The following is a 144,179-nucleotide window of genomic DNA, read 5'->3' on the forward strand; positions in this document are numbered from 1 at the left end:
GGAACTTGCACAAACGACCTACTGCGTCGCGTCCTGGGGTCTCAGGCGTTTGCTGTGACAACCTTCACCGAATAAAATTTCTTGTAAGGACACGCAGCCATTGTTAACAATAATGTTTTCACAGGATGTATGCAGTCCACCCTCACTGCTTCCAGGGGAACTACGAGTGTCATTAGCAGCCAGGTGCTGCTAATCAAATGCATCTGATTAACTGATCATTGCTGAGGTTGATCATCTCTATAAAAGTGGCAGTTTGGGCATCTAGATGTGTACTAACACATCAGGATGCCACATCGTTCCCAGCAATGGGCGTCCCAGCAAATCCGGCCCAAGGTCAGACCATGCATCTCTCTGAGAAACTGGATAAAACCCAGGAGCTATATCTCAGAAGAAATGGACCCACCTGAGGCATGATGGATATTTGGGGATGCATGCTAAGTGAGATAGTAAACACTGTATTTCCGCTGTAAAGTCACACGGGTCAGTAACCTGTCAGTATAAACAAGGTGTCTGGATGGGAAACATCTGCCGTCTCACTGACGTTCTCATGGAGTCTCTCCTTTGCTCAGTCATAAACACGTAGATAAACACAGCTCGTCTTAGTTGAGGTTGCACAGATGCAGCGGAGAAGCTGTGTTTATGCCAGCAACACGGTAGTCTAAGGAACACGTCTCAGTGTCTCAAAACAAACATCCACATGCCCTCAAACACAGCTGCAGGGGGAATCCACTCGTACGCGCACGTAGAATAACTTCACAAACACACAGTCAACAAAGTCATCCTCGGTTGGCTCACTGCTGGCAAATGTTCCCACACAGCCCAAATGTGCTTTGTACTTGTTGGCTGAGAATAACACACAAAAGCATGTAAACATCCAAAGCACAAAGGCAGGTCGCAGATCGGGATGATGTTGACGCTCCTCGTACTCTTCTGGGAACCAGGTTTATTTGAGCCCGTTCAGCCAGGATCCTGCTGCTGTTGTGTGGATTAGTCTATTTCAGTCACCCACAACATGCAATGCCAGAGGTGTGGCTGCCCTGCCACCCCGGCCACAAGAAACCTAAAAATACAGATCACAAGCATTCAGGCCGGATGAGAACTAAAGAGTTTGTTAGTGGGTGCAATGAGCGAGGCATTAGAAAGCAAAGGAAACACTGCTATACAGGCATCTAACAACAGCTGCATCATGAAACCAATTAAATATGAAAAGAACCCAAATCACGCCAACTGTAGTACACACCCATTTAAAAAAGAAGCTTTACATGCAGATCTCCTGGTCTTTATTAGGTCCTAAAATAAGGTAAAAATGGTCTCGAATGAACTACAACACATGACGAATTGTGCCACTATTTTTTCAAAATACAGAAGAAGTGTCTGAAGAATGAAGTTCACCCTCACTGTCTCCACAGGAATTAGGAAGGAGAGAATCAGCCACGCGAAAACCAAATACACCGAACAGCAGAAGCTACGATGGGCCGGGCTTCTTTGCATCGTGCAGTTGGTGAACCATGAACCAAAATATCGGTCAAATGTGAGGACGTCTGCCTGACAGCTAAAGCTTGGCCCACATTGAGTGGTGAAACAGAGCTATGGTAGAAGCAAATATACTCAGGGCTCTAGACTAACTTTTTGACATGGGCGCACCGGTACGCCTAACTTTAAAAATTTAGGTGTACCGGCACAAAAGTTAGGCGCACTCAAATTTTTCAACCGCATCGCTTAACACCGCAGTTTTACATGTGCACTTTCTTTGGGGGGGGGGGGGGGGAAGTCCATACAGACAATATTAATTTCTAAATTATTAACTAACAAACTTGTGCTTAAAGTGCTTTGTCAATATTGTAGAAAATGTTAAACTTAATCATCATCTTGGCCTCCTCTGACGACCTGTTTGCTGCTGTCAGCTGCTGAAAGGCCGTGGGGAGAGGGGACACTTGGGCAGTGCATTTATTGCAGCATATAATGTGTTTTCTGGATACACTGTGCTTTTTCAGCATTCAAATATTGATGGCACCGTGTCAGAGCACTGGCTATGAATTTCAGACAGATCAGGCCTTAACTTAACAAAAAAGTTATCAATAGTTCTTTTCATCTTTTCTTATTACCCACAGCTACATCCACTTCTCTCAGGCCTAGGCTGCTCACTAGGGCTGAGTATCATCACTGATTTCTATAATCCATTCAATTCCGGTTCTCAAAGTCCTGATTTGATTCAATTTAGCCTCAGACAGTCAGAAATATTATAATTCTGATCATTTATCAGTACTGATACACATGAGACTTCATCAGAATTGTGAAAATCACAGCAGATGCCTTTGTGTGAAAGTAACAGAATAAAACACAGGAAAACATGAAGGAGATTTTCCTGGTCTGGCTTTTTATAGCAGATAACCTTAAAAATATTCTGCAATATTCTGCAATTTTGCATAATTTTAAGAAATTTACATTTCTTCAGTATTGAACAGCAGAAATTAGGCTTTCTTGTCCGAGGTCATTTAAGTGAAAAAAGAAAAAGCGCTGTAAACAACGCTAGACTGGTGGGTAATAAGCGAATGAATAATGCAGAAAACAGATTTGAGACGGGAAACTGTTCCTGAAGTACAGAGAGAGAGAGAGCTGTGCAGGAAGTGTGATTTTTATCGTGGTGGAAGCAAAACAGCAAACGTCAGAGGGAATTCATGACGACATTGATCAAATGTGAAGCGCAGTTTGCTGCTTCTTTTGCTGCAGGCTCGGTGAATTTTGGTTGGAGAGAGGCAAAACCTGCAGCTCAGAATCAGCGCAAAAAGACGTAAACACAGCGCGGACCCGAAGAATCGCTAAGCTCCGACAGCGTGTCCGTGTTCGGGCCTTCGGGTGAGAAAGCCGAGAAAGACGAAGCTGATTCTGATGTGTTGGGTCCGCTCCGTGTTTAGGTCTTTGTGTGGAATCCGTTAATGAATTGATATCGCTTTATTCAAGCTACTCACCTCTCTCTTCCACCTGCACTTTCAACTGGACCACGGCCAATCAGAGAGGTCCCGCCCCTGACTATCTCTGATTGGTTTAGTCCACGATAGTGTTGTTGACCACACGGAGAGTTACAGAGATTTTTGTTGTTGTTACCGGAACAATATTTATTTTTAGTCGCACCACTGAAAAATTTGGTCGCATTTGCGACCAAATTGGTCGCACTCTAGAGCCCTGATACTGAAGCTACACTGTGATGAGGGACTGAGAAGAAACACTGCTGCTGCAGTGTTGTTAAACAGAGAGTGGAGTGTGTCACATGCAGCTAATCTCAGGTTGAATTTGCCTTATTTTTCATTTGCCCGTGGGTTTGACCACGTCTCTCACACATAGCAGCAGATAGCGTGAGTCATCCAGGCTGCTGTTTGCTGAAGGCCTCAGAGGTCACATATATGGACAAGACATAGACAATAGACTTGAAGTCAAGACCGCCTAAACCAAGACAATACCAAGACCAGAGGGTATCGAGACCAAGACAGAGTCGAGACGAGACCACGTAAAAGTGGCCTCGAGACATCCAACTCTAATAGACAATAACATGTATGGAGGTGTCCCAATCCTGAGAGTCACAGGTAATCTCCAGTCTTATATATTATCTCCAATTAAGACCTGCCAGAGATTTTTATGATGTCCTGATACAGAAAATCTTGGTGTACTTTGTATCTCACAGATTTTGAGCTCTTTTGAGCTCTTTTGAAATAATCCACTGCAAACATGAAATTCTGAACATGCACCGAAGAAGGTCAAAGTCAATGTGTAGTTTTTCAAAGATGGGGGAAAGATAGAACTAGATTGATTTTAATGAATTTCCCATCATGCTCTGGGTGGAAATGAATGATGGAGAAGAAGCACAGCTGCTTTTGTGTGTTTCTGAGAAAAAGCAGGTGACACCAGAGCCGTAGACAGAGATCATTGTTGTCGACAATCATCATGCAAATTAACATCATCGTGTGCACAAACCTAGAAAAGACAAACCTGCAACAGCATTAAATCTGTCTGACCTTATCAGAACCTCAAGGCAAAAAAGGACTTAAATAGTTCAGCAAATGTTTGAGATGAATGACGAGCATCGTGAGAGTCAAGCTATAATATTACCTGATAGTAAATCAGCTTACACTGCAGCCACACACAGACTGGTCAGCCACCAGCAATGAGGGGAAGGTGTGTATCCCCCAACCATTTAGTGGTTCCTGGATGCAGCTGATTGCCAAACACTGCTATACACAGTGCTTTAATCACTAGCAGGTTGCCAGTAGTTGTAATGGAAGAAGCTGATTTGTCTGCAGACACAAAAACGACTTGCCATGGGGCGGTACAACTGTGAAAAGTGTGACACAAACTGGAAATGGAGAGTCCTGACTTCCACGATTGCATCCTATTCTAAGATCACCTTTTAGTTGTGACTCTATGCATTTCAGAGTAATGACATCCTGATGTAGGCCATGGGTCCCCCGTCTCCTCGTTTTAGCTTGCCTGTAAAAATCTCACCCAAACTCACAAAGTTATATAAAACAAACTGCTGCAAACTTTTGACTGCATCTGAGAACATGAATGCTTTAAGGATTATTCTCTGTGTACACAACAAACCTCATCCTTAGACAAAGATGCAGTTGAAAGACCCAGAAAGCCCTGATTGATATTTTTATCTCACACCAAAACTCAAAGTAACATTAAATAATAAATAGATGGCTTTTTGTGACCAGCTAACGACTCCACGACCAACTTTGTTCTTAACTGGTTTAAACAGAAATCAGCTGGTGCACTGCAGGACTGCCGGCAGCTTAAACCAGTTCATTAATTACTTTTCGGCAGCAGCTCAGTTCAGTACTCCTCCAGGTTCCCACCAGCTGGACAGTACACACACACACACACACACACACACACACACACACACACACACACACACACACACACACATCATCCTCAGAGGAATGTCAGGCTGGCATCCTGACCTGCCCAGACTCACTCTGTGGAGCTACTCCAGCTCTCTGACTGAGGACTGATTATCTGTTCAGCTCCCTTACTGTGTGTGTGTGTGTGTGTGTGTGTGCGTAGTTGTTTTGGGAACTTACTCCCAGACTGCATTTGATATATGAAGCCTGGCTGATTTCCATGGCCCACACTGTCCTCTCACACTGCTATGTAAAGTCTATACTGTTTGCATGTGTGGTTCCAGGGACTGTAATTATCCCCCGCGGGGCAACAAATGTCACATTTTATCTGAAATAGTGTTTACTGCAGAGTCAACAATTAGTATTACCATCTTCTTACGGCAGCTGTGAGGATGAGCACGAAGCAGGCGAACACACTGAGATGACTAAAACTCTGGGAAACGCTTTTTCTCTCATAGCTTCAGCTGAAATTTAGAGTTCTTAGACAGAGAGAAGACTAGATTTCGACTTAATCCCACAGTTTATTGCCTTTGCTGGCAGGTACAGAGGAACAAACATTATCAAATTGTTACCATCTGACTTCAGCTTGAACGTATAAACACAGAGCAGCAGTGCTAATAAATACACACGAACAGGTCTATGTGCCGGCACTCGATCGAGTACTGTAGTCATCAGACACTCGAGAGTAACGTGACGCTATTGTGCTCATTCACAGCTTCATGTTTTTATTCTTGGGCTCTGCTAGGAGGAGCTTTGCATGATTCACGGTTCAAAATCATCTTTTAAAAAAAAATCTTATACCAGGACTTTGTGCAGTCGCGCAATTAGCCATCATTTGAAACAAGCAGTCCTTCCTTTAACCTAAAGCTCTTTCCAGTGGCTGACCGTCATAACATAAAGACAACTGAGCGTGTTTTCAATGTGAGGATATCCTTGATGTCATGTGGAGCTAAAAGAAAAAAACCCTCAAACTTAGATGACAGATTATATGCAACTTTGGTCATGTTTTATTTGATGCCAGCATCCACATCATTAGCTACACCAGTACTAGGTTGGATCACCTTTTGCATTCAGAACTGCCTCAAGTCTTTGTGGCACAGTTTCAGCAAGTTGCTGGAAACATTCATCAGAGATTTGGATCACTACTGACACGACAGCATCACACAGTTGCTGCAGATTTTTGCACATCCATGATGTGTGTTCGACTGGATTAAGATGTAACTAAAAGGACAAGAAACTAGTTTGATGCATTTCAATTTTTGTGGCATGGCACAATATCCTGCAGGAAGCAGCTATCAGAAGGGATGGATATGAAAGGAGAATAGTATTTATGTAGGCTGTGGTGTTTGATTGATTTAATTGGTAAAAAGGAGCCCGAAGTGTGTAAAGACAATGTCCTCCACACCGTTACAGCACCTGATCCACTGATACAAGAAGGAGTCGTGTTTTCATTTATTTACATCAAATTCTGACATCATCCAGATGTTGCAGCACAAATTGAGACACATCAGGTGGATGATCATTTTTCCAACCATTTATCTTCCGATGTTTGGCGATGCCATGTAAATTGCAGCCTCAGCTCCCTGTTCTGATAGGAAACAACCACACCGGGGACTGTTTCTAACAGCACATCTGCTCTAAGGGCTGACATGTTGTACATTCAGAGCTACCCTTTCCATCAGTGTGAAACAGTTTTCCACTGACCTCTGACATCATGGTGTGTGGGGATGTGTACATTAATGCATAGAGGAAACTTGTAAATAAATAATCTGCATTTGAATCCTGACAGACACTAACAAATGTTGTTTGTAGACCACTTACAGAAAACATGAGGGCAAAGGAAACTGCACGTGTTGAGCTCATCAGCTGAACTAGCTGTGGTTTAAAGAGGCTTCCTGCAGTGATGCTGTTAGTTTGTGCAGCGCTTACAAACATCGGAACCAATCAAATCAGACGTCCCTTTAAGGGACTTGTCTCTTTACAGAGTACAGTTATATTGGTTTCAAGCGAGCGTGTGTTCGACTGTAAGTGTGAGGTACACCACACTGCTGCCATCTGGTGGCAGGAGCAGAAACGCCAGGACAACATTAATACTTAATGCACAGTATAGAGTTTTATTGTTTATATTAAATCAGAAAGAAAAGCACTATAACGTATGATACAAACCAATAAAATTTTATATCTTAGGGAAAAACAAAAACTCAAATGACATTACAAAAAAATAGTAACACTAGTGGACAAAAAACATTCTTTAAATAACAGAACTGTACATTTTCATACGCAACTAAAAAACAAAAAACAAAAAAAACAGAAAAAAGTAAGACACCAAAAAGAAACGAATTAAATAGTGATGGAAAACCACAGGCAGTCAGTACCAAACAGAGCTAAAGCTAAAGTCAGCTGACGCGGGAGGAAGGACGTAAGGCAGCAGGAAACAGGCTGGGACGCGGGGAGGATCAGAGCGAAGAGAGGAGAAACTGCTGTGTGGTTCCTTCACTCACCGTCTTTACAGAGTTAACAAGAGAGAGCAAGTAGCTGAATATAAACTCTTTAGAAAACAACCTCAGTGTAACCCCAGCACCCCCCCTTCATTTTCATTTTGACAAATATAATGACACTGAATCTCTTTGACACACAGACAGAAGCCACAGTCCACACAGTGCAGGACACCTCCAGGTTCCTTTGCATCAATCACTGTAAACTCTCACGAGAGTCGGCACCCACCGTGGACGCCGGACGGATGTAATATCGCAATTTGTAGGAAACTCGAGCCCGCCCATCGACTCAACCGGCGAGCCTTGTTACACTGCATAAAGTCCAAGTTGCACCTGTTCTACAGGTTTCTGAAACTCTTTGAAAAGTTGCATAGGTAAACGAGCAGGCAGCAAACGACAGCCTTCGATTTGACTACAACAAACACTAGAGGGCACCGAATGACTTTGATTCATTACATAATCGTCTGCAAATCTGAAAAACTTTTCACCCAGGAAACAAAAACTCATCTCGCATCAAAATTAAACTCGTGGTGCTTTTCTGCAACAACTGCATGTGTGCTATAGAAAGTCTTCAGTGATGGCTTCATTCTGTTTCTTTGGGTTTGCAGGTTTAAACAAAGAATCTACACAATGAGAATCAATTAGTGCAAAAGAGGTTAAATGCAACGTTACACCATGTCCGGAGTCCACGTGATCGAGAGCCCCCTGAACGACTCAGCAGCTTCAGCCACAGAGTGCTGGTGGAGGGAGGGGAGCTATGTACTGCTACAGAAGACAAACACGTAATTAACCCAGTAGCACAGCGCATGCCCCGCCCCCTTTTTTCTTGTCTTTTTTTTAAAAAAGCGCCATTACAAGTCGGTACAAAATGTAAAATAAAATCATATGCAGTGAACGTACACATGAGCAAAAATGTGTCAGGTTCCTTTGAAGCGGATTCGGCCCAGAGCTGTGCGAGCTGTGCCAGACAGAAGTGCCAGGCCGCTCACGTGTGACGCAGGAAAGATCCATCAAAAATGCAAATAAACAAAACGTCTCAGAATCTGACTTCTCCGATAGAAAATTCACAAATCTAAACTTTTTAGTAGCAATATCAAAATGTCCTCTTTGTAAACAGTTTGCCCTTTTTGTCGAGTGGGTAAATACATTCTAGTCACACTGATGCTGAGGCTTGTATATGAGTGTGTAAGCGTGTATTCACAAATCTGTGGCAAACATCTCAAAATCATCTGACGCTGAAATCCCTGTGAGCTGCACTTCTGTTGTTCAAGCAGCCACGGCTGACTTCACTGCAGAACAAAGTCGTGCAGATGTTCGACTTCATCGCAGCTCCACTCGTACGTTTGAAGAAACGTAAATTGCGTGCTGGCGTTCGCGTCGCCTTTTGGAGCAGCGGCGGGGTTGCTATGGTGCGTAACCATGGTGATTGGCGCAGAGTGGGGTGGGGGTAGGGTGTTGTGAGCTGGTGATGAGTGAAAGGACGGGAGCACTCGAGCTCCTGTCGGACGTCCTCGAGGTTTTGAGTGTGGAGACGGGAGGGGCTGTGTGTGTGTGTGTGAGTGTGTGTGTTAGGGCGGGGGGGCTCAAGCGTGCATGAGGGGAACGTTGCTCAGAGCAGGCATAAACAGTGTCTGTTCACAAGTCTCCTTCTTCCGAAGTGGGCATGACCGTGTGGGCGTGTTTCACATTTCATGAATCTTAGTGGCAGTGGATGCATGCACAGTGGCCCTACATGGATTGTTTGCATGCAGATTCAGATTTGTACACTATACACTGCAAATCTGTGTGTGTGTGTGAGTGTGTTTCTTTAGACATGTGGTGCTCTTCACATTCAGAGTCTGTCACTGCGGAAAGTATCCTCCACAGACGGGTCCGGCAGCACCATGTCGGGATCACTGAGCATGCTCAGTCCGTCCAGGCTGAGGGGCTCGATGCGCAGCTCGTCCTCCAACGGGAAGCCTACCTCTGAGTCAAAACATTCGGGCACCGTGGAGAGCGCACTGCTGATGTCCTTGGACAGACTGGGGTTGGAGTCATCTGAGAGAGAGAAGCAGGTAACGCCCAATGATCTTTTTGCTTAGACCAAAAAGAAATAAAAAAAAGCACAAGAGCAGCACAGGTAAAAGTCACGTACATGAAAGTGAGTTCATCTCCCTTCAGTGAGAAACGTCAGCACGGCGCTCTCCTATTCTTTGCTTTCAATGAACACTGAAAATTCGAGGTCGCAGCTGCGTGACATTTACTAATGTCACTGCAGTTCAGCACAATCACTGCAGCTGTCTGAGGCTGCGCCGCATTAGCTCAACATCCACCAGCTCTCTGCAACACGGCAAACATCATAATACACAACATCCTGTGAAACAGGTGATTTCTAACACCCATAACTGCACAGGCCAGTGGCTCATGTTAGCAAGCCAGAGACAGGTTAACAGATGGGAGGGGCTCCGTGATCCACCGAAAGCAGTAAAGACAGATGGAAAACGGGAGGTGCAGTAAAACAACTTGTGACCAGCAGAGGAGCTCTCAGCTGGACCGTCCTGACAGACGAAGCTAGCTCTGCTAACGTGAATGAGCCAGATGTTGACTTTGTTTGAAAACAGTAGCACCAAAATGTGGCACCGCATCCAATCGAACAGCAGGCAGCCTGGTGAGGACTCCCTGTGCCAAAGTCACTGACTGCTGTTAACTCAAACTAACAGCAACAGCAACAAAAGTAAGACTAATAACAATGTGACATCATAGCAAACAGTAAGGGTGACAAAAACAGGGCTGTGTAACTGGCTCAGATTCCTGCACCAGGATATCCAAACAGTCCAGCGTGTCAGGAAAACACCGACTGTTCGGTTTGTTTTACATACTCGCATGTTTATTTTTTTTAATCCAGACATGACAGCGGCTCTCTCCCCGTCAGACTCACCAGTCAGTATGATGTTGGGCAGTCCTCCGCTGCAGTTTGAGTACAACATATTGGACCTCATGTGCATCTGGTCCTGCAGGCTGCTGTGGCTGCCACCCATCCCTGACTGAGCAGCCTGCGAGTAATAGAGGGAGGCGGACGACGGATCGAAGCAAGACCCCCCTGCTGTGGAGCTCATTGTGTTTTCCAACAGACCAAACTGATCCAACTAGCAGGCAGAAGGTGGAGAGAAAAACAGAAAGAATCAAGGAGCTGAGATGGTGTCACATTCACCCTGGCAGACTGTACCATGTAGCACGTTTTCTCAGCACAAGAAAAACGTCACATCCTCCTGATCTGTCCTGTCAACACTGCACTCACTTTACTGTTGGTTTGATCTTTGTTTGAGGTTTCACACATACAGTCTGCAGGATTTTGTTTAGGAAAAATGTTCCCAGAAGATATTTCAATCTTTTAACAATTACAGACACTGGAATCTGTGTGTCAATAACCAAACACTCGAGGTTCTCATAGCACATCTGCAGGTTTAACAGTGGTCACCTGATAGGGGACCATCTTGTTCTGGCGATTACAGAACTGCGGCTCCATGAACGGGTCGCTGAAGAGAGCTGCCAAATTGTTGGGCTATCAGGGAGAAAACATTACAATGAGAAGGAAATCAGTTCATTTCATTCGTGATGACGTGTGCTGCCAAAACATATCAGACTTTATTATTATTACCGTATTTTCACAACCATAAGGCGCACTTAAAAGTCTTAGATTTTCTTCAAAAAGTGCGGCGCGCCCTATAGTGCAGTGCGCCCTGTGTGTTGTAAGGAGGACGTAGTAGAGAACACCATGAGAACGCTAAAGGGTGAAGTGTGTGCGTTGACTTTATTGCACATACCTGTATAAAAGAACAGGTATGTGCGTTATGCAGGACATCGTTGTTTTAACAACCCTGAAAATGGCAAAGAGACACGCTTACGAAGCACAGTTTAAACTGAAGGCCATCAGCTACGCGGAGGAACATGGAAATCGAGCAGCGGCGAGAGAATTTAAGATTAATGAATCGATGGTTCGCAAGTGGAGGAAGCTGGAAAACAAGCTCCGGCAGGTCAAGAAAACGCAGCTGAGTTTCCGCGGACATAAGGCGATCATCGAGCAAAGAACGAGCGGGAGAAGCGTTTCGACGGTCACCATTCGGCTAAAAGCAGTTTCACTTTCACTTTTTATGAAACGGTGCCATTTTTCCCTCCGGACCAGGACTACGGTAGCGCAGCAACTTCCAGCGGATTATAAGGAAAAGCTGGCCATCTTCCGCTCCTACTGCAGCAAACACATCGGCGACAAACACATCCAGCGATGGATGACCGATGGAGACCACAGTTTAACCAAGAGTGGAAACCAGCGCCGGGCGAGTTACGCCACAATTTGCCAATGGATTGTAGATGCTTGGGCTAACATGTCTGCTGGCACTGTTGTTCGAGCTTTCGCAAAAGCCGGCATCATTTCCGAGGAGCCGCACGGCACAGAAAGTGACTCTGACAGTGAAGAAAGTGAACCTGGCATGTTTGATGGAGATTTAGCGCAGCTGTTCAATTCAGACACAGAGGATGAGGACTTCGATGGGTTTGATTGATGATAAAAATGTGAGTACCAAACTTTGTTTTGCTCCTGCTTTATTTTTAAATATGCACACTTGTATGCTTGTGTGTTCTTGATGATGACGATTACTGGTAATAAAAATGTGAGTAAGGTACCGAACTCAGGTTTGCTCCCGCTTTATTTTTAAATACGCATACGGTACTTGTATGCGCCCTATGATCCAGTGCGCCTTATGTGTGTGTTAAATACAGTAATGGCACACATAACTGAGACTGCGCCTTTTAGCACAGTGCGTCTTATGGTCGTGAAAATACGGTACATATAATGTTGCTTCAGTCACTTTAACCGTAACCACAGGAAAGGACAAAAAGCTAAAACAGAATGAAACTAAAGGAGGCTTTGTGTGTCTGCTTCTGAACACATCTGCATAAAAATGATCGCATATGAAGTGCTGACTGACAAATCCAACTACAGCCTCAGTGTTGCACTGGCTTGTTTGTTGTTCAGACTCCATAATAAGATATAAAGGCTCAGCCTTGTCTGTTACAGTTCAAATGCTGAAGCAAAAATGTATGAAAATCAATAATACGCTGCAAACACTGTTGTTTAGTGACATGACTGTGTGTCCCCGCGTGTGCATGCTAACCATTCTGCACACACACAGACACACACAGACAGACAAAGACGCTCTTCACTCACTTGGCTCATGTTGAAGTCTAGTGGAATGCTCTGAAGCGGAGAGACGGGCTGCTGCTGCTGCTGGCGTTGGCGGCCCTGGTCCACTACATGCTGGGGTTGTTGGTAGAGCGGATAGGGCGGCGGAGGCTCCCTTGGCATATTGCTGGTATCCAAAGCAACTCCCTATCCACAACAGAGAAACCCAGCAGGAGTCACTAAAGTCCAATAAAGACCTGAAGCTAATTCAGTCTGACTGTAGTGTCATTACTTCATTACTCTGAACAATGACACCAGCGTGTTTTCTGCAATGTAAATGAGTAACTTGGAGGAAATGCTTTGCTTTGTTATGCGTACGTTGAATTTTGGATCCTTCTTTGTGACAGCAGTCGTTCACACAGTGAAATAACTCCTTTTTCTGGTGTTTCCCTCTAGTCAGGGGAAACCTGTGTGTGAGGTGAGTGTACCTGCGTGATGGGGGACAGCGAGGGCGACATGGTCGGAGACAGCTGCTTGGCCAGACCCCTGCGCTGCTCGGCCCCAGGAGACAGGGTGAGGGGGCTGATGGGAGCTGGCCTTCGCCGGGGGGAGTTGCTGGACAGGCGCAGGGACGAGTTGATGGAGGGATTGCTGAGCGAAGACTGCAGCTGACAGTTGTTGAGGGAAGCCTGGATTGAAGGGTTGCTCAAAGAGGAGGAGAGACCTGCAGGGAGAGAAAGCACAGCAACACAGGGACTCAATCACACGAGCTTCAGACCCAGCACGGTGTAAACGAGGAGAGTATGTGGTACTGCTGATGTACTTTTTTCCAGAATACTCTCCAGGCCCCGACTCACAACACTAGACTTTATTGTGTGACTGGGAAGGGAGAGAAAGATGGCGAGCAGAGGAAAGGAAAATGAGAGGACAGAGGGAAACTGAGGGGAAAGAAAAGGGCTGTTTGTAGCGAACCGAAAGAGGGTCAAAGTTTCTCTGTCACTTTGGTGTTCGGCCAAGCTGAACTGTATCCGACATGGGAGCCCAAACACACACGCGCACACGCAACATACACAGACATTTATGGGCGTGACCAGGCAGCAGAGTTCACAGTGGGAGCTCTGAGACAGAGAGAGCCTTTAATGAGTTACTAACAACGTATGGCTGGCAGAGACATGGAGCTGGAGCTCGCTCAAAGTGCCGGAGCTCGGCTTCCTAAGTTAAAGGGACAGTTCGAGCCCCAAATTCATGTATTTTCCCCATCAGCACTGTTATTCACCTGTCCAGACTGTTTCAGCGTAAAGTCCTAAAAGTCAAAGAAAAATCTATCAAAAGCACGTGTTACTCACTCCAAGTATGCCACAACTAAATGTTGCAAGGACAAGTGGAAGCAGCAGTGTTGTGTTAAACTGAGCTCCCACAGAATCACTGCTGTGATGTGTTTTATGAATAATTCAGGCAGACTCACATCTTTGGTCTTGGATCGGTCACAGCTCAATATTATTGGAACGTCCCAGACATGTTTGAGGTGTGCGGGCCAGAGATTGTCCGCGGTGATGTCATGTGATGAAAGGGGGGGCACTTTGAGTTTGCGCTATCAGGCAAGAGGAGCAACAGAAGGGGAGGCAGGCACCCATGTATCTGTGAGGTTTCCCCTGGTGTGTGTGTCCTGTGTTTGTGTGTAAACAAGTATTTGTTTGTAATTTACTCATTTCCACGTGGTCAAAATGAGTCTTTATCACATGTGGACTGTTGATTCAACACCATGGCTACGACAGGCGCAAGAGAGGCACGGGTGCTCCACAGTGACCACAACTGCACAAACAGCTGCTAATTTGTGATTATTTTTGTTTTTTTACAGAAATAAAGCTTTGTATTTTTTTAAATAAACTCCCACAATGACTTGCATATTAAAAAAAACTTTGTTTTTTTTTTTTTTTTTTATTGGGGAGTGACGGTAACTGTGTTCTGGGAATCCATCCTACCTGAAAAAACATCCTACCCAATGTTTCTGCGCAGAAGCGGCGCATGCGCACAACACCAACGCTGAATTAACTTCTTTTTCTCTCACCCATCCGGAATACTTCTTAAGGTTATGGTTAGGGTTATGGGTGGGGGTAGGGTTAGGTTTAGTCGCAAGTCACCGTCAAATTATAACATGTCTTGTGTAGTTGTTCTGTTGTGTAGTCGTTTTGTTTTGTGTGTCAGTGAGGGCACTAATGAATGTCACAAAGGCACATTTGCAATGTAAACACTGTCACTAAGTAGAAAACCAGCGGAGTGATACACCTCCTGTCGTCAGGCCTGCAGGTTCATCCCTGTGCTGTTCTGTCTTTTGGTGGACAAACTTTTTTTTTTTTTTTACTGACACACATCATTTGTGGGGCATCTTATTGTGACACCTGATTGTTCTCTCACTTTAGTTTTAGTAATACTTTTAAATGGTTGTAGAAAATGAAAAACCAGCAGGTGTATTGGCTGCATTTTTAGATAAATAGTTGTATATGTTTACAAAATGTACAATTTATATTTACCCAGCATGTCTGTGTTTTTTTACAGTAAAAAATACTACTAAGATTTTAAGTTCTTTGTGTGATTTCAGATCAGTAATAGAACTATTAATAGTAATAGTAATACTAATGCAGTATGTCAGTAAAAAAAACAACAACATGCTGTTGAGCTGAAAGAATGAAACCAAACCAGGCAAAGGGGAAAAATAAAATGAAACAATCTGAGGGTGAAATACAAACGTAAACTCAAAAGGAGTCAAAAATGGCCGGTTGTATTTCAGACCTCAGAGGGTTAATCCAACAAATCATGAAAAATTAGGTTTAAATTTTTGTTCATGACAGTGCAGATTTCTGACATTTTGTGTAATTTAACATGTAACAATGTGATTGTTTTCTGACAAAAAACAGTGTGAAACTTAAGTCAGACTTGTGTTTGTAAATGAACCGCCCCATGTTGTGTAGCTTTTTATATTTATTGGGCTGCATATTTATTTATTATACAGGTTATACGGTACATAACATCAAAACTCACATGTTTTATGTAACTAAAGTGTGTAATTATGTGGGCTACATACAATAATTAAGTTGTAGACTATATTTATATGAAAAACATGTATTCTTACTGCATTTGAATCATTTTAACCATATTTAACCACCTGCATATGTGTTTGGGGGAAAAAAAGGGCTTTGATTTTGCCACCCCATTTGATTTCTTTGTCACCCTCATGCCACCCTAAGAAAATTTCTCTAGATCCGCCCCTGCACACACACACACACACACACACACACACACACACACACACACACACACACACACACACACACACACACACACACACACACACACACACACACAACCTTGTGAGTTGCCGATGCCCAGGTGCATCATTGCAGCTGGCAGGTTTCCGGTGCTGCTGCCCCCGCTGATGTTGGGGTACCCGATGTTGTCGTCAGGGTCCAGCGGCGTGGAGAGCGGGGAGGGAAACTGCAGGTTGCTGAGGTCTGGCAGGGAGCCCCCGGTACTCAACGAGCCCTGGTAGTGGGACAGCCCGGGGTTCTGCTCTGGAGACGGGAATATGCTGTAGGAAAGGCAGACAGAACACTGATTCAACACTGCGCCGCTGACCACAAACCATTCGGATTAAAGTAACGAACGCGACTAATTGAAAAGCACTCTCTTCTGTTCCCCACCCACTCTCTGCTTCTTCAATTATTTCCAAACAATAGCATATGGGCAGCAACTGTGCCTCGTCTGTCCCCAGACTATAAAGCAAATGATCGCCTCCATAAACAGAGCAGCTCGGCACCTGGTACTCAGTGTTCTCCCTTTCTTATTTCCATGTTCAACTGGGGCAAGTCTATGAATGCTCTGCAGAAGCTGTTACTGCATTCTGTATCATGAAAAGAGAAGATATAGGTCAGAGCTGTCTCACACGGTACCACAAGGCTGCTGCTAATACATTCCTGGCAAAAATGGAGATTCACGACACCGGAGGTCGTTTGTGGTGGAAGGAAAATAGTGTCAACAAAACATGGTTAAACAATGCCAATGGCATGTGATTGTCGTAACAACACTCTTCCTCTTACTTCTAAAGGTTAAAGGTGTAAAGGACGTCCTGTTTGAAGCAGTGGGAATGCGTGGCATTTCATTTCTAGCATTCCTTTGTTTCCTTAGATCAGCTGCAGTTGTTACTGCCCATGGAAAACACCCACAGCAGGTCAGTTATGACCACAGGGAAACAGCAGAAAACACACACAGTGACCCTGCTCAGACTCACTTGATTCCAGGCACTTCACAGGATTTAGGCCTTGAGGCCAGAGACTGGACCTGAAACAGAAACAGGAAAACTATGATACACGCAAAACATAACTGAGACATAAAGCAACGAAAACCCTGAACATGCATTTACACTTCTTGAAACAACAATTCTGCATTTTGATTTTATGCTAAAATTATTTCAAGGTTGCATCAAAGACAACCTAGTGTGCTAAAAAAAGGCAACGCAACAGCAGCCAGTGACTGCAGTCAGGGCTAGGCCACGCGGTGCGTTTGACTGAGCATGAAAGATCAGCAATTAGGCAACATTTAAAATGTTAACAACATGGAGATGTTGGAGCCTCCCGTTCATGTCAGAGCATGTTCACAGCATTTACAGCTTCAATTAGAGGTTGAAACAGAACTGCCATGAGAGAGAGGAAGAGGAGAAAAAGTCCTGCAGCGGTGTCAAGATGTGCTAAACTGTGGCTTCTTTACTTCCCAGCCACTCTGTGGGCCGTGCACCACCAAAGGGAGCATCAAACCATTTATAGGCTGCACTTGACGAGCAGCGATGAAGAACTTTGTTTAGAAACTGCATCTTGGAAATGATGAACACTTAAACACGCATCCATGTGCACAAGTTAAAAACATGAACACTACCGCCAGGCAGCAGAAAAAGCTCGCCATTATTTCACTTTTCTACTACCGCTTATTGCTCGTGCACATGTTGCTATTCCAGAGAAATGATTTCAACAAACACTTAGAGAATAAAAGCAGTAAAATAAGGATCGCTCAGGCATCAAAACCAGAGCATCTGTGCTGAGAGCGGCTCTTTGCATCAGCACAGCGTATTCATCCAATAATGAGCAGAAATCCCCCTGAATACCAAGAATTGAGCAAAAAGAATGGGGACATTAATCACTGAGCAATGGGTGGTCATAACATTTGAGAATGCTGTGATCAGACAGACAGTGTTCTGACTGAAGGTCCACGTTTAAAACACACACAGTGTGCAAAAGTAAATGTCACGCATGCAATTGTGTTATGTGCAAATGTGCAGCTGGTGACTCGAGGGGTTAGAAAGACCACCATACTCTCTGTGTATTTAAATCATTTCTTGTTCCTTTGTGAATTTCAACATTCCCGATTCCGTATATTTGCCTCTCACATTTCTGGCTGCTAACGATCAGACAGGAAGGACTGGTTTGACCTGCAGTCTCTCCTGAGCCACGGCAGGAATCCACGGTGTCACGATCACCTACGCTGCCACAGACAAATGCTGTTGGTCCCATTTTCAAGTTTGTTTCTATCAGCATAGAAAGAATGCAACCAGATGTGCAGGGATGAAGCCAGCCTGTGGTCAGTGATGTAAAAAGAGAGCAAACTTCTCACCTTCTTGGCCTGCCACAGCTGCTTGGGTAGAGGCTTACTGACACCTATGAGGTTCTCCTCGTTAGGGATGGTGGGGAAGGAGAAGACTGCAGAGAGAAAGGCGCACGTTCATTCACACGTTTCCTAATGTCAAGTATAATATGGTGCAATGTGGTTCAACTCACCGTCTCCTGAGCCGTCCACCTCGGCCTCATTTACACTCGCTGCACACCAGCCTCCATCAGAAGCAAACAACCAGGAAGCAGAGTGCGAGTGGCGTGATCGACGAAGAAAGACACAGAAAACAAAGGCGGAGGAACGTTAGAGGATATTCTATATTAACCAGCTGTTTGAATAATCCCAGCACGCCTGATGCTCTCATTAGCCTCTCTGACAGTAACAGGCCCTCTGGCATTCTGCAATTACTGTGCAGTTTCAACAACAACAGCTGGGCATCTGGCATCGTGTTATTAATCAGAGAGGGCGAAGAAAAGTTGGGAGACGACTGTTGTTTTCTCATGCCTCAAAGATGCTTTCTACTCCTCCAGACTTAACAGCAGATCCACATGCCTGTGTCTCGTCCACCCAGCGTTTCTCTTTTCTCTGCCCAAGTCATCGTGTGGGCAACACCACTTCCTGTGAAACACTTCTGTTGCTTATTAGGAAAATAGTTTTTGTTTCTCTCGTTTTCTCCTTCAGAGCTCATCATGCATCAAACTTGAGTTTAGGTCATTTTTTTACGACTGCTATTATAGAAGTTTAAGGGCTGAAAATCTGGAATTCATGTCAATGCTACTTTGGCACAGACACTTCCCAAATTGAAGCCGGCTCGCCCCGGCAGGCTTATGCCCCCCACTACACCAGAGCAACTGCTCAGGCAGAGCTCAAGCAACACAATCAAGAGCCCAAGGCACTGACTTTGCCTCCAAACTGCACCAGCTTCCAATGGGATGCACTGGTCTAATACATGGAGGCAGCATCTGAAATCCACAGAACACAAAGGCTCCACAAACCTGTGACCACAGGTTAGAAGTGCTCAATCATCCAGGTAAGTACTAAGATCATCGGGCCAACTGCTCTTGGTGCAACCTAGGTCTCGGCTGAAGACCAGAGGAGACCGTGCCTTTGCCGTTGCTGCACCCAGGCTATGGAATACTCTCCCTCTTCATATTCGCGCGTCAGATTCCATTCAGTCTTTTAAATCACGTTTAAAAACGTATTTGTTTGATCTGGCATTTAAGGCGAATTAGGGTAATTTACATCTGGCTCTGTATTTAGATTATGTAATTATCTTATTTTATATATTTGTAATTTATATTTTATTGTGATTTTATTTGTACTGCGATTTTAATGGAAAGCACTTTGGTGTACTTCGGTCTTAAAAATGTGCTATATAAATAAATTTTGATTGATTGATTGAAGTAAATCCCTAAACGTTGATTCTGTTCATCTGGACATAGTGGGAGTGGGAGAAGTGTTTGTCACTCATCTTTCACCGTCTTATAATGCTGTGATTGCAGCCCAGCTCTCTGTGAATGGTACTCATGGACGTTGATCGGTGGTTGTTGATCAATGGCTATAATAATCTGCATATTAATGATCAAGGAACTGACCTCCATCGTTCCCTCAGTGGTGCTACTTTCAGTCATTGTGCAAATGTAGTGTTTATCATGTTGGGGAAACCTGCAGTCAGCTGAGACTGAAGAAGTCACCTGATGATGACGAAACGTTTCTCCCACTGAAAACGTCCAGAATCAACCTTTGGAACAAGTCAGAAGTGTTTTGGTTTCATTGGATTTAGACCATATCAGTGCATGTAGTGTGAAGCATAAATCCAATAAAACCTTTAAAGTATAATTGTAATTTGCTTTGAGGACAGATGTTTCCAAAGACTTTTCAGGATCTCCACAGCCCGACTCCTTCCGTGCTCTCATTCTCTCTGAGGCCGATTCAAATTCAGAGACAGCATTCAGATGGAGCAATGAGACAAGACAAGCGTCTGGCATCGCTACATTTCCCCTTTAAAGGTTGTCGAGTCCCCGTAGCTCAATGCTGCAACTAGGACGGAAACGGGACAACTGGCATGGAAAATGGTTGGGCTGGTGTCCCTGGCTCGGATCAGGCCGTGCAATGCTCTCAGTATGGGTGTTGTAAATGCTCAGGATTAAGAAAAAACACTAGTGTCTACTGCCACAGCATAGCAGCAATCAGAGCCCTGTCAGCTGCACAGACTGCTCCTTTTCTACTGACAACAACAGAAACGAAATCTCACGATTAGAGACTTCAGCTGAACTGATCTGTCCAAAGTGTTTCCACCTATCCCTCCAGTGTGACTCATAGCTGTAATTTCTAGTTAGATGCTTCTTTAATCAGCCAGGGCTTAACACCACTCTAAGTCCGCCGAAGCCTTGAGAGGTGTCAACGAGGCCCTGGAGCCTCACAGCTCTGTGCGCTTGTGCAGGAGGCCGTGACACCAGGCTGCTCCATCTCAAGGCCTCTTTCAGAGGAAACGACACGGAGCCTGTGGGTCATGTGCAACATGTATTTTACATTTACAACAGGCTGTGAGCGCAGACTGCACTGTGCATAGTCCCCCGCAGACTTCTTAGTTCATGTTGGAGAAACAGAATTAGCTCTTTGCAGATACAGTTAATGATTTATCAGTTTGACATAAATGCACCGAATAAAGTTTAACTACTTAAACTATTGTCAACGGACATTATCATAATTACACATTCATTTATAGACATAAATCCTTCAGTGGTTTGAGCCTCTTAACAATTCCAATGATGGGAGACTAAAGAAACCTTATGGATTCTGACTGATGGAGTCTCAAGCTGCAGCTCCTCTAATGGCCAAATGAGGCTTTAATGTTAAGGTTTCATTTTAAAATACCTCTTTTTTTTTTTTCATTATTTAAAAAAATAAATAAATTACCGCTTAGTTATTTTGGTCTTCTTGGGTAATTTCTCCCTTCATAGCACACCTGTTTGGATTTTGTTTAAGTACGGGGTGTGCTGACAGCTGTAGTCCCATAGCTGCATGCTGGGCCTCACCTCCATTAACTGGAGTCGCTGAACTGGACCTCTGGGGTGCCGTTTGTGCATTTTGGAGCACGTTAACAGACGAGCAAATGTTACAGCTGAAATGCAGCACAGACCATCCAAGAAGTCTGTGCTTCAGGTTTGGTGCGTAAGGCTGTAATATTTTACTCAGTGTGCTGTGTGTCCACTTCATGGATGCAGTTTGCTAACAACAGTTGGTAACTCAGTACTCCACCCACTGTAGGGCTGAACGATTATGGAAAATAATCTAATTGCGATTTTTTGCCCCAATATTGCGATTGCGATGCGATATGCGATTATTTTTTAAGGTCTTTGTCTTCTGTATTATTAAACAAAGACAAGCAATACATCATATAGTATGGCCAATACTATATTACATTAATTTTAAACTGTTCTTTCCTGGAAGACAGACCTCTGTTATGATGACATGAGGTGATGCATGAATTGATGACTGACATTTTTATTTAACTTCTTCAATCACAACAGTATATTTGAACATACACAATAGTTTATTTTTAGCTTACAAACATCTGAGCATAAAGTGCTGACAAGGAACCCTGGTGTAAACATTAAAATGAAAGTCAGTACAATGTGCAGATTGCAGAAACATACATACATAAAAAAAATCAGTGGCTTTACCACTTCGACATCTGTGAACTACTAGACAGTCATTCAATTAAAAAATAATATTAAATAAATAAAACTAATAAATAAAAAATACACACATCTTACTGATCTCTGCAGTCAGTAACATTACACATAAAGTGCAAACATAATAGCAATTGTATAAACACACACACAAACACGCCTTTAAAATTTAAAGGCGTGAAATTGGACGGTCTAGCCTTCTGAATCAGAAGGCTAGTTCTGATTAGCGTCACCGCTGTCTCGGTGGAGTTTAATAAACTCGGCCGTCTGCTTCTTGCTATCTAAAATATAACCAGACACTGGTGTAAATTCTCGACTGTCTCATACTTCTGTTTAATAAGTTTTCTGTTTGACGTTTAGTCAGCTGTGTGAAAACCAAGGAGGAACCCACCCGGGGGATTAATAAAGTTTTATTTTATCTAATCTAATAACTTTAATCTCAGCCAAACCGATTTACTCACGAACAAACAAAACACTGAAAAAAACCCAACAATAACATTTTTAGGTTGTCTAAGTGACTTATATATTACGTTTAACCCGAGCAGCGAAACTCCGCGGTGATCTGAAAATGATGTGCCGGGAGTTGTGCCGCTCTCGGCCGCATCAGTAACCCTCGAGGTCCCGGCTAGCTGTCGAGCTGGTGGGTAGCAGACGCCTCTGAAAACGTCGAAGCACTTTTGCAAATATGGGATATCTTGATAAACCGAGCAGATATTTGATGTTTACACAACTACTTTCTCGCCTGAAAATATGTTAAAAGTTTATTTTGTGACCCAGAAAGATTAGTATGAGTAATTTTAAAACTTAGTAGCGGCCGCCATTGCTGGAAACTGGAGTTTGGCTGGGCCGCGCTATGAATTCTGGGATATGGTAGTAATTTGGACAGCCTTCGGCACGTCGCTGTGACGTAATCGGTCTACAAATGCGGCCTCAGGAGGATGCAGCCCATGAATTTGGACATGTCCAGAGTATAATCGCAGCCTTTGCGGTTAGAAAATTGCACTTGATCATGTCGCGATATTATCGCAAATGCGATATATCGTTCAGCCCTAACCCACTGATCAACGGCCAATATGCTATAAACACAAAAACTAATGGGTCACAGTGGCTACGTCCATCTAGGATCCACGGGTAGCCACTCCCATCAGTGCATGCGAGCTGGAACTAACATACAGGCAAAAGCAACCCTGTGTGCATAAATGAAGCTCTTTCTTGGGTTAGATCTTGAGGCAATATCCTGTTTGAATGTGTTGTCTAAACAGAAGGAGTAGGAATCCACTGCAGGAGCACTTCTGTTCCACACTTCATCAGCACTGAGATAACAAAGAAGCACAAAGTGAAGGACTAACGAGTGCAGAGAAGAGGACGATCAGCTCTTTGACTCTGAGTCGACTCTCTCTCTTTGGCTCAGCTACAGACGTATAAACAGACTGTTTTAAACCACAAAGGGCTGATGGTGAGTTGTGTAACTGAGCCTAGAGTGGCTTACTGGCCTGAAATGCAGCTGGTTGGACTGTGTTCTCTGTTAATAAATGACCAGGGGAACAGAAACACAAACATCATAAACTAGCATGATTACAATGAAATGAGCCCAGTATAGGAGCGGTCTGCTTACTCTATATGACTAAAACACATCAGCTCTGTATTGCAGTGATCCAGCTTTCTACTCTGAAGTGTAACACATTGGCTAAGTTTTTGAGGCTAAATCCACGAGTGGGTTGTAATTAGTCTCGCTGGACTGTTTCCTGGCCTTTTGGTGGAGCGTTTCACACTGTTATTCCTCAGATTCTTTCATGTGATGGTTCCTGTTAGATTTAGGACCTGATTAAGTGGCTCAGGGCAGAATAAAAACCTCTGTTGGCACCAAAAAGCAGGCACACAAACAGGTTAGCGATGGAACCTGCTGATTAATTCAGCTTGGACTTTCTGACTTGCTCAGATTTGCAGGAGGACGAGGTCACTGCTGCTATTTGTGGCATCATTTAGCCCCGTGTCCGTCATTGCAGCAATCATTGTTAGAACAAGCACAAGGCTGTAAGATCCATTCCTTCAGTCTTTAACGACTGCTCCCTCTGAACCAAGCCCTGCATATTTCTGCTCCTCAACACTGCTGTTTTAATGCATCCGAGCTGATTTGAAAGGTCAGAGAGAGGGGACGCATATAGGCAACAGTGTGTACTTCTCAAGTCATTTAAACACAGTCGGTCAGAATCTGACTAATGCTCTGTGTTTTTCTACACATCCGACAGGTCAGCTGTTAAAGACAGATTCCAGGTTTACATCCCGCCCTCTGGTTGGGAATATAAAGCAGCCTCACTCTGGATGAATCCTGCACTCCATCTCAGCTGTCGGGATTTGGAGAACAGCATTTCTCAGTGGCTGACAGAAGATTTTACCCAAAAACACAGCGATTCTCCTTCTGCCCCCTCTCCTCGGTCGTTAGTTTTGTCCCCCTGTTATGCACAGCTCGTGGTAGCTCGTGTTGCTCATTACTGAAATGACTCGGTCACGTCTTTTCTCATAAATTGGTGATTTACTCTTAGATCACCTGCAAAACCTTCCACTTCCTGTGGCACTTTTCAGCTGTTGTGGGATTATGCTAATCCGGCCTGCTTAGCAGCGCTGTGTTAGACGTTAATTCACAAATTCTGCTTGAACTAAAATTAGCTGGTGGGGCAGACCGTGGCTTCAAATGAGCCTGAGTATGTGTTTTAAGACACAAAGCTGGGAAGTTTAAAGATGTTCAAACAGAGAGTTTAACAAATGTATTAGTCCAGGTTTACACCACAGGTACCGTAACATAACAGTACTGCTAATCAACAAAACCATTTTTATGTTTGTGTCATGGTTAAACCATCTGCATGTGCAAGTTCTTTAATCAAAATGATATTTTAATACTAGAATATAATGTTGTTAAACATGTGTATTGAGTTAAGGAAATTATTTGTTTTAAACATATTTTCCAAAAGCGTGTTTTCCTATTTTTACAACAGACGGTCTCATAAATTTGTTAAGCACTGTACTTCCATATCACACCTGTGCAACCAAATGCAACACCATCTTGTTTGCTTGTAGCTTAAAGTGAATCGGGTGACTCACTCTGCATAGAAGTTACAAACTCACGGTGAAGCACAGACGCACAAAACCCACGGAGTGAAGAGGCGACATTTTCTGGTTTGTTTGCGTCTCTCTTCAGGCAAACTGAGGCCTGATGATGTCAGGTTCTTTGATGGCCAATAAGAGCAAAGTAACTGCTGTGAACATAGGTAATATTTACAGGAATAAGACTACTTTAAACTCCAAATGTCTTTTTAATTTTGCAACTTAAAGGCATGTCTTAATGATGGAGATGAATTGCAGGTCTTCTTAAGTCAAATTCTAACTTACAACACTAAACACTGTCAAAAGGGACGCATAGAAAGTGCTCTCTGAATGAGTGTGCGTATGATACTCTCACCATTGCGCTGTGGGGGTCCTCTACCCATCTGCTGGTGCATGCCAAATGGGTCCTGAGGGTTTGGGTTCATAGCACTTGTATGAAGAGCAGAGTCTGAGTTGGTTCTGTGTAGGAGGAAGAGGAGGAGGAAGAAATTATGGTGTGTATTCCAGCACCCTGGACAGAGGCAGAAGGTTTCTGAGGGCTGTAAGGTCAGTGAATCATTCCTGCTCTGGCTGCACATGGGCCACATTCATCTGCAGGCTCCCGCTGACCTTACACATAAACACCCTCACAGCACTCAGCTCAATCTTTAGCAGGACATCGTAACATAATCACCTTAAACCCTGAACGAGACACAGGGAACTCCATGCAATGGTTAAGATTAATATGAATGTTATAACAATCCAATTTCATCTGATTATTTGATTTGAAGCTGCGCTTTTCTTGGCGGTAGATGCCCAATCCAACATTTCACACACATATGTTCACCTTTCACTTGAAGCAATCTCTGAACATACACACACGAGCCAGCCCACACACAGCATCTTCGTCTTGCAGCGCTTCAGCTGAGAGCTTTCTTTAGTGCGCTCCATTAAGCCTAAATAGCTGCTTTTGTGCACCACAATGTAGAAAAGTGTTGTAATCACACTTATACTGTGAATGTGTGTGTGAATGGGTGGGTGACTGGATGTGTAGAGCGCTTTGGGGTCATTAGGGACTAGTAAAGCGTTATACAAATACAGGCCATTTACCATTTATTCTTGATCCAGTTTAAGCTTTTAAAGCTGCCAGATTTTATTCCAAGTCTGCTTTGTACCATCCATTACTGTAGGCTGAGGCAGGCGAGTACGTTTGATTATTGAGCACATCGAAATGAAGCTAATGCATCTACACACTTTGGCTGTAAATATAAATCTGTGCTGTGGTTTGAAATAAAATAACAGAGACACATCAAAATGACCATTTTCTTCACTGTGCCAATTATAATGATGACTAGGGCTGGGCGATACATCGAGTTTTTCAATACATCGATATATTTTTATACGAGATAAGAGATGTGACAATATCGTTTATATCGATAGCGTCTATGTCACGTTATGATTATAAGTTTGCTTCTTGTCCACTTTTGTCTCTATGCTGCGTTACTCCGCCTCCCCCATCGCTTCACCTGCAGGCAACGACTAGATGGACACGCAGCTATCAAAGAGGAGCTGGTCGGTAAAAACAAAACATTTGGAAATTACTGCTTTAGTCCTGGCAGCGTTAATCTCATTAAAATGACGTTAACGTGGCAAATCTCCGTTAACGAGTTACCGCGGATCGCCCCGTGCATGGGGCTGCACGGCGGCAATGCTTTAACGCGCTAACGCCATGCAGTCCCACGCACGGGGGCTGCATGCCCTAAAGTCCTTTAATTTTCTCAAAAATTGACAGCGCGCCTTATGTATGAATTCTGGTTGTGCTCACTGATATTGAACCGATTTTCTGTGGCGCTCAAAATTCTGTGAAAAATGTTTTAGTACGACTTTGCTAAGCTACAAGGCCGCACCGCTTGATGGATTGTCGGAGCATTACGGCTATCGTAGGCAGGAGCCTCGCGGAGTGATAGTACTGTGCTTCAACGTAATATTACCGTACTGTGTGTGTATAAGGACCATAAATGGCACCTGTTCAGAGACACGGTTACAAAGAGGATTTCAAACTCCAGGCTGTCAGTCACGCAGTAGAAGTTGGGAACAGAGCAGCTGTGAAATCTGTCTTTGTTATTATGCTCAGCGTCTGTTAGTTTACATTTTGACTGCACAATTGTGAGCTTTTTGTTATGCACAAAAACAACATTGGTTTATTTTATTTATGGAGCATTATTATTAAATGCTGATAATTTATTTCTGAGTAATTTTTGCACGTACATCTGCGCTGTATGTTAATAAAAGTGTCTGTGTGAGATCTGGGACACAGCTTTGACTAAGAGCTCTCTCTTTGTTCTTACTTTATGGCTTTAAGAAATATGGAGAGATATATATCGTATATCACCATCGAGATATGAATTTTGGGTCATATCGCCCAGTCCTAATGATCACTGACTTTATGGTAAATGGCCTGTATTTGTATAGCACTTTACTAGTCCCTAAGGACCCCAAAGTGCTTTACACATCCAGTCATCCACCCATTCACACACACATTCACATTACACACAGTAATACATTCTAAGTTAGGAAATAGCCTTTAAACAACAGTTAAACAAGCACAGGGTGGAGACTCTGTGATCTGCCCCCATTCATAGCAAACAGGTGCATTTACAAACATTTTGATTGCAAATTTAGAAAAAAATAAAACAAAACATTGAATTATCTTCAAAGCATTTAAAATTCAGACATGTCATTTTCATTTTTCCCCTGTTGTAGGAGATCCAGACTTCTGCACTCAGTACTCATCAAATGTGGTCGTGTGTTCAGTCTTTAAGTCAGATTTAAACCCTTTCACAGCTGACGTTATTACAGTTAACTGACTCATTGAAGCTGCCTTTTACTTACAAAATTAAAATAAAATCAAAGTATTGAGTAAGTGTCCTCATTTTTATACGTTAAAAAACAAACTTCAACGTCCTTGCTACTGTGATATTTGCAATTTATTTCCATATTTGGCGGTCAACTGCAGCAACCAAGTGTTCATTCATAGACTGAGAGTGTGTCACAGTCTGGACAACCATTTTTATTCACAAGGCAATCGCACAAATCTCATAATGGGAGGCAACCTGTCTCCAAACAATCGTGATCCAGCTTCAGCTGGTTACAGTTATTCTCAGACTGGTGAAGGTGTGCAAAAAAACTGCCATCTCATTTACAAATGCAGACGGATTGCCAACACGTCGTGATCAATCTGCCAAAAAACTCCAAAGAAAAACAAGTTGATTGACTGATTGATCCAATTTAATGTTGTTGTCATAGTAACAGAAACACCGTTTTCTGATAATCCGCTGGTGCAAACCTAAAAATGTGTATTTTAGACAAACTATTCTCCGTGGTGATGACCTGGAGGCTGATACTCAAAGTTGGTTATGGAAAAATATCATGCTGAATGAAGATGAGAACGCCACATTGGAGATGGTATAAAATTGATCTGGTGCCATTTTACGAGTGTATGTGCGCAGATATTTCATATATCCCATCCAGTCTGTACCTCGAGAGCTGCAATTCGGTGTTTCACAGAAGCCAACGGTCACAGCGAGGTAATACTTGTAGAAAGCACTCAAGCACTTTGCAATGTGTGCCATTTTATTCTTTTCTACATATTCCACTTGTGTGTTTTTAATCCTGTTCTCTTATAATAAGAAATCCAATCAGACAAACAGTAAAGAAGAATGGTGCTAAGGAAGCCGCTGCTCCCCGCAACAATCGAGTACAGTGCAGCTGTTGGTTTGTTATTGCTTTGGTCACATTGTGTTGGTCCAGAGCTGTGAAAGAGATTAAGATCAGACCACATTTTATGAGTAATCAATGCAGAACTCGCTTTAATTCCAACATGTTCTCAACCTTTTCCTGCAACTGCCGCCAACACAAACTGACTCCAGAAAAATCAGAGAACCCAAAGACAATACAACATTTCAGAGATGATGTAAAAAGGCTGAGAGTCAGAAAATGTGAGTAAGGGACCTTGATGTTAGACTGCAAAGAGTCCTAAAGCTGGTTAGTGAGTACCTAATGTTACAGACTGAAAACAGGAGTGGAAAGCTACAAAGAAATGAGTGATAAGACTCTGGAGCTGAGACTCGGGTCCTCTATTCCAGTGCTTCAAAGGAAGAAAGAAGAAGGGGATTATTGAGATGTTACAAATCAGGCAGAGATTTACAACAGATAGAAACCAGGACACGATGTAGACAAGACGGATTGCAAAAAGACAAAGAACAGAATTGTTTGCCACTGTAAGCGAGGGATAAGGCAGGCCGAGTGAAAGAGGGGAAAAAGACTGAGAAAGAGAGGGATGGGGTCAAGGGGTCACCTGTTGAGTTGTGATATTAATCTAAACCCCGGCCGTTTTTCCTCAGTCCATGGCTGCTGTTCCCTTCGAAGACAGACAGAGGAAAAGCATGACAGACACATTTAATGGGTAAAAGCAGAGACCCCTGGCTCCAGCCTTAAAGTTCTGCAAGAGGAGAAAATATCCCTGTAAAAAATGTGACATATTTGCATTGGCATACACATGGAAAGAAGAAAGACCTCGGAAAACACTCAAGACCCAGCACAAAAGTCCTTTATTTCGGAGGAAAATGGAAAGAGGGGATAAATTCAAAACAGGCTGAAGACTGATGGGAAGGAAAAATGAAGACAAAGACAAGAAGCAAGCTAGGTTTATAAACCTCTCACACGTGCAACCAGCACTCTGAGGAAACGACGAGAAACAGAGTCGTCAAAGCCTGAAACGATGGAGTGGGAACGCTGACTGAGTGGATTTTGTCCTAAAGCGCTCATCAAAAAGGGTCCTGACTTCTACGTAAAAGGAAGTAGTAACAGTTTGTTTTTCTCCAACTGGCACAGCTACTCTTCTAAAAATACTAAACTGTGATGGAAAGAACTAAAAACTAAAAATAAATAAATAATAAACTAGACCACCCTCTCTCCAGTCATGCTGGCTGGGATGTTTGTGGAATGCTTTCTTAGCGTTATATAGTGGCGCAACGGATCACGGTTGATCCGTAATCCGAACCGATCCCACCCCACGGTTCGGCATGCACGTGATCCGAAGATTCGAAAAAGAAGAAAGAAAAAAAATGTGTATGGTGATCAGTCTGTCAAGCGGTAGAGTGGAGGAGCAGAGGAGTTTGCGGTATTTAAGCAGCCCTTTGCTGCCCAGTCCGACCGGGCTAAAGCTATTACAGAAGCTATTGGGGTGTTTAGCTGCAGACGGGAGGCCGTATTCTGTTGTGCAAAACAAGGGGTTTATACTGTGATGAACGTGCTTGAGCCATGCTATGATATCCTGTTGTGCGTCCACTTCAGTGACAAGATCGCTCCAAGCATGTGTGAGCAGGAAAAGTTTAAAGTTATGGCTGAACTGTCACAGACATCTTCTGCTGCCCTAACTACAAATGGGTGGACCTCCAGGGCAACGGAAAGCTACGTGACCTTTATTATATCGTTGTTATATCACAGCGGAGTGGTAGATACAAAGCCCTGCCCTATAGATTACATAAGATTAGATGAAACTTTATTTATCCCTCGGGTGGGTTCCTCCAGGAAATTCTGCAACAGAAGTTGCAGAATGTGAGCAGAAATATACCATATTTACACATATATAAATACAGAGAATACAAAGAGGATAAATAGTATAAACAGGAATAAGAATAAGAATACAAGGGATCGGCACATTTCAAGTATTGTGAGTCTATTACACCGTTGGATATTAACAAAAACTATTGCACAGTGAAAAGGCACTACAGCTTACTTGTTCCCCCCTCCTCTGTCCCCGTTTCCCCTCCCAGTTTGATGGCGTGTGGGACAAAGGAGTTTTTAAGTCTGCTGGTTCTTGACTTTGGGAGAAGCAACCTGTCACTGAACAGACTCCTCTGGTTGTTTATGACCGTGTGCAGAGGATGCCCAGCATGGTCCATAATGTCCATATTGCACCTTAATTTATTTTTATATAAGTGCGTGGAATGAGTCTTGAATTTAATGTTTTTTAATAGGCAAAAAATACTTAAATGAGTAAATGGCGAGTCAAATTTGTCTTTTTTTTCCCTCATTTTTGCTGATCCGAAAATTGATCTGATCCGTGAGATATTTGATCTGTTGCACCACTAGCGTTATATATTAACAACATGCTCCTGTTTTTCAGCTGCCATCAAAGAAATAGTTGGAAAACCAAAAATCAAAGCAACCAGAAACACAATGACGTCAGGCACTTTGTTAACAAGCTGTTTAGCCACATCTTCACTTTCAGTACAGGGAGACAGAATTTAACTGCCCGACGTGTGAGCCTGGGTTCGAACCTGCTGGGCAGTGAATCTCTGAGTGGACTTTGTCTGTGTGAAGGCTAACGTTTCCTCTCACTGTCCAAGTTAGGCTTAAGATATAGCTGAGAGCCCGCTGTGACTTTTTTCTCTGAGGAATTCGACCTCTGCTACTGTGGCTACATAACAATCAGTTCTCAGAGCTGACATAATGTGGGCTGGTTCTCAAAGGGCACCAGTGCAGACCTGTGACAACACTGACTGGGTTCCCTACGTGACGTCTCAAGCCGACTGTCTTGGTGTTTTAAAAGTGGATATTAAAAAAGATCCAGGGTGGATCTGACTGGAAACCAGTGGAGCACACTGCAAAGCTAGCATTGCTCCAAAGCTAGCAAGCTGCCCATCCTCTTTCCAACTTTAATGTGGGCAATAACTTCAAAGTGAACATTACAATATGTTCAGTGAGACTTTTTGGTGGCAATACTATGTCAATGCAGGGACATCAAATATCGATTTTATTAAATACATGAAAATACTTTGGGAGCACTACAAACAAGAGCAGGGCTCGCAAAATTTCAAAATCCCTGGTAGCCCTTCGGGCAGGGACTCTTCAGTTTTTGGTAGCCCAAAATACATTTAAGTAGCCCGAATAAAAAAAGAGAGCAATTTTTTGATTAATGTTTTGTTTCCGTTACAATATTATACTTTAATGTATAATATTGTAACGGAAACAAAACATTAATCAAAAAATTGTTGAAACACAAATTACAACATTGTATAAAAATTACAATCATCAACTCAAATACTTGGTTCTAATTGAACAGAAATTTCTATGAACTTGTAAGAACTGTGTAGGACATGAATCAGTCTGTGTCAGATCCTGAATTTGAAATTTCCACTGAAGTCACGGGTAAGAGACAAGTGGAACCAAGATCTAGGCCATTTGTTTTTTGAAGTTTGCAAAGACTGCTAAATTTTGCCAGTGGTAGTTCACTCTTTGCAACATAGTATGCTGTTCTAAACAGATTTTTCAGGTTTATTTTTAGTATGTTATTTGCAATTGGTGTTTGTTCTGGGAAAGATATTGCAGACTGAGCAATAATGCATTACTTGCATTTCTCATGGGTTCTAAAGAGGGCCTTTCTTAAAATGACTGGTCCCAGTAACAAAGGTGCTTGTCGACTCAGAAATCGAATAAAACCAACAACACACCCGGTAGAACATTATGTTATTTACACGGGTGCACATAAGTGGTCTGCATGTGCGCATTCGCTGTCAAAATAAAAGACGCGCACCAGATAAGAAGTTGCAACGCGCGTTTGCGTCCATATAAAAAGCACTGTTGTTGTCCGCTAGAGCGGGATTTTCACGGCACATTCTGCACCACATCTCTGTGCGTTCATCATTTGTTTGAAGCCAGCTCACCTCCTGCAACCACTTTTCCGAGAATACATGCTTCTTTTGTGGTTCGGACTCTTTCTGACATTTGTTTGGAGGTGGAGGAAAACCAAAGTAATTGCTTAAAGGAGCTTCTTCGACATCTTTAAGAGTTCTAAACAAATGTCTGTCCTCCTCCAGAAAATCCTATGTACGCAAACACGCGTTGCAACTTCTTATCTTGTGCGCGTTTTTTATTTTGACAGCGAATGCGCACCTGCGGACCACTTATGTGCAGGCCTGGTTATTTAGCTCGTCATATTGCAGCCACAGAAATTCTTTTGTCCATGAAACCATAAAGCTGCATTTTCTTTTTGCCTTATAGTCTGATTTGTCATAACTTTTCCGTTTTGTGGTAAGCTTTTCTTTGGCTGTCACTTCTTCACCCTGACCTGTCTTATTTGGCTCAGCAGAACTAAAATATATATCCTCCTGCTTTTACACACGCACTCACATAACGCTCAGCGATTCTCTGCGCGATCAACCTCTCACATGTTTAAGCTTGCTGCGGGAGATTTCACTTGTCATGTTTGCATAGTAAGCTAACGATTGATAAGACGATGTCAGAGGAATTGGTGCGCAAATTATCGTCACTCACCAATCAGTGCTGTCGCTCTCTATACACAGTTCGCACGATTGCAAAGTGAAAGCAAAAAACAAGCGCAAATTCAAACGCGATTTCAATATGTCACATATTGACAGTGGCTCACCGATGCCAATGACATAATTACCCAGCTACATTTCTGAAAGAATGCAAAAGCATTGACATATATTTTTCCTTCCTATGATAGCCCGACAGGCAAGGCAGATTTTGGTAGATTTTGGTAGCCCGACTGGAAAAATCACTAGCCCCAGGACGTCGGGCTAGCGATTTTGCAAGCCCTGAAGAGGCTCATCACGCCTGACACGAGGCAAACAGTTGCAGTCTGACTGACTACGCTCACTCAGAGCTTGTTGATGCAAATAACTTCTCATTTATAAACGCACACAGATTGCCAGCATGTTGCCATCAGGCTGAGTGAGTTTCAACAGGCTGTGGTTGAGCAGGAAGGTAACTGAGCACAAATTTAACAGTAAAATGAGAATTTCCGTCTGTGTAGACAGCAACACACGTGTGATTGTCAATCATGTATCACACATAGATTGCATGTAATTGCCGACTTGACCCCATCTAATAGACTTATAGCAGACTGACTCCATAATTTTGTGGTTACTACAATTCTTGGTATATTGCAAAACATTAAAAATCGCAATAATATCACATTGTGAGTGAAGTATTGTGACAATATCGTATCATAGGATGTCTCTACAATGATGTAGGCTGGAATCATGTTTTCTCAAATCAGCACAAATGTTCACGCAACACTTACTCATGTTAGCAACGCTGACAGTTTAAGACAAACCTCTGACCTCCAACAGTCTGTGACAGAAGCGTCTCAGGAAACCAACACCCAGAGTGCCGTGCTGGAAACACGATTAGTGTTACTATTAAGCTTTGTGAGTATAAAGGTCTGCAAACCTCCAGACTTACCTGACAACTTACTGCATTCATGCAACTGTAAAAACAACAAACAAAAAGCTACAACACTACGTGTGCGACATTACCTGGCTGTTACTGCAGGGAGTACAACCTGTAGCTATATTTAGATATGACGTAGGCAAAGGAATGCAGATGAGCTGTGGCATCCCACCCATCCCACAACAAATATTTAACTTGCACAAATACGTGTGATTGTTAAAAAGGGCAGACCGGTCTAAATTCATCCAAGACGGGTTATGTTAATGCCATGTTGTACATGTGAATGCCAACCGGCGTTTGTGTTAAACAGCAGCAGCATGACGCAGTTTTCAGGTGAGACAGCAGTTGTTTAGTTGAAACAAATACACAAAAAAACCCACAGCTCATTCAATAAATGCATAGAAAAAGCAGCAGCCACCAGGGCCATCAGACCAAGGGCACAATCCCTTAGCAATCGTCACAAAACATCTCCGACAGAGACTGCGGTGGAATTTAAGTCCTCTTCTCTGCACTGCAGCCTCCTGGGAGCCTGGGCTGAGATTTCATCCCGAGAGAGGCTGGTACAGGAACAGCAGGCCAAAGATGGGTGCATGGAAGAGAAGCAGAGCGTGGGACTGCATTGATGCTCTGACCCTGAAGCAGATGGTCTCCAAAGGGACCCAGAGCTGTACTCAGGTTTTATGCCTGAAGCATCTGTAGGAACTAACCCCCTTTAAGAGCAGTCTTCCCACACACAAAAAAAACAACGCACCTTTTTAACACTGGACTGTTCAGAAAGGTGTCGGTGTGTAGGAAGGACAGATGGTGGATATCAAAAACCCTGGCTCAACTCACTACAGATGGACGCATTAGGATACAACTCTTTTTCCCCTCAGAGAAAAAGAAAATCCAGAGAGATGATAAAATATTCCTTTGGCCAGACTGCTGGTCACTGGGCGGTTAAAGGCTATGTGAACAGCTCTGTTCCCCTGCATTTCTCTCATGCCTGGCAATCCCTCAGCTTATGTAACAGAGTCTGTAAACCTCAACATCAGTCATCTGTTTACAAGAGGACAGATGTGCTAATGAATGCAAATATATATTTTTCAATCATCTTCATGAAAAGCAGCTTTTATTAAAACACCATCTTATTTCTAACAGCGGCTGGTAAAGTGTGTACTCTGTGCTGTGTACACACTTTATCCAGACCTGCCACAGTTCATCTGGAGATTTTCTCTTCAAGTACTCTAAGATCGGGCTCTGCGGAGGCCGACAGCGCCGCACACACAATTCCCGGGAAATCAAGTTTCCCTAATTTGGATCCATTCTTTGCAACTAAGCTCCGAAACACCTTAAGGATTATTTTAGCGCCCTATATGTTAGCTGTCAGAAAGCTACTGTAGCTAGCTCTGACACTTTCAAACATTAACGTATTCACAGCTTTATAGCTGTTAGTTTTATACCACCACAAAAACACAGTGGCCCAAACTGACATGTGGATATTTGACTTAACAGTGATCTTTTCCCCTGTAATAGCACCTTACCTCTTATTGTTGCTTTGCTTTTTGGTTTGAACGTTTATAGAAGCTGGGTTACAATCGAACACAGGTCTCTCCACAGCGTATACCAACTCAAGGTTGTATGTAGATACATTACATGTAGACCGTGTTCTACCATCACATGCTCAGGACTGAATCATGTTGCTCTTCTTGGCCCTCACCATTGCTCTTTATTACTCTGCCAACATGTTTGGGCTTGTTGTCAAACTTTTACTCAGTGCAGCACATGACATCAAACCAAAAACTCAGCAAAATATGATGAGATTTCTCCTGGTTGCTGTGTGTCCTTTCTGAGCGGCTGATTTTAAGCAGTGAAACCGAACACACTGCTGAGCTAATGCAACGAAACGGTTAAAGTGTTTTGTGGCTCTTCTCCACAACTGACTAACAGTAATGTAGTGCAGATGTAGCTGGCGCTGTAAACACTTACCACCCCACTCTCCCCTGAGACAGTCTAGCTGGAGGATCTGCTTCTGACTGTAACAACACAAGGGCCTGAGACTCTTTCCATGAATGCTTATTAACCTTAGCCACAGATGGGGTCTTTGGATGAGACTGAGTGGGTTTAAATATGGAAAACAAATGAACATTAGCCTCTTGCAAAGGATTGCAACACACAAAATTTCTTCAATGGGACTTCCTGGCCAACCAGTTGAAGAAGAGCTTCCCAAATGTGACACAAGTTCAGGCCAAACACACTTCCTGTTTCCCCTCCAATCATGTGTTATGTCTTTATCCAAGCTACATATCCGTCAGCAGGCTGAGAGGAAAAGCATAACAGTGACAGTGCAGAGGGGAGCTTGTGTTGTGTTCACTTATTTGGTCCACACAGACAGCTTACAGAACGAGGACACTTGCCAAACGCAGGTGGTCCAAGGACCGTGACCTGATTTGTAAAATAGCTATGGCTGCATTATCATCAAGAGATGACCGCTGTCGCTTCTCGAGGCGTCTCAAACGCAGACACGTGCAAATGACAACAAGTGACTATGAAAACGTGGTTGTGTGCAGAGTCAAAAAAGAGAAGTACTTCTCCATTGTTTAAGTACAAATATGCATACCGGTATGTTTAAGAAAAACGAAAACTAAGAGGGGACGGGCTAATATGGGTCCTTATTTATGGCTCCCAAGCACTTTACTCTGATCTAACATCATATATTGATCAAAGAGAAGAGCAGCAGAAACAGCTTTACTTCATCGATTTCAGTCTTAAATCATATGAAACATTGAGAGCAACTTATTCTGATTGCAAAGATCTGATTACGTTACAGTTTTTCATTTTCAGCAGTGGCACTGGCATGAGACCACAGCGTGCCCCTGATCCTCAAAGGGATTTGAAATTGGATCTTTGTAGCTTAAATCTTAAATGCTCTTGTATTAAAGAACCTTGAACCTTGATTAACCTCATTCATGGACGGTTATAAGCATCTTCCGAGTATTATTACGATGCCAGATTCAATATTCTGAACCTTTTGTTTTCAAATTGGGATAATAAACTGATGGATTAAGTCAACGTTTAAACTTCTTATCAGCTTTTCAAAACCCACAATCTGGAAACTGTGATAAGTAAAATTCAGGAAGGCTACTTAGCATTTTGTTGTTGTTTGTCTTGGGTCAGCCAGATATACAAATCTCAGAATGATGAACTACATCATTAGAACTAAAAAGCAAATGAAAACACATGTAAAGCCCTCGGATGTCAGGTGAACATGCGAACATTAAGCAGGGGGACAGGGATGCTCTCTGAGCTTTCAAGCTCTACTGAGACAAACTGGGCAGCAGAGTTTGCCCAATGTGCTTCCACTTATGGTACGCCTTATAACCAGCATTATGGTACTCGTAGTTCCTCTGCCTGTGACAGTAAAGTAGGCCAAAATCCACTGCTGAGGGGGAAGCTTATCCCTGTTACACACTGTGACAGCAATCTGCTGCAGGTTGGAGCAGGAGGCTCGATTTGGCCTGCAGAGACTTGATGGAGCTGCAGAGGGGCACGAAGAGGGAACAGGAAAAGAAAACGAAAGGAAAAATGACCACAAGCATAACAAAGGGTTTTTTGGCAGTTTACATAAGAGTATTTGGATTTTAGATTGAGTACTTTGCACCTATAAACAGAGAAACTATGAAAAAAATCCTCTAGCACAACTGAGTCACAACCCATTGAAGACTCATTCAATCGATTGACGAGTTCACATTATCGTTCATAGACTTGTGTGCGCCTTCATGCCAGAAGGTCCAGTGACTGAATCACGTCAAAATGATCGTCACGTTTGCTCATACTCTAAATTCACAAGCTCAACCATTCACCACGAACAGGTCTGAGACAAAAGCAGCGGTGCCGAAATTATATGCATGAATCTGCTTTTAGTTCTTTGTGCCACATGGCTCAGTAAGGAACACGCCCACTCCAAGTGCGCTGACGTCTGGCTGCTCCGCGAGGACGTTTGTCAGCCAACCTGTTTTGTGCTATCAACAATGACGCAAGGGCGTGGGCCTTATTCAGTTCTTCGGCGCAAGCTGTTATAGTACACTGCAACGCAGAGCCAATGTCTGCGTCGCTGCTGTGGAAGAAAACGAGGCAGGCTGATCGGCAGCCGGCCAAGACGGCATACAAAACACAAAGTGTGGAAACACAGCAAGACTGAAAGAGTGAGAAGGGAGGAGCTTGGCTCAGCTCTTCTATTACAGGCCCATAATTCACTCCCTTGTAAACACAGAGAAAAAGCTGTCTACCAGCACACTAACTGCTCTACGCAGCCACGATCAGAGCTCAGTCTTCCAGCAGATGCCGAGACAGAGTTTCAGCTAAGTTGGTGATTCTGCACCACGGGGCAGCGACAACACAAATCCCTTAGCAGTAGGATGACTGCTGCTGGGCATGACCTTTAAAACAAAAGGCTATCTGTCAGACACCTTCAGCGAGGCGCAGGCTTCTCAGGGCCAACGCAGCATTTTCACACTTGAAACATTTGTGCAGAAACAGTCGAGGCCAACAACTCCACCCAACAGCCTGCTCCAGCACCTCACTCAGCCATTACTCACTGATCTGTGTTCAATCGAGATAGCTGGGGTCTGGACTTTAAAAGAAAATAACAGCTAGCACACAGACAGACTTGATATGGGAAATACACTGGCAGGAGCAAATGGTTCCTGTTGTAAAATGATCCAGTTAGAGGAAGAAGAAAAGACGATAAGCATTCTGTCAGGAGCTCGGAGGCTCTACTCACCTTCTCCAGTTGTTGTCCGGAGGTGGCGACAGGTACACCGCTCCATACGGAGAGCTCTCTATGTAGGCTTTGGTCAAGGAAACGAGTGACACATCAACACCATAACACAACAGTCAGAATTAAACCTCATTATAAAAGATATGCAGATGTGTTCTGTCTATAAGAAGCAGGTCAAAGCCCTGCTGAAGTGATGTACAGCAGAGAAAAGGTGTGAACAACAGAACCGACCGTCCCAAAACACTCAGTGAAACAACATTTAAGAAAGACATGTTTGCCTTTATACACACGCTGTGGTGCACAGTAGAGAGGGCACGCCATCCTGGATGCTCTAACATGCTGTCCAACAACCTGACTGCTGAACAACATGAAACAATGGCAGCATTATTTGATTTACTCATGAATGCTGATGCAGAGTTCCTGGCTTTGTCTGCGAGAGGGCAGGGTGGCGCTTCGTCTTGCCAACAGTTACTCTTTCAGCGAGTTGAGGTCTTTTGTTTTGGAAATACGGGGTAGCTGCTTAATTCAAGCAAAGCCACGCGAGACTGATGGCTGTTCCAGGAGAATCTGTATCACATGGATTATTATTGACATGGGGCAGATTTACAATCTAGATACTTGGTGTCATTCATCAGTTCTCACACAAAACATCGGACAGGCCCAGATACAGAGCAGAGAGGCCATGATCCAGTCAAACTGGATTAACACCTTTCAACAGCTACAATGGAGGAGTCCAGCCCGGAGCGCACAAAGAGGAAAAATGAATGAACAACCTTCTTCTATATGAGCAGTGAGCCTGAAATGGGAAAATCATTCAAAATCAGCCCACCCTGCATTTCTCTGGCCTATTGGAGCCACCATCACATTTTAAAGATTTGCCACTGTTAAAAACAGAAGAACAATCCACTACAAGTGTCTCGGCTTCAGGTGTCGTTTGATACAGACACACTTCATTACATGTTTTTGTGATTTTAACTAATGGTCCAGTCTCAGCGTGAGTCTGCATTCATTAAGCTGTCATTTACAGTCACGCTAGTTTCTCCTTTCACTGCTCCAAGTCTCAGTGTGAGTGCACCTCCTCAAACATATGCATGCAATGTGAACAGTAGAGCTGACATGAAAGGTGGAGTGTATATATGTGCGTATCGATGAAGGTGAGAAAGCTGCTTAACGTAACAAACAGAAAAAGAGAGTGTGCAGCACAGGTCGTCCTCGGATCTTTCCAGCAGTATCAACACACACGACCTGACTGTGCCTAAGACAAAAGCAACTGGAATACCTTCAACCTGAGCTACACTGCTGATGACTGAATCAAACAGATCAGGCTCATAGTTTGTCCCATTGTCACGATGACAGCATCTCCAACTTTCATAGTCAGGATCAGACTGACATCAAATTTTTCATTTTTATTTTGAAGGTGATGTGCTGCCCCCTGTAATCACCACGTAACAAGTAAAGAGTAAGTAGAAGGTCGACTTTCCAGCTCAAGTTCAACCAATCATCAGTAGCCTAGCTGACAGAAAGATTACTGTTCAATCCTAATAGGGCAACGATGACATGTCTCCTCCCCCCAGCTTTTTATCTGCACAGTGGCAGATTTGGCTCTCAGCAGTTCTAACCAGTGTTGTTGACTAAAGTTTCATTTCCGCTACTGCGATGTACATTTTTACTATTGAAATAATCAGATATTAAACAGGAAGGCTATGACACCATGTGACCATGAAGCACAGGTGCTTAGATGGCCTCCTGTCCCACAGGGCCCATTCTGAGCAACAAACACCTCATTATTGACCTTTGCAGACACCAATGCACAGAACTGACACCACCGCTTTTGTTTTGATACTACGAGATCAAACATCAACACGGGGGCCCCACCCAGGTTACATGTTACATTACAGTATACAACTTTCATTAAAATTAGAAAACAAACAAAGCTATCCATCCTAATCTCTCATCCTGTTCTACTGCTCGCTGATGTGAACCACAATCACAGCTCTTTAACTGTTAAGCAGAACAAAGGTCTGCAAACTGGGCTCAACTTTATTGTTTTATGTCAAACAAAAGTGATCAAAAGGAAGTGCAGCTTATGCTCCTATCTGGAAATGTACAGCTGCAAAACTTAACTGAAATAGAGAGTATATGTAATGTGTATATTTTGAAGGCAGTGTTCATACAGCAGTTAATGAAGCTGTCGTAAGCTTTGGAAGAGGTGTGGTGTGTTTCAGTCTTTAGCAACACGGGTTGGGAAGCGCATCTGTAACCGGAAGGTTGCCGGTTCGATCCCCGGGCTCTCTGTCCTGGTTGTTGTGTCCTTGGGCAAGACACTTTACCCTGCCGCCTACTGGTGCGGAGTTATATTTACTTAGGCCCACAGGAACCAGTCTACCTGCAGGTTGTGGTTAGAGGGCCCAGCTCGCTCCAGAGCTGCAGGAAGATAACTGTGGAGCTTCTAGGTAAAGCCACTAAATGATGTCAAGCACCACCACAACAGCAACTTGGTCAGCCAATAGAGAAGCACAGGGTGTGAAGGACTGCAGCTAGCTGGTTAGCAGTGACTAAAAGGTTCAAAGAAGAATGAGGGCATCTACTAGCAAATCGATTACGGATAGCATTGTTTGCTCAGATACAAAGAAATCACCAAATATGTTGAGCTGCTGTTGATATAAATGGGTCCAAGTCAAAACGATGCCTGGGAAACAGTGGACACATCTACGTGTCCATCCATACAATGTCTTCACCAGTCTGTCACAGGGCCAAGTTAGAACTTAACAAACAAAGTAAATGGACTGGTCCTTATATCGCACTTTTCTACACTGGGCTCATTTAGCTTTTCACACCCATCTGTACGAGCACGTTTTTCTAGGTTGTTGTTTTTTTTCTACGCAGGTGCTTTTCTATCCAGCATTCACACTCCAGTGGACACATCACAGAGCAACTCTAGGTTGGTATCTTGCCCAAGGATATTTGGCATGCAGCCACCCCACAAGTTACCACTTGTTTCATTATAGTGTAACAGATGCACAACAACTTTGGTATTGATTCAAACCAGAGTATTGATTTTATTTTGGCAATCTTACTAAAGTCAGTTAGTATAGATATATAAACTTTTATATATAAAGAGCTTCTCTTCAACATCTGTGCAGAGGCAGGGAAAGAAGAAACAAGTAGGGCTGCTAGAAGTGTGAACAAATGCTTAATTTAAATATAAAAAACTGGGTGTGAATGAATCCACATCAAGAAACTCATGTTTCAGTCATCGGTTAGAAGCAGCTACTGTTTTTGTGCGATTGCATGTTGGATAATGATAACAGCACACAACAGGCTCAGTCTAAAAAGGAATCGGGCCGTCTCTCCTGCACTGCAAATTCATTTTTAGAACAGTCTGTCCAAGTTACTTCTCTCATCTCTTATAATGGTTGCTCATCATTCATGAGTTAAATTATTATACGTGAACTGCCTACGCAGCTGTTATGCATCCTGACAAACACCGCGCATGTAATTGCTGACTGCTAAAAACAATCACAATAATTAACTGTGCATCGTAAAATCGTACAAATCCTGAATTATTTCACTGCCGACCGTGAAATCTACAAGGACGTATAAAACGAAATGATTTCTCTTCTCTTGCTCATTTCAGCTGTGATGAGACTCCATGATGAGATGAAGGTCGCAGCTACGAGTCAAACAATCACCGCTCTGCTCCTGCATCTTCACCATGAAAGTCTCACTTACTGCGACACGTGCATGCAAAACACACACATATGTACCCACACCTTCAGTGTGCTCTCAGACGATGCTGAGAATCTCCTGCTGTCAGTGTCTATTAGGAAAAAGCAAGCACATTGTCTCTGCGTCACACTTTAAATTAGCATAATGACTAATTCTGCTCCTGAGGCTAGAGAACATCTGCCTACACCAGTAAGTGTCGTCACATTAAAGCTCACTATGAACACAAACCATTAACAAACAAAACAAAAACCACCTGGAAGCCACAGCACCCACTTTCTCATCGTCGATTAACCTTTCATGATGATGACAACATCCGTATTGCACAGAAACTATCGTTCGTTCAGGCTTTAAAGGATATCTGCCGGCCGTGCTTGTCGAGGGGTCGGCGATGGGGAGAGTTGATACGGTTGCGGTCCCTATGGACCCTCTCGACCAGCCCGTGGTGGCGAGTCCCTCTCACAGAGTCCAAACCTGAAGGGAAGCCACCCTGTAAAGGACAGAGCAAAGGAACTGTTCACATCACACACATCAAAAAGCTGTTTCCTGAAATGTAGTTAGAGCTGCTGACACTTGGTGAAAGGTGCTGCAGAACTGAAATGAGCCGTTTAGTAATCATGTTAATTAAGGTTGTACACCTAAACAGAACAGACTTAATGTGATCACTAACACCTTTTACACCTCACTGTGCTCCATATTTTCACTCTTGTACACTATTAGAGCAGTTATGCCACAGTCACTGGCCCTCAGTAGTAGCTCCTCCCCTTTCCCCTCTGGTTAAGATGACTTTCTTCTGATTGGAAGCCCCTCCCAAACCAGCGGTTTAAACAGCAGGTCGATGGGGTTTGTGGGCCTTAGATGACCAACGCAGAGATATCCCTTCTCTATGACATCTCATGCTGCTGTGCATAAAAAACAACTACCTGACAGCGAGCATATGGAGCAGTCTGCAGCCAGATTATCTGAAACTTTAGCCATGTGTGTAATTTAAAAGTCAACATTGAAAAATGTGACAGATACACACAATAGGTCCCCTTTAAAAGTCTACAAACACTGTCAGAGACCAATATGTACCCATGCATTTTCATCACATAAAGTGCCACAGTGAAATACATGTAATGTCACATGTTTAACAGTTTAGAGCTGTTTATTCCCTGGCTGAAACCCAGACATGTTACTCAACTATGTTAACATAAAGATCGAACCATCTGTTTTCATACAAGTCATCTTTAAAGTGTCTGGTAGTTATGTCTATATATGCAGCTCTGACCACAGGTATGTGGTCATAGAATTAAAACACTAAGACTAAACATCTTACAGACATTAACAGTGAGCGGCAGGTAACAGAGCACAAAATAACGCTGAAACCGATTAAAAACCCTGAAAACCATACATTTCACACCTGAGCCTCAACTCTCGCGGCCCGGTACCAAACGACTCACGGACCGATACCGGTCCGAGGCCCGGGGGTTGGGGACCACTGACATAGAGCACCTAGAGAACCACAACCACTATCCTCAGTGATTTGTGAGAGCAATGGGTCAGATATAGAGCATAAAGCAAACCGCCTCAGTGCAAATTAGCAGTCATTGCTCGATGAAGTCAACAAGACCACATTATTTACCCAAAGCAGAGATGAGATCCTGAAATAGCTGAACTCAACACCTTCCATCCCATGCCTGCACTAGAAAGAGAGCACCTAGAGAGTCTATAAAATTACATCAGAGTCCGTGATGAAGGGCAGTCCTGGCAAAGTCAAACCCGCCGAGAACAAGTCTGACTTGTAGCTAACAATATGAACCAAGCTCCCACTGTACAGGGACATGATAGGAATACCACATACCCCAACTTCCCAAAACATCCCGAAATGCAACTGGATCCCATCTCCAAGTTTACTAGTTGTGTTTTGTGTGTACATATGGAGATAAGTTGGGAAAACTCCCACAAATGCTTGAATATCCTTGAGAAAGAGCTGAACGAAAACCAAATCGTTCTTCCAGAATCCAAGCTTCAACTAACGGATAGACTCCCCTCTCCAGCACCCTGACATAGACCTTACTGCACTCAGGATCTCCTTGGAATATTGTTGAGATTCTGACTGAGGGTGGGATTTAAAGACCTCACTGCCCGAGGCCTCAGCCAGATGCTCCCAACGGACCTTTGCTATATGCTCGGCTGTACTAAGCCTGTGTGACATCCTCTCCACGCTACCGATAGTAGTGTTGCATTATTGCATTGGTTAGGTTTTGTATGCTTGCAGTATTCAGGTCTTATGAAAGGAATTTTGGAGTTTAAGAGGTCGCACTTTAGTGGAGAAATAAATCAGTTCAGTATACAGATTATCACCCCAGTCAGCTGAGATCAAGCAGAGGACGTTTCCACCTCTCGTTAGGGCTGGGCCATATTATACCGTTCACAGTAATACCGGTACAATGTTAGGCAACGATAAGAAAATGAAATATCGCAACATAATATGGGTGAAACGCGCATGCGCAGTGCCTTTGTTTTCATACGCACATGGCCGAAAAAGCATGGTGGCAACAGAGAATGAGAAGGGAAAAAGCGGATCGTTGAGTGAAACAGATGAACTAGAATTAGTTTGTAAAAATGCTGCCACTTCAGTGATGCGGAACTGGTTTGGTGTTTGTCCATCAGATACACAACAAAGCACTTTTTTTGTAGAACATGCAAGCGGGCTGTCGTTATTGCCGTATTTGTTGGACTAAGGTGCTTGTAATTCTGGGAGCAATCTGGGTCCTAAACTCCGCCCATTCCAGGTCCCAAAGTCAAACGAACACTGCAGCATCACTGAGAGTTAAAAACTGTCTAAATTCTTTCATCTTTAATAAAACGATCAGCGTTGCTGCTTTACCAGGTGTAACTATGAAGTTTAACATCCAGGCATCCATGAAAACAGAATTTATCACATTTAACGGAGTTAGAAGCTAGCAGGAAGTTAGCGGAAGTTAGCTCGCTAGTTTCGCTAGTTACCCAAGCATGATATTGCATGTTCTGACAGGGAGATTTCTGAAAAAATTCAAACGTACAGCTCTGCTATCACTTCCAACATAAATGAAGACAGAAAACTAAACAGCAGTGACGTTTGTAGGGTTACTGAAGTTGGGCTAGCTGGTATATAATGATGTGCTACGTGATTGCTAGCGACACAGCTATGTTAGCATAATATAAACAGTGAAGCTGAGGATGAACGCTAACTTTTTTCCACTCGATAAAAGTTAACGTGAAGGTTCCTGATGGTTAGAGACAAATGCAATCGCATGGCAGGATGCTGTAAACGGACCAAACTTCAGTCAGGAGAACAACTGAGATAATCCATCCACAATACGAGGTTAGTCATTAATATACTGCAACAACATGGGAATAGAGCAGCTGTGAGAGAATACAGCATTAAGGAATCAATAGTACAGAAGTGGAGGAAGCAAGAAGTGTGAGTTGAATAAAGTTTGATTTATCTGACTGCTTTGTTTCGCTTAATGTGCCTAATAATCCCGTGCACCTTATGGTCCGAAAAATACATATTTGACTTTTTTATGCAGTTTAATGTAGCAAAGCACCTCTTTTTAACTTCAGTGGATATTATACATGGTTATGCTCAGGATATGTCAGCGCATTTCTACTGGAAATGCCTTTTGGTTAAACTTTCAGCAAGGAATTTACTTTTACACTGTTAAATGTTTATATAGCTTTAATGCACATAAAAAACAGCTGCTTGTTTAAGTGAAAAGAAATGGATGGGGTTTTTTTTCGCTAGTATGGAGTTCTGTTTTGTCTTGCGTCAATTATATCGTCAGTTATATCGTTATCGCAAATTTTCAAATATATATCGTGATAAATATTTTTGGCCATATCGCCCTGCTCTACCTCTCGTTAAGGCTTAACACGTGATGGTAGTATTGTGGTGTTTGGGAAAAGTTGGGATTAAATGGGTTAATTCTGTCTGATTAAGAAAGCCTTGGCAAGTATTACATTAAGCACTCTGCACTCATTTAATTGAATTAGGGCTAACAAATGATCACAATCGAGTAAGAGCTAGAAGCCATTTAGTTTGAGTCCCAGTAGAGACGAATGCACTCGATCAGTGAGGGAGGCTTTATCCGTCAGTGAGGGGAAAGCTCCACCTCAAAAGGCCATTCTTTCAGCTAACAGGGACACCTTTACCTGGACTTTGTGTATCTTAGGACAGATACTCCTCAGAGAACTGATACATGTCCCAGTGTGACAGAAAAGCTCTGTTAGAACTGCAGCATTGATGTTTTATCCTGGTTTTTCTTCCAGTCTGCAGAAACTCGAGTGAATTATTTAATGCTCTCGAGAGCAGCTTGTTTGCACTTCTAAAGATCCAGCACACAGTTTTGCTGCTTTTGCAGTTGAGCCGCACATCAAAAGTGGGCATCAAACACAGCTGACCTTGAACAACCCCTCAATGAAAACGAGAGCTTACACATGATGGACTGCAATTTCAAGGAAAGCACACATCTTTTTCTTTTCTTTTAATAAGAAATCTTTTTTAGCTTAACTTCAAAACTTCAAACCGACTAAAACCTCCCGTGTTTCTGCACCAGTATGTCCTGAGGCCATGTTCAAACTGACATTAGCCCTGTGAGGCCTCCTTAATAGGTTTGAACAACAATGCTGCACTGATGCAGCTGCAGCGCTAATGCAGAGCTCCACCAAGACCAAACATACATATATAAAGAAAGACAGAAATAAGGCTCGTCTAGTGAAAGAGTTGAATTTGGCTCAACTTCACTGCAGCATAACTGCACAAGAATTGGCCCAAGTGCACAATGAGTATTTCTGTTAAACCTCTGGGCTTTTTTTCCACACAGATTTCATACAGACCTTATCAAGTCCATGATATTTCATTTTGCTTAAAGTCTTAGAGAGGTGTTATTACATTTTGAATGCAGTCTGTGTGGGTGCTGTATATTTTGATGGTGACGAGTTCCCACCTGAAATTCAGTGCTGGTGTTGCCGATTTGATTGACGTTGGGCAGAGAGCCTCCGTAGTACTGTGCCCTTGACTGAGACAAGCGAAGCTGCTGGATCTTCTGAAACTGGACCTACGACAAAAACAGAGTCACGTGTTGATCGTCTGGGCACGTAGAGAACAAGTTCTGAATGAGAAATGAATTTGAGCAACCGACCTTATATCATACTTCAAATTCTGCAATATCCTGCGGATGTCTAAAATGTCACTTGGGGCCCACTCCTGTTATACTGTCACTGCTCCTCAAATTGCATTTTTTTTCTTTGCATGTCTCATCAAATGGATTTATGGTTTTCAATCAGTTTGAAGCAATATCGTAGTGCAAGCAGCCACTCCAGATGCTTTAGCACAGCTGTGCTCTTATTATTTAATCTGATTTTACCATCTACATTTTGGAAGTGAACAGAGAGACAGGCGTAATGTATAAATGCATTAAAAACTGTCTGTCTGATTAAAAAGCAGCCATATCCACTGGACACTGGGGACACATTCTAGGAAATGGGCAGCTTGGCGTCCACATTAGCAGCCTACTGCAAAGACGCCACAATGATTACCTCGCAGAAAACAGAAGGCAGCTTGTTCTGCCAAGGTAAACAGGGCCGGCCCTTAGCTGTGATCGGGGATAGGCAAATCAGAGGGCCAACTTCCCTTAGAGTGCCGAAAGGACAAAATTTAAATTTCAAAGACTGGCCTTGTTTGATTGTATCGTGTTGTATAAGAGTTTACAAAGAGACTGAAGTTGGCAAGAAATTCGGGGCGAGCTAGGACCACTGGACTAAAAACCTTATCTTTTGGCACAAAATGTATCAGTTTCTGTGCAGTGTGGGCGAAAGACTGTTCTGATTCAGCACACACAGCACAGCAGACAGTGGTACGGTGTTTAGAGGTGCTGGTGGTCAGTAACCAATGGGTCTGTGATATACACGACAGAAAAGTTGGTAAACACAGGCTTCCTCAAGCCAACTCAGAAATTTTTACTGCCAACAACTGGTATTTAATGTCAGAGGGTTTCTAGCCTCAAATTTCAGTAACATTGATTATTAATGTAGGACACATGAAAAAAATATTGCCTCTCTTAGAGTGTCTGGGTCAGCCTTTATGTAACATCTACATATCGTTAGCTTCATAGCATAATTGCCTAAGTCATTGACTTAGGCAATTATGCTATGAAGCTAACGATATATTTATGTATGTGAAGGGTGCAGACTTAAGCCTCTTGGTGTACTCGCTACAATGCAGAGTTCTGCAGAGCTTCTCAGGGGTTGATAGTAAGACTTTATGGTTGGTGTAAATGCTGAAGCAGCTATTTCTAATTTCAGCTGTTTGCTTCAAGTGTGCCCTGTGGCCTGGCCACTGACTGGGCTTTTCTGTCTCAGAGGTCACTTACAGTTCACATCTTATGGCAAACTTAACTCAGTGTCGCCTCAAAACCACATCCTCTTTGACTAGCCATTCAGGACTCTCGCTCGCACAGAAAGAGCCCACTGTCAGTGGATGGAATGAGAATAATGTGAAAAGGCCTTTATATCATCCAAGGAGTTTTTATGACTTGGAATGCATAAGGTTTACAGTCACAGGAAAATGAATTTTCCAGGTTTATGTGTGGTCTGATATCATCCTAGTCACAAATCTAAACAATCTAGCAAATAATACACAAACACTGTACATTTAATGTCTTCAGTAACTAAGAAAACTTCCCATCTCAATTCTGACATAATTGCACCTGCAACGCATGCAGGTCTAAGGTAGCAAAGCACCTCCAAACCCTAATGCTTCACAGCTGGGATGGGGCTTTAGTGTTGGTGTGGAGAGCTGTTTAACCACTAAACAACAAGCGTGTCTTTTCTCAGACAGAGCAGCTACAACAGGAGCCATTACCAGCTCCTAATGTTAACGTTTGGCATCCGTCCGGAAATAACAGAAACGTTTTCATCTATTTTTTAATCATTTTCTCTTTATTTTTTGTAGCATCGCATGAGAATCAATCTGTCTTTGTTTGAGTTACAATTCAGAATTACGTTCTGATCATCTTTTCAGTCACTGAGCACAGTTCCTAGAGTACATGAGGTGGTCATGTCAGGGACGTGCAACAACATCTGCCAACAGCAGCCTTATTGACTTCGGTTGGCCTAAAGACAAATGTTGTGACATTGAAATAGTGTAATATCAGAACATCATTGTTATAGCAACACCATGACTTCCCTAGTGTGCATAACAAGGCAAGTCCTGGAATGTCTGAGAGCAAGAGCTGCTTGCCAGACTCTGACAACAACTTAAAAGAGCACTACTTAGCAACCTCCAACAAAGCACAGCACTTTGGAAAATAAAGGCCAAAATAACAAACATGTTTCACCATTTGCAACAAAAACAAAACAAAAAAACCCCACCAGACTACGAAGGAGGAAAAGATGCTACCAGCAGGTAATGTGCAACCCAAATGTAAACAAATGAATCAACCGAGCATGGCTGGAGCATCGGTTGTCATATGGAGCCATGGTTGCAGTCCATATGACAGGAAGCGCCAACGACAGATGGAAATTACTGACGTAGTTGCATAGTGGAGCTGTAAGCAACAGGTTAAAACACTCAAATGTTCAACGTGCCAGGCAGAAAATTGTTTCACTTTCAATGTTACTATGTGGCAAATACTGTGCAGGCTGCTGAAGAGTTACAAGGTTACTTTAGTTATTGTTATACTAACGTGTTACACAGTTATTTGATACTTTTACTTTAAATTTCCTGAGAAAACACGACCCAGACTGCTTATATTTTGACTTGTGCCATGTCACTGGATGTTTTGGATACTTTGCTTTGTCACTACTATTGCACTACAAACCTGCTGCTGCTCGCAACTTGTTAAACTAGAGTCACACGTTGAATTAGGTACTGTCATCAGTAACAGTTCACTGGAAAAGGCGGCACACTGAAAAAACACTAATGCAAGTAACAACATAATGGTTACAGCCGTGTACTTACTGAACTAAGTACAGTAATGTGTTACCGAGTTACTGAAAAATGTAATGTGACTACAGCAATGCGTTACTCTAATTGTTACATTGTAACCCAACACTGGTCATCACATGTTTACAAGTATACAAATGTGACAAGTGAAGAAAGTGAAGCGAAGCACTGACTGACACAAAGACTGAGACTATGTAACTAATGTGCCGACATCACGAGCCTCTTTAGTTCGCCCTAGTCGGATTTCTCTTTTCAAATTCGTATTACATGAGACAGTAAGCATCAGGTTGAACCTGTGAAAGCATTTTCAAGAAATACACTGACAACGTGTAAACTCTGCATTTCTGAACAGGAAACTCCTTCAGTGTTTATGAAGCCGGAGCATGTCCAGAAGGGGGCCTGGAAGGCCGGCTGCCAACGCCATCAGCATATGGTAGTGTTACTCTTACAACGCCAGCGCCAACGAGCGAGAGCACAGTCTGGGGGAAAAAAGTACTCGTGTACTTTTACTTCACTGGTACTTTAAGTACTTCTATGTCTCTACTTCTGCTCCACTATAATATAGATTAATATATTGTACTTATATTGTAAAGCTTAGTTATGTCTTATTTTGCATGTTTAAAAATATAACTCTAATGAATGATGCTATATAAATACAGATAAAAGTCATTAAGTAAGGAGTCAAACTCATCTGATACACAAATGCATAAATACTTATGAGACAAAATAATTATGTATATGATTCTGCATAATGAGTGCTTTTACTTTAGTTACTTTATTCTTGTGCTCAAACTTTTATACGGTTGTGTTAGATATGTTTTTAATAAAATATTATATTAAAATTAACAATATATAAGAAAATAAAGTAGGTTTATGACTTTAGTAAAAAGTAAGTCTAAAAAGAGAATGTTTCATATAACGGCATCACGGGGTTACACAGAAGCTGGAAAACTGTGCCCATGTTTTCTGTGCCTAATGTGTACACTTTATTTATTTGTGCTAAAAAAAACCCAAAAACTTCCTGTGCCCCCTCCCCGTGCTATCCCATTCAAGAAAAATCCTGTACACGCCCATGACAAACAGGACGGCTTTTAAGCGGTTGGTGCAAATATTAAGGAGCCAATTTCTCCATTCCTGTCTCACCGCCGACTGCAGTTTAAAAAGGCTGTACGTCAATCGCTGCACCCAAAGTCGCAAGTTGCTTAATATTTGGCTCTTGAGTAGAATTACATAAGCCGAGTATCGACGGGTGTGATTTACGGCTGCTCAAGAGAAACGAGAAGTACTGGTTGAATACCAGAAATCTCCGCCGGCAGATGAAGCCTGACAGCTCCGGTGTGAATGAGGTATATGACCACATCCGCGTAGAAGACAAGAGAGCAATAAATGTCAACAAGCTGAAAGTGAAGCGCATTTACCCTTGAGACATTGAGGTCCGTCATCAGCTGTTCAAAGGCCCGCGTCTCCTCTGCTTGCTTCTGGTTGTGCAGCGCTATCTTTTCGCTGAACTTCCTGGGGTTCGAGCCACCTGTGCCTGGGGAGCTGGACATGGTGCGGGCCGCAGTTCAACAACTTCAGCTACTTGTTTTGAGTGGAAGACTGTGCTGGTGGGGTCTTATTTTGCAAAGTCTCTCAGCAAGCGTTGTAGCAAACCCATGAGAATTTTAAGAGCACACCTCGCGTTATCGGTTAAACTAAAGTCACTTCAGACGTAGCTCGGCTGGCTGCACTGTCTCAATGCTTTTACAAGGCAACAGGCAAGCTAACGCGGCTAGGCTAACACTCAAAGCTCCCTTTAATAAAAGTTGTTTAAGTGTGACTAAAAAGCGGACAAAATAAAAACTTTGCAAAGTATATATTTACTCTGACTTTCTAGGCAAACTGCGAGGCGACAATGGGTTAAAGTTAAGCTGTAACTTCACGCTGACACTCTTCCAGCGAACCACTTGTTTGAATCTAACGTTAACATGGCGTTAGCTGTCACTGCTAACATAGCGTTGGAAGTGAACGGAGAGCAACAGCGACAGCTAGTCGGCTAAGCTACTGTCAGTGCCATTTTAATTCCGACAAATGCACTTTATCTGCTTGTCGACATCTACCCGCTGTCGGTATCTTTTAGAGGAAACTTCCACCTAAATATTTACAGCTGCGGTCAGAGAAAGTTGATAGCCTCGTTAGCTAAATCTCTCCACTCCCGCTAGTAAAGCTGACCCGCAGTTGGCCAAAGGTTTACTCGCCGAATTGTATTTCAACAAGTTTCCGCTCGTTTTGCATAGACTTAGCTGTAGTTCCACTTTGTTTCCAACCAAACCGGGGAAAGCAGCCGCTGAATATTGGCAAGTGACGTAAGGATCACAATCCACAGTTTGACACTTTAGCTGATATGACAGCGCTTCGGAGTCGACTCTAGTGTTAATCCATGGACAGCATAGAGACCGCAGACAAACTCCAGCCGAGCGACTCCGTGAAGATAAAACAAACAGCGCCGACAGGGAAGAAAAAAAACGGTGGTTTCCCCGTCGCCGAAAAAATGTCTCTCGGAAAAAATGTTTTTAGCTTATTCGTCCTTGGTTGAGGGAGCGAGTAACAGCAACTCAGATCGGCTGGCTTGTTATCCTCATACTACTGCGAGAAAAACATTACCTCGTCAAAGGCGGTGTGTACCTGTGGTATCCACAAGGGGGCGACAAAGTCACCACGCCCTTACCTTACGCAGCCGCAAGAAAAAGTAAAAACAAAACATGGAACATCACTGGCTATAGCTATAGATCAAGAAAACTACTTCTGTGCTTACAAGATTTTCTTAAATGCGCTATTTAGATATGCAAGTATTGCATTTATCAAATTAATTTTCATGTTTCTATGAAATAGAATAATAAAACGCTGTGTTTCTTGGAATAAGCTATGTACAAATCGTGCTCTGAAATACACATGAAAAACACCCTTAAAATGTACATCGTGCATGAATGTACCATAAACATGAGTACACTGTGCTCTACAATTCACCTATTAGAAATCCAGATTTTGCACATATCATGATGGAAAGTAAAAGAATTCAGGAGCTGGACTGTCCTGTTGTTCTGTTGGAACAAAAGGTTGTGTAAATCAGAATCTTAATGATATGTGAACAATCCAATCAGTCAAACAGGAAACAAAGTTTGGTGTGTGTCTCAGGTTTATGCAGGGCACCCAGTTTTCAAACACACAGAAACATCTGTGCAGGAAAACTCCACACTGCTGTCGAGCCTGCAGACACTGAGAATACTCAGCATTTAGCTACAATACATCAAATTACTGAAAACTGCGGGTATGACACAGTAGTATGACACATTTACAAATCCATTTCCAAAAAAGTTGGAATACTGTGTATAACAGGTAAATAAAAACAGAATGCATGTTGTGCATATCTTGTGCACAATAGCATTACTCCATAGACTTCTGGGCAGAGAGACCAGCTGCTGAAATGTTGGGAAAGGACACAGCAGTCCTGGTTCGTCTTTGTCATGTCTTTCGTTTCACGATGCGTCAAATGTTTTCTGCTGATGGAAGCTTTGGAATGCAGGCGAGCAAGTTTAGCACCTGGACTTTGCCATTGTGACGCCACGCTGTTGTAATAGATGCAGTATGTGAGCTCCAAATCCTGCCTTTACCTTTCAGCACTCGTGTGGAAACACTAATGTAGTGCAGAGAAGCAGAAGGTCCCTCTCCTCTTTATCCCAGAGGATGCAGCATCCTTGTATTCCAAAACAAATTTCACATTTTCTATTTGTCTGGCCACAGAACAGTTTTCCACTTTTCCTCGGTCCATGTTAAGACAGCAGTGTTTCCGGTTCACGTATGGCTTTGTCTGCGCATCGCAGGGCTTGAACCTGCATCAATAGACGACACCGTGATGTCTGGAAGTGTCCCTGACAGAATCACATCGGTTTTTACTGAAGTGCCGCCTGAGGGCTCAGAAATCCTTGCACAGAGAATTCTTCAGCTTCCTAGAATATGTAGATATTATTACATAGCACAGATGATGAGATCATCAAAGTCTTTGCAATTCTACAGTGAGGAAGAGCGATCTGCAGTGCTGAACCTCTGCCTCTCCAAGATGCTCCTTTTATACTCAGTCTGTTACTTTTCCAGGGCTTTGTTGAGGCATGTCGCTGCTGCCGTAGTCAGAATGGACTGAACGTTTTCTGAAAGTGTTACATTTTCTGTTTAATGTTTTCTTTTTAATTGTCAATCAAATCTAGATTTGAAAATCACCCTTTTATTAACATTTTGCGCAACATCCAAACTTTATGGGAAGCGGGTTGTAATTTCACTACACATTCCTTCTGGTTGTGTGTGTAGTGGAGGTGGGTTTACAGGTGGTTGTAACATAAAATGGAAATGCTCATTTGGGAAAACGCCTTCTCTTCCTGCACGAAAACTGTAAGATTAGGAAAAAGGCAGCGCATTGGTAGAGCTTTATTCTGAAACTGGAACAAGCACATTTCATCAAATGAAGAACAAATAATGAAGCGAGCACAAGGTGGCCACCTCCGATCAAAGTGAGTCTGCGTGAGAAGCAAAATCGATTTCACCAAGTCTGCACAGATTTTCAGCCTGGCTGAAACAATCGCTTCAAGGACCACTCAAACGCCACGACGTGACAGCGCAGAGTGACATCTAGTGGGCCCACAAGGTGCTGTAACACTGCACGCACACTGGAGCTCGTTGGGTGATGGTGCAACCATCAGCTCCAGCAGACTGAAAACATATAAAATATAAATAATGGCGACCAGGTATTTTCAACGCTAGAAGCATTCTCAGTATTTAACATCTGCTCAGCTTACAAGTCCAAATCCCATCTTGTTTTACAATTCATCAGGCATCATGTTGTGCTTACCCATTTTATAACGTAACAAATCGTTCTACAAGATAAAAAGAAAAATAATGATTTCCAGTAAGTTATCTGAGAAAGCCAGCAAAGCGGCACGTCTGCCCAGTTTCGTGTGATTCCACGTTTCGCTTGCTTCTCTTGCGGGAGCCAGAAGCACAAATGCACGGCAGGTCAGTTCTGAGAAGCAGCAGGGCTGCAGTCACGGCCAGCTCAGTCCACTCAAAACCACTGACCCGTCTGTAGACAGGAAAGGCCTCAGAGCCAGATCAGCACCAGTGCAGCCTGGACTTCAGAGGTAACATCACACTCCTGCAGCTCAGTGTTAGAATTGGACATTTTGGTGACTGATGTCACAGTAAAGCCAGGAGAAGATGATCAGAGAGAGAGACGGCTGCAGCGCTTTCACCATAAACACACGATCAAAGATAAGGAGCCCATCGTTTTCTTTTCTCTCAGTTTTTCCTGGACAAAGTGCCGTGTACTACAACCCTGCTGAAAAGTGCGCATGCACATCGATGATGTTCATCGGGCTTTTCTCAGTCAGGTGAGCGGATGAACTAACAGCTGAAAAAGACGTAAAACTCTCTTTACATAAAAAAAAATACACTTTTTTCTTTTTAGATCTAAGCCCATGCACAACATATTCAGAGTATTTAGAGCAAAAACAGAAATTACAAATCTTAAACCTCTGACCGAGCCTCAATGAGAGATGAGGCACTAGGAAAAAACTTGGGTAATGGAGGTTTTGCATTAAGAATAAAGGATACTACATATCCATGTAATAAAACATAATGCATAAACTTGTATAGGCACAGTGGAGACGTGCTGGAGGAAATGTGTAGGTAAGACAGCATGGTTCTGGTCAGGGCTTTAAAGCAACCCTCAGAGGGGGGGTTGTGGTTTCAGTGTCTCTAGCCCTTTTTTCTCCTCTTTTTTTTCTTCTATTTCCCATAAAATTTCTTGTTGAGCAGGAAAATGAGCAGGTTGACGTTAATGGTGGCCCGGTCGAAGAGCTTCATCACTGCCACGCCTTCATACTGCAGCTGGAGCAGATCCTGTGAAACAAAAACCCAAAGAGCTCAAACAAAATACGTCGCTGGTCAAGCTACTACGAGAAGAGCCAACGAAGCTGAGAAAGGCAACGCTACCTGATATTCTAACTGTAACGTCTCCAAGTGGACGCCCATGAACTTGGCCTTCACGTCAAACACTCCGACCGTCTCCGATGGGGAAATCTCAAAAATGGCATTCTTGAACCTGCGATGAGAAAAGAGCAGAAGACGGCTGTTTAAAGCAGAGGAACGGCAGACTTCTAACCTTGGGCTGTTCATGAAGCTAACTGTATACGTGATCAGCTGCACAACTCACTGGTTGGGCTGCAGGTCCTCTATGGAGATCAGCACGCCCTTTTCGTGCAGGCGGGCGGCTGTGTATTTCTGAGAAACCTGTTTGCTCTTCTTAGCCTTGTTGTCGCCTGGTTTCTTTGACAACCTGAGAAGAAAGACACACAAGTGTACAATAAAAGCAGCTCTCAGCACAGACTTCAAGGCTCACTATTGTATTCTAGGCTGTGACATGCAGACTTTAAAAACACTGAAGCCAATGCTGCACGGTCACCATGCAGCAGACGACGCATCGCAAGTCGCCAACGTGCATTTAAATGGAGGAAAAGAACAAAGATTTATGCTGTATGTAACAACAGCAATTTCATCACATTCACAGAGTTCAAACAGCCAAAAGACGAACAAAAAGACAGCTTCGTGATTTAAATTTGACCGAGCAGCCCACGCCACTGCCTGTGTTTCTGTTATGGGCGGATACGAGCCTCAAACATCAGCTTGTGCTAACGAACGCTCACACTGAGCTGAGGATGAGAACAAGCCTGAAGGTTGCCCATCAGGTCAAGTGCATGTTCAGTTTCTGTTTCTTTGTCCCCCCCAGGTCTGCCGAGGGAAGACATGTGGCACAATCAAGAGGTCTTTCTGCCACACCAACAGTGAGAGAAGATGCCGGGCAGGCCAAGAACATCTTTGATCCCCCAGGAAAAGATTATGAAGCTCAACCTGCCTCGAACCTTCAGAGGCAACGATGGTCCATTAAAAAAATCTGGCAGCTATAAAACACTCAGTGATTAGAGATTAAAACCCAAAAACAAGGAGTCCAAGGACCAGTGTGAGAGACTGGCTCCTATTTTTGGTTTTGACACAAATCAGACGTGAGCTGTAAGCTCGTCTGCGGAGGGAAAGGATACAGGATGTGACATTTTCAGGTCACGTCTGAAGCCCATTTACGCTGGACGTTTGAGTGCGGTATGTTTCAGATGTGGTACTGAGGTTTGCACTGACAAACGCACAACTTTACCAACATGTAGGTGACAAACTTCACCGTATCCCCAGCAGCAGTGCAGCTCATGACAGCAGTAACAACCAGCAGACAGTGGAGGTCACTCACTTGCCCTTGCTGGCCAGGTTGTCCATGCAGGTCTTGATGTACTGATTGTAGGAGTCGATCTGCACGTTGTAAAAGTTGCTCTTTGAATTCAGGGCGGCGTTGGTCTGCTGAAGCTTCACCAGCTCGGCTTTCCTCCGCTGCCGATACCGTCTCTGATTCCTGATGTCCTGCAGACATTGAAACGACAACCCGTGAGGCAGCCTCTCTCTTATTTGTCCATTGAAGGGACGAGCAGTTTATTTTACCTTGGCGATGTCATTGATGAGGTCCTGATAGCGGTTCTCTGGGTGGACCTTCCCCAGCTCTGCCAGCCTCTGCAGGTTACTCTTGATCTTGTCCTTCTTGCCCTGCAGCGTCAGGCTGTCGTCCACCACCGGTTTGACCTGCTTCATCTTCTCAGGCGTGTTGGCATCTCTGATTGCTCTCCTCTGCATGGCCCGCTGGTACTCTGCCTCCTGCACATTATGTTCAGAGTCTTTAAAACTGTCATTAACAGAAGTGGCAGCAGTAATACTGTTACACTAGTAGTTGTAGTGAGTTTTTAATTTCCCATAAACTTCACTCCTTTTGATTGAAAGAGGATGTTACCAAATATGTGGCTATTGCAGTTTTGTGTTAGTAATTCACCAACTACAGGACAAAGAGTCATGTGTAAAAGTCAGTTCCTGTTTTGGGTCGTAAGGCAGCTCAGTAGTTTTCCGCTCAGATACAACATGCTGAGTAGACATGTCTCAGGACCATCTGCTGAGATGTTGACTTGGTTACAGTCATCACCCATCCAGATTACTGAGACCTGGTGCAGAAACACACAACGTCATGCACTCCCCACCTGCTCTGGGCTGGCTGTTGAGTCCAGGATCTCGGTCAGAGTCTCCCCAGGCTGGAACCGGATCACATCCACAATGAGCCTCTTGGTGCTGGAGAGAGAAACACAAAGACAGAGATGTGAGAAGTCAAAGAGATCCGACAAACAGCAAGCTGCTGACTTGGACTCTGCGGTCTGAACTCACTTTAGCAGGAGCGTCTTTGCGTCCATCTCAGCGTTGGCCTCACCGGGGACATCGAATTTATTCGTGAGAGTGAGCGACACTTCGGTTTTGCCCATCAGCTCTTTGTTGGGGTCGTCAGCGGGGAGAGGATTTTCACCTGAGTGCAACAGAAAACAAGGCATCGTAAACTACTGACGAGTTCCTGACCCGTGACCTGCAGAGTGGAGGCAGGGTTTAGACAGCCACCGTTTCAGACAGACCTGTTGTTTTCACACAAACGTTCCCTGCCAGCATATTTTAGGCCAGAGGAAGTCCAAAAGCCAGGATATGAAAACCAAAATGAAAACCACAGAACATTGGAGGAAAATGTTCTGTGGTTATGTTTTACGGTGCAGCCACGCTCAGCAACACATTTGAAGTCATTTAGGGATCGATTCCACTCTACCAACATTTAAGGTCCTGTAAACTGAAACATTTAGTTGGCCTTGAAAGCTTGACCCAGACAGACGCTTCCTCTTAGTCACAAATATGTTTCACAGGGTTTTGCAACCCAGGGGTTTCTTATAGATTTGAAATGATTTGGAAGTTTTCAGCCATTTCTTGGATGTTTTATATTTCTACAAATGTCTTTAAATTTCTTTCCATGAAGCACTCTCTAAACCTAAGTGCTACAACCTTATAGCTAACCTCACATACTCGTTCTTGTGATTGCACCCTCCCTGTGATCGTCCTTTGAAGATCAATCAGCCTGTCTGCTTTGCCACCCAGAGTGTGAATGCACACCTCACACTAACACACTATAGCTAGTTAATGTGAGCATATGCAATTCATGTTAAATAATAAAAACATACCATTGGTGTACCTATTGTACAGAGGCATGTGGTGTGTTTGGCATCAAGCTTACAGCCCACGATAAGAATGAGCAAACATTAATGAACCTTAGTCTGTAAAAACAAGTTTTTTTGTTGTTCATTTAAATATTTGCTATTCACCAGTTATATACATTATATTATGTTATATTATATTATATTATATATATATTAGGGGTGCAACGATACACAAAATTCACGGTTCGGTTCGATACTTTGGTGTCACGGTTCGATATTTTTTTGATACAAAAAAAATGTTCATGCCTTTTTAATTTGTCATTTATTAAAATTATAAATATATATTTTAACTCAAACGTACAGTTTTTAAATTTAATGTTGCTGAAACAACAAAGGGATAAAATAATAAATCTGATCAAGAAATCACTCATCTTTGGAAAAGAGAGTTTATTACAGAGAAATGGCTCTTTCCAATATAAAAGCTATACCATACGCTTCTTCTGGGCTATATTCTCAGCAGCATATTAAACATATCAGGTCCCCATAAGGAGAATCATGTGCTAACAGCTGTCTAAATGACTCGGGTAAAGTTTGTAGCATGCGTGCTTGTTGTTTTTGTCTTTGCACTAGGATGATGTCGGCGTAAATGTGCAGTCATATTCGTTGTGTTCCCACTAGTGCTGTCAGCGTTAATCTCGTTGAAATGACGTTAACGCCATAACGTGGCAAATCTCCGTTAACGAGCTACCGCGGATCGCCCCGTGCGTGGGGCTGGACGGCGTCAACACGTTAACAAGCAAACTGCGCTAACGCAGTAGTTCCCACCCATGTAATTGAGCATTGCGTGGCACATCCAACATACTGTTTTACTTTTGTCCATGACGCGCTTACCTTCAGGGTCATACGTCACATGAAAACCAAAATAGTTCCAAACGCCAGATCTGAATGAGGGTGGGGCAGGTTCAATTTGCCATGTTGCAAGGAGAGCTTAACTTCTGTCTCGCTAGCTTGCGCTGCGCTCAGTGGATCTGCACTCGAGAGTGCAGCCTAGGCGGAGTAGTCGAATGCAGATCCACTGAGCGCTCAACACAGACAGCATCGTCAGAAGAAAAGTTGATCAAATAAATTAAAAATGTTGTATTGTTCGATACATATGCGTACCGAACCGAAAGCACTGTATCGAACGGTTCAATATCGATACGAGTATAGTTGCACCCCTAATATATATATATAGCAGTTTGCCACTTCCAGTGGTTTTGTTCATTTTGTTTTGTCTTATTACTGTTAATTCCTAAATATTACAAAAAAAACGACAAAGCTCACCAATGAGGGACTCCACAGTGGGAACCTCGCCTAGGTCCTCAAGCAGCTCATGGATGGGGTCATTGTGCTCTGGGGCGATGGCATCCTGATGGTCCAGCAGCAGCTAAGGATACAAGTTCAAGTACAAGTACCCGATCAGTGTTCGTACTGTACAGGCAAAACTTTTCAAGACCACCTTAAAGCGAGCGCTTTGGCACCTCAGTCTCAGTCAGTGAGAGATAAATGGATGAATGAGGTGAGTCAAACTCACTGTGTGAGTGTTAATAATCTCTCCGATGGAGATGTAGATGACAGGTTTGGTGACTGTGACCAAGTCTGAGTATTGATCCACGTTGAACTTGTCTTCGAGCGATGGGACGTCGCACGCTGCCAGAAAGAAGCGCCTGTGACAGAAGACAGGAGGAGAATGTCACGGGGAACAGAAACGGTAACAAAGTAACAGTTTTGGTTGTTATTTAGCTGTTCTACGTGCACACATTCATAATCGTATCAGACCTGAACTTCTGGTAGGAGGTGCTAAGGTATTCGTTGATGGGATTGAGGTGGGCGTTATCTCCCAGGAACATCTTGTTGGACGCAGCGTGCTGCAGCATCTTGGCCACAGAGCCCAGGTTCCGTCGCTGCTCGGTGGTCAGCTGACCACCAGCAGACATCTCGATGATGTCAAAGGCATCGGGAGCCACGATGGCCGGGTTCATGTAGCGGTAATACAAAAGGTTGCCCACAATCTGAAAGTTTCAAAGTAAACTTAATGATCACCACCAGAAAAATCAGCAGCATTTCAAAGCTTTGTCTCTATTATGAAGAAAACTATTAGACAAAGAAAGTTTGGGATCTAAAACCTCAGACTGGAAAACACTAACTGAGCAACAACAGGTATCAACAGGTATGACTTCATCGGATTTAATGTTAATTATATAGAAAGGAGGCCTTAACCCAAGACTGTATATGCTGTTATGGTTGGAACCCCTCTACTTTAGGATCATTAGTCATGAGGGTAATGAACAGACTCCCAGGATAAGTGCTAGTGTGTCATGCAGAAGAGCGCTTAAAAGTGTAAGGAACAAGTGGAGCAGTAAGAGAAGGAGAGCCAGAAGAGTGGCATGGCTCACCTTTGCGTCAGCAGTCGGCCGTAACATGGAAAGGAAGGATGGAGCTGGTTGGTGAGGCGGGGAGAGAAGAGCAACAGCAGAGTACGGAGGGGAAAAAAAGGAAAGAGTGTGAAACAAACAGTGAAAGTAGAGCGAAGCAAATGATTGATGAAGAAGGCTGGAGAAGAGAGGCTTATGAAAGATCCAGGTCAAAGGTCAGAGTGTGAAAGAGTGAGCTGTATGCAGAGTGCTTTCTGTGTAGCATGGTTGAACATGTAATGCTCTTAGGGCCACACATCTCTGTGTCAGTAGCACTGTCAGTTTTACACAGGCACAGTCGGCACAGGCACAGACATGCCGATGTTCTTGAACACGACTAAAGTAGTCTGCATGATTCACACTTCAAAATAACACCTGCTGGGTGTTAGCATAGTGCTAACATGCTTCGTCCTGTCTGAAACACAACATTTAAGCTGCTCCTCCCACCGTGTGAGATAACCTTCTCCTGATTGGCTGCCCCTCATGGATAAACAAGAGCATTAAGCTTGCAAATGACTGATGCAAACCTTGAGCAGCTCATCCTCCGTAGCATCTGGGAACTTCTCATGCAGAGTGTCCTTCAGCACTTTGGAGATGAACCGCATCCCGTATCTGAAATAAAACACACAGATGCTGTGACACAAGCCAGAGGTGGGCACTGAAGAAAAAAAAAGCGATGTTGGGAGCAACGTACGGAATCTTTTCCACAGAGACGATTATGGCAGACAGGAATTTGTCAGTGATTGTCTTCATGTTCTTGATGGAGGCTTCCAGTCTGGTCCTCACCTCCTCGTGGCTCATGGCCTGCTCCGGAGTGACGTCATAAGGCAGCTTACTGTAAACAACAGTATGAGGGAGGATACATAGAATAAGGTTAATGTACCTATATGTGCAAGGTAGTGTTCTTTAAAATCTTGTTATTGTGCCGCTCCAGGTGGTGTCTCTGAGTTTTCGGAGAACAAGATGCTGGAGGACACCTCCACCTCACCTGGCCTCTCCAGTCTGAGACTCCATCTGGTTCACCCAGCCCTTGTAGATGTCCACTGGGTCGGTCTTGATGTTTAGCGTTTTGTCATCCATGATCTCCTTGACAACTGGCGCCAGGATCTGCCGCAGTGCATTCTGCCCCCGTGCACCTCTGTGGAAGCTCACTACCATCTTGATTACGGTAGGATTTCCAGTGACGATCTCCTTCATTTGGTCCACTTTTGACCTGCACACAGTTGTTGATGACAAGTCTTTTATTGAATTTAAGACATTTCTTTGTGAATTAGAAAGGTCATCGGGCTTCTCACTTGATCTCCTCCTGCAGGGCGGTCTTGAAGAGCTTGAGTAGCAGGTACTCCTCTCTCTGGTTTGATGCATAGTTATACAGAGTGAAGATTACAGAGTCCATGAACTTGGTGGATTTATTCTGTGGCATCTGGAAGATCAGCTTGGCGAGATACGTGGGGTTGGTCTGAAAGGACGCAGAAAATTTAACAACCTTACAGTATGTATCCACGGTAACACGCTGTGAGGATACTGTGATGCTCAGTGCTTTGTATCTTTACAGGAAAAATGTCAGATCTGTTTACATTACTCTCATTCATCTAAAGAAGCGACTCTGAGAAGTCAAACTGGTGGAAACTTCTCCTCCCTCTGTGCATCAGTGTCCTGTAGCAAAGACAACAAAGTGCAGCGATGTCCTGGGTTCTTACCTGTAACAGGTAGAAGAGGTACTGGTAGGCTTCCAGTTTAAGCCGCTTTTCCTTGCTTAGAGCCTTCAGGCCTCCCTTCTGCTTGGTCATCATCATCATGTCCGACAGCTGGCCCTTGTTCTTCTTGGTCAGCTTTTTACTGTGGGACACCACCTCCTGCAACGTGATCTTGTTCTTCACCAGCAGGCCGATCTTGATGTCCATCAGGTTCAGGTCGTTCTCCAGCTGCTGGTTGGAACGGATGTTGGTGACCACCTCCTCACGGAGCCGCATCAGTTCCAACTCCTCCTGGAAGTCCTGGTCGCTGTGGTCCAGCAGGTGGACGAACTTCCTCACCACCCCCATCGGAGGATTGTCAGCGCTGACTGGAGACAAATAAGGAACATGTCAGGTGGCCCCCCTAAATCGTGAAAAGTTGGTTTGACAGCCCAGGTCCTGCTTACTCAAAGTCTTGTAGTCGTCCCTGGCCTTGTTGGCTCTGATGAAAGCCTGAATCTTCACCACATCATTGATCTGTAAGTGACAACCGCTTGATCAAAGGTGCTCATTACAAACAGCTCCAAAGGGACCCGCAGAGGGTCACATGTGTCAAAGTGCTAAATGAGCCACCGCCTGGAACGCCACAGGAGCCAGAGGAAATGTCAGAGGAGATTTATATCCCGGTAAAAAAGCTTTCATTAAATAACAAGTAATTTGTTTACGTCAATGTAAATTGTGGCAGAGGATGAACAATGACTTCTCTCGAGCGTCCCGCGGCAGCTCATTTGAAACGACAGAGGCTGAAACAAATAATACTAACGTGATCTTCAAAGTACTTCAGACGATCCTTATACTTCTTACGAGCTTGATGCATCCGAACCATGGACTGGATCTGAGAGAGATAAAAGGAATGTGTTAGTTTCACACGTATTTAATCACACGCAGACGAATGGATCCGCACACTAAGCTTACCTTGACGGCCTCAGCAGTGTGGTCTTTCAGGTACTCCTTACGGTCTTTGAACGCCTTCCTCTGTTTGCAGCCTTTCCAGTGAGCCTGAGAACGAGTGAGACCAAAAATGATGACTTCTTCCATCAGGCTCATCTTTCCATCTACACACAAACGTGATGGCAGTAAACATGGCTATATCACCTGTATACAGGTAACAGCAGGGTCTTGGGATTTCAGGAACTCCATCCTCTCCTTTTGGCCTTTTCGGACCAGATAGCCACGGCAGCGGGCTTGTAACTTGGTTATTAGAGTTTCATTGGCCAGCCACAGCTGCTCTCGATTGTAGGCCGTGGTTACCCCAGAGACCACGCCCTGACAGGCAGAAGAAAATAAAGAGTTAAAAGGTGTGTTAAACAGCCGGGAACCCGCAGAGCTTCCCTGGGAGAGACGCCGACCTGGATGTCCTCCTTGTTGAGCTGAGTGTTGTTCTGAATGAAGTTCTCTGGCTCCACCCAGGTGCCCTCCTTGGTTTGCAGGTTGTAGTAGTAGTTGTGTCCTCCCTTGACCCAGTGTTTCACCCACTCACTGCCATTATCACCTAGACACAGGATGGACGGAAGCAAGATAAAAGCAAGTTTCCTCTCGTAGTTGTGCTGTGAAGTGTAGTAATGTGCTAGCACTTTATTTATTAGCCCTAACACATTTCTTATGGCAGCCTGAGCCTTCAACTGTATGCATTTTACATGAAGGCCAACAGGTTTGTGTTTTTTGCGAGCATAAAGCAGACACTAAAGTCACTTCTTTTGGTTTTTGTGTTTCCTTGCAAAAATTCAATTGCCTGACTGGAACAAACCATTTCTACATGGTTCTGACACAGACAGAAAGAGTCGTGAGTTCATGAAAAGCCACACGAAATGCTCGTGCAGAAAGCTGCAGGTCCTCTAACAGTCACTTGAGCCCGAAGTCGATGTTCCCCTTTTAATAGATATTTAATAGATATTAAGGGCACTGATAAAGTAATACCCACCTCCCCATCAGTAATTCTATCACTATATTTGTGTCTTAGAAATAATCAGCAGGTAAGTCTGTGCACCTGTGCAGCTGATGGCTTTGTACTCCACCCTCCTAACGCTAAGACCTCACTATGCACATCGCGGTGTCTCCATCGTTTATATACAGTCTGTGTTACTTATTTCAAGTGTTGCGAGTTTCATCAAAACGCCACATCACTAATCCGTCTCAGGCTCCTCACCTTCCTTCTTTTTCTCCTGTTTGATCTTGGCCAGGTCGTCCTGATAGGTCTGCGCACACTCGGACGTGACGCCATACAGTCCTGCTCCAGGACCACGCAGAGCGGCCAACGTCTGAGCTGCATCTCCGCTGTCCACCGCCTCGTTAACAGCCTGGATGGCCTGAGAGACTGCAGATAGATAGGCTTTAGTTCTCTCTAGACTACTGAAGACAAGTGTGGCATAAATGTACGTATTCTTACACTGCAAAGCCTCTTTTGTGTCCTGGTTGGCTTTCAGAATGGCATCCTGGATCTCATCCAGCCACAGCACAGCAGAAGGATCCTGTGTCTCCTGGATGAACACATGAAAATATGTTTTGAGACAAACACAGCAAATCCAATCATAAACACGCCACTTTGAGCTCCCGTCACCTCTCTCTGAGCTGCTCACAACATAAGGATGAAGAGTGCTAACAGCAGGAAGTGCATGCTTGGATCTGAGATGATGACCATATTAGGGACATCCCCGATCTATGACATGACAAAGAGCCAAGAATACAAAAAAAGCCTGAGCTTTTGGCTCACAGGGATTTATTCTACATATTATTACAGATGAAGCTCCCATCCCGCTGCCTCAGATCTTCATCTTCTCTTTCTCTCTCTGTTCCCTCTGCTCGTCTGATCACAATGGGAGGGAGGGCCTTTAGCTGCTCTGCCCCTCGACTTTGGAATTCCCTACCCCCGGACCTCAGAAATATTAGTTCATTCTCTCTTTTTAAGTCCACCCTTAAAACTCATCTGTTTAAAATTGCCTATTCTTAAATTTCTGTATGTTTTAACTTTTATCTTCTATTTTTATCATTGTGTATATTTCCAGTCTTTATCTGTTGTACAGTGTCCTTGGGTGCTTTGAAAGGCGCTATTTAAATAAAATGTATTATTATTATTATTATATGCTGACCTGATTATATGAAATATTCTAATCCAGCATACATGACAAAAAATAAAGTACACTACGGCCCCTTTGTAGGTTTTGCTCAACCAGAAAAGAATTGCCTTCATATATCAGCATGTTGAGAGTTAAATGAGACACAAAAATGGTTAAATATTGCATTTAAAAGATACATTTTCAGAAAAACAGATTATTTTCACAACAGCTGAACAGCAGATTTTGTAGAGATGCTTTGTTAATCCCAGAAAGCCGCTGTCATTTATCTGTGATATTTTTATCTTATGTAACTCCTGCCGTGCATATTTTTACTTTATGGAACATTTGCATAGTGCAATCATTCACAGCTGTAGCCCAGCATGCCATTTGTTCACCATACAAACCACTCCAAGACCTCGACTTCTACAATGTTATGAGATGCAGTGGCAAACAGCAGCATCCAGATGGCGCTCTCTGCCTCTGTATAAAGAGTGCAGGAGCTGGCTGCTGCTTGTTCCCAGCCTGGTGAGAGCAGGCAGCTCATTTGGCAACAACACCCCCACCTCCTTGGTGCGCCCCGCCTCTTCACATTTAGTGCCACGCATTAACAGGAGGTGTGAAAGAAGAGGGCGGATAAAATCTGGTCCCGCATCTTGTGCAGCACGCACATGTGTGGAGTCGAACCAGCCCCGTCGTTATAGTAAATAAAGTCGTAGCTGGGATGGTGCCGATGACTGTTTGTGTGTTTGCATTTTGGCGCTGTAACTGGTGATTGCAGGCGATGAGTCACTGCAGTTAGCAGGAGGTGCTAGACAGGGTGTGGTGGCAGAGTGGGCAGCGGGTGGAGGAGGAGGACTTGGGTGAAAGCTTTATGAAGTTTGTCACACAATACAAGCCCACTGTGGAAAGGGAGGAAGTGAAAGCTGGGGGGTGGTGGGGGGGAGGCCATAATTCATCCATCTAGACTTTTCTTCTATACTTAGAAAACATGAATCTCTCTCGTGAGAAACACACACATGCAGAACTACAGTACAGTCTGCACACTGTAAACACTGCAGCTACAATCACATGAAGAGGATGAGGAGAGAATATTTAGCTTGTTAGTCAGTGGAGTCTGGGCAGGACTTCCTGCTGTTTATCTAGGCACAGCCCTCTGCCCACAACAGACGCCAGCTTCTGCCCAAATATCTTCTCACTAACTGTTCTGCAGAGTTAAAGGAGCGACACTAAGAAGCTAGTCGCAAACTCAACATCCAGCAAAAAACAAAGCAAGCCCTGACCTCACGTTACTTGGAAACAGCCACCTTACATTCCCACTATTCCCTGCCCCTTGGAGACATCAGCGGCGGGGAAATACCTCATTGACTTCGACCCTTTGAAACCCAACAGGAAGCTTTAACCGCTTCCTGTCTTCAGCTCGTTACTTCAATCAGCCGCACTCGCCCGCTGACACGACGAGCACGGTCAGAGTGCCCGCGGGTCTGTAATGCAGCGGTCAACTTTCTGCCCTTTTATGGAAGCAAACGACTGAGACTGGCTTGTTATTTCCTATGCCTGTGAAATCAGCAGGAAAATAGCTGGCTGCTTTTCCCATCCAGGTTTTTTTCCTCCCCAGCTTCTCTTTTTCTGGTGACTGTACTCAAAGTGAGTTCCCATATGATGTTTTTACAGATTTTAGATGAACCTGATGATGTTGACTTTGAAAACAATGTGGGCAGTGACTTGATAAGAACATTTCCCTTATCAGTGTTTATGCTGGAGCAAAAACAGACTACTTTCTAAAAGCAATGCACCGAGTCCACGCTCGAGAAATCTGGAGGGGACCTTTGGTCAGTGCGGACTTCCTTTGTGCACGGCAGTAAAGCTCTAACCAGCTCCTGCAGCTGAGCTTCAGCTTCAACAGGAAAACAGCACAAGTGTTCTGTGACATCATATGCAAACTGACTGCCTCACCACAAGCGCGCACAAACACACAAGAACCTCCACAGACTCATCATCCATCCAGTAACGATAACACAGGCAAATGAGTCAAAGAGAGCACGGGTGCCTCTCCATCAATGATCAACCAAAGAGGAGCAACAGAAACGACGTGTCAGGCCTCAGGAAAGAGTGAGAGCAAGGAGACGAGCGCACACGTCCCACACAGACGTGTGACAGGAAGTAAGGGGGGATGGTACACATGACATCAGCGTCCACTCGAATCAAGCACCGCTCCGAGGACAGAGTCACATGAACGACACCTGGTGAGCTTCTTGTGCACCCCCCCCCCACACACACACACACACACTAAATCATGCAATATTTGCAACAGCTGTGTTTTAGTGACACAGTACGATGTGTGAACAATCAAACACTCCTCGCATAGCCCAGGATCATTAGTCGACCCAAGAGTAGCAAGTCCATCCCATCTGAATAAGACTCAACATTGCACTAAGTTCATATAAACAAGTCAGTAAGTTGATTAAAGTCTTCTACATGCGTCGCATGTCACGTCAAAGAAAACCAAAACCAAGCTGTAACTGTCTAAGCTGCAGTTAAAACTGTAGCCTGTTTGCATAATGTTCACAGGAATACACACAAAAAGCAAATAGAGGCTGAGTGACGCAGTAATTGCCATCCACAGCCCATGCTTAGCAGATGCAGCCGAACACGTTATTCAGTTTTGCGCAGCAGAAATCAGGAACATGAGGTCCTTACATGAGCCTTCTCCCTGCGGGCCTCCAGCAGTTTGTCATGGTAGTGCTGAGCAATCGACGGGTCCACGTCTGTGAGCTTGGCTGACGGGCTCTGCAGCATGGACAGCGTCTTCGTAGGATCTCCCTCATCCAGGGCTTCATTGATCAACCCAATGGCAGCAATTCCTACAAATGCAGAAGCAGACACACACAGAAAGTGTTGGGCTGTCTGTAAACGTGTGATTCTGATAGGACGACAACGGAAAAGCACCTTTTTGTTAAATACTGCCACATCTTGAATGATAATTCAAGATGTGGCAGTATTTAACAAAAAGGTGCACTATAACTAAACTAAAGCTAAGGAATATAACTAATAAAGGTGCTGAAATGTTCTTAAACTTGAACATATCATACAACAAATAAGAAAACATTTTATGGATCAGAGCTTAGATCATTCTGTTCTATTCATGGGTATGTTTGTGTTTTACCCAGAAACTCTGTTCATTTGTTTGTGGACTGGTGTCTCGAGTCCATAGCCATCTATTTTTTTATAACTACGGGGAGGGAGCAGAAGTGATGACACGGGGTGAGAGACGCGAGCGCCAAGTTTCCAGCTCGCTCTACCTGACCTGGCTCTATATGTTGTATTGTTACCATGGATGGGAAATTGGAACAAAGCTTTTCATGTTTATGTAGCATTTATGTAGCTGCAGCATTTTAACCAGCGAGTTTATGGGGCGTGGCTGCGTTTGTTAGACTGCCATTTGAGGAAGTACAATAATTGGCAGTTCAGTGGAGCCATCCACGGTGATGTTGGTTTAAAAACTTTATATCAAAGTGTCAAACCGATGATCTAGCAGCGCCACGCGTTTATGTTTGCTGCACGAGCACGTCTGAGACCGTGGCACTAAATCACACTTTTAATTAGGAAGACTGTCATCAATGACAGAAACTCCTTAAAACAGAAGGATGTTCAGCATTTTTTGGATGGCATCAGGAACATCATCTCAAACTTTGCTGAAATATCGTGGCTCCATGGTGTGGTGGTTTGATCCTGGGAGGACACACGAGATCAGCAAACACACCGATCTACCAGGTGAGACACCTGTGAACAAGCGAGCAGCCACAAGTTTCTGACAAAGACGTGAATGGATGCGATCGTGTGGCCTCTTACGTTCATGCTCCTCCTGCACAGCCAGGTTGACCTGGTCGATGCAGGCCTGAATGTCGTTCCAGGTCAGATAGTCGGACCCTTCCTCTCTGGCTGCTGCTTTGAGACGCATCAGTTCATCCATGTATCTGAGGAGCACAGGGGTAAAGAGTTTGCACGTCTGCTTTTGTTCACGCAGAAACACTCAAGACTTGACAAAGGACGTGTTGATGACGCCAGGCGTAGGCGCTCACCTCTGAGCGTACTCATCCTCAACATTGCTGAGTCCAGTTACGGTGCTGGACAGTTGTTTCCAGAGAGCCCCTCGGTCTCCGACGTCCAGCGCCTCGTTCATTAGCACCACCGATGACAGCATCTCCACGGCAACGAGCAGCTCGGGGTGGGTAAGGTTACCCTGCGGGACAGAAACATAAAGCGCTTCATATGTAAAACTACCATTATTGCTACTAAAATAATCAACTACACTGTTTACTCGGTCATGAAGGAGGTCGTAAGATACACACCGCTTCCAGTCCAGTATATAATAAATATACACCAAGCATGGCTCCATGCTCGGGTAGGAAATGGGAATTCAAACATGGAGCATGGAAAACAGGACCAAAGTATTCCATGTGGAAATAAATAAAATCTTTCTTAGTTACAGAAACTGGTACGGTGAGTTTGATACGACAACACTGCACCTGCACATTTTATGCTTGCTAACCAGGCTTGCTAGCATTAGCTAATAGGTTAGTGGTTGACGCTCTCACACAATGAGGTCACGATTGGCGCCAAAGGAGACACGGCAACGACAAGTTCACAACCCAATGGCTGCCATCACGGTGAGCACATGCTGTGCTACAAAAGACGGATTCTGATGTCTGTCGTGGAAAACACACGAAAAAACTTTTTGGGGGAAAAAAAAAAAAAGTATATTCTCACATAGATGAGAACTTGGGTTAGGAGTACTTCCTACCTCGGTCTGTGCAGACTTTAGTGTCCTTTCTGTTTTGTGTACGTCTCAGTGAAAAATAAAATAAACTGTGCTATCATCAGAGCAGGCTGGATCCCAATAGAGCACCTGTTGTGATATAAACTGGAAGACTGTCAGCTGCTGCTGTAATTGGCATTAAAGCCACACGAACACGTTTCTCTGCTGAGAACTGTGTCAGTGAGCGTTCACATTATTCACTGAGCTTTGGGTCCAGGTACCTCTTGGCTCTGCTGCTGCAGGCTGGCTAGCTCTCTCTGGTAGAGGTCTGCAGCGCTCGGGTAGACCTCAGGCAGCTGTGCGTCAGGGTTCATGAGCTCCTCCACCGTCTTTTCTGGCACACCTTCTCTGATTGCATTATTGATCCGTTCCACTGCTTTCAGCACTGCACAGAGACAGGAACCGAGTTACAAACGCATAGATAACTTTTTTATAACACAGTTGTTACAGTCGTACTCTTTAGGTAGCTCTCTGCTATCCCGTTGGCCACGTCCACGCCGCTCTGCAGCTCGTCCTTAGTCAGGGCTTCTCCTGGAGACGTCTAAGAAGGAGAAACCAGGTTAATGTGGAAAGAGGGACGCAGGCTTGCTACAGTGGTGGCTGTTAGACTGTTGACCCCACCTGCTCTTTGTTCTCTCGGTCACCCTGCAGCTGTTTCAGGTACCAGGCTTTGTTCTGGGGCTGCAGGTTCTGAATGCCCATGGCCTTCAGCGCCTCATACAACTTATCCTCATCTCCACTCAGCAAGGCCTGTTCAGCTTCACTCAAAGCATTGTTCACTGTTGGAGAGAGGTCGGCATTTCCACGAGTGCACCACAGAATCCAGTAAATACCACAGAGTGTGTGTGTGTGCTGATGTAGCTTACCGTTGACCTTATTGACATTGCCTTGGATTTCTGCCTGGGTAAGAAGCTCATCGTAGATGTCCCTCTCTGCCTCGGCGTTCTCCATTTGCTGTGAGAGCAAAGCAGCACGTTACACGTTTGCACTGCATGATACTAGAATAAGATGTTTGTGCGCTTAAAGGGATGTTTGGGCCATGCATTCAAAGTGCATCAGTATGGCAGTGCTTCGTTTTAGCCATTCTCAGCACATCGCAGACTAATGCCAACATTTTCTTCCATCTTCAGGCTGAACCTTCAATTATTTTCTAATCAAAAAGCAGACGCGACTGCTATGAGCTCCCTTCATCTTTAATTATAAAATAATGTGCCTCAGGCTGCTATGAAAGCAGTGGACGGTAAATCCAGTTACCCGCTTGCGTGAGTTGGCCACCTTCTTCCCTTTGGCCTGGTACAACGTGTCGTGGTACTGCTGAGCACAGCTGGGATCCAGTTTGACCAGCATGGCGTTGGGGTTTTGCATAGCGGCCAGCGTGCCCTCTGGTACGCCCTGGTCAATGGCCTCATTTATGGCAATCACAGCAGCGTGCACTGAGGAGGAGAAGCAGTCACACCGTTTACTTTGTTAGTTTTTGTGGAAAAACTTTGAAACGTGGGATTGTAACATCGCTGCCTTACCAGGCTGTTAAAATTGTGTCCTTTGAGCCACAGCTGACTAAATGAAGTCACTTTTCAACTGGTGTTATATACGACACAGTAAAGACGTCACTCATCAACAGATCTTTATCGATCACGTCTCCATTTAAGAAATCATTTATTGGAAGAATTCACAAACGTGACGTGTTTGTTTCTGATTGTCTGTGGCTGTAGAGATGCCGTCTGACGCAGTGATGTCAGGTTGGCTTTGGACTGGACTGAAGTAAACAAAGGCAGGCCGACGGTTTCTTACTTAATCAACAATCAAACGTCCTAAATTCCTGAGTTGGAATAATCCTGAGACGGATGGGAAGAAATGCATCCGTTTCATTAAAGCATTTATTAGAAGCTCTGAGAGCCCGCCCCCTCCCAGCGACACCCGAGCCCCTGCTTACATGCCGCTTCATCCACTGAGAGCTCATTGGCCAGGATCCCACCAATCTTGCTGAAGGCGGGCATCTGGATTCCATACTTTTCCAGCTCGCTCTTCATGTTGTTGATCTCCTCCTCTGGGAGAGAGAAGACAGAGCAGATGGAACAGATCCACGGATCGCAGCGGAGAGGGAAAAAGAGAGAAAGGAGTAGGGTTGGGGGGCAGAGACAGACTGTTCCTGGCTCATGTGTGATAATCTGATTTTGGAGACTGGCTCAGGGACAGTGAGCTGAGCTGGGCTGACAGGAAACCCTCTGACAGTTACTAATGACTTTCACATTTCCAGGAGCTCCTCCGCTCTTTACTCACAGCGCTGCCAGTGCTGCTCTCAGGCTGACGGCAGTTTCACCATGATTTACATATTACTGTATGTTGTTACAGTGGTGGAGGCTCATAGCAATGACATGACATTTAGCATCACGTGATGAGGTCAGGGGAAGTGTACAAGTATTCCCTGCATAGCGGCTCCAAGCTTTTGTTTACAAGTGGAAGCCAATCAGAAGAAACCCAGCAGCGTGATGTTTAACCATAACAATACAGAATGAGCACCACAGGTTACCTGTAAGCGGCACGCTAACTTTGGCAGTGGTCTGGATTTAAGACGACATAAGGACGTTAATAAGAAGCAAACGAGGAAAACAGATGCGCACGTTCAGGCTCGCACTCTTACCAGTGAAATCGACTTTTCCATACAGGTCCTGGATCTGAGGTGCCAGACCCAACTTGAACAAGTACAGACTGCAACACAGGGGAGAAAAGAAGTGAGTATAAACATGAGTGAAGATGTGCAGAAGAAGAGATGAGCGTCACCACAGGAACGCATATAAACACCAGCGCTTGGCTGACACCTCCAACAACTCCAGGATTTTACTACTCGTTTTATTTTTGGTTACGCAATCGACAAATAGTGAACAGCCAATATGTATGAAATATATGAAAAGTACTGTATGTGCCTTTGCTAAAGGCTGGAAATACTACTTTTAATTATCACTGTGAAGAGGTTCAAACCAAGGAGACGTGATTATTCAGCATGTGCCTATAAATGATCTCAGCTGACCTGGGGCTAAAAGGATATTTAGACTGAACAACAGCGATGTGTAAAAGTGAACTCTGAAGGTTACAGGTAGGAAAGTTAGTTTTGCTGTGAAGTAGAGCAGCAGCACAAGAGGATGAAGAAGGAGGATTTGGGATGGCAGTTTTCAGAGGCACCATGTCTTAATCTGAGAAGATGTTTCAGAGCCGCCTTAACACACCGACCACCACAGTAACCGTGAAGGTTTACAAGCTGCTGTACAGCTGCTCACAGCACCAGTTGGACAAACCACACACTTCAGTGTTTACAGTAGAGCACATTTCTGTGGCAGTGCATGTGTGCGTTTTCTTTAGGAGGGTAATTACAGAGCTCAGAGCAATGACAACATCTGCTCTGCTGGCTTTGAAGGCATCAACATCCTTTACACCTGAGCGTGCAATCAAAACAAATGAGCACATACTCTGTGCCGCTGGATACCTCAGTGTCACAGACCCATTGTTGGAGCCTTTTTCAAAAGTCACGCCATATGCTGAGCGCTCCAGGCTTTAATGCTTTTAAAAAAAGAGCCTCAGCAGCAGTCTGAACTGCAGGGCAGCTAAAGCTGGGTCCTTACTGTCAAATCAAACTCAAAGGACGAGACACAAACCTGAGTGCATGTATGCAGTAGATGCAGCGTGGCATGTTCTTCCGGTCATATATGTCTGTGGTCTCAGGGTAGAAGATCTGAAACACAGAGACAACGGCTTCATCATGTCGCAGCATGTGTGCAGGAGTGACTCAGTATATTAGCTCAATGGTGGGATTACTCAATGCAGCTCTTCTATTCACACGCCCTGGCGCTGCCTCTGTGGCACAACTGGAATGAAACATTTAACACAGCTACCAGCGGGTCATTTTCATGTCTGATAGTCGATTTTATTCACGTCCAACTAAATGACCCGCTGCCAGTTTGCTCATGTGGAAATTTCTCACAAAGGAGCCTCGTTACTACAACAGGCCAGTGTTTCCTCATTTTAGGCTGAGTGCTCCTTTACTGTCCTGAATGGACAGTTTACAAACCTGCCAACTTCTCCAAAGCACTCCGAGCGTCCGAGGAGTTCAGACCACAGTATCAAAGTCAACGTCCACTGAAGGGAAAGCTTGTTTGAAGCAATCAGTCACTCTGAAAAACGCTGCTGTCATCAAAAATGGGAATCAACCTAAAACTCATTCTTTTCATATAAAAGCTACATTTAGTGATTCATTTTAAACATTTGACACGAGGGTAAAGCACCGTTCTGTCACGATGCACAGGGACGGCAGTGCTCTTTAAACTGAGTATTGGTGAGCTGCACTTCAGCGCTGCTCTGAGGATCCTTCTCTGTCGTCTGGCAGCCGTGGCCATCGAGCTCTTTTTCCATCCGACTGTTCATTCGTTTGGTTTGAATTATCAGGAAAAAAAACCCACACCCACTCAGGTCAGACAAACAGCTCAATGCCTGAGGAAATTTAAATTACAGAGTTTCTGACATCCCACTCAAATGCAAGAACAAAGTAAAAATAAAGAACTGCTTTTTTGTGGGGTTGGCATCTTATTTGTAATCTGATATTACCTGTAGCTGCTATCATGACCTTGGTTGATAAAAAAAAAGCTCATCAGGTAAAGTAAGTGTCTCCAAACATTCTGAGCAATAAACTAAAACTGTGTGACTTTTAATGTCCCAGCAGTTTCCCATTCTGACAAACGCATGAAAACAACAAGGTCGGAGGAATGGCCCCCCACCCCCCCAACACTGACACGGCAGCATTAATACTGTAGGACTTAAGCCGCTTATTTAAATCTGACAAAGAACTACTCTTAACAGTCACTGGCTGCAGGACCGACACCCTGTCATATATTTACTGTAACGTCATCTCTAGCACACTTCTTTGCAAGCTTAGCTCAGGCTACCTGGGATCATTTGATGTCTTGAGGGTGAGAAATTGAAATGTCAAACAAAGCATGTGCTTTGAATGTGAGCACTGGCATCACGTAACTGGCTGACAATATGCAAAACCAACACAATCCAGTAAGTCTCTGTTGTAAATGCTTAACTGACAGTTTGTGCACATTTGTGTCCCCTGTGGGCTTTGAGCCGGCCTTACCTTTGGCAGTCCCTTCTCTGCCATGGCGTTGAGCCACTGGATGACATTGTCTGTGTGTCTAAAATGAAGACCAGTCGCCTGTAAGAGAGACGTATTACATCAGAGGAGAACAAAGGCTCACAGTAACAAATTACAGTAAATAAATGACAAATGCATAAACATCTGCATGTTTTCACCTTGTAACGTGTCTGCTCACGGTCGTAAATCTTCTTGAGGGAAACTGTCTGCGGCGCAAAGAAGTTGCCCAGTTTGGCCAGATAAACGCCGTTTCTCAGCCCCTCCTCCAGCTCTGTTGTTGGAGGCAAGTCCTCATCCAGGCAGGCCTCCATCCATCTGCAAGGAGGGCAGCACAAACACGTATCATGCATTACAGTCAACAAAAAGCACAACTTCAAGTGAAGATGGAAACACTGCAGTGCCTCTTAAAGGCCATGAAACAAAGTGAGTCATTGCTCACAGCATTTAAAAGCAAATATCACAGATGCATGCAAAGAACATTTGGTCTTGATGTTTAGATTTCCCCCAATAGGTTTAAAGGCGACAAAGCTAACCATAGCCGATAGCTATAAGCTAATTCAACACACTTAGCAAGACCGCTCTCGAGATCATTTTCTGGCAAATACTCAGAAACCTGCTCTGAAGTACAGCTGAGAAGTTTTGGTTTTTAACCCAAAGCACAAACAACTTTTTGTATGTAATGCACGCTAGTGTTAGCACGTGCAGATAGCAACACTGCACCTCCATGACTGCCACCCCTGCTATTAGAATAAGAGCAAAACACTTTCATCTAAAACGGTTCTTTTTGTATAGCAAGTTTTATTTCAGGATAAATGCCATTAAAATATAAACACATCGGCCATCAGAAGTTTCCACAGAAACATTTTCCTACCATAGCCTGATTCATTGGTTATTATGAATAAGGAGTAAGCCCTTCTCGGGTTTAATATTAATGCCGCAGGTCCAAAAGGTCCAACCTCACAGTTAAAAAGGATCCAACTAGTGTCTTGACTTGATCTCAGGGGGAAAGAGCACAGCTTTCCTTCCTGTGTTGATCCGTTTCACACATCAGTATTAATTCTCTGCAGCTCCAAGACAACAAACCCCCCTAACCTGGTTAGTGCTGCTAACCCCTCAGCATTCCTCACGCGTGACATTTCATTTCTTCCAGGTCACACTGTGGAGGCGCATTCCCGCTGAGTGACAGTGTCAGCCCCGGGCCACAGAGCAGACACGCTGAGCTCTCTCACTGGGACGCAACTGGTGGACTAGATTCCACCAGCAAATGTCACTTACCAGTAACAACATATGAAGCCAGCCAATGTTAGTATGTAATTTAAATCACCCTGTCATCTCCTTTCATTCTCTTAAATACGGGTCAGTTTACACTCATTAAAGGAGGAATGATCCCTGCAGCAAAGCATCATGGCGGCGTGTAACAGCATGGTGAACTTTTCTGCTCTAACACTGGTTATGAAACTACTCTGAGTTTTATCTGTGTAACGTCACAGTGTGAAGGCAGTGAAATGAAATGTGTTCTTGTGAACAGACAGCCTGTGTTTGCATTCGCTAAGGAAACACTCCCACTCTTCAGAAACAGCACAAGGTTAACTCTACGCTGATTACAAGATTCCTTTCTTCCTACAGACAGACTGTCCTTAACACACACACACACACACACACACGCACGCACGCACGCACGCACGCACACACACACACACACACACACACACACACACACACACACACTTGTGAAAACTGTCTCTGACTTTATTCAATCAAATACAAAGTACAGAGGCTCATTTTTAGGCAATATCCACGTCTAAGCTCTTGTTAAAACACTTGTGTGACGAAACATTCACAGCAACATTTTCCAACGTGAGAAGCCAGCGAACCACCAGCTGAAACAACTTCCCTCTCAGGAAGTCGTGACACAGGGTCTCCAGACAGGCCTGCTATTGAGGCTGAGGTGATGGACCCACAGCGCAGGGCTCGGGCCTGCCAGGCAGGAACAAGCCCCCCCTTTCACTGCACATGGGAGCAGTGAAAGGCTCCACAAAGGCTGCTCAGTAATGGCTCTTTTATCAAGGCTATACACATTCCCCTTTTCCCCCAAACACAGACACACCCTCCACTTAACTGGGAAGGACGGCGGCCATGAATGGGATCTCTGAATTGTTTGTCGTCAATTATGGCAAAGAGCTGCCAAAAATGATCCGTGTGACATTTACAGGCGTGTCTACAATTCAAAAAATAACCACAAATATGAAAATGTTATCTGAAGTCTCTAAAGTGGCTGTAAACAGTCTTATCAAAGACGTGACGGTTCAAGAACGTCCTCTGGGACAAGCTCATCGAAGGCTAAAGCTACATTCATGTCATACCAAAAAGATCACCATTAGAAAACTTCTGATATCAAGTTTTTTTGTCCCACTCGACAAAACAGTTTAAGAGCTGCACGCTTTCACACGGACATTAAGTCAGGATTCATGTTTGTGAAACGAAACCAAATCAAATGTTCACACGTCACACTTCAATGATAATATTGGACCGATACTAAAAGCATGAGACAAAGCAAATTAGTGACAATTAAGATTATTTTTAATACTTTTTCCAACAAGGTCCTTATTTAGGAGACAGCTTTCAGTATGTATACTAGCTAGCAACAGTTTACACTGGAAGTACCAGTTTAATGATTTCTGTTGAAAAGCACTAACATTCAGTGCTGACACTCACACTGAATATACGTATTCACAAAGAACTGCAGATGTTTGATGCTCATCGTCCTGCTTTTACTTAAGTTTCAGTTTAATCACTTCTGTAAAACCAAAGGAGTGGCTAATGGCTAATGGCACAGACAGCTAACATGATGTAATGCAGTGTGTGAAAACCAGGCTCAAGCTCAGGTTACTTTTTTAAAATGGTAAGAAGACATCAAACTAAATCAATCTACATGAGTGTGGTTTCATAATGATGACAATAACGTTACACTGCTGTGATTCAGACATGGACGATTTTTTAAAGACAGGAATTCTAAAGTTGTTACATTCTGATAATAAATCTCATCTGTGGAGCTGTAGAAGTTTGTGAATGTAACAGTAATATGCAGAATAAACTACAAGGCCAAATAACCAGTGTTGGGAGGTTACTTTTAAAGTGTATTCCACTACAGATTACATGCCCCAAAATGTATTTTGTAACTTATTCCGTTACGTTACTCAATGACAGTAACGTATTCTGAATACTTTGGATCACTTAATATATTATCATGCTGTTTACAACTACATGAATGTACTATTGTTGTGTGATTTATTACTATTACTGAAGGCTACTCGTCATACCAACTTGATGTTTAAATCTTAATATAAATGAGTAACAGTAGGTGGACATTAGGCAAGGCTGCACTTTCTGCAGCGATCTCGTATAGAAAACGATTCGTCGCGAATATAAAATAGGTCCGCGGCTCCGAACCGTAGTAAAGGGACCTCTGGCTAATACGTCGGGTTCGTGTCGGGCTCGTAGCTGAAAACTAGCTTTACTTTGTTGTCTGGGTCAACTTTGCTAGCGAGAGACAGAGAGAGGCTGAAAGGCTGCTCCAACTGAACTTATTGTTTCAGAGGAAAACACGAACACAGTGTACAGTCGAGTCTTAACAGCTTACTTACAGCTGGGCTCGTCGGGCTCTCTTTTTGGCTGCAGTGGTTATTATTATATTTACATGCTTCCAGCTCCCGTTTCTGCTCGGTGACAGCTCGTACTTTTCCTTTTTCTCCCTCCCTCGCTCACAGACACATCACGGGTATGACAGTCCATTCTCCCTGCAGCACGGACTACACTGCCCATCAGGCTACATGCTTTAGGGCGATGCCTGTAACACTCTGCCTGTTGCCTTCATATTAAATCATTTTTGTGAATAATTTTTTTAAATATTTCTTCACATCATTATGCTGCTGCAAGTAGAGGTGACATGGGCCACGAGACTGAGACACAGACATCAGAGCCTCTAGAGCCCCAAAAACAGAGAGGGCATAGCCCAACATATGAAACAGGAAAAGACCGCCGTGTAATCCATTTATTTCAGCAAAGTAACTGTATTCTGAATACCACCTTTTTAAACGGTAACTGTAACAGAATACAGTTACTCATATTTTGTATTTTAAATAGTAACGGCAGTACATGTACTCTGTTAGTCCCCAGCACTGCAAATAATCAGCCTCGAGCTGAACATCTGCTGCTGGACCCGTAGATCTTTGTTTTGAAAGGAACCTTTTCTTTTGAAAAAGCAGACAGCTGTCCTTCCTTAGGAAGCACAGCTCCAGCCCCAGAAACTGCTGCTCAACTTCTCCAGGACCACCATAGAGAGCATCCTCACAGACTGCATCACAGTGCGGTGCAGAAGCTGCACAGCTGCTGCTGGACTGTGGCAGGGCCGTACGGCTGGAGAGCCCACACCACAGACTAATACAATCCCACACAAACAGACCAAGAGCAGCTTCTTCCTCGGGCTGTGGCCTCCATCAGCCCCACCCCTCCACATACAACGAGGTGCACTGATAACTGTCAGGACACTCATGTACCCCTATATAAGCACTGTCTCAGGTTAAATAATCTATTTATCATTTTTAATATTTATACTTAATGTTATTTTGCTGATCACAGCAGTTATGTTGTTGTCCTTGTATAAAGACAAAGACTATTCTACTCTAACAGCACAGGACACAGAGGGAAACTGCAGGAATTATTGTCTCATTCCTCCTCAGATCCTGCACGCTTTCAGGAAGCCGATGTCAGTGCTGAGTTCAGAGGTCAGTCTCATAGGAAGAGGTCTGCTACTGACCGCTGTTACTCCAGGAAGACACACCGACCACGCCTCTGCCTGCTATCGAGGAGCTTCCTCTTGTTTTCCTGCATGACTTAAATCAAACGGCCTATACTTGCCCTGCACTCTCTTTGCTAGGATGGTGGGTTTGAGATTGAGGCGGAGTGTTAATAACATAAGCTAACTTCAGCCGCTTCCCTTTTCCCCAGGTTTCACTTTTGGACACAGACACACCGTTAACGTTTGATAACAGCTCAGAAATATAGGCTGTGCAGGCCACACGCCTGGTTACTGTACAGCTGAGTCACTGCTGCCCGATGCCTCTCAGGGAGCGGCCTCATAGGTTTCAATGCCTCATTGTTTGGAACAGTTAGGTCAGGGCTATAAAGAACGATAATGTGCTTCAGTGAGTCGAGTGTGCACATTAGTGAAATTATATTGGTTTAGCATGATAGACATGTGTCTAATGTGAGGCAGGTAATTACACTGATGAACCGTAATTAAGAAACCAGCATTTAGAAATTGGATGTTTGAGGGGAAAATAAAAAGTCCTTTATGAGGACAATCCTACTAAAAAGGGGAAGTCAAGCACTGCCACAGGAAATGACAATTCAGCATTTTAGTCACATGATCAAAAGAAGTCTATATGTTTGCTTATGATAGCATGAACCACACTCAGTGCTGTTTTATTATGATCTCACACCTGGTTGAGGATCTTTCTTCATTTCATGCTTTTAATTTTTTACCACTTATAACCAGATTATTTCACATGGGAGTCCAACTAAATCCTGAGTGCTAGTAACACTAGAAAATTCAGCAACTGAGGTCAGAGACAGCGAGACAGCCGCTCAAAGCTTTTATGGTTAGTCTAACTAGTTCATTTATGTTAAATACATTTCCTGCTGATTACAAAAGAAACCTTTGATCAAATTGTAGTTTATATGTTATATTGTGACAGAACTGTAAGAATAAGTTTTGGTTTAGTGAGCCAAGCACCAGTAAAGCCTCACGTCCACACCTATGGAGCTTGTTCTTTTTACATCGCTTAAAAGATCCAGGATTAACTGGATAATCCTGGATTGGCTAAACCTGGGAATGCTGATACGGTTTATTTGGTTCTAATGCAAGTGAACTGAATTAGCTGAGTAGCCATGAATCACTTGAACTGATTGCACAGTGTTGTGGTCACAGTGTAGGGGAAACGTATAGATGAATGCTGTGACAGGAGTCTGCATAGCTACAGCTCGATGAGAGCTTCTGTTTGAGGGCTCTGTGATGAAAGCCAAACAAGAAAGGAGTGGCTGTTGAATAACAATCACAGAAAACGTGACCACGTTTTTACCAAACCACAGCAGCCGCTGTTTGTCCAACGATGCTCGCTCCACCTGAAATCTTCTTCGTGTCATGAATGCAGCATTTGACTGAAACCTCCCAAACCAGACGAGCCCGGCGTGGTTGGACATTTAGTTCCGTCATGTAATACATGCAATAACCGTGCTGTGCAGCAGGTTTGATTTCTATGCTATTTTACTGTGACACCCAATCCAACAGGAGAAATATCTGGGACCTCATCAAATCATTGGCAGTTTGCAGGATTACCATCCTGGTTAAAATGGGAATGCCCCTGTGGAGAACGATCCCTGCGACACACGTATTCATTGGTGCGATGAGCAGAAACACATGCATCACCAGGCCTAACATTGGGCCACTTTTAGCCCGTGGATGGACCGAGCTGTGGAGAAAAGCAGGAAAAGGCTGAGTGGCGACAGCGCCAAGCTTCGGCACTTATCGACGTGCTCTCAGTCTCGCATTGTTCCCCAGCATTACAGACCTATTTCTGTGTGTGCCTGAAAAGAGAAGGGTAGGAAGTGGTGTTTACATAATAGCTGGAAAGGCAAATGATGTGTGGTGAGCCTTATCTAGCAGCAGCACAATGTCAAGGCACACGTGGCCTCTATGTCCTGCTCTGTGAACCTCTGTGATGCTAAAGGAAGGTGTGTATGCTCAGCCACAACTCTAACACCACAGGCCAATCCAGCCCAGCGGGAATCTGACTGCGTTTCATGGAAAACGAGGCTGTGAGTGATGGAGGGAGACGAGGAGAGAAATGACAGGAGGGAATACAAAGAAAGATGAGTCAAAGCCAAGTTGTCCATTACATGCTTTGCTGCAACACTGGAATCTGTGCACCAAGTGACCTTGCACTTTCCCCACTCACAGTCAAACAGCCTGTCCTGTCTGTGACAGCAAAGCCAACCACGTTACCCTGCACTCACCCACGCCTGCTCCACACAACCCTCTGCTGTCCTTTATGCTACAGAAGGCTTTGATGGATTTATTATTTGCCACCTTGGACATTCTGCTGCATTCTCGTGATAAACGTGAGCTCAGCACATATGCAGGTATGTGCAACAAAAGCTCAAGATTCAGGCTACACCAGCTGCTTTGTTTCAGACACTTTTTCCTGTCCTTGACTCTGTATGATGTTAGAGAGAGCTAATGTAGATAATGCAGTTATCTAAGGCAGCGGTCCCCAAACAGCTGCTGCTGAAACCTTATCGTTATCAGGACTCAAAAAGCCTTTTTAAGACAGAAGATGAACAAACTTATCCGAAAAATAAGGACGACTTGGAACTGTGAAGTATGCAAAGCAGCTCTCGTAGAGCCCAAGAGTCCCAGCACGTCCGACCTGCTTTTACTCGAGTCCCAGACGAGGTCACCTGAGGTCAAATAACAGCTGATGTACAGTACAGCAGGGGGTTGGTGAGCAGGGACGAAACTATTGTGAAGTCCAGAGTGTAACTTGCAGTCTCAGGTTTCACAGGTGGAGGTAGGGCGGGACCTTTCCCGCAGGGCCTTTATGGAGCACTAATCCCTCTCCCTTTCATTCCCATCTCATTCCCTCATTCTCAACTGTTTACTGCCAGCCGAGTGACTCAGGCCTGTTTTCTGGGACGCCTCGCTGTCTCCCAGGAAACAGGCAGCAGGTAGTATTTACACAAATACCCAAAATACTACACTGAATACTACGATGAAGACTCATGTCTCAAAAGGCACAAAGAGCAGAGGAAAGCTGAGTTTCCTGTTAAAACAACCAAGCAAAGAAAAAGAGAAGAAACTAGTAAACAAGTGTTTTTAACTGAAATTTCATCAACAAAAATAAAACTTTGCTCAGAATGAATAAAACAAAAATGTCATCCTTGGAAGCTTTTCATTTATATGGAATCAGCACATCAGCTGAGCCTTCAGGTTTAGTCACCTGACGACTGTAATGGCATCGAAGAGGCCATTTTTCACCTCCTACGCTGGCTGTGACATTACGTAACAGGTATTGCAGCAGCAGCAGCAGCTGTACACAACAGCGTTGGGAAACTTTTGAAAACAGGAAACTGCAGGCAGTTGGCCGGAGCTTTAGGAGGAACTGTGCTGCTCTTGAAGGGTGAGAACACCGGGCTTCTGTTTTACACTGCAACATGACGCTCGGCATGGGGACAGTCCTAATCTTAACTTCAACACCAAAATACAGATTTACAGTTTAAAGCCTTTCATTGCTGTTGCTTCAATTCTCCTCGTCCATGCAATCGATGTTCGTTTTCCTTTTTTAAGCATAAACTTCCTAAAATCTTCTTTTCAGTACTGTGGGTGTCAGATAAGCTCAGATAAAAGATAAAACACAGAGGATCCTTGTGTTTAGCATGATAGGTGGTTTATTCGACTGGCTTCTCTTGAGCTAAGATTAAAAGACAGTGGCGTCGCACCATTCCCACGTATTAAGAAGACAATAAGAAAGAAACTTTATCGCGTCACGGGTTAATGTGTGATGAGATATTCTGCACTCCACAGATCTCTCTCTCATATCATATATTCAACACTATGCTAACACTGCATGAGGCAAGCTAATAGCAAAGGGTCAAGAGTTTACAGGTCACATAATGTGATAACTCCATGTAACATAATGTGTTGTGTCAACCTTAATTTAGATTAATTTCTCTTCAGCACAGCTGTGAGGGGTGCACTCAGTGATACCGAGAGCAGGGAACAGAAAACTAGTGTGAGTGTAAATGTGAGCAGCGTGCAGTGAAAGACTCACACAGAGCTAAAATAAATGTAGTCCAAATAAACAACACCAACATGTCATTTTTTTATTTTACTAATCAAATATCACTTCAGTAAAATTATGTTCGCGGATTTATTCATGTCTTAAATTTTATTTTATAAAGTTAGGAAAACAGTCTTGTCTGTTGATAGGTTTGTAGCTTGAACCTATTCGCTGGAATGTTGAAGACAATTTAATTACACAGCAAAAGCAAGACACGAGTAGGCAAAGTTCTTTATGTCTCTCGTGCACGGGAGAGAACTGGACAAACGCCGTCCCTTCGCTTGACCCCAGTCGCTCTCGTCCGCTCCCCCGTAACACTGCTCTTTTATTGAGGTTACATGAATTTACATAGGTTCATTAACATATGACATCTACATACACACAAAGAATACCTTGTGGGGGGGGGGGGGGGTTGTCAGTGTGTGACCCCATAAACGACTTCCCTAAACCTGCTGGTCTGGAAGTCCGGCCGTTCATCTAAACAAAAGGCACTTAGACTTAAACAGATGTACGTGTGTTTGCTATACCATATATCAGTAAGAGCAGATATAACCTCTCTCCAGACCTTAAGTTGTGTGCATGCCAGAGTGCTCTGGGAGGCACACAGAGTCTCCACAGACTACTAAGGATCAAACCTCTACCAACATGACAGTGATTATAAAACTCTAAGCATATATGAGTAGATATTTCTAAGCATAAATGACAATCCACTATATCAACCTGACATCTGTTGTTGCCTTACATATAAAAGAATGATTCCTAGTCTCTTGCCGTGGCCAAGAATAAAGCTTATAACCTTTTATGCAAGTTCGCCTGAAAAAAAGAAGATATATGTTAATTGATAAATACATCTTTGGCCTCTTTCACTTTCACCCAACACCTCGAACCCTTGAAGAATAGACGTTCACAAGACTTAACAACATGAGGAACTTTGAGATGTCAGTGAAGCTCTGGCTGTCATAAATATTAATGTATCCAGCGCACACATTAATATTAGCCTTTTAGCTATTGTCAGTTACCCAATAGCCACATTAGCTGTCAAAGCTAATTAGCTGTAAAATCTAATGTGGCTATTGAGCTACTGATAAAATTAACACTCACTGCATAGCATTAACAGGACAACACAATTATTAATTTTATTGCTTTCTTTAACAAGACAAATAATAATAAACATACTTGGCTAAACCTTCATGAAGAAAAGCGTCAGTGAATTGTTGTTGCAGTGACTCAGCCACACCTCTGGTTAGCAGAAAGGCTAGCATTAGCTTATGGGTGATCGTGGCTCAAGAGTTGGGAGTTCGCCTTGTAATCGGAAGGTTGCCGGTTCGAGCCCCGGCTTGGACAGTCTCGGTCGTTGTGTCCTTGGGCAAGACACTTCACCCGTTGCCTACTGGTGGTGGTCAGAGGGCCCGGTGGCGCCAGTGTCCGGCAGCCTCGCCTCTGTCAGTGCGCCCCAGGGTGGCTGTGGCTACAATGTAGCTTACCATCACCAGTGTGTGAATGTGTGTGTGAATGGGTGGATGACTGGATATGTAAAGCGCTTTGGGGTCCTTAGGGACTAGTAAAGCGCTATATAAATACAGGCCATTTACCATTTACCATAGCTTAGAGCATTGTGAAAGCAGAGAGAAACACACAATCTGCACCAAGAGCATTTTAATTCATTAAGCAAATGAAGGTAGATACAGCTTAATGCGCCTGTGTGAGTGGATTTTGTGTTGCGGGAAGAGAGTTTCTTAGTGTGGGAGAGAAGTAGCAGCAGCCACAAAAAGAAAGAAGGAAAAATGGATGTTGTTAGCGGCAGTCGCATTCGTTGACTGCACCGTCAGCTCATATCTGCCGTGAGGTTGACTGAACTAGTTACTTCTCTAATTGAAAGGGAGCAGAGCAGTTTGATTTTCAATATAGAGTTATTGCTATAGAATTTATGCTGAATAAAGTACAAGGATTTAAACAGATTACACAAAAATCCCAAAGATTTCCACTCGTATAACAAGAGCTTAGTGGCCGTCAGCTGCCAATGATGTAACCCAACAACCACCTCACTGTGCCACTTGTGATATCTCTCCCCACTGTCGACCACCTCGTCTGTGAAGAAATTCTCATTGCTCTTAAGTGATGGGCGAAATGTTTTCCCCATTTTAAGAGGTGACACACCTTTGCTGTCAAACAGCATTTACTATGACCTGAAGGATGGATTTCATCTGAGCAAAAACAGCCTGAGTGCAGCATGTCAGTCAGTGTCAGCGAGGGTGAAATCACAGGTAAACTCTGCTGTCGTCATGGCAACAAGTTAGGTTTTTTTTGTTAGTTCACCTTCAAATTTATTACCAAAGTCCATGAAAAAATCCCAAACTAATCAACTACAACTGTGCAGTATTTTGGAGCACAACACCTGCACACAGGTATCTACAGTTACATCACAGCAGTATGGCTGGCTTTGAGGTTGAATAGTAGAAAGAAACTTGTTTGTCGTTGTGTATGAGACCTGGTAGCATTACACTAAGAGCTTCACAGCATCATTTGACCTTTGTGCTGTCTTATTCAGAGTAAAGGTTCAACTCTCGTGCAAAGCATACCCAAATTCTGTTTGCGAAGTGTGTGTGGGAGGAAAAAGATCAGAGAAGGGGAATCAATAAAGAACAATGACTGGGTTCATCATTTGCAGTGACCTTAAACATAATGGATACAATAAATGATCTTAGAGCAGTTATGTGGGCTACACATGACGAGTGGCTGTTATGGAAAGTAAGCTACAGCGCTAAGTTAGATTCGATGTAACTTTCCTAAAAATGCTTAAATCGTTGGCGTATTTTTTTAGATTCACATGTTCGGTTTCTTGCAGAGTTCACTCTCGTTTGTGTGTGCTGAACATAACCAGCAGCCAGCGAGGTTAGCTTAGTACTGAGACCAGCGGGGAAACCGTTAGCATAGCACCTAATCAGTGCCACGAATTCTCACATTTCATTTGTTCGTCTGTCCAACAACCAAAGCACGACCGCCTCTTGAGCTCCAAATCAAAGAGGGACTCAAAACTGGTTTAATCTAAGCTTTATAACGGAAAGTTCCAGCAACGAGTCATTGCAACCTGTTTCAGTCATTTACATAACTGCACTGCCATTTCTTTTCAGTTTTCAAATCCAAATCCTTTCTAACATTTTGCAGGAAAACTGTCATGTAAATACGTACGAGACATCCTCTCTGACTTCTGTGAGCTGTTAATAGACCTGAAAATGAACCACACTCTCACAAAAGAAAACAAAGCCAGACACCTTCCTGTTCTTAATCTCGCCATCTCAGCGCGCTGTCAGCGGCAGGACTAATACCACAGATGGCAGCTGGACGACATCGGTGGTACACACTGACCTGGTGACTGAAGTGCTTCTGAGAAGGTACGAAGCACAAACTGACTACGTACCCACACCTCTGTTATCAATTATAACATTTTCATGGTGAGTGATGCACGTGGTGTCTGCGGGTAAAAGAATTGTTTGTTGTCGTTTTACTTCTTTAACCTGACAGGTGAGTCTGATCTCTGATCTGACCATAAAAGTCAGTCAGGATTCCACCTACGCCTGGACAATAGTTTTATAACTTCCTCCTTGTTCTTTTGAACAGGCTGTGAGTTTTAATAAAAACAAAACAAAACAAGAATTCATGTCCAATGGACAAATTAGAAGAAACTCAAGTTGGAAGATGACAAAGTTTTTCCTTCCTAAAATAACTGCCACTCAATGTTTTCTTTTAAATTCCTTTTTTTCCCCCAAAACATTTTAAATTTTTTTGTTATTGTTGTAACAAGATTATTTTCCAAATCTGGAATAAATAAACTATATCATATAAAGGTACTGATTAGGGCTGCTCGATTATGGCAAAAATGATAATCACGATTATTTTCACTGAAATTGAGATCTCGATTATTTGACGATATTTATTTAACCCTTTAAGACCTACTATAGAACCAAGTCCACCAGAGATTATATAATTTTTTTTATATGTGGTAGTGCCATTTGTGGGAGCATTTCAAGTTGCTATACAACTGTTATAGCCCATATTTTAATAATATGTATGCATTAAGTCCATAGTAACTACATTAATTGCAAAAAAGTACAATAAACTACAAAAAAATTGAAAATCGTTTTTGTTTTTTTTACATATATTTCTACTTGGAGAAATTTAAGAGGTTTATCCCTCAAAACTTTAAAAACAAAAAAGTTGCACAAAATAGTTTACAACAACAGGAAACTTCTTTTGAGTGTCTTCATAGTTTTATTTTGGAGATACACCAATTTTTATATACTGCAGGAAAAACAAAAAAAACAATCCTATGATGCAAATTTGCAAAGAAAACAGCATGTGCATCAAAATAAACTATTTCCAGCAGTGATGTTTGAGTTCTAAGCATCCCAGCAACTATTCAGAAAAGTCAAACATGACCAGTATAGGCTTTTAAGGCCTACAAGTAAAAAACTACATTTCCGCGAAAATGACGTCACTTCCGGTTTCGGCCAGGAAATGGCGGACATGTGATAGTTCGCGCTGACGTCTGTTTCAATGTGGGAAGTGTTACGAACAGCTGATCAGATCGGCAAAGCGTGTTTCTGGAATATTATGTTTTTGTTCCTGCAAGCGCTTTTTATGCAATTTTTGCAAAGCTTTATGTGGAAGGAAACCGTGACCGAGGACAAGCTGATGGCATAAGATGTAAGTACAACTCCTCCGGTTTCATATGCAAAACAAATTATTGCGCTAGCTTACACGGTTCCGGTTCTACAGGGATTTAAAAATAGTTACACAACACGGAGCGTGCTGCTCTGACCGGCTTTAAAGGGTTAACAATGACTTTAAAAAATAATATAAAATAGTGTGCAACACCACTGAAGTTTTTTTACCTCTCTTTTCAACCAACGGCAGTCACTCTCCTCTCCAAATAACTTCTGCTTAGCTTTCCGAGCTTCCCTCGGGTCCTCTTAATCAGCGGTCTCCAACCTTTTTTGCGCCACGGACCGGTTTATGCCCGACAATATTTTCACGGACCGGCCTTTAAGGTGTCGCGGATAAATGAGGGAGGGGCTAATAATCGGCTCAGTCATTTTTAATGATCGTTGAAAGCCCAGATCGTAATCGTGATTAAAATTCGATTAATTGAGCAGCCCTAGTACTGATTTTTTTGTAACAAATGGACAGAAATAACATCGGAACACACACATTTTTGTCCAATTAGGTAACACATGCCTTTTGTATAGTCACTCTGCTAAAGGCCAATTTTGAACTGGAAAAACCCAGCTATACTATCTGTTTACCAGCCCATACTGTAAAATCAAACAGGTAACCTCTGCCCCTCTTCTTCAGCCAAAACAAACACATGCTCCTCTGCTGCCTACAGTATGCTGCGCATGGTGCCATCAGCTTTGGGGGGGGTAACCTGTCACGACCTGCTCCTACACCCCAAACACAACATCGTGATCTGCAGAAAACATATGCTGAGTGCGTGACTCGTACCCAGCTTCACTACACTGCAGAACATACAGACAGGAAATGATCATGAGAAAAAAAAAAAATTGTAGCCCACATGACACTATGTGCCATCTGTGCACTGAGACTACTTGAAATTGTTTTCTGCTTGTGGCAATGTATGAAATGTCTGAATGTGTAGCCTGGATCAATAAAAATAGTATCACACTGAAAACATGTCTGACTGCATTCCCACTGCACACTGCACGAAAGGAGCAGAAAGTGAAAGAAAATTGAAGCGAAACTTCAGAAACATTAGATACAAGATAAGTTTCTTCTTATGTAAATGTTACCCAAACACGCTGCTTTCAACTTCTCAAACAGGACGACTGGATTTCTACTTTGGATTTTTTCTTTTTCATGAAACATTTGGGGGGGGGGGGGGGCAGCTGCTTGATTACTAGACAATGAAAATAATCATAATAATCATGGCCTCTCCAGTGAACGGAGCTCAGCAGAGGTGCGCGACTCACTTACCATTCAAATATGGTGTGATAAAGAGCAGGTTGCCTGAGCCTCACTGCTTGCTTCTGTGCATTTAATGGGAACATGAAGATAAGAGCGATAAAACCTGCTGTCGTTTGCATCCGTCTGCCGGGCTGGCAGGTATGAAACGGGCACTTGTGTCTGTATCGACACTTGAATGCACATCTGACAGTAGTAGTGATGGAGCGGTGGCAGTGCATTCCCACAGCCAGGTACAGGCTCACGCCCTGCTGTGCATCTGTCACATACATTCATATCATACCACACACACTCCCAGCATTCCTGTGCCCCGGCCTTTCTCTGCAGGTGTTCCCTACATGGAGTCGCTTCACTGCCTGAAACTCTGATGTAACAACTGTAACAGATTCCTGCCACCAACGGCCCGGGACACCGTCACTCAGAGGAGTCGTTCTTGTAGAGGTCAAGAGCAAATACTGTGCTGCTACTGGCAACAGACTATTTAAATCAACAGAGGAATTGTGTCTTCATCAAACATCGTAGACTTCCCTTGAAACAAAGCTGTGATCAGCTAGTGGGGCAGTTGGATTAAGTCTGGTAGAAACGAATGTGAAGACGGGAAATAACCCAGACTGGTTTATCCAGGACCGCACGCACACACAGACACACACACACGCGTTACTGAATCCTTTCCTCCAGGTTTGTCTGATATTCACAAACCAGAGAAATGTTGAAAAATCATGTTTGTTAATTTTAAGAAAACAGGGCGTCCTGCCCAACGCCACCTTCAGGCCTGAGATATGAAGCCAAGACACAAGTGCTAACAGCTGCAGTACCTGCAATGGCCACTTGAGGCTGTTCTAGAAACGAGTCAATTCCCAAACGCTCCCAAGTAAAAGGAGCTTACAGCAGAAATGAGCATCAGTCAGGATCACTGTGGTCACTATCACTATAATTGATGAGGCTTTTACATTTGATGATTGCTACCTCACTATTACAGTAACATCAACATCAGAAATTGAAATCTGATTTCAAAATAATATCAAAGATTTCAAAATATTGAAATATATTTTCACACTCATAGGCCATTGTTGCAATGCAGGATGGGTAGTGAAACAGTTGGAATGATCTTGGAGCTCAGAGTGAGACAAAAAGTCCTGTGTTAATGAGTCGAAGCCAACGTAACGTAACCGCTATTCAAACAGACACAGGCAGGCGTGTCTTTGCAGCACCTGCTCCTCGATGCCAACTGGGAGGCTGTGCTGGTTAAAAGCTCCACTTTCATTCAGCTGGTAGAGGTCAGTTTGTAACTTTCATTTTATGATAAAAAGTCTATTACTAATGGTAATTTCAAAGATTAGTAATGACTGCCGTCATACAGTCCTTCTCCAGTTTTATATCAGAGTAAGTTTCATGTTGACGCACAGAAACGTGGCCCATAATTACAGGCCCAAACGCTTCTCCAGGCCACTGTGTGTATCAGACATGCCTGCATCACACTGAGCTCTTGGGAATTGCTGAGCTGCCTGACCAGGAAGACTGTCTGCTTCCTCCGGGATCGGGGCAGTGAGCACATCGTTTAGCATCCAGCTGAACAGTGTCTAATATTTTCCTTCTTTTACAATCCGACAGTGATTTTCACTCATTTTCCTGAGGGAGTTTTGAGTCCTCGTGGGAGAAAGTTGTAGTAGCAGCATCTGGTTTTAGTCTTCACTTACCACCAGCAGCATTTGTGAACTCTTTCAGCCAACTACATTGATGAAGTGCATGTGGATGGAAGCGCAGAGAACACAGCTGCAGGGCTTTCAGGGCTCGTCCTCGTCCAAAAGCCCCCCCTCTCAAAGACTGATGTAACGTCCCTTGATTCCTTCAGACTGACAATCCCAATCAAAAAGCAGCACGCTGTGGCATATTTTTATATTTATATAATCGGGTTCATTCTGAACTGTGTAATGACAGCTCTGTGACAATCTGTGCGATCAGCAGGCTGTGCCATCAGAGTGAAGTCTTGTAGTTCACAGCAAATGTGTAAGAAAAATGAACAAGTGTCACATGTTGAATGGTGTGATCTTATATTATTAGCATATTAATGCTGACAACTTGAAGTAGTTTAGGTTCCCAAACTAAGGCAAGAACTTAGCTAAATATCGAATTTACCAATATGGTCTCACATATGCTTTCCTCCAGCAACGCAGTGTGAAAAACACAGGAAACTCATGTGACCCCACTATTCATACTTAGTGCTTTGCTCACCTAAAATGTGCTCTTTTCCTCTCAAGTGTCCTGATTTACCAAATTTACAAATCCTAGAAAGCATTTCAGGGGTAAAAAAAAAGCCGCCCAACTGAAGCAGAAATGTCAGATACTCCGAAATCATTCCAAGGATTTCCTGATGCCCGCCCGTGTGAGCCGGTGAGGGACGAGGGGCAACACACACCTTCACTGCAGAAGTACAATCACACAGAATCAGAGCGCACGCAGCCTCGCAGCAACCCGGCTCCACTCACACCGGAACCTGTTGCTATGACAACTGTGGGTTTCTGTGGCAACAGTGGGAGATATTAAAATCAACAGGGACTGAGTCACTTCCTGTCTAACACAATCCTTCCTCTTTTGAACCCATGAGCCCGCGCTGACTCCACACACACTGAAAGCAAACATACGTGGCTGCTGACAAGCTCGGGAAACCGCCACCTTTCTCTCACACACACACACACACACACACACACACACACACACACACACACACACACACACACACACACACACACACACACACGTCTAAGAGAAAGAACAGACCTCACCTATTTCGTCATGAATGTACTAACGAAATCACCCCCAAAACAAGAAGTCGGCTCAACATAAAGTTATGAGGTGTGGCTGCTTGAACCTTTTCAAGTGTGATGATCTGCATTTAGCAATTAATGTTCAAGTACGCTCACCCTGACGACTGAGGTATCCAGTCATACTGCAAGGGTCCTCATAGAGACTTTCTGTTGGGGTCACAGGGTGTTGCTCAGACAACACAGCAAAGAAAAGAAGTAAACAGAGTACGCCTGTGGCTTTTACTCCAGTGAAACCACAGATCTCCAGCATCACTACATGTTTGAAAGTAGGGCTTGTTAGCATACAGATCATTAGAACTTCTTCCAACATTTCAACGCTGGTCACTGAGTGGAGCACCACACATGACATCCACCTAAGAAAAAGCAAGTGTTCTCCAAAGCTAAACGTTTTACCCGTCAGATCAAAGAGTCACTGAAAGGATCACATTGGATTGCGACGCGCTGTTACGCAGTCAGCACCAAAACCACCGCCATTCAGAGACGTCACTTCCAAGCTGCTTGTTCTCTCCAAACTGTAACTTCAGCACAGGTTGAGATTAAACGATGACACGTCTCCGCTGCACGCAACAGTCAAGCTGTGATACGCTTCAGTCAATAAATAGACTCCTGCTTTCTTTCTAGCAAATGTTACATCTCATACTCACAGGTTACATGAGGGCAGACATACAGTTGAATTAGGAACCAAATCAGTGACTTGCTCTGGCTATTCAGATTTTCCCGTGCATGCTTCACATTACCATAACTCCTCAAACATCTTGAGCCAAAATTACTAAATAAGTGCAGCCTGCCTGTCGTGAGCGATAAAGCGTTAACAGATGGCAGATTAGCCAGAAATGAAAACGATGACACCGCCGTACAAGCCATGAACGAGTTCTGCCGCAGATAAGACATTTTCTCCCTTTCTTTAAAGCCAGAAACACTTTTCAGTCATTTGGACGACAGGCGGGATTTTTCTCACTGTGTTGCAACATTTAACCACATTCTCTGGGTTTTGGGGACCGAGAGCGACTAAACTCAGTTTGGTTCTAATATTCTTCGTTTTAAATTGAGCTGAATGTTTTCAGTGGGCGACCCAGACTCTTTCACTTCAGAGCCGGGCTTGCTTTAATATGTACAGACTGTGGGTTGGCACAGTGTCACTGAAACAATCATGGCCTTTCCTAAAAGACACACATAACCCTCGTATGTATCCTAATGTGTCATCAGTGGCTTCACAGATAAGCACTTCACCCGTGCCACATGCACTAATGTACCCTGATACTATCGTGGACGCTGGCATTTAAACTATAACAACCCGGGCCGTCCCCCTCAGTCTGTGACTGACACAAAGTGTTTGAGCCTCTCTGATATTTGTTGTTAGATTACAGGACAGTCTGATATTCTGCCTCAGTCCATTTAAATGGGGATGGGACCCACAGACTGTTTCTGGATGGTTTTCATGGTTTGAGCTCGTTGAACACAGTGATGAACTGTGTTCAGCGAAAGTGGTTTTCACAAGTGGTCTTCAGCCCAACAAATGATTAACACCTTTTCTTTTTTTACATGTAGAATTGTCTGAAGGCCTGAACATCACAGCCGTGCAGCAATGCTTACAGCCGTGATGTCATGTGTCACAGATCATTTGACCTTCACTATCACAGCATTTCCCAGAGAGGTGACGAGCTCCCTGCCCTGAAAGACTCTGGACGCTGATTTTGAATCCAGTCTGGGATGCTGGGATGCTGTCCCGGGTGTTTTTGTTGCTTCAGCCCAGCTTTACTGGCAACAAGTTCAGACTGGACATACATTCTTTAAAAAGAAAAAAAAAGGCAACAAGGCCGATCACTTTGACCTTCTTATGAGTTGTCTCTGGTCTGTTTTCTGTAGCTTTTTGGAAACTGGTAGTTTTCTACATAATTCTCTGTGTATATAATCTGACACTAGGTGCAGGGGCTCATTGCGAGCTGACTCACAGCTCTTACTCATGAACCCTGCTGCCTCTGCAGGCTCAGCTGACTTGCAGATGAAGTGACTTTCTTACCTTTTGGCTTCCTCCAGGTGGCACAGGTACTCATAGGCCATGTTCTGCTGGCGCCGCTCATCCATCTCCTCGGCTGTGAGCCGCTCCACGCCATCCAGTACAGCTGGAGGCAGGAAACACAAGGAATGCTTTTGAAACAGCAGGAATACATGGGAAATAAGAAACTATGGCTGTGTTGCTGCACAAAGAGCCTCACAGTGTGGCTATTCACAAACAGCGTTTACACAATGTTCACCTCATCAATTTTTGTTTTGCTTGCATAACTATGGAAGTCTTTCCAACCAGCAGCGTGGCCTCTAACTTTCTCCATAAAGCCAGCGTGTTTGTAAGTCATCTGTGCTTCACACATGAACACAGGTGCGTGTAACTTTAGGGAATGCATGTGTGTGGAGATGGCAAACAGTAACCCACACAATGCAGAGGAAGTCACAGGGCGATTCCCCGTGAGATTACACAGAGGCCTGCACAGAGCATGAGTCCCTACAGCCGTGGGGTTTTTCCCACATAATGATGGGAGGGGGATGGGGACGAGAGGAGGGGAGGGGAGGGACCACCTCAGCAGGTAAAACAGCTTTCAGCAGAAACGGAACATACGGGGCTAAGACTTCAGAAACGGCCTCCTGTTTGGAACCAGGTTTGGTATCCACTCATAAATGACATACCATCGGCTAAGCAAACCACTTCACATTTTCCACACTGCGTGGATAAAGTGTCACAGTGCAATCACCACACGTTGCCTCAAAAGGTCTGAGTTTATGGGCGGTGGTTGTTAAGTTGGTAGCTGTTCGCTTCATGTGTGCGAGGACGCAAAACTTTGGACTATCGCCGTCTGTCCCGTTTCCACCAGGTCCAGTCCCCATCCCACGTCCACGTACGAACTAACTTGGACGTAAAGCGGCATTTAAGAAGGAAAAAGTCGGGGAAACTGCTTCCCCGCTCTACGATGCCTTGCTATTAAAACGCGGAAGTCATGATTAGGCTGTATCATGCCGTCAGAAATAAAGAGCCAAGCTCGCCGTGAGCGCTTTCTACTAACATACAACGTCTGTTTCGGGACTTTTGGAGGAGTCTTGCGTGAGCGCAGTGTCCACTGTGGTCCGGGGCTGTGTGCGGTTAAAGGAAGCCTTCCTGCCTGGCATCTCAAGGTGAGCACGGGGGGAAAGCGCATAACTTACAGCCATATCTGGGCCGGGGCCCGTCTCCCTCCTCTGAAGTTGACATCCTCCTCTGTCGAGAAACGCGACTCTCTGCGCTCCACTGCAGTCACGAAGAAAAGTTGAAGCGCAACTTCAGTCCCAAACTCAACAGAACTTTGAAAAGAGCAACACGCCGAGAAAGAGCCGAAAGAAAAGCGCACAGGACCTTTCGGCCCTCTTGTTCCTCCTCTGCACAGTTTGAGTTGCGAGCTTTTTTTTCTTCTTCTTCTTCAAACCTCACTGATGTCACTGGGTGTGTTCTTCATAATCCTGAAGTATGCGTTTCAGGAAACACGGTTTAGCAGCCTGGGGCCGGCCAAGCTGCAGGCGCAGCGCCCCCTGCCGTCCACTCGAAGGCGGGATAGTGCAGGGAGGTTCCCAAGCGGAGGTCCGGGGACCCCAGGGGACCGGGGAAATCGCAATGACATGACAAAATGTTGCATTTTCCAAGAACCTTCCCGTCCAACCTGTAATCATGGGCAGTACATATAAGTCAGCATGTGTTAATGCGGATTTGACCCAAGTGTTCATCTGCAACAAACACTGGGGGGGGGGGGGGGGGGGGGGGAAGGATGCTGTGACTTTCAGTTACTGGGATAACGATGTATTTACAGTAGAAAGCTGGAGTAATAGACACAATAAGATAAGATAAACCTTTATTAGTGCCACACGTGGGAAATTTATTTGTTCACAGCAGAAAGTGGACAGTGCAAAGTTAAGAGCAGCAAAAATTAAGAAAACCCCCCCAATAGAATAAAATAAGATAAACTAGAATAACATACCAAATACAATCAGAATGACAATGATAAAAATGGTTGGCGAATGTGCACAACCGCTAGAATCTTTTTCTGTCTTTCACCAAAAGGGAAAAACCACAGTGAAATATTAGGTTTGTGACAAATGTATTTGTTCTTTTTATGTATGTATAATGTTATAAATACTTTATTATCAGGCTGCAGGAGTGCGTCTGTGGCACTGCACACGAGTTTAAACATTCCTTTGAATTCACATTGTTTCACAAAGTATTTGGACCCTTGGTTTGAGTGCAAACATGTGGTAATTGTGAGGCACTCTAAAATATATTTATATATGTGTATTACTTTAATGTTGCAGGGGAGATGATTTTAATGACTGAAATACTTCTGGGTAGCTTGATCCATAATAGTCACGTTTTAATAAGTTTGGATTTTAAAATGTGCAAAGACGTAAAAAGACTCAGGACGGTTCAAACCAGGATCTTTTTACTGTGAGGCAACAGTGCTAACCACCATATCTACCTATCTATATAATAAGATAAAATACGTGTTTGTATAAAGTCTCACAGGCTAATTGGCTAAAACAGTTATCAGATTAACAAAAAACAAACAAACAAACAAACAAACAAACTTGCAGTTATACTGTTTCTATGGAAATTCAAGTCCACTTATCAGTCGCAAGCTGGCACTTAAAGTAAAGATCTTCTTATGTGAGCAATTTTAGTTAAATGTCATTGTGAGCAGACATGATAGAAGTGTTACGTTAGTGCAGAGCAGAGCGATAACTCTTATTAATAAACCACAGAACAACAAGCCTTCTTATAATTCCTTCTTTGTGCATAACTACAAGGTCAGCTGCTGACTCATTTTTCTCTGTTACTAAATTTAAAGGGGTTTTCCAGCAGTGCAGTAAGCGTCCCCTGAGAGGCCGCTGTCAGCAGCAGACTTTTGAGTTTCGGTGGCCGATACATTCACTGAAAAACGAGGCCCATGGTGCACACACACACGACTCGCTGGAGCTCAGAGCTTTTGTTGAGTTACAGTTCCAATCAAACGATGGTGAAAAGCAGACACAAGTTGGACTCAGCTTGTAGGAATCGATGCAAACACACAGTCTTCTTTAGAAGGATGAAAGCTTTATCGTTAAACCATTTACATTTTTTTTCTAAAATATTTCATAAAATTGTATTTAAAACGTATTATTGTGATACACTGAAGCATGTCGTCGACGCCGTTAGGAATAGATTCTGTTATGTGGACGATAATAATGATAACAAACAACAAACAACAGATATTTATATTCATGCTGAATTAAGAATTTCATAAATTTTCCTTGCCATATGTATCTTGACAAAATTTTATCCCATTCATTAAACTGTTTCTGGTTAATTTCTATTGGTAATGTTTGGAATAAATATAATAATTTAGGAAGAATATTAATTTTAATTGAGTCTATTCTCGAATATAAACTTAAATATGGAATTCGATTCCATCTCGCTATAGCTTCCTTAATTTTTTTTTGTATTGGTAAATAATTTCGTTCTAATAGTTCTGTAAGATCCTTCGGTATTATGACTCCTAGATATTTAAAGTACTCTGTTTGCCATGCTAATTGATACTTATTTTTAATTTCTTCTGATGGAATATAATTGTACTTAAGCAATTGTGTTTTACTCATATTAACCCTATATCCAGATAGTCGACCAAAGTATTCAAATGATTGCATTAATTTAGGTAAAGAATTTGATGGTTGACCCAAAAATATTAAACTATCATCTGCATAGCAGGCTAATTTATGCTCCTTTTCATGGATATTAATACCTTCTACTTCTTTATTTTGTCTTATATATTGAGCCAATGGTTCCAGATATAACGCAAATAATAATGGTGAGCACACACAGCCATAGGTAGCCATTAATTTTAATCCTTGCCGTAGGGTTATCATAAAGTGCCTGTATTGTCTTAATTATATTTTCGTGAAAGCCAAATCTATGCAAGACTCGGTAAAGAAAGTTCCAATTGACTGAATCGAATGCTTTTTCTGCATCGATACTGATTACCATTGCTTCTATTTCATTCTTTTGAATATGATTAATACTTTGTAATGTCCGTCGTACATTATCTTGTATTTGGCGCTCTCGGATAAAACCTGTTTGATCATTATGAATTAGATTAGGTAAGAAATTTTCTAGTCGTCTAGTCATGATAGATGTAAACAGCTTGTAATCTGTATTAAGAACAGATATTGGTCTATATGACGCACATTCTAATTTTTCCTTATTTTCTTTTGGGATGGCAGAGATAATCGCTTCTTTCCAGCTAGAAGGTACTTGAGCCTTCTTTAGGACCCAATTCATTGTTAGAAGCATCACTGGTATTAATTCTTCTTTTAGCTCCTTGTACCATTCTGACGTATATCCATCTGATCCTGGAGATTTATTTATTTTAACTTTACTTATTGCTATTCTTAGTTCCTTTTCTGTTATATCTTCAATCAAAGTTTTATTCTGTTCTTCATTCAGTACTGGTAAATCAAGAGAAGCTAAAAAACTGTTAATTTCAACTATACTACTCTCTGTGTTATTAGCATAAAGAGTCTTATAAAATGTTTCAAATGCACTCTGAACTTCTATTGGTTTATTTTTTATTAGTTTTGTCACTGGATGTTTGATTTTGTGAACTGTATTATCTGCTATTTTCTTTTTTAGTTTCCAGGCTAATACATTCATTGCTTTTGATCCTCCCTCATAATACCTTTGTTTAAGAAACATTAATTTTTTTAAATTTCATATGTGGTCAAATCATTTATTTCATTTCTTGTTTTCCTAATTTCCTCCAATATGTCCTGTGTTGTTTTTCTTTTATGCCTTTAGGCCCCGAATTAGATTTAAAACCCTACAACTTAACAAAGGAAAAGGGGGGTGGGGCTTACCTTCTCTTAGGGAATATTATTGGGCAGCACAATTAAGGCCTATGATATGCTGGTGTAATCCTTCATACGATGCTCAATGGAAAGCCATTGAGGAGGGTCTGACTTCCATCCCCATACAAGCTATTATAGCAGACAGAAGCTTGCAAAATTTAATAAAAACTATTGAAAATCCATGGATCAAGTTGACTTTTAAAATTTGGGAAACAGTAATAAAAGAATATAAACTAGAAGAGGATATAGCAGTTCTTAAGTGGTGTGCATATGACACACATTTTGCTCCAAATAAATTGGACACCAGATTCAAAGATTGGACATATAAAGGATTAACAGCTTTATGTATGGTAATGGAGGAAGGGAGACTAATTAGTTTTGATAAAATGAAAGATAAATATTCATTAGAAACACAGGATTTTTATAGATATCTACAGATGAGGCATTTTGTCAATAAAACGATAAAAGCTAAGGCTGAATTAAGTAAACAGCTGCTAGACGTATTTAAAAGGGCATATAGTTCAAATAAAAATAGAGGTATTATAGGTGACCTCTATAAAGGATTAACAAATATGAAATTACACTCAACCTTGTATATCAAAACAAAATGGGAAATGGAGGGAGGAATGGAGATAGAGGGGGAAGAATGGACAACAATATGGGCATATCAATGGAAATGTAGCAGCTCACAGAGCTGGAGGGAATTTGGGTGGAAATGCCTGATAAGATATTTTATTACACCTCACCAAAAATCTCACTATGAAGGTAACCCTCCCTCTTGCTGGAGAAATTGTGGAAATACAAATGCAATCACTATCATGTTTTCTGGGACTGTCATGTTATTAAAACTTATTGGAAGGGAATACATGCAGCAATACAAGAGACATTTGGAAGATATTTACCTTTGGAAAGTAAAACTCTATTTTTTGGACTTATGCCAGAAGGATGGACAAAGAACGATAAATACTTGTTTAATATTTTACTGGCAGCTGGCAAAAAAGCCATCACAAAAAATGGCTTTCTTCAGAGAGCCCAACTATGAACATGTGGATGAACATCACATTGGACATTTACAGAATGGAGAAAATGACAGCAGATGTGAACTACAAGAGGGACCTGTTTGTATCACGATGGAAGAAATGGATGGACTACATTAGAAAACGCAGGGCAGTTTTTGCTTTTGCTTTAGATTTTGACTTTGTTAACTACTAGAAGACTAGAGGAAATATTAGTTACATTAATGGAAACAAAAACACTCCCTATATTTATTTATTTATTTTTCTTTCCTTTTTCTTTTTCCTTATGTATTTTTTATTTATGTTGTTTGTTGTTTCCTGTTTTGCTTCTTTTTCTTTTCTTCTTTTTCTTTTATTCTTATTGTATGGATATTTTAGTTGTTTAAATATAGAAAAAAAGAAAAATATATATGTACTGAAAGATAGCTGAAGTTGATGGTATTGTATAGTGATTCTAAAATGTTAATAAAAAAAATAAAATAAAAAAAAGAATTTCATAAATACAGCTTCCCCACACCTGATTAATATCACTATTATACCCACTGTCAGTGTTATCAGGTCCTGCTGTGACGTGTCAAAATGTCTCTTGAAAACAACCATTATGGTACAATTTTTGTTAAGACTGTGGCCAAATACACTTCAAAAATATAGCTTTTGTGTCATCCTCCTCGTAGAAACACTTAAATATTCCTGATACTTATTTAAACACACGTGGAAATCACTGTCAAGTTTGTCTTCGTTCTCCAAAATCAGCCAGGACAGCAATGACAAGTTTCTTTGGAAAAGGGGGCCTGGAAAAATCAAAGCATGGATAAAAAAGCTTGTTTGTTTAGAGTTGAAGCAACTTTTTAAAAAGGCAGTCAAACGTTCCAACAAGCCTTGCAGCTATTTGTGGGGTTGTAATTCTCACCGACTTGTATCATCAGTACAGAGAGCCAGTCTTTGTTTTGTCAGTGTAATGTAAAATAAACGCTCAATAGTATTGACCCCAAACCTCTCTCTCTCTCACACACACACACACACACACACACACACACACACACACACACACACACACACACACACACACACACACACAGGCTCTCATTTTTGCTTCTGCTTCTCAGCCTCTAACAGTTATGGATCTTTTGGCCTGTATTGCTTCTTGTACTGTCACTGCTCTGATGCACTCCGCAAATTATTATTTAAAAGATGATCTTGCTGGGTGGCAGTCAGGTTGGTAGACAGGCGACTAAACATGTTTGAAAGGGTGAGAGGTGAGTTTACAGGAAACAAAGGAATGATGAGTGAGGTGCAGGTAGAGAAACTGGGATAAGGTGGAGTGGGTGTGTCAGACAGGTGACTGGGAGGAGACTGAGGGCCTCTGCAGGGTGGAAGCAGGGATATAAACTGTAACACTGCTCACCTCTGCCTAAAGAGTTAAGGAGAAATAATCCAGCCATAACAGTTTGATCCAGGGCCGTTTCAGGCCACAGCTCCATGAAAACGCTTCTGCTCTTCTTACCGAGGAAGAATTTCTTACTTGTGTTTGTTAGACTTGAAGTAAGAATGCAGAAGTGGCAGTTTTACACACAGTGGTGTTGAAGGTAATTCTCTCAACTGTGTGTGATGTTTTCTGATGTAATCTAAAATATATATTTATATATAAGTACCTGCCCTACAACACAATTCATATGAAAATAAATATTTAAAATATGAATATTTTATTCAGGATGTAATTTGATGTGACTACATGATAACTTCGTTGTGATACATGGCGGTGCTACAACAGTAAAAGTTATTTTGATGGGCAAAGACGTTCAGAATGAAAATCCCTCCTTCCTTTATCACACAGGAAATGAAGTAAGCAGGTAATCAGGGATGATGCTGGAGGGATGAGGTTTCTAGACATTTAAACGTGTGTGTGTGTTTACACATGATGTGTGAGTTCCTCGTGGTCTAACCAAAAGAGGGAGGAGAGTGGGCTTCTCGTGCTTCTGCCCCCCCTCCCCTTCAGTATTTTCCGGTATGGTAGTCTCGCAGCGGCCTCCCGGGCGGGGCTGTGTGAACCGGTATAAGAGGGGACATGGTCCGGAGGGTGGAGGGAGAGTCACCTGTAGACCTGCTGCGACACTGTGCTCCTCAGCCTCTAATCTGCTGCCTCCCACTGGGACCTCCGCCCTCCCGCTTCACCGCCACCAGCACCATGGATAGCTCCGGGATGCTCCGCGGGCTGCTGCTCGTCGGCCTGCTGTCCGTCCTGTGCCACGGCCAGGCATCACGGGAAGTCTCCGCAGAAGACTTTGGAGAGAAGAAACAAGAAGCAGCTGTAGACAGAGACCTGGTGAGTATCTGCAGAGCTGTGAGTTTATGGAGGAAGGCCACAGTGAGGGAGGGAGCAGTTTAATGATAAAGCTGAGAGACGCCAAATAACTAAGAAAAGAAAATATCGTTTTGAGTACAAACTCAGAATTCTGGACGGATGCTGTAAACTACATGTGAGGTATAAACTGTTTGTGAGGCACAAATACTCAAATCAACATAAACACGTAGGATCCAAATAAAGCGCATTTCATTTGCATGCGATTCTCTCACTTCCACGCTGCTTAAACACAATCAGAATAAACAGAAGTAAAAGTTTGCAGACTTATGCAATATTCCCGGATTTCCTATGACAGCAACTGTTAACTGTCACATCAGCTGCTTTTCTGTCTGCTGTATGTCTTTGGGTTTCAGTGGGGATGCAGCTGCACGTCACAGTTTTTTTTTTTTTTTTTTTTTTTGTTTTTCTCGTGAAACTTAAGTGTGATTTACTTGACCCTCGGTGGTTTCTGGTGGCCAAAATGATGGCTCACGTTGTCAATAATTAGAACCATGTTTTTCTTTGATCCGTGAATAATGATGAAGTATTTTTTTTAATAGAAAGAAAAAAAAAAGTTACATTAAATTATCAACACATGTACTGCACAACGGCTCGTTATATTAATAGTCACGCTGTAAATAACGTCAAACTGAGAGGTGATTATAATGGTCACTTTTGTCTGTTTTGCCTGTTTATCATCATAAGTTTTTGCTGTGGTTAGTTATGAACGTTTTGCCATTTAGCATATGGCATGATAAGCATAATAAACAAAAGCTTTATTATAAAAGCTGAACAGCTTTTCAGAGAGTTCAGTTGAAATTTAGTAAATTGCGTTCTTTCTATTTAATTGCATTTGTATCCTTTGTCATGTGTCTAATTTTTTTCCAACTGCAAACATATAAACTCATAAATTCATGATTCATATGATTCAAATGAACCTGGACATGTTTTAGTTTGCTGGAATAAAGTTACAGTATCAAAAAATTATCTCACTGTAGTCTTAGTAGTAACTCTGTAACATAATTGTGTTATTAACATGAATAACGCTGACAGTGCAGTGTTACAAATGCTAACACGTTTAACATTTAACTCTAACCTGAGTGAAACTGACTGAAAGGGTAACACAGCTCATAGTGTAGCGTTAACACTCTATCACAGTTAGTTTGACACTTTTGTTTTTATTGTGTATCTTCTGGCTTCATTAAAAAGTTTGAGCACGAATAAATGTGCAAAAGTATCAAAAAGTGGATGAATGTTATTTAAATCAAACTTTTTCTGTTGTTCTGTGCTGAGCAGCTAGAGGCACTGGACGTGCTCCTGGGCAGAAACCATAATCAAGTCTCCTCCCCTGAGAAAAGAGGAAGCATCCCACTGGTAACGTCACTCCCCCCCCCCCCCCCCCCCCCCCCCCCCGGTTTTAACATTAATGCACCGTGGCTCTAAGGACGTCATTTAGTCTCGGCTTGTAAGACGAGTCATTAATATGTACTGCGTACATCACTCCACTGCTGTTTAATTAAAGCGTATGGAAAATATACCTGCCAGTAATTAAAAGATAACAAGGGAATGCCAACAACACTCTTTCATTCAGTGCAATTACAGACTAATCAAGGCTGCTGCCCAACTCCAATTAGCTGAGAGAGGGAAACTGGAAAGCTGCAAACAGCTTTCAATCCTCCTGTCTCCTCACACAAAATAAGTCAGCCTGTTTCCTACAGGCCCAGCTGGAGGTAATGGATGGCATTTAATTACAGCGCTGAAGAATGATTCATCTTCTTCTTTCTGTTAAATAAATTGAATAACTGTTCGCAAAGTAATGAAGTTTTTGTGCGCAAATAACAGAATAAAAAATAAATATCCTCCCTGACAGATGTGAAAGCTCATAGTTCTTTTTGCAGCTGTTTCCACATTCAAAGATAAATAAGTAAACTCGCTCAGAGTAACAAGTCTGTGTCTTCCTGCTCCCCTCAGTGCGGGTTGGGGAACCGGTGTGCCATGAAGTACGGGCCTCGCATCGGGAAGCTCTGCGACTGTGGAAGAGGAGCCAACTGCAACTCCTACCTCCTCAAGTGCATCTAAACCGCCCAGGGCTCTCCTTTAATTTGTCACCTCTGCTATGCCAAACACATCCTTCAGCACAGCTCCCATAAACCAACCCTTTCATTTATAGTCATAGCTGTTGTTAAACAGTTGTCGCCTGAGGATAAGCATGGATTTTGTACTGCTGACAGTACTGAATATGTTGTGTTTAATGTAAATGTTTCATCTTCAATAAACACGTCAACATATAATTTGTTTTTTTTGTTATTTCTTGGTCCGTGTCGCTCGCCCTTTGTCATTCAGGTTACTGTGTGTTTTTATATTGGAGATGAGAACATGTTGTATAAAGCTTGTTTGGATTCGTTTTTATTGGCACTGCAGCCATTACACTACACAGGAAGTTTGCTCAGCTGGAAGGACAGCACTGTGCAAATTCAAGCTCTTCAATGTAGCTGGAGTGTGTCCAGTAACGATACACATTTATTCTGGTTTCAGAGGCCTTTCGGGCCAGTGGAGAATGCATACGTAAATAGGAGGTTTCAAACTTGGGAAAAGCCTTAAAAGTTGAATGTACTGACACGCTGGTTTATTTGTTTATGTAGAAACTTCAATTCAATTCAGTTTTATTTATATAGCGTCAAATCACAACAACAGTCGCCCCAAGGCGCTTTATATTGTACAGTATATCCTATAATAATAGATACAGAGAAAAACCCAACAATCATATGACCCCCTATATGAGCAAGCACTTTGGTGACAGTGGGAAGGAAAAACTCCCTTTTAACAGGAAGAAACCTCCAACAGAACCAGGCTCAGGGAGGGGCGGGGCCATCTGCTGCGACCGGTTGGGGTGAGAGAAGTAGAGACAGGATAAAGACATGCTGTGGAAGAGAGACAGAGGTTAATAACAGATATGATTCAATGCAGAGAGGTCTGTTAATACATAGTGAGGGAGAAAGGTGACTGGAAAGGAAAAACTCAATGCATCATGGGAATCCCCCGGCAGCCTACGTCTATTGCAGCATAACTAAAGGAGGATTCAGGGTCACCTGGTCCAGCCCTAACTATATGCTTTAGCAAAAAGGAAAGTTTGAAGCCTAATCTTGAAAGTAGAGATAGTGTCTGTCTCCTGAATCCAAACTGGAAGCTGGTTCCACAGAAGAGGGGCCTGAAAACTGAAGGCTCTGCCTCCCATTCTACTTTTAAATACTCTAGGAACAACAAGTAGGCCTGCAGAGCGAGAGCGAAGTGCTCTAATAGGGTGATATGGTACTACAAGGTCATTAAGATAAGATGGGGCCTGATTATTTAAGACCTTGTATGTGAGGAGCAGGATTTTGAATTCTGGATTTAACAGGGAGCCAATGAAGGGAAGCCAATACAGGAGAAATCTGCTCTCTCCCTTTCAAGGATGCCAATGTTCACATTTTGGACAGAGAGGACAGATGGTTTGAAAGAGGAGTGAAAGAAGCCATCTATGTCCACTGTGAGCGACCATCTTTGAACAGAGGCGGGGGGTTACGACACCAACTCTCTGCCATCTATAATCCAGTTTTGAGATCCCTTCCCAGACGCCTTAACGCCCACTCACATCCTGGGCCATCTGACCTCAGGAATTCGCATGATAAGGTGGGGCCAGGTTTCACAATGAACTCACCCGAAACTCTGACTGATTGGGACCCACGCCGAGTTCGACACGTTGGCTCAGGCGATTAGAGGATCATCAGGGGGTCCTTTTGTCCCTCTGTGGGGGGATACTCCCACTAGGTTTATATCTGGGACTCTCCACCATTTGACCTTAGAACTGAAGAAACTTCTCGGATGAGAGGTGAAACGTCTTCAAGTAACTTAAAGAAGTCCAGACGCTTTTCTTTGCAAGCTCCTTTGAATATTTGTTTAATATGTGCATTGAAGGACATGTCCTGGTCAAAAATGACTCCAAGGTTCCTCACAGTGTTACTGGAGGCCAAGGTAATGCCATCCAGAGTAAGAATCTGGTTAGATACCATATTTCTAAGATTTTCGGGGCCGAGTACAATAACCTCAGTTTGATCTGAATTAAGAAGCAGAAAGTTAGCGGCCATCCAGGTCTTTATGTCTTTAAGACATTCCTGCAGTTTAACTAATTGGTGTGTGTTATCTGGCTTCATAGATAGATAGAGCTGGGTGTCATCTGCATAGCAGTGAAAATTTATGCTATGTCTTCTAATGATGCTGCCTAAGGGAAGCATGTATAATGTAAACAGAATACAACTTAGACTCACATTAGTGTCAGGTGTGTTAAAGGTGTTTTAACTTCGTGTAACAAAGAAGACGATTAAAAGACGAACTGTTGCCAGAATAAAGTTGGTAGCACACACTGCCATTTCTAAGTAACCACAGCTTATAACAGGCACGACATACTGTGCAGTTACCATTGACTCAGAGCTCTTTTGTTGTTGTTTTTATATATTTCTGGGAATATTCATGGGAATTGAAAATGAGCACTTAAATCAGTAAAAAAAAAAAAGTCTATAAACACACAAACACAAACTGTAATATACAATGACAATGAGAATGATAGTGAAGATGTTCATTATTTCCAGCAGAATCACAACAACACCATCAATCATCTGGAATCATATTTCAATGCAGATGATTACTTTAAACCCAATATTCACTCTTGTTTTTGCTCTATTAGCATCACCACCCAAGTACACTGTGTATATAACTACACATTACACCTACAGGAGTTGTTTGGCAATGGAAACCCTGCTATGATGTTCGAGGCACACACTTTTTGTGTTTGGAAATCTGCAGTTAGTGAGTCAGCAGAGCGTTGGCAACTTGTATGCACTATACACCTCTGCAACAAAACTCTATAATTTTATATGATCAGTCACTTCTTGGCTAAGCTGCTCCTAAACGACTGTGAAACATCTAAATTTCACAAACTGGTGGCACCGTCTTACAGGACCATGCCAGAATTCAAAAACACATTCTTTGAAACATGTTGGCAACGGCTGCATGGCTACAAGCTGGAGTTGATACCTGTGGCAATGAGACTGAAAATGTCTGGACTCAGTAAGAGATGTGGCCTGACACAACGTCCACACCGTGTACAGCCTTTTACCCTTCACTGGCTCCGCCTGTGAGCTGCAGTGATTGGGTACAACGATTACTTTTTTAAGAGTTAAAAGGCTTAAACCCCCCATAGTGCTGCAGACACGAGGACAACTTGTGTTCCTGACGAGGGGAAGCCTCTTCCACACAGTCTATCTGGATCATTGTTATTATTATATTGTTAATATACTGTTTGGTAGATATTCATTTATAAAATAAGTCAGAATTTGAAGCAGAATATTTCTGCAGTGTATTACAGGGTGTGTCACATAACTTCTACAAGCAGTTGTCTTCATGTTTTGTTTTTAACCCTCCAGTGCAGGAGCCATTAAACAGCTCCTGCACTGGACTCCTGCAGGACTGTGGCTTTAAAGGTTGATGGAGACCCTCTGCTGGCTGATGCTGCTTGGGCTGGAGCCAAGTGCAACATGCTTATTAAGCCCAAAGTGGAAACAGACCAAAGAAAAACAAATCAGCGTGACGGCTCATCATTTATAAATGCTTATTTATAACTGCCCTTTCCTAAACTTTTATTCTTGCTCTTTCCAGAGCCTGTGCACCCTGCTGCGTGACACATTTAACCACAGCTTGGAACAAATGTAGTGTGTTCATAATATTTGGCTGTATTTAGTCACAAACTGTGACAAATAAAAGCACACTGTCCAGCTGCGCCAAAGATATGTACAGTAATGCTGCAAACATGTGGCCTGCAGCCAACAGATACATGCTTTTCATTCATCCTCCTAATCCGCCATGAAAAACCGAGGAGCTCATTTAAAGTTCTTTGGCTTCCTCTGCTTCTGTTGAAGAGATAGCAGACAAACAGCCCTGTAATGCGTCCCCTGTCCAACGGCTGAAGAAATTTAACCTGCATTAAAAAACAAGTCAATCAACAGTGGATGAAAAGCTTCTGTTTTTAATTATTGCAAACAGTGTGTACCATGTGTCCCCAATAAGGCAACCTTACCTGTGAATTTTAACATGTAACATGGGAGTGTATGGAGATGCACTGCCTTTTAAAATTAGCCTGAAGTCTCATTAGAGGAACCACATGTTTTGGTACTTCCACACTGACTTAAAATGTAAGCCACGTAAATGTTTTCACAGGGGTCTGTGAAAAACCAAGAACACCCCACGATTCAGTAGATTGTAGAACCATGTTTAGTTGAAGTGATGATATTCTGTATGACTGTATCATGTCTCTGACATCACTGCGGAGGAGGCCCTCTCTTCTGCTAACAGCCCACCGTTACCAGTAGCAGGGCCTAATGTAGCCTCGGAGTAGTAATCTGGCCTGCAGGAGGACTAAAAAGGTCTGGAAAGCTCACAGTTTCACACACTGTTTTAGTTTGTAGTTTTCAGACTTCACATCGCTCTCTGTGGTGCCCTTATACTCTTCAGCACCTGGAAATATTGTTAAAGTTCTTATTAAAGCAACATCCTGCCTGATAAGGAATCTATATATCTGTGTCCTATTGCCCAAAATTATTGTGTGCTGGACTGTACTGGGACAGTGGCTGCTGTCGTCACAACCCCAGTGATGTTTCAAATAAGGTTTTTTTTCCAGCATTAAATCTGTTACACCACATTCACTCTGTCCTGGTTTCTTCCAGCCTCATGACTCCCCTGGGTTCTCTTAAAGTGGTGCCAACTTGATGAAAAAAGCTCTTTTTTTGTACAGTTGTGAAGCACAATAGAGAGAGCTGTTTTACAGCAGACAGAAAGCTGTTGTTTCCACTCCCCACCCAGGTAATGTGATCCGTTCCCGACTAGATGGCGTGATTCAAAGATAATAAACTAACTGCTACAATGACTCACATGAAACATAAAAAGAAATAAAAGTCACTATTATTCTTTGTCTGTGATGTTGAAAGTCTTTAGTCTGTAAGAAACACATCATCGCTGCGTGTGCTTTTAGATCTGGGACAAACGAACAACTGCAAAATGTTATGTAGATGACTTGGCTTGGATTTTCTTTTTTTAGAAAGTTTTATTCATGTTATAATTCATACATTTACAGCAATGGCAGCCACAGAGCAGAAGAGATGCATCTGCCTGCAAGAAATGAGCAAATGTGTTTATGCTGACTTTAATCTGAATTACATGATTAATGATCACTGGCTACATTTGTGTAGATTAGATTGTCAGATGAAATACACAACATCCCTGCATTAGCTATAATAATCCAGGGCAGCCTTAAATACCACAGTGCTCACTGAGCCCATCAGGATCAGGATCAGGATCAGAATCAGGATCAGGATCAGGATCAGTGATCACTGGATCACATGGAGCAGTGCTCGTGATGATGTAAGTTTTTGACCTACGTAATGTTATCAGTATCTAACATTACCTCAGAGTTACCTCAGGCCATTATCAGGCCCACTGTATAACATAATGGGCTTTTGTTAAAGCGGCTGGTGTGTCCCAGTTACACACAAAGTACGTTGATGCATGACGTGCGCGGTACATATGGAGAGTCACGCACATTAACATAAAGTATTTTAAGAATGAATTATTAATTGTGAAACAATTATTCACTTTATATTCATTCATAAATTAAGTTTTGATGTCTAATACTTATTTATACACTAATGAAGCAATTTATTATTTAAACACTGGATTGTCAGCAAAAATTAGGAAGTATAAATGTTTCTAAATGAGCTATTAATCCATTCATAAATAGTTCAAATGGAAAAGGGATTTACAAAAAAACACTCAATAAAAGCTTCATTTAAAATATAGAAAACATATATATACATAAACGTATTTAGGCGCTATACACGAGCGCCTATATATATTTACATATATATGTATATATATATATTTACATATATATATATACATATATATGTAAATATATATATATACATATATATATATTTACATATATACATATACAGATATATCCGTGCTACTTTGATCTTGCCCTCTAGCCTCCTTCTCCATGGAGGGTACTGCCCCTTGTGGCTGTTCAACTTGTAGCCAAGCATCTCACTGATCACTGCTGCCGTATTGTAGATCAGCTTGTTAGTGTCGGTAATCGTGGTTGTAGGTATTGTCCGTAGTGCTGCATTAACATCATCTAGCAGACCTTCTGAGGGTAAATATGTATATATGTGTGTGTGTGTGTGTGTGTGTGTGTGTGTGTGTGTGTGTGTGTGTGTGTGTGTGTGTGTGTGTGTGTGTGTGGTCCGCGTCAAGCTTGGCCATGATCCTATTTTTCAGGTCAGTTCCTCTCGCACTCAACGATCCTTCTCCTATCGCACTTGGGGCTATGTAGCCAATCTCGGGTGGGGGTGATGATATCTCCTCCCTGACCTGGCGTCCTGACTAGCCGTCTGTGTGCATGGGTGTTGGACTTCCTCACTGGCAGAACTCTGGTGAGGGTGGGCAGGTGCTTCTCCAACAGCATCACCATCAACACAGGAGCACCTCAGGGATGTGTCCCCTCGCCACTGCTCTACTCCCTCTACACTTCAGACTGTGTGGCCACCCATGGCTCCAACACCATTGTGAAGTTTGCTGACGACACAACATGGCAACATGGACACAACAACGATGAGGCGGCCTACATGGATGAAGTGAAGAATCTGGCATCGTGGTGCCAGGACAACCACCTCCAGCTGAACGTCAGCAAGACCAAGGAGCTGGTGGTGGACTTCAGAAGGGGTCAGCACAGAGACTACAAGCCCATTATCATCAATGGAGCTCCAGTGGAGAGGGTGCAGTCCTTCAAGTATCTTGGTGTCCACATCTCCTCAGACCTGACATGGGCTGCCCACATTCAGGTCCAGACCAAAAAGGCTAGGCAGCGCCTGTATCACCTACGACAACTGAGGAAGTTCAGGGTCTCTCCAAAGATCCTCAGGATTTTCTATACAGGCGCTGTGGAGAGCATCCTCACACAGAACATGACATCGTGGTTTGGGAACAGCTGTGTGAAGGACCAAAAAGCTCTCCAGAGAGTGATCCATACAGCAGAACGCTGCTGCAGGATTGCTCTCCCCCCGCTTCAGGACACCTACACCAGGAGATGCCGGACTAGAGCAGCGCAGATACTGAAAGACCCGTCCCATCCTGGCAACAAACTGTTCCAACTTCTGTAATCTGGTAGAAGGTTCCGCATCTTCCGGGCAAGGACAGAGAGACTCAAGAGGAGCTTCTATCCCCAAGCCATCCGTGCCCTAAACACACACACCCGCCCTCTCACATCATCACATCATCTATAATTGACTGAGAAAGGACTCTTCCAGACACTAAACCAAGGCACAATGTACATTTCAATTCCTTTAATTTTAAATATGTTTATATTGTCTATCCTGTAAAATAGTCAGATATCTATTCATATTAATGTACAGAATTCACCTGCTTGCTGCTACTACTGCACATTCACCCAGTGTATATACTATATGTGTATGTATATATATATATATATATATATATATATATATATATATATATATATATATATATTAGGGGTGCAACGATACACAAAATTCACGGTTCGGTTCGGTTCGATACTCTGGTGTCACGGTTCGATATTTTTTCGATACAAAAAAAATGTTCATGCATTTTTAATTTGTCATTTATTAAAATTATAAATATATATTTTAACAGCGAATGCGCACCTGCGGACCACTTATGTGCAGCCCTGGTTATATAGCTCGTCATATTGCAGCCACAGAAATTATTTTGTCCATGAAACCATAAAGCTGCACTTTCTTTTTGCCTTATAGTCTGATTTGTCATAACTTCTCCGTTTTGTGGTAAGCTTTTATTTGGCTGTCACTTCTTCACCCTGACCTGTCTTATTTGGCTCAGCAGAACTGAAATGCTTTTACACGCGCACTCACATAAGCTCAGCGATTCTCTGCGCGATCAACCTCTCACATGTTTAAGCTTGCTGCGGGAGATTTCACTTGTCATGTTTGCATAGTAAGCTAACGATTAATAAGACGATGTCAGAGGAATGGTGCACAAATTATCATCACTCACAGATCAGTGCTGTCGCTCTCTATACACAGTTCGCACGATTGCAAAGTGAAAGCAAAAAAACAAGCGCAAATTCAAACGCGACTTCAATATGTCACATATCGACAGTGGCTCACCGATGCCAATGACATATATATATATATATATATATATATATATATATATATATATATATATATATATATATATATATATATATATATATATATATATATTGTTACGTTCTGGTCCCGGCAAGTAAATAAACGTAACAAATAGTTTGCCCCACTCACTTCCCACCCACGCACAAACCCCAACAACGACACCTTTTTCAAGTATTTAAGCAGCCATTTATTTTCATCGGCAGTGAGCAATGCCAAAACAATGAACAAAACTCCCTATAAAACAATCCCTACTCTTCCCTACACCAAAATAAAAAGAAGCCAAAACAAAAGACAAGTCACTTACCTAACTATCTAACGAAAAACAGGAGAAAACTTGCTCAACAAAAGAAAACGGCTTCTCACGCCTACTAGGCTGCGGCAGTGACAGTGATATATCAGGTGAACCAACCCGTGATCACTACTTGACAATCTATTTACAATTATTTACAACATAATAGCCATCCCACCCAGATATACTATTTACACTATTTACAACCAAGTAGACATCCCAACCAGATATACACTCAAAACTCTACACTGCACTAACATAGATCATCACACAGGTTCTTGGTCGAGTGGTGGAGGCTCGGGGAGGGCTTCCAGGTGGCTGTCGTTAAGTCCTTAAGTACCGGAGGTGGTCCATCAATTATCCACACAGGATCCACACAGGACAGGCAGAGACTCCACCCGGATACCCAGCAGCCACGCCCAGGTTTCCACCTCCTAGGAGAGAAAAAGGGGAAAGATACCCACAGCCATCCCCCCCGTGGGAAGCATAACACAACACACACATCACTGGGTCGTAACAATACAGTGGGGCAAAAAAGTATTTAGTCAGCCACCGATTGTGCAAGTTCCCCCACCTAAAATGATGACAGAGGTCAGTAATTTGCACCAGAGGTACACTTCAACTGTGAGAGACAGAATGTGAAAAAAAAATCCATGAATCCACATGGTAGGATTTGTAAAGAATTTATTCGTAAATCAGGGTGGAAAATAAGTATTTGGTCAATAACAAAAATACAACTCAATACTTTGTAACATAACCTTTGTTGGCAATAACAGAGGTCAAACGTTTACTATAGGTCTTTACCAGGTTTGCACACACAGTAGCTGGTATTTTGGCCCATTCCTCCATGCAGATCTTCTCGAGAGCAGTGATGTTTTGGGGCTGTCGCCGAGCAACACGGACTTTCAACTCCCGCCACAGATTTTCTATGGGGTTGAGGTCTGGAGACTGGCTAGGCCACTCCAGGACTTTCAATTGCTTCTTACGGAGCCACTCCTTTGTTGCCCGGGCGGTGTGTTTTGGATCATTGTCATGTTGGAAGACCCAGCCTCGTTTCATCTTCAAAGTTCTCACTGATGGAAGGAGGTTTTGGCTCAAAATCTCACGATACATGGCCCCATTCATTCTGTCCTTAACACGGATCAGTCGTCCTGTCCCCTTGGCAGAAAAACAGCCCCATAGCATGATGTTTCCACCCCCATGCTTCACAGTAGGTATGGTGTTCTTGGGATGCAACTCAGTATTCTTCTTCCTCCAAACACGACGAGTTGAGTTTATACCAAAAAGTTCTACTTTGGTTTCATCTGACCACATGACATTCTCCCAATCCTCTGCTGTATCATCCATGTGCTCTCTGGCAAACTTCAGACGGGCCTGGACATGCACTGGCTTCAGCAGCGGAACACGTCTGGCACTGCGGGATTTGATTCCCTGCCGTTGTAGTGTGTTACTGATGGTGACCTTTGTTACTTTGGTCCCAGCTCTCTGCAGGTCATTCACCAGGTCCCCCCGTGTGGTTCTGGGATCTTTGCTCACCGTTCTCATGATCATTTTGACCCCACGGGATGAGATCTTGCGTGGAGCCCCAGATCGAGGGAGATTATCAGTGGTCTTGGATGTCTTCCATTTTCTGATGATTGCTCCCACAGTTGATTTTTTCACACCAAGCTGCTTGCCTATTGTAGATTCACTCTTCCCAGTCTGGTGCAGGTCTACAATACTTTTCCTGGTGTCCTTCGAAAGCTCTTTGGTCTTGGCCATGGCAGAGTTTGGAGTCTGACTGTTTGAGGCTGTGGACAGGTGTCTTTTATACAGATGATGAGTTCAAACAGGTGCCATTCATACAGGTAACGAGTGGGGGACAGAAAAGCTTCTTACAGAAGACGTTACAGGTCTGTGAGAGCCAGAGATTTTCCTTGTTTGAGGTGACCAAATACTTATTTTCCACCCTAATTTACGAATAAATTCTTTACAAATCCTACCATGTGAATTCATGGATTTTTTTTTCACATTCTGTCTCTCACAGTTGAAGTGTACCTCTGGTGCAAATTACTGACCTCTGTCATCATTTTAAGTGGGGGAACTTGCACAATCGGTGGCTGACTAAATACTTTTTTGCCCCACTGTGTATATATATATATATATATATATATATATATATATATATATATATATATATATATATATATATATATATATATATATATATATATATATATATATATTAGGGGTGCAACGATATTCGTATCGATATTGAACCGTTCGATACAGTGCTTTCGGTTCGGTACGCATATGTATCGAACAATACAACATTTGTAATTTATTTTATCAACTTTCCTTCTGACGATGCTGTCTGTGTTGAGCGCTCAGTGAATCTGCGTTCGACTACTCCGCCTAGGCTGCACTGTCGAGCGCAGATCCACTGAGTGCTCCACACAGACAGCATAGTCAGAAGGAAGAGCGCAGGGCACCTCCCCCACCCTCATTCAGATCTGGCGTTTGGAATTATTTTGGTTTTCATGTGACGTATGACCCTGAAGGTAAGCGAGTCATGGACTAAAGTAAAACAGTATGTTGGATGTGCCATGCAATGCTCAATTACATGGGTGGGAACTAGTGTGTTAGCGCAGTTAGCTCGTTAACGTGTTGGCCGTCTAGCCCCATGCACGGGGCGATCGGCGGTAGCTCGTTAACGGAGATTTGCCGTGTTGTGGTGTTAAGGTCATTTCAACGAGATTAACCTGAAAGCACTAGTGGGAACACAACGAATATGACTGCACATTTACGCCGACATCATCCTAGTGCAAAGACAAAAACAACAAGCATGCTACTAACTTTAGCCGAGTCATTTAGACAGCTGTTAGCACATGATTCTCCTTATGCTGCTGAGAATATAGCCCAGAAGAAGCGGATAGTATAGCTTTTATTTTGGAAAGAGACATTTCTCTGTAATAAACTCTCTTTTCCAAAGATGAGTGATTCCTCAATCAGATACAGGGCTTGCAATATCGCTAGCCTGACATCCTGGGGCTAGCGATTTTTTCAGTCGGGCTACCCTGCCCGTCGGGCTATTGTAGGAAGGAAAAATATATGTCAATGCTTTTGCATTCTTTCAGAAATGTAGCTGGGTAATTATGTCATTGGCATCGGTGAGCCACTGTCAATATGTGACATATTGAAATCGCGTTTGAATTTGCGCTTGTTTTTTTGCTTTCACTTTGCAATCGTGCGAACTGTGTATAGAGAGCGACAGCACTGATCTGTGAGTGATGATAATTTGTGCACCAATTCCTCTGACATCGTCTTATTAATCGTTAGCTTACTATGCAAACATGACAAGTGAAATCTCCCGCAGCAAGCTTAAACATGTGAGAGGTTGATCGCGCAGAGAATCGCTGAGCTTATGTGAGTGCGCGTGTAAAAGCATTTCAGTTCTGCTGAGCCAAACAAGACAGGTCAGGGTGAAGAAGTGACAGCCAAAGAAAAGCTTACCACAAAACGGAGAAGTTATGACAAATCAGACTATAAGGCAAAAAGAAAGTGCAGCTTTATGGTTTCATGGACAAAATAATTTCTGTGGCTACAATATGACGAGCTAAATAACCAGGGCTGCACTTAAGTGGTCCGCAGGTGCGCATTCGCTGTCAAAATAAAAAACACGCACAAGGGTTAGGGTTAAATTTAAAAACTGTACTTTTGAGTTAAAATATATATTTATAATTTTAATAAATGACAAATTAAAAATGCATGAACATTTTTTTTGTATCGAAAAAATATCGAACCGTGACACCAGAGTATCGAACCGAACCGAACCGTGAATTTTGTGTATCGTTGCACCCCTAATATATATATATATATATATATATATATATATATATATATATATATATATATATATATATATATATATATATATCTGCGTTCGACTACTCCGCCTAGGCTGCACTGTCGACCCTAGGCGGAGTAGTCGAACGCAGATTCACTGAGCGCTCAACACAGACAGCATCGTCAGAAGGAAAGTTGATAAAATAAATTACAAATTTTGTATTGTTCGATACATATGCGTACCGAACCGAAAGCACTGTATCGAACGGTTCAATATCGATACGAATATCGTTGCACCCCTAGTATATATGTATATATGTGTATATATATATATATATATATATATATAGGCCCTGGCGGACTGACCCCCGGCTGCCAAGACTGGCAATAGGGACATGGAATGTCACCTCTCTGGTGGGGAAGGAGCCTGAGTTAGTGTGTGAGGTTGAGAGGTACCGGCTAGATATAGTCGGGCTCACCTCTACGCATGGCTTGGGCTCTGGAACCAGTCTCCTGGAGAGGGGCTGGACTCTGTCTCAGTCTGGAGTTGCCTCTGGTGAGAGGCGGCGGGCTGGGGTGGGTATTCTAATATCCCCTTGCTGCCGGTACGTTGGGGTTTTTCCCGGTGGACGAGAGGGTTTGTTCCCTGCGCCTTAGGGTCGGGGAACGGGTCCTGACTGTCATCTGCGCTTATGCGCCGAGTGGCAATTCAGAGTACCCAGCCTTCTTAGAGTCCCTGGGCGGGGTGCTGGAAGGTGCTCCACCTGGAGACTCTGTTGTCCTGCTGGGAGACTTCAATGCTCACGTGGGTAACGACAGCGAGACCTGGAGGGGCGTGATTGGGAGGAACGGCCTCCCTGATCTGAACCCGAGCGGTGCTTTGTTATTGGACTTCTGTGCTAATCACAGTTTGGCCATAACGAACACCCTGTTCGAACATAAGAGTGTCCATAAGTGCACGTGGCGCCAGGACGCTCTAGGCTGATCGATTTTGTAATCATATCACCAGACCTGCGACCATATGTTCTGGACACTCGGGTAAAGAGAGGGGCTGAGCTGTCAACTGATCACCACCTGGTGGTGAGTTGGATCAGGTGGCGGGGGAGGACGCTGGACAGACCTGGTGCACCTAAACGTGTAGTGAGGGTGTGCTGGGAACGTCTAGCAGAGGCCCCAGTCCGCGAGATCTTCAATGCACACCTCCGGCAGAGCTTCAACAGCATTCCGAGGGAGACTGGGGACATTGAGTCCGAATGGACCATGTTCAGCGTCTCCATTGCCGAAGCTGCTGCATTGAGCTGCGGCCGCAAGGTGGTTGGTGCCTGCCGTGGTGGTAATCCCCGAACCAAATGGTGGACACCAGAGGTGAAGGGAGCCACCAGGCTGAAGAAGGAGTCCTATCTGGCTTGGTTAGCCTGTGGGACTCCGGAGGTAGTATCGACAGGCCAAGCAGAATGCGGCTCGGGCAGTGGCTGAAGCAAAAACTCGGGTGTGGGAGGAGTTCGGAGAGGCCATGGAAAAAGACTTTCGGACTGCCTCGAAGAGATTCTGGCAAACCGTCAGGCGTCTCAGAAGGGGAAAGCGGTGCTCTACCTGCACTGTGTATAGTGCTGGCGGAGCGCTGCTGACGTCGACTGAGAAAATTGTCAGGCGGTGGAAGGAATACTTCGAGGACCTCCTTAATCCCACTGACACGTCTTCCGAGGAGGAAGCAGAGTCTGGGGATGAGGGGAATGACCCGCCAATTTCCGGGGGCGAGGTCACTGAGGCAGTTAAACAACTCCTTGGTGGCAGAGCCCCTGGTGTTGATGAGGTCTGCCCCGAGTTCCTGAAGGCTCTGGACGTTGTAGGGCTGTCCTGGTTGACACGCCTCTGCAATGTTGCGTGGAGATCAGGGGCAGTACCCTTGGACTGGCAGACCGGGGTGGTGGTCCCCATCTTTAAGAAGGGGGACCGGAGGGTGTGTTCCAACTACAGGGGGATCACACTCCTCAGCCTCCCTGGGAAAGTCTATGCCAGGGTGCTGGAAAGGAGAGTTCATCCGTTAGTCGAACCTCGGATACAGGAGGAACAATGCGGTTTTCGTCCTGGTCGCGGAACACTGGACCAGCTCTTTATCCTCTCGAGGATACTTGAGGGTGCATGGGAGTTTGCCCAACCAGTCTACATGTGTTTTGTGGACTTGGAGAAGGCATTCGACCGTGTCCCTCGGGGTGTCCTGTGGGAGGTGTTGCGGGAGTATGGGGTGTCTGGCCCATTGCTACGGGCCATTCGATCCCTATACAACCGTTGCAAGAGTTTGGTTCGCATTGCCGGCAATGAGTCGGACTCGTTCCCGGTGGGTGATGGGCTCCGCCAGGGCTGCCCTTTGTCTCCGGTTCTGTTCATAATTTTTATGGACAGGATTTCTAGGCGCAGCCAAGTGGCGGAGGGCTTTCGCTTTGGTGGCCTCAGAATCTCATCTCTGATTTTTGCGGATGATGTGGTTCTGTTGGCTTCATCGGGTGAGGGCCTCCAGCTCGCACTGGAACGGTTCGCAGCCGAGTGTGAAGCAGCGGGAATGAGGATCAGCACCTCCAAATCTGAGGCCATGGTTCTCAGCCGGAAAAGGGTGGAGTGCCCACTCCGGGTCGGGGATGAGTTCCTGCCCCAAGTGGAGGAGTTCAAGTATCTTGGGGTCTTGTTCGCGAGTGATGGGAGAAGGGAGCCGGAGATCGACAGACGGATTGGGGCTGCAGCTGCAGTAATGCGGACGCTGCACCGGTCCGTCGTGGTGAAGAGGGAGCTGAGTGTAAAAGCGAAGCTCTCAATTTACCGGTCCATCTACGTCCCTACCCTCACCTATGGCCACGAGCTGTGGGTAGTGACCGAAAGAACGAGATCGCGGATACAAGAAATGAGCTTCCTCTGAAGGTTGGCTGGCCTCTCCCTTAGAGATAGGGTGAGAAGTTCGGCCATCCGCGAGGGGCTCAGAGTAGAGCCGCTGCTGCTCCACATCGAAAGGAGCCAGCTGAGGTGGTTCGGGCATCTGACAAGGAGGCCCCCTGGGCGCGGTGTTCCAGGCATGTCCCACCGGGAGGAGGCCCCGGGGCAAACCCAGGACACGCTGGAGAGATTATATCTCTCGGCTGGCCTGGGAACGCCTTGGTATTCCCCCGGATGAGCTGGAGGAGGTGGCTGGGGAGAGGGAGGTCTGGGCCTCTTTGCTTAGGCTGCTGCCCCCGCGACCCGGCCTCGGATAAAGCGGATGAAGATGTATGTATGTATGTATGTGTATATATATATATATAAAAACACCCAGCACGCCCCTGCGGGCGGTTTATCCTTCAAGCTCGGGTCCTCTACCAGAGGCCTGGGAGCTTGAGGGTCCTGCGCAGTATCTTAGCTGTTCCCAGGACTGCGCTCTTCTGGACAGAGATCTCCGATGTTGTTCCCGGGATCTGCTGGAGCCACTCGCCTAGCTTGGGAGTCACCGCACCTAGTGCTCCGATTACCACGGGGACCACCGTTACCTTCACCCTCCACATCCTCTCGAGCTCTTCTCTGAGCCCTTGGTACTTCTCCAGCTTCTCGTGTTCCTTCTTCCTGATATTGCTGTCATTCGGAACCGCTACATCGATCACTACGGCCGTCTTCTTCTGTTTGTCTACCACCACTATGTCCGGTTGGTTAGCCACCACCATTTTGTCCGTCTGTATCTGGAATATATATATATATATATATATATATATATATATATATATATATATATATATATATATATATATATATATATATATATATATATATATATATATATATACACACACACACACACATATTCCATGTGTTCTCCCTCAAAGTACCTTTTCCTTGTAGATGCAAAGGTTTGATTTTCCTGGTTTTGTTATTTTGTATTTTATTTTAGTTTAATAAAAAGACCAATGAGTTCATTCCTTGAGTTTCTGAGTCCTGTGTTTGGGTCCAACCTCTGCCAGCCACACAGTCACTGTGACAGGTAAAGTACCTTTGGCAGCGATTAAGTCTTCTTGACTTCCATCGCTGACCTTTACCACCCTCACCTATTCCTTACCCGCTCAATCTGTCTGTCCAGCCTGTTGATACCTCCTTTTCTCCTTCCTTAGTGTGCAGCCTTACACAGGACTCACTCTAAGCTTTTGTGACCTCTCTTTCTGCTGTCTGCCTATGTCTCCCAGCATTTCTACTTTCTACTTTCTTCATCTTCTTGATTATCTCATGTTTTTTTTTTTTCACCTATTTTTTTTAATGCCCATCAAAGTCTGTTCCATTCACCAGTCTCTCCCTGATGGAGACACTCCATACTACTTTATCCACCTTACTTCAGAATTAGTTTTTCTCTTTTAACCTCCAACCTGTGCACTCACAACATTCAACAGCCAGCAGCCCTTCAGTTTACAGCTTCAAATCCAGGATCCTGTCTGAGATGAGAGCAGTTTAAGTGTCATTCAGTGACTGTCCAGAAGACAGACGGGGCTCAGCTGTTAGTCTTAACCCTTCTATAAGATAAATCACCAGCTGATTTCCCCCTATTATGGGGTTTTTTACTTTTTTGTTTTTTTGCCTTTCAGGCTGTCTTCACACTCACAGTTGGTTACACATTTGATAAATCCAACAATGATCTGCAAACTCATGCATACCAGCCGAGTCAAGGCCTTCTACAAAATGAAGGTATATCTGTAATGCTTAGCAAGTATTTATTACAGTAACATAAAACCACATGTCAGTTTTATCATTAAATTAACACCTACAGCTATTCATTTTTAAAAAGTCTAATTTTCTCATTTTTTTCAGTCCTTTTCTATGTAGAAAAAGTAGAGGCTCATTCAAAATTATTACTGTTTTATATACAGACATTTTTTTTTAAAAAACTAAAATTGTGGTTAATGCTGAAAACGGAAACTTTTCATATGGGGTGACTGTGGCTCAGGGGGTTGGGAAGCGCATCTGTAACCGGAAGGTTGCTGGTTCAATCCCTGGGCTCTCTGTCCTGGTCGTTGTGTCCTTGGGCAAGACACTTTACCCTACCGCCTACTATTGTTGGCCAGAGGGGCCGATGGTGCGATATGGCAGCCTCGCTTCTGTCAGTCTGCCCCAGGGCAGCTGTAGCTACAACTGTAGCTTGCCTCCACCAGTGTGTGAATGTGAGAGTGAATGAATAGTGGCATTGTAAAGCGCTTTTTGGTTAGTACTTGGATGGGAGACTGCCTGGGAATACCTGGTGCTGTAAGCCTATGGCAGCACGGCGGCATGGTAGTTAGCACTGTTGCCGCACAGCAAGAAGGTCCTGCGTTCAATTCCACCATCAGGCCGGGGTCTTTCTGTGTGGAGTTTGCATGTTCTCCCCGTGTTTGCGTGGGTTCCCTCTGGGTACTCCGGCTTTCTCCCACCGTCCAAAGACATGCAGCTTGTGGGGATAGGTTAATTGGATAATCCAAATTGTCACTAGGTGTGAATGTGTGAGTGAATGTGAGCGCGAATGGTTGTTTGTCCCTGTGTGTTGGCCCTGCGACAGACTGGCGACCTGTCCAGGGTGTACCCCGCCTCTCGCCCTATGACAGCTGGGATAGGCTCCAGCGCCCCCCGCGACCCTGAAAAGGATAAGCGGAAGCGAATGGATGGAAATGGATGGATGACAATTCCAGCACGTTGGCGATATACTTTTATATGTTACCATAGCTATAGTGGATTTTTCCGACCACATGTGAGAAGGGAAACAAGTGGAACCAGACAAGTACGTGTTACCAGCTTGTAAAGTGATTACTAACAACAGTCGGATAGCAGCCTTCATTTGTAGCTGTGTATTTGGCCATGTGACACATGTAAAGCAAATACTGCTTCACTCTACACAAACTCCCCGGGGAAATATCTTTGTGTTTTTAATCCTCTGTCTTCACCAGTTAGCTGCTAACTTTGTCTGCCATCTGATGCTGAGCAGGCAGTGCACACTGGGCTTAGGGGAGCTTTTCTGACACCTGTTGTGGAAATAAATGTGGTTAATGAGCAGCAAAAGTGAAAAAAATACAAAAGTTTTTGGTCATTACATCAAAACAAAGTTTCTTATAAAGACAGTAGCTCTGTAGGATTGAAGGGAACTGTAGAGGCAGGTGAAAAACTTGATTCACGACTCTTTAGAGTTTCTTTCATTTTCAATTAGTGGAGTGATTTAATTACACTGAGCTATAAGGTCCTGTCTGCACTCAGTGTTTGGACAGGATTAGTGATGCACCAGTGCTCTGATGTCACAGTGGGCCAGGCACAAATCCAGACAGAAGCATAGAATAGTACGAGGTTCCTCCTCAGTGAAAAGACTCGTTCAGTATTACCTGATGACTGATGGGGAGTCTGGACTCTGATTCACACACATGGATGATCGTGAATGTTTACACATAATGGAGAGACATACAGTATTTTGATAATGTGCTTAACACACAAGGATCTTTTGCAAATTCACATGAAAATGCAAAATAAATAAATAAAATCATGTCAAGAGGTCACCATAGCAATAGGTGGTGATGCATCCCTCAGCAAACAGTAATGCTGGCCAATCAGAAGTCTACAAGCAATAATATGTCACTGAAAAGTCTTCATCCCGGAGGAAGTTTTTGACATCTGGAAGCAGACTCACTGGCCACTCGGGGAACTGTAGCACCTCCATGTTTACTAGTTTCAGCTCCAGTGGCTGCCACCTTGTAAACTCCAGAGTTTAGTAAAGACTGCATATCTTCCAGAGAGTGAAAACTCCCTCTGTCCCACAGTTTTATCTGTCATATATGCACCCACTGTGTGGGCTGCAGTGACTAATAGTATGAAATGAAAATATAAGATGTGTATGTGTGCAGAGTCATTTTTACAGTTCTGCTTCTTGTCGATTGATCACTCAACAGCTCCTTAACTGATGCTATTTTTCTAAGTCATGACACATGGAGGGGTACCTGAACACTATCTCAGCCAGCTGCATGCGTCCCATCTTGCATCTATGTGCAGTACTGCACTGCTGCTTTGCACAGCTGAGGTAAGCCTCTAAGTCCACGGATGTTTTGATTCCACTAATCTCTTACCCCATCAGAGAGCCCACCCCACAGGTATGTGTAAACATAACACAAAGATGTTAGATGGGATCTCCACGGTCTTCAAGGGAAAACGGCAGCAGTGATGGAAGGACATGCCCTCCCTGAAGGGGATAATTGAAGTTCAATCAGGACTGGGTTTGGTTTTTTTTTTTTCTTTATGGGTGGTTTTCTCAAACCTTATGACTGCACCTGGTATAGAAAGTCACTCAAAATAATGCAGAGTGGTTTCTTTGAGAAATATTTGCAAATGTGGTGCAAGAGACGTAGGATGGACTCAAGCACTGAAGAGAAGAGCAGCAGCACAGCTGTTAGTGTTAGAAGTGCACACTAATAAGTGTGAATGCCAAATGAATCCCACAGAGTTTATTCCCATTTTTACCAGTTTAATATAATGTGAACTGACCGACACTGAGTGCAGACGAAAGGGAAGCATCTCATCCTCAGGACAGCTGTGGGCTATTTGGCACCGATGTGTGTGATTTTAAGTCTAAAAATATGAAATAAAATATGTCACTTATATAACAATCTAATAAACACGATTATAAAATGCGGTTTAATTACTCTCAACATGAGAAACACAGCAGTTTTGACTTCTTCTGTTATTAATCTGTTTCTATTCACATTCGTTTTGCTGTGAGGTTTATGAAAATGATCCATCATGCAGCTCTGTGGGCAAAACCCCAAAACTGGCCGCCATACTTTCCGTCGTGCTACCACAGTAACATAAATGGAAATCCATCAGAATGAGATGTTATTCAATTATACCTCTGGGCGTCCAACCTTCATTTTCATTTTCGATCTTTTTGCTTGAGTGTGTTTTATGGACAGACACATAAAACATCAGAGTTGTGAACAAGAAAGAAAATGCAATTACTCCCCAGTTCCCAGGAGCACTGCTCTGATTGCAGATAATTTTATTGGATTACCAATAACCTGCAGGGAAATGGAACACAATCTGTGTCTGGAACCAACATCACTGCATAGACCAGATGTTAATGAGATTCTTCTGGACCTGATTACCTGAGAGAATAAAGTCGCAGGCCCAAGAGAAATGGCTGTGTTGACTCTTTGCCGAAGGATCATAAAAACAGCTCAGGTGGTAGAGCAGATCAGCTACTGATCGGAAGGTTGGTGGTTTGATCCTAGGCTTCCCCAGTCTGCATGTCAAGTGTCCTTGGGCAACTCCAACTTGCCCTCCGATGCGTTCATTGGAGTGTGACTGTGTGTGAATGTAGATTAGCACTTGCGTGTAGAAGTGCTTGCATGAGTGGGTGTGATTGGGTGAATGAGGCATGTTGTATAGAGTGCTTTGAGCACTCCGGGAGAGTAGAAAAGCGCTGTCCATCAGTCCATTTACACACACGCCTGTTCAGCTATCTTAGTTATCAGCTATCTTCATTGACATAATGGTTTCCCTAGCCCCATAATTGTAACCCTGACACTAAAACCACATTTTGAGCCTCAAAAAGGCCTTCAAACTTGTGAGGACCGGTGCGTCTGTCCTCACAAGTGACTGTTGGTTCTCACAAGTATAGTAGAATGCAGATTTCGGTCCTCACAAAGATAGCTAGACAGGAACACACACACACACACACACACACACACACACACACAGTAAAGTAAAATGACAAAATACTGTAAAAATGAAAGGTCTCCGTATCAGACCATCTTGGACGTAACATATAACATTATAAAAAGACCCTTTTAGTCTCCTAGTTTAATTTCTGCCTTCATAACAAGTTTACGGGTGATGTTTTTATATAATTCACCCTTCTGTTAATGCTTTAAGATAAGGGAATGACTACCTTGACTAACAAGTGTAGCAGCACAGGCCACTGTAGCTGGGAGCTCTTTGCTAGGCGTTGCTTCTGGTAATCCGACCCACTAAAGTGGACCTCATGTCAGGATTTGAGCTGTTGGGGACTTGTTTTGTTTTACTGCAATTATCTGGCAAATAACACGGATCACTGTGTGGCACAGGCCATCAACAGCTACTTCAATCATTAATTTGACACAAAGTGAACAATGAGGAAAAAAATAAGAATCATTTAAGAAGCCTGAGGTGATAGGACCACTTTGTTACTTTGTTACACATCATACTGAAATGATGATGATGGAGTGGATATGATAAAGAGCAGGACCACTGAGGAGTTTTCTGGAATGATGAACACTGGTCCTGTTGAAATGTGGAGGTGAAGGAGGTAGAGGAGAGAAAACGCAACGAGAACCTTCAGTTGGGACAAACACAGATCATCTCTCTCTCTCCTGTTGTAGTCTGTTTGGCTCCATCACTACAGTCACTTGCTGTTCCTTATTACTAGCTTCAGGTCTAGGATGAGTGGTGACACATACCAGTACATTCACTGGCTTCAAGTGATGTAGGATAACCAAAGTACTGAAGAAGTTAGTGAGATCAAACAGTTGTTTCACTTTCAAAGAGAAATGATGGAGTCAGACCCAGGAAGTGAGGACACATGTGTGGATACAGTAAGCCTACAGCATTTTGAATGAGTCTCTCTTTTTAGCATCCAAAGCGATGATGCTAATTTAACTTGCCTAAACTCTTAATGGGGAATGGCAATACTAGAAAGATACTGGTACAACGATCTTATAGAGAGGTCAAGTTTTGATCATGGAGCAGTTGTTTTCATAAGCAGACTGTTTCTAAAGTGAATGGCTTTCCTCTACCAGAGCCGTAGATGCACCTTCCTGTTTGAGCTATAAAGATCAAAATCTCCGCAGTTTTATTTTGTCAATGAAACAGCTGCTAGAAGGATGCAACCGCTTGCTACAAATGGCCACAACAACTAGGAATTGTCCTTTAAAGCTTTTCCAGAGACCAGGAGATGGTGCTGTTTCTTAACAAATGTCCATCATTTCCCCTCTAATCAGACTGGGTCATGTGGCTGAAAGCAGAGAGAGAACCAGCAGGACTCTGAACAAATGTTTGAAACCACACTCCAGGACTGTCACATCAGTGCAGCAGCTGATTTCACTAATTAGGCTCTGCTCTCTGTGTGAACACGTGTCAGTCACTTAAATCTGGTGTTGCTGTGTTTGTTTAGAAGAAATCCTGCATCGGCTCAGCACTCAGTGCCTGCTTTGTCACAGTCTGGGGGAGGCAGACTGTATGAATAGAAAAAAAAGGACCCAAAACGCAGACTCCAAGGAACAGGGAACAGAACTTGAATGTTAACAAAAAGCGAGCCGTTTAATAAGGCTGGTAAAAAAAAAAAAGGTACAAAGAAAGGGCAAGGCAAACTGAAGTAAACTGTCAACATCAACCTAAACTGGAAGAGCAAAATAAACAACAAGAAAAACCTAGACATGAAACATGACACGAAAACCTTGGCATGAACAACAGACGACCTGACAAAGAATGAACAGAAACACACAGACTAAATACACACAAGGGTGATTAGGGGAAGTGAAAGACATGCAGCTTGAACATTTAAGGGGAAAAGGGAGACTAAAACACAGGGGTAGAAGACACAAGGGGAATCTAAATAAACAAATGAGCTTAGATAACCTAATGAACTAAAAAATAAACCATAAACATCAAAATAAACTAAAACTCAAAACGCTGGGTCAACAGACCCAGGAACGTGACATGCTTTTGTATGGATGGAAGCATATTTGGATTGCAGTGGTTATCAGCAGTGGCTCGGTGTTTCAGTTTCCAGACACTTTACTTGAATTCAGTTTGGTTTATATTACATCAAATCACAACAGCAATCAAAGTGCTTTATATCATAAAGTAACTGCCCTAGTGAGAAACCCCACAAATCAGACTACCCTCCATGAGCAAGTACTTGGCGACCGTGTGAAGGAAAAACTCCCTTTTAACAGGAAGAAACCTCCAGCAGAACCAGGCTCCGGGAGGGGCGGGGCCATCTGCTGCAACTCCATCACATGAATCTTTTTACTACAATGAAAAAACTCTCAGATTTATTTAACAAAGCCCTGAAGAGTAGTTTTACTGGTGCTAGAAGACACTGGTTTTACTGGGTGTCAGTTTTCCCATTCACCCTGTCGATCAGGGATCATGGCTCATTGTCAGCAAACATTTTCTTCTGAAAAGTTCTGTTTCTTAGTTTAGATGTGTATTTAAAATGACACCGTTGTGCACATGAAATATTGCTAAACAAGACTGTTGTTTCAAAAAGTGAACTGGAGATACTGGATTATTGTTTTCTTGTATGAGTAAAGCACATGTTAGTCACCTCCAGTCTGTTCATACTGCTGCTGTAAGTCTTTCAACTCACTCATAAATCTTGACACATCAGGGTTCTTACTTGTACGGCCTTACGAGGTGAGGGCCCCTCCTGCATTACTCAACTGCTCCATCTCTGGGTTTCAGGTCCTCAAACAGGGGCTTTCTTAAGGTTCACCGTCGGTTGTGGATTGTGCCTTCTGCACATTAGTTCCAAAACGTGTTCACACTTTTAAAAAGCAGCTTCAACACAGACAGTGTTTGTAGTGTTTGTGTTTTGTCTCTGACATAGGCTGCTTCTTACTGATCCCTTTGTAAAGGACTTTGTGACTGCTCTTTATTTTAGAAAGGGTTGGATTACACTTTTTTTCACATTTGCATTTTTCAGATCATCAAACAAATGGTAATAGTAGACAAAGATAACCTGAATAAATGCAAAATACCCCCTTTGAAATGATAAATTAGCATTGATTAACCACACTTTTTCTTTAATCTTTTAATTTGATGGTCAGAAAATATGACAAAATTGCAAAAAAAAAAGAAAAGAAAAGAAAGAAAGAAATCAGGAAGGGGGCAAATACTCGTTCACAGTGCTATAAAAAAGCTTTACATGCTTTCTATTACTGAAGCAGTGTGGGCTCACTGACAGAGAATGGAACAAAGGGCAGCTTTTTAAAATTCATTTGTCACTTTTGTAACACAGTACAGAGTCATTATCCCCGTGGTGCAGGTGCACTGTCTCACAATGAACACAGGATGTCTCAGCCATCTTAAAGGATTGAAAATGTGAACATCTAGAATAGTTGGACAGACGTCATCTGCAGATGAAGTGCATGTGATATAACTGAAAGCAGGGGCGATTCTAGGATCAGAGCTTTGGGGGTGCTGAGCACCCAGAGAGCTGCCCAGCCAGGCAAGATAAACTTCAAGATGAGACTTCTTCCCCATCTCTGTCAGTCCCTGCATCCTTAAATGTCTCCCGAGTTCTCTCTGACTGTCTCCTTGGTGCAATGCCTTGGTGTTCCTCCCTGTCCTCATCGTCTGTTGTCTTCATCTCCATTATCAGTCATCATCATTTTACCGTCTCTGTGCAAGTCTGCAAATTTCTTTATTAAATCAAAAGATTCTTAAATTCATCAAGTCTCTCTGTGCCTGGGTCCTCGTCACAAAACATGACATCATTGTTTTGTACATTTTAACACAATTTAATCCCACATTTGTGAAAGAAAAGCAAAACACTTTTTAAAAGTCTGTAACAAAACCATCAAATCTGATAAAGGTTATTTAAATGCTGCAGAAGAAGAATGGATTGGAATAAAAAAACAAACAAACTGATGATGAAAATGATGCTCACAGTGAGCAAAAAGTAAACTGAGTGCATTTTTTGGACAGAGATTCACTTTTAACCCTTGTATGGTGTTCGGGTCTGTGAGACCCGTGTTCAGTTTTTTTCAAAAGAAAAATTAAACAATTAATTATTTTTTCATGTGTAAATGTGTTGTGTCTTTCCACTCACTCCACTTGATTATAACTGATTTATTTATAACATTTTATATAAAAGAAAAACGAGAAGCACATTAATTCATAAATGTGATCTAACAAAGGTAAAGGGAAAAAATTAACCATGTTTGCTGTTCATATGTCTTGTAATTGGGATGAAGTAAACATCTGTTGAGTAATTTAACATAAAATTGTTTGATAGTGTTAATTTGGAAAGCCAAAACTCTAGCGGGTCCACCAGACCCATGAACACTGGCTGAGTAACAAAAATACGAACACCACACAAGGGTTAAAGTGTATGTATGATATAATACAGATACATAAAAATACACTCCAAAAATAGAGTCCTTGAAATGTACAAATGTACAAAATATTGATAAAAAAATGTATAAAAATGGAAGCAATGTCGCCAATGGTACAATGTATGAAAAGATCTTTACTGCAGATGCTACTATGACTCTGCAGATTTTTTCATTTTATTTTAACCTATGTTGCCTCACCTTGAAGTTGGCAAATCTGTCACTTTTGGTGCTCAACTCTCTCAACTGACATCACAGCCAGGTGCTGGAGTCTGCTTTGACCCATGGTCCTTCTCAGCCAGGTGTCCCTGTCTGTTTTCATACCTGGTTCTTCCTGACCTTGTACTCTCTCCTCACGTTCCCCCCATACCTCTTTCCCTCTTTGGACTGACAATAATACACAAATAGATTGTATTCAATTAGATGAAAAAATTACATTAATGTGAAAAAAAATATTATTAAGATCACTAGTAAAAAAAAAAGTCCTCTCTCAGTGTACTTTCAACCAAAAGGCAAATAACCCAACCACATGTACATCTAATAAAAGATATAAATATTGAAACACTGATCCAACATTATCCTTTGTTGACAGATCATTTGTTCTTACACTTTTACCTGAATGTTGCTTCTGGGTATCATATTGGCACATATGACAAAATAACCAGCTTCTCTCTTTCCATTTCAAACAGGACAGTGGTAACAGCAGCAGGCTACGGACAATGTTAAGTTTTAGATTTTAAATAGGCTGTATAAATGTCAATGGGAGCAACAGGACGGTCAAATGTAGCTGATTTTACTACAGAGCAGGACGGATTGTAGGGTAGCAAACATAGTCGGGAAACAAGTTTTCAACACTGCAGGTTACCTGGTGTAATGTTTTTCAGCTAAAAAGAAACATGGCCTGACTCCTACCTAACTATATAAAGAGTAACTGAAGGTTAAATGCAGCTAATATGTCTTGTTTTAAGCCAGATGCTCACACCTCCACTCAGCTGCGTCTCAAAAAGTAAGAATGAATCAAAGTGTGAACTCTGAAAAACCTTATATGGTCATCTTGTACGTTATGCAGCCAATTTTCACAATTGTAACTGGAACTGTAATTATATATGTGAATATGCCAAAGGAAGTGCCAAACTGAAGCTTTTATAATGACCTGTGAAGGTCCCGGCAGTTATGAAAACTACTTAAAAAGAAAAGTGGCATGTTTTTAAAAGTAAAGAAGTCGCTGCTTTGACATTACGAAATGTCAATCTCAGCATTTCTAATATCAGGAGTGATGTAAAGCTGGTGTGTTTTTTGTAATAATTCCTCATATGAAGCATTAATCATCACTTCCAGCCGGCTGAATAATAACTGTGCTTTCGTTTCTTCATATAAAGGTTTCATTTTGACGTATGGGAGCGAGTCTGGCACGACTCCCTTATCAGTGGACAACAGGAGATTAAAGATGGTCACTTCTGACCTCTTGATCCTGAAGTAATTTTTCCCGCTGGCACATTACTCTGGTTTGATTGTCAAGCAGAAAGACATTACACTGGTCCATCAGCAAACAAAGAAAACCTGGGTGACTAATGTGAGTCATTACAACAGCTCTAATAACAGCTACTTTGCACTCCAGGATTAATTATTTAGGAACTCTAATTAGTTTTAGGAGCTTGTTGGACAGTTTTTTCCTTTTTTATGAAGTGGTGTAGAAATGGGAAGAGAATAGAAATGTTTTATTGGCTCGTAAATAAAGAAGCGCTGACTATTTCCTCACAACACATGTGTAACAGATACAACCTGACCACCCTGCACTGATTGGTTTATTGAACATTGACTTTGATGCCAGGAGCCTGAATAACAGGTGAAGCTGGATTTATTTAATATGAACAGGAAATGCCTATTAATACTAAATGTGTTCAAACGTTCCCTCTGCAGTGTCTGTGTTGTTTCTGCATCATCACTGAAAGAGCATTCAAACAGAAAAGGTGACAGGTTTTTGAGAGTTGAACCTAATTTGAACCATTCACCGATTTCACACCGAGCAAGTTTATTTGGATTTGAGGTATGAAGGTGTGTCCACACACAAATGTGACTATGAAGAATGGTGTCCTTTCATTTAAAGGGATGTCAGACGTTTCCGTAACATCTTCACTGTGACTACGTCTAACCTAAACAAACCTCAGTTTTAACATTCATTTGTTCAGGATGGGGTGTGACCACAGCTCTGGTTCTGAGGTCAGACTTCCAGGCTTTATTTATTAAACCGAGCTGTGACAGAAAAGCACGTATAAGTCGGTTTTGAAATCCATACTTGGAAGTGGCAAGAATCTCTAAACAGTCCAGACTTGACTAGAAGCGATTTTTGGGTTTTGCTCTTTAGGGACGTGCTTGCTCTTGTCCGTCTGTCTTCGTGCTGCAGTTTTGGATGGCTGCTCGTTTCCCCTTTGGTCAAACTAGTTCTGCTGAACCAAAACCTCAGCTCTGCCACTCTATCAGCTCAGGGACGAGGCAGGTGATCAGTCTGATATGTGCATCGTCTCTCCCTCTGCAGAGTGAATTCAACAGCTGTGTTTGCACTTAAGTGTTAAATGAAAAAGATGAAACCAACAGTATGGGTAATGTTACTTACATGGGTTTATGTGGTGACACCAAACATGATTATTGTAGATCAGCACTCATATTTCTTTGCAAGTTCAGGTTGTCTTTGAACTTCTGGGCATGAATTAAAACACAGACACAACTTTAAATTCATCGTGTTGTTCTTTTTATCTTCACTGTGTCACTGTATATAGACGGCAAAAACACCTGTTCATAAACACCAAAGAAATTAATATTAGAAATGAGTATACTAGTTGTTCTTTTTTACAAGCTACACGTTTATTGTGTAAGACCAAGTAATCAGTTACAGGCACTATCACTGTCCATCATATCTATAGATATGCATGACCACACATTCCAGTCACCCCACTGCAGAGAGCCACTGCACCAAAAACACTTATTTATAAACAATGACGTACGCTTACATATCAACAACACGCATGTATATGTAGATGTCTGCGTTTGTACACATAATATATTTAATTTGAGTCTTTTAACCCTTTCACACGCCGTGGTCACTACAGTGGGCAGCTGTTCAAAGGTTCTTGTGTCAGTGTTGATGGTGTACTTGCACATAAATCACTACATTGGACACTGATGTGTCCCTCCATACCTGCCACCTACTCCAAAGGGGATGTTGTCCACCTAAGTGGACATGTAAAAACTATTTGAAAAATACATGTTTAAAAAATAAAGTTCAAAAATCTTTTTTTCAAGATGAATAAAAAAATCCTGATGGATTTTGCCATAATTCATGCATGACAGGGTTAAGAATAATTCCCATTATCTATATGGGCGTTGATACTGGTGCCCGAGGCAGTGTAGAGAGAGCAGAAATTTGATTATCATTGGAAGATCGAAGAAATTAGCAATGCAGCAAAAATTAGCAGCATAGAAAACTTTAGTACTAGCATTTGAAATACTGCAGAGTTACTGCATTAACTGGTTTTTCTGTCCTGTCGCACCAATTTTTATTTACAGCACCAATTCACATAAACTGTTGCCTCAAGGTGACCCTGTAATATTAAACAACATGAACAAAGACAAAGAATCAAGAGAAAATCCAGTGATTACACAGCCCCGTACAAGCAAGGACTTGATGAGGGTGGGAAGGAAAAACTCCCTTTTAACAGGAAGGAAGCTCTGCTGCCCTCTGCTGCAGCAGGCTGGGGACTATAAGCAACCTGTAGTTTGGAAGAAAACTGAAGGCTAACTGAAATCCACTTGGTTTCATTGCTACAGTCTTTCATTCTACTATTTCTGATGTGAACATTGTAGGGACATTTATGCAACTCTCTCCTTCTGCAGCTATACTGTCATTAAAGTCTTCACTACTGTAGTTCCTTTTGCCTGTGCACCAAGCTGAGGGGTCTGAAATTGTGCCTCTTCCTCTGTGACTGTGTCATGGACTTGCACTCCACAGGTGGGGACACCAGGTGATGATGCTTGCAGCATCGTTAATAGTGCTGCTCCTGCACAGCTCCAGTACCAGTGTAAAATTTGCCAATGACTCAGCGGTGGTAGCCTTGGTCTCTAATGAGGATGACTCTGCCTACCTGAAAAAACGTGAAGGTGTCATTTCTGTGGATCCAAGGAGATTATTGTGGATAAGACAAAATCAGCTCAGAATCTAACTCCATCCCACTCAGGCTCCACTGGCCTTTTGTGGGATGAGTCAGCAGTTCCAAATATCTTCATGTGTATATTTTTGAGGCCCTGGCCTGAACTATTCACACCTCCACTGCAGAAAGCAACCACCTCAGCAACTGAGGAAATTCACTCTTTAATGCCATACACTAAACATTCTTTAATGCTACTGTACTTGTCGGAGTTGCATATAACAGCTCATTAGACAGACCTGCAGGTCATCTACACCCAATGATGCAGGCCTGGGGTGAAACAGATCACTGCTGACACGTTTCACCCGAGCCATATACTTTTCTACTGGCTGCATTCAGGCAAACGAAGCTTTCTTTGCTGTCTTTTTAACCACAGGCTGTGCAAAGTCTAAATTGACCTTAATCCCACTTTAATATTTTCATTCTCTTCTGCGTGGCATTACTTAAGCTGCATGCACAGTTTAAATTCTGCCCACGTGTATTAGATTAATATCTATACTCGCTCATTACATAACACTTACCTGCCACAATTGAACTTGTTGCCCTTCTAATTGTAACATTAACTCATCCCTGTTTATCTTACACTCTCTGTTTTACCATTTGTCTAACTTTGGTCTCATTTTGGAGCCTGACCATGCTCTCACAGTTAGAGGCTGCAGCCCTTTCATTTAGCTTAGTCCTATCCTTTACATAGAATTTTGTTTAATATAATATATTATATGTATAATGCATTACAGTCATGTATAGTGATTATATTGCTTTTCACCACAGTGCTACCATTTTCACACTGCTACCATTATCAGCTTCAGTGGACCAGCACATCATGAAAAAAGTAACACTGAGTGTACAATGGGTGTAGTGTGAGTGCTTATGCGTCTCTCAGCCTTTAGTTTTGTTCTCAGTAACTGAGAAGCTCTGTTGGGGTTGAGATCAGGTAACTTTCCCTGAAGAATATCTCATGTCTTTGCCTTGAGACTCTTTGCTTTGGCAGTATACTCTGGGTCGTTATCCGTTTGCTCCGTGCTGTCTGAGCAATTTTGTAGCACTTGGCTGAATCTGAACATAGAATATAGCAGAATTGATCACATCATTAATAAAAACTGCTAACTTTTCTCTTCCTATTATTGTGGTGCAAGTCAATCTTAGTTTCATCTGTGCAGAGAATTTTTCCAGAACTGTGTGTTATTTTGGATGTTTTGTGCAGTCTGACCTTTCCTTCTTGTTCGTCAGTATCATCAGTGGTGTGCACCTTGTTTTAAACCTTGTGTACTGAAGGTTTAAAACATGAAGGCGTCTCTGGGTTGTAGACAGCGATACACCTGGCTCCCTGGCGTAACTATATGCTTTAGCACAGAAAGAATTCTGTAATTATCCACTTTGTCTCTGATCTTTCAGGCCTTTGGGTCTTTCTGAGCTGGCCAGTGTATTTTCTTTAAGCATTTAACAGACTGTTGATTTGCCCTCTCCTAAAGTTTTCAAAAGTCCTAGAATATTCTCCTCCTAGAGTATACTCAGAGAGGTGTTAGGTAAAGCAGTTTCACCCCGGTTCTTTTTTATTCCTCAGGCCTCCAGAGACGACACCAAGCTCAGCAGTCATTTCACAAAACCATCTTCAGTTACGCATGCACCTTCTAGAAGGGGAGACGTGCAAGGCCCTCTGCAGAGCTCCACTTCTTTGTTTGTTTCCACCAGTTTTATAGAAGCAACCCCATCGTGAGTGCCTGTGTGTGCGCAGTGGCATTTGATTAAACATTTCATTTACTAAGCATACAGTTTCAGCATACCTGTGTGTGTGTGTGTGTGTGTGTGTGTGTGTGTGTGTGTGTGTGTGTGTGTGTGTGTGTGTGTGTGTGTGTGTACGTGAATGAATGTGCGTGTCTGTATATGTGACTTCCTGTTGGTCATAAAAGTCAATCTCCCCTCATCCAAGCTACACCAAATTCCTCTACAAAACATAGTTAACAGATTACAAGCACTGAGACCCCCACTCTACACCCACTGGCCTCTTGTTGTCTTACTCTTACAGCTAAGCATGTGGAGAGTCTCCTGCAAACCTACTTCTAAGTTATGACAATTATGAGCTTTTATTACATTCAGGGACAAGCATCAGCATCAGCATCCCCAACTGTAGCTTCCTGTCTCCTTTTATGACAGGCAGACCCCCAGTGTCCATAAATTCCTCTCCTGCTACACAATCACACACTCTCAGGCCTACAGCTAAACCAAACTGAAACACACAGACACATCCTTCCCTATTCCTCTGATCTACTGCCAGTTAAAAGGGAGTTTTTCCTTCCCACTGTCACCAAAGTGCTTGCTCATAGGGGGTCATATGAATGTTGAGGTTTCCTCTTCTGTATTTAGGGCAGGGTATCGTCACAGTTCTCTCTCAGCATCACAGCAGGTGTGTCAAAGTAACTAAAGATATAAAACAGAAAAACTTGAAGCAGATTTTCCTCTCCTGGCTTCGTATAGCAGATAACATTAAAAATATTCTGCAGTAATTAAAAAACTGAATAAAACCACGAATCAACATATGAACCTTACCTGATGCTGCATTGACATTATAATAGACAATAGATAATAGATAATAAACAAGTGAATAATACAGAGATTTGAGATGGTAAACTGGTAAATTCATGACAATGTTTATCAAGCATGAAGTTTGGATCTTGTTTTGCTGCTGGTTCAGTGAATTTTGGTCAGAGAGTGACGAAACCTGCAGCATCAGGATCTGTGAGCTGTCGGCGACGACGGCGTGTCCGTGTAGGTGCTGCCGGGTGAACGGGGTATCTGCGCTTTGTGTTTATGTCTTTTTCCGTTGATCTGCTCTTTAATCGTTGCTGTTTTAGCTGTTTGGCGGTTGTTGAAATAGTTTTGTGAACTGTTACCTGATATTCTGGCGTTTCTGGCAAAACAAATCGATTCAGGAATAATGAATTGATATCACGTTACTCAAACTAAAATCGATTTGAATTGGGAAATAATAATTTTTCAAACCCACCCCTAGCTGTGTTATAGTATAAAGAGCTGAATGTTGTTGTATAAATAAAACTGAACAGAAGTGTGTGCCATCTCTCCGATGATTTATTTTTGGGTTTTCAATCTAATCTAATGTTACGTCAGCATCTCTTTGGAGTTCATATTGAGAGTTAAACATCTCCCAAATGCAAGTTTCAAATTTGGAATGAACTCTAGATTAATGAGGTAACAGGCCGGGCCAATCGATCGCCCAGTTACTTTTAAGCTTCAAAAATGAGCACCATGTATAAAAATGGCTTTTCTTAAACAGTTAATGCAATACTTTTGTTTTGTTCTTGTTTCTGAAGGTCTGCACCTCAATCATTGTGTCATTGTCCAGATCTGGGAGATACCATATTTTGCAAGTCAGCAAAGTGACTATGAGTGAAAGTTATATGTTTCTTGCAAGTAGTATCATAAACCATAGAAACCATAGAAACGTGTGCTGCATCCCTCCCGTAGCTGATTATCACCCAGCAGGTGATAATATATTCATTTTGACCCTTTCCAGGATTACTGAGTTCCTTAAACCAATTATGTTTTCAGTGTCTGCACAAGGACAGAAATCACTGACCTTTGCCACATTGATGTCACTGTGTGGTTGGTTACAGCTTTAAATGGCAGTGACTGAGTGAGCACAGGCCCAACTTTCCCCTCTCTGACGTAACGTGATGAATGAAACAGCTGCCATTGAACCACTCAGGAGGAGGAACAAGCTGAAAGCATGAGGAGAAAACTGAGCTTAGCTAAGTCTGTGCTGAGGAAGTGTTTTTATTAAGTGACTCCAGAAGTGAATGTCAGCACATTTTACAAGTTTCCTGACATTACTGAACAATGAGGAGCACTTTTGTCCAATCAAAGTATATCTGCTCTGCTCAAATATAACTTCAGCTCTATACTCAGGGGACTTTAGATCTTTTACCTTTTCTCAGCTGTAGGGAAACAGCTGACTATGAGATTCTGTATATAGGAAACATCTGACATGTCTTCCAAGGAAACATCTGCTGCTCATCACTCTAGACACAAAGGATTAGGTACACCTGTGCCTTCCTTTATCTGTCCACACTGATTGTGGTCACGAAAATGTAAAAATATCCCACTATTTGCATAAATGTCAGGGATAAATCTGATCAGATCTCTGCCTACAAGCAATAGTAATGCATACGTTATGGATCTTTATCCAGTGTAGTTTTTTCTGTAAAACGGGCCCAGCCTAATGGATTATGATTCCTCGTGCCGCATGCATCCACTGCCAATATTTACCACTGATAATACTGTGTGTGAACAGGTGGAAGATAAGATTACAGAGTGTATTCAGCTTGTCTATCAATGCAGGACAGCACAGCACCTGTTGAACCTGCACTAGGCTGAGAGGAGCTTGCTCACTTCAGTAGGACATCAGAAACCCAAAGCATCCACTCAGGCAAACATAATGGCTGAATTTGGTTGTTAAAAGTTATGGTGTGGACTTGATGGTCTGTTCTAGTTCACCGGCATTGTGCTTTCTCCACAGACTGGACATTGATTGTTAACCTGAGAAATGCTGAACACAGGTTCTACAGAACCAACAGCTTCAATTCTGTCCAATCCAAAAATGTTTTACTGTGCAGTAGAGGAAAATCTTTGGATATGGTGTTGTAGCCTGGTTTGGCAACTTTGGTCCGGAGTTAAAATCTCACTTTATCCTAAATGCTATGAAAATCATTGACATGAGGCAACATCACTCCGATGTATCACATGGTTTACCTGGAGCCACCTGGGGCTGTCACTGTTTGGAAAATATTTAAATTATCCATTTAATCACCTTTTACCTGTTGTCACACTCATGCTACACAAATGTCCTTTCAGTTTCTTATAGAAGTCATCCAAACCTGTTATACACTAGTTAAGTCTAAGTGGATAAACCTATAGCAGTGTTTCCCAACCTCTTGGAGCCACGGCACATATTTCACACTAGAAAAATCCCACGGCACACCACCAAACAAAAATGTCACAAAAAGCATATTGATCATTTACCCAAGAACACCAGGTATAACACAACTCAATTCAATTCAATGTTATTTATGCAGCGTCAAATCACAACAACAGTCACCTCAAGGAGCTTTATATTATACAGTAGACCCTACAATAATACATGCAGAGAAAAACCCAACAATCATATGACCCCCTATGAGCAAGCACTTTGGTGACAGTGGGAAGGAAAAACTCCCTTTTAACAGGAAGAAACCTCCAGCAGAACCAGGCTCAGGGAGGGGCGGGGCCATCTGCTGTGATTGGTTGGGGTGAGAGAAGGAAGACAGGATAAAGACATGCTGTGGAGGAAAGACAGAGATTAATAACAGATATGATTCAATGCAGAGAGGTCTGTTAACCTTTGTGGCTCAAGGCGATTGAGCGATTGTGGCTCAAGAGTTGGCAGTTCGTCTTGTAATCGGAAGGTTGCCGGTTCGAGCCCCGGCTCTGACAGTCTCGGTCGTTGTGTCCTTGGGCAAGACACTTCACCCGTTGCCACCTACTGGTGGTGGTCAGAGGGCCCGGTGGCGCCAGTGTCCGGCAGCCTCTCCTCTGTCAGTGCGCCCCAGGGCGGCTGTGGCTACAATGTAGCTGCCATCACCAGTGTGTGAATGGGTGGATGATTGTGTATAGTGTAAAGCGCTTTGGGGTCCTTAGGACCAAGTAAAGCGCTAAACAAATACAGATCATTTACCATTTAACACATAGTGAGTGAAGAAGAAACACCCAGTGCATCATGAACCCCCCAGCAGCCTACGTCTATTGCAGCATAACTAAAGGAGGATCCAGGGTCACCTGGTCCAGCCCTAACTATATGCTTTAGCAAAAAGGAAGTTTGAAGCCTAATCTTGAAAGTAGAGATAGTGTCTGTCTCCTGAATCCAAACTGGAAGCTGGTTCCACAGAAGAGGGGCCTGAAAACTGAAGGCTCTGCCTCCCATTCTACTTTTAAATATTCTAGGAACAACAAGTAGGCCTGCAGAGCGAGAGCGAAGTGCTCTAATAGGGTGATATGGTACTACAAGGTCATTAAGATAAGATGGGGCCTGATTATTTAAGACCTTGTATGTGAGGAGCAGGATTTTGAATTCTGGATTTAACAGGAAGCCAAAGAAGGGAAGCCAATACAGGAGAAATCTGCTCTCTCTTTCTAGTCCCTGTCAGGACTCTTGCTGCAGCATTTTGGATTAACCGAAGGCTTTTCAGCGAGTTTTTAGGACTTCCTGATAATAATGAATTACAGTCGTCCAGCCTGGAAGTAATAAATGCATGAACTAGTTTTGGATAATTTAGAATTGGCTCGGTTTGTCCCCAGTATACCTTTGTTGCTTTCTTCTGACCACTACTCATGCTAGGACCAGGACCAGCTCAGACTGAACACTTTTAATTTTCAAATATTTATCTATTGCTATTAGCACTGCCTCATCTTACAGCATGACTATTATGTCATTTCATCTTCATCTTCTTCTGTTTTCCTGGCAGTTGGCAACTCATTGAATTAGAGCAGGTAGTTGTACTGCCCTCTAGTGGAAGAGAATGTAATTGTTCTGCCTGTTACTCATGCTGGTCGCTTAGAGTATTAATCAGGTGGAAGCAGATAATCTTCCACAGCACACCTGATCATTTCTCACAGCACACCTATGTGCCGCACCACAGTGGTTGGGATACACTGCCCCATAGTGTGTAAAGTTGCTGGCAGGGATGCTAGCAAGCTTAGGAGTAAAAGTGCATCCCAGTAATTTTCCTCCCAGCATGTCCAGTTCCCTCCAAAAATGAAGTAAAAGAGATGTTGTTTAAAAGTTCCTGAGTATAAAGTTGTGTATGCTAAAGCCAGCTGACATCTCTATGATGACTTCCAATTCCTTCAGCTGTGATGCTTTTCATGCTTGAGACCGATTCTGTTGATTAAAGTTCTGCTGCTTATGCACCTCACAGAGAGTCTGTTTGAGACCTCAGGGTACGGCTGACCCTCAATACATTTTAATCACACATCAGTTCTCATTAAAAAACAGTCGATATTTGAGGAAAAGAAAGAGAGGGAGGAAATATAACCTCAATCACTCCTAACAGAAGAGTTGTTGTTTGAATAGAAACACTTAGAATCTTAGAAGACGCTCTCTCTCATGACTTTACAAATCTCATGAGAATCCAGCTGCATCATGAGGTAAGCATCACACTGCACAGGACATGACAGGAAGCGATTAGTGGATAAGACTGTTTGTCCTACCTCCACCTGCCCTCCAGTAGATACTTTAAAGCCCGAGCACAGGCCAAATAGTTTTCACAGCTTTTTGTTCCCTTTCCCATGGAAACTTAGCACAAGAACTGTAATTATTTTACTACACGTTGCTCATTTGCTCTAAATTTTTAAGGCTAGATTTGGTCTTTGAAGATCTTTATGCCAAATGAAGGGAATACAGGGTGGACTTTGGAACAGCTGATGTAGTTGTT

At 43.1% G+C, this 144,179-nt stretch overlaps 3 protein-coding genes across 5 annotated transcripts; 1 reads left to right on the forward strand and 2 right to left on the reverse strand.

Annotated features, from left to right (window-relative positions):
- Positions 1-7,730: 7,730 nt before the first annotated feature.
- crtc3 (CREB regulated transcription coactivator 3) lies at positions 7,731-53,346 on the reverse strand. 2 transcript variants are annotated; one of them, XM_085408300.1, is made up of 15 exons: positions 52,122-53,345; positions 47,705-47,815; positions 43,090-43,221; positions 39,009-39,067; positions 29,343-29,405; positions 25,362-25,465; positions 18,377-18,415; positions 18,213-18,298; positions 16,840-16,889; positions 15,920-16,140; positions 13,043-13,278; positions 12,600-12,761; positions 10,854-10,937; positions 10,314-10,521; positions 7,731-9,433 (listed from the first exon to the last, which is right to left on the reverse strand). In XM_085408300.1, the coding sequence occupies exons 1-15, from the start codon at positions 52,251-52,253 to the stop codon at positions 9,228-9,230; spliced, it is 1,893 nt and encodes a 630-aa protein (XP_085264426.1). In that variant the 5' UTR covers positions 52,254-53,345; the 3' UTR covers positions 7,731-9,227. The 2 variants fall into 2 exon arrangements, with proteins under 2 accessions (XP_085264426.1, XP_085264437.1); XM_085408311.1 differs by lacking the exon at positions 29,343-29,405 and having other exon boundaries at positions 52,122-53,346.
- A 1,800-nt stretch (positions 53,347-55,146) lies between these two features.
- Positions 55,147-98,241, reverse strand: iqgap1 (IQ motif containing GTPase activating protein 1). Its single transcript, XM_085408289.1, has 37 exons — positions 97,944-98,241; positions 96,769-96,871; positions 77,206-77,362; positions 77,030-77,107; positions 75,552-75,628; positions 74,543-74,610; positions 73,835-73,948; positions 73,156-73,334; positions 72,768-72,855; positions 72,523-72,680; positions 72,358-72,442; positions 72,123-72,286; positions 71,165-71,325; positions 70,935-71,059; positions 69,783-69,946; positions 66,419-66,509; positions 66,179-66,346; positions 65,382-65,524; positions 65,128-65,298; positions 64,948-65,031; positions 64,796-64,867; positions 64,440-64,509; positions 63,997-64,361; positions 63,592-63,755; positions 63,285-63,509; positions 62,991-63,131; positions 62,824-62,908; positions 61,662-61,894; positions 61,417-61,549; positions 61,167-61,269; positions 59,038-59,173; positions 58,857-58,944; positions 58,273-58,482; positions 58,028-58,194; positions 56,945-57,067; positions 56,725-56,833; positions 55,147-56,631 (listed from the first exon to the last, which is right to left on the reverse strand). The coding sequence occupies exons 1-37, from the start codon at positions 97,987-97,989 to the stop codon at positions 56,518-56,520; spliced, it is 4,962 nt and encodes a 1,653-aa protein (XP_085264415.1). The 5' UTR covers positions 97,990-98,241; the 3' UTR covers positions 55,147-56,517.
- A 6,438-nt stretch (positions 98,242-104,679) lies between these two features.
- Positions 104,680-107,206, forward strand: cartl (cocaine- and amphetamine-regulated transcript-like). Of its 2 annotated transcripts, XM_085412608.1 has the most exons (3): positions 104,680-104,981; positions 106,296-106,373; positions 106,971-107,206. In XM_085412608.1, exons 1-3 carry the CDS (start codon positions 104,724-104,726, stop codon positions 107,076-107,078), a joined length of 444 nt encoding a protein of 147 aa, XP_085268734.1. In that variant the 5' UTR covers positions 104,680-104,723; the 3' UTR covers positions 107,079-107,206. The 2 variants fall into 2 exon arrangements, with proteins under 2 accessions (XP_085268734.1, XP_085268743.1); XM_085412617.1 differs by lacking the exon at positions 106,296-106,373.
- The last annotated feature ends 36,973 nt before the right edge of the window (positions 107,207-144,179 follow it).

The sequence above is a fragment of the Rhamphochromis longiceps genome, linkage group LG1 (assembly GCF_057381845.1).
Source record: "Rhamphochromis longiceps isolate RC_006_pf linkage group LG1, R_longiceps_female_GT1.1, whole genome shotgun sequence".
Taxonomy (NCBI): Eukaryota; Metazoa; Chordata; class Actinopteri; order Cichliformes; family Cichlidae; genus Rhamphochromis; species Rhamphochromis longiceps.

Coding starts and splice junctions, on each gene's coding strand:
- crtc3 (XM_085408300.1), bottom strand. CDS start 52,253: ATGTCCAGCTCCCCAGGCACAGGTGGCTCGAACCCCAGGAAGTTCAGC. Junction 43,222..47,704: donor ACACCAGCACTGAATTTCAG/GTGGGAACTCGT, acceptor TGTCCTTTACAG/GGTGGCTTCCCTTCAGGTTT. Junction 16,890..18,212: donor AGCTGTGGCAGGCCAAGAAG/GTGAGAAGTTTG, acceptor TTTCTGTTTCAG/GTCCAGTCTCTGGCCTCAAG.
- iqgap1 (XM_085408289.1), bottom strand. CDS start 97,989: ATGTCAACTTCAGAGGAGGGAGACGGGCCCCGGCCCAGATATGGCT. Junction 69,947..70,934: donor TGTGCAGGAGGAGCATGAAC/GTAAGAGGCCAC, acceptor CTGCATTTGTAG/GAATTGCTGCCATTGGGTTG. Junction 62,909..62,990: donor GTCTCTGTGGAAAAGATTCC/GTACGTTGCTCC, acceptor GTTTTATTTCAG/ATACGGGATGCGGTTCATCT.
- cartl (XM_085412608.1), top strand. CDS start 104,724: ATGGTCCGGAGGGTGGAGGGAGAGTCACCTGTAGACCTGCTGCGACAC. Junction 104,982..106,295: donor CAGCTGTAGACAGAGACCTG/GTGAGTATCTGC, acceptor TGTGCTGAGCAG/CTAGAGGCACTGGACGTGCT. Junction 106,374..106,970: donor AAAGAGGAAGCATCCCACTG/GTAACGTCACTC, acceptor TGCTCCCCTCAG/TGCGGGTTGGGGAACCGGTG.